Source organism: Triticum urartu, chromosome 5 (assembly GCF_003073215.2).
Source record: "Triticum urartu cultivar G1812 chromosome 5, Tu2.1, whole genome shotgun sequence".
Lineage (NCBI taxonomy): Eukaryota > Viridiplantae > Streptophyta > Magnoliopsida > Poales > Poaceae > Triticum > Triticum urartu.
The window spans coordinates 381,853,184-381,997,362 of NC_053026.1; the positions used below are offsets into that span (position 1 = coordinate 381,853,184).

General features: G+C 46.3%; 1 protein-coding gene across 1 annotated transcript; it reads left to right on the forward strand.

Annotated features, from left to right (window-relative positions):
- The first annotated feature begins 25,618 nt into the window (after positions 1-25,618).
- On the forward strand, positions 25,619-29,742 carry LOC125556044 (putative pumilio homolog 8, chloroplastic). Its single transcript, XM_048718844.1, has 6 exons — positions 25,619-26,560; positions 26,665-26,845; positions 28,076-28,239; positions 28,788-29,046; positions 29,132-29,275; positions 29,347-29,742. Exons 1-5 carry the CDS (start codon positions 25,818-25,820, stop codon positions 29,246-29,248), a joined length of 1,464 nt encoding a protein of 487 aa, XP_048574801.1. The 5' UTR covers positions 25,619-25,817; the 3' UTR covers positions 29,249-29,275; positions 29,347-29,742.
- Positions 29,743-144,179: the final 114,437 nt, after the last annotated feature.

The following is a 144,179-nucleotide window of genomic DNA, read 5'->3' on the forward strand; positions in this document are numbered from 1 at the left end:
TGCTAAAGGTGGTGGAGGTAGAAATCAAAAAGGAGCATCAAGTGTTGAAGGTTAACAAGACCACCAGTTTCAAGAAAAAGGGTAAAGGGAAGAAGGGGAACTTCAAGAAGAACGGCAAGCAAGTTGCTGCTCAAGTGAAGAAGCCCAAGTTTGGACCTAAGCCTGAGACTGAGTGCTTCTACTACAAAGGGATTGGTCACTGGAAGCAAAACTGCCCCAAGTATTTGGCGGATAAGAAGGATGGCAATGTGAACAAAGGTATATGTAATATACATGTTATTGATGTGTACCTTACTAATGCTCGCAATAGTACCTGGGTATTTGATACTGGTTCTGTTGCTAATATTTGTAACTCGAAACAGGGACTACGGATTAAGCGAAGATTGGATAAGGATGAGGTGACGATGTGCGTGGGAAATGGTTCCAAAGTCGATGTGATCGCGGTCGGCACGCTACATTTACATCTACCTTCGGGATTAGTTTTAGACCTAAATAATTGTTATTTGGTGCCAGCGTTAAGCATGAACATTATATCTGGATCTTTTTTCATGCCAGACGGTTATTCATTTAAATCTGAGAATAATGGTTGTTCTATTTATATGAGTAATATCTTTTATGGTCATGCACCCTTGAAGAGTGGTCTATTCTTGATGAATCTCGATAGTAGTGATACACATATTCATAATATTGAAGCCAAAAGATGCAGAGTTGATAATGATAGTGCAACTTATTTGCGGCACTGCTGTTTAGGTCATATTGGTGTAAAGGGCATGAAGAAACTCCATTCTGATGGACTTTTGGAATCACTAGATTATGAATCACTTGGTACTTGCGAACCATGTCTCATGGGCAAGATGACTAAAACGCCGTTCTCCGGAACAATGGAGCAAGCAACAGATTTGTTGGAAATCATACATACTGATGTATGTGGTCCGATGAATATAGAGGCTCGCGGTGGGTATCGTTATTTTCTCACCTTCACAGATGATTTGAGCAGATATGGGTATATCTACTTTATGAAACATAAGTCTGAAACATTTGAAAAGTTCAAAGAATTTCAGAGTGAAGTGGAAAATCATCGTAATAAGAAAATAAAGTTTCTACGATCTGTCCATGGAGGAGAATATTTGAGTTACGAATTTGGTCTTCATTTGAAACAATGCGGAATAGTTTCGCAACTCACACCACCCGGAACACCACAGCGTAATGGTGTGTCTGAACGTCGTAATCGTACTTTACTAGATATGGGGCGATCTGTGATGTCTCTTACTGATTTACCACTATTATTTTGGGGATATGCTTTAGAGACGACTGCATTCACGTTAAATAGGGCACCATCTAAATCCGTTGAGACGACGCCTTATGAGTTGTGGTTTGGCAAGAAACCAAAGTTGTCATTTCTTAAAGTTTGGGGTTGCGATGCTTATGTGAAAAAACTTCAACCTGATAAGCTCGAACCCAAATCGGAGAAACGTGTCTTCATAGGATACCCAAAGGAGACTGTTGGGTACACCTTCTATCGCAGATCCGAAGGCAAGATATTCGTTGCTAAGAATGGATCCTTTCTAGAGAAGGAGTTTCTCTCGAAAGAAGTGAGTGGGAGGAAAGTAGAACTTGAGATGAGGTAACTGTACCTGCTCCCTTATTAGAAAGTAGTTCATCACAGAAATATGTTCCTCTGACTCCTACACCAATTAGTGACGAAGCTAATGATGATGATCATATAACTTCAGATCAAGTTACTACCGAACCTTATAGGTCAACTAGAGTAAGATCCGCACCAGAGTGGTATGGTAATCCTGTTCTGGAGGTCATGTTACTTGACCATGACGAACCTACGAACTATGAGGAAGCGATGATGAGCCCAGATTCTGCGAAATGGCTTGAAGCCATGAAATCTTAGATGAGATCCATGTATTAGAACAAAGTATGGACTTTGATTGACTTGCCCGTTGATCGGTGAGCCATTAAGAATAAATGGATTTTCAAGAGGAAGACGGACACTGATAGTAGTGTTACTATCTACAAAGCTCGAATTGTCGCAAAAGGTTTTCGACAAGTTCAATATGTTGACTACGATGAGATTTTCTCACTCGTAGCGATGCTTAAGTCTGTCCGAATCATGTTAGAAATTGCCACATTTTATGAAATATGGCAAATGGATGTCAAAACTGCATTCCTTAATGGATTTCTTAAAGAAGAGTTGTATATGATGCAATAAGAAGGTTTTGTCAATCCTAAAGGTGCTAACAAAGTGTGCAAACTCCAGCGATCCATCTATGGACTAGTGCAAGCATCTCGGAGTTGGAATATATACTTTGATAAAGTGATCAAAGCATATGGTTTTATACAGACTTGCGGTGAAGCCTGTATTTACAAGAAAGTGAGTGGGAGCACTACAACATTTCTGATAAGTATATGTGAATGACATATTGTTGATCAGAAATAATGTAGAATTTTCTGGAAAGCATAAAGGAGTGTTTGAAAAGAGTTTTTCAAAGAAAGACCTCGATGAAGCTACTTACATATTGAGCATCAAGATCTATAGATATAGATCAAGACTCTTGATATATTTTCAATGAGTACATACCTTGACAAGATTTTGAAGTAGTTCAAAATGGAAAAGTCAAAGAAGGAGTTCTTGCCTGTGTTGCAAGGTGTGAAGTTGAGTAAAGACTCAAAACCCGACCACGGCAGAAAATAGAAAGAGAATGAGAAGTCATTCCCTATGCCTCAGTCATAGGTTCTATAAAGTATGCTATGATGTGTACCAGACCTATTGTGTACCTCACCATAAGTTTGGCAAGAGGGTACAATAGTGATCCAAGAGTGGATCATTGGACAACGGTCAAAAATATCCTTAGTGGAATAAGGAAATGTTTCTCGGTAATGGAGGTGACAAAGAGTTCGTCGTAAAGAGTTACATCGATGCAAGCTTTGACACCGATCTAGATGACTCCAAGTCTTGATCAGGATACATATTGAAAGTGGGAGCAATTAGCTAGAGTACCTCTGTGTAGAGTATTGTAGACATAGAAATTTGTGAAATGCATACGGATCTGAATGCTGTAGACCCGTAGACTAAACTTCTCTCACAAGCAAAACATGATCACTCTTTGGGCATTGATCACATAGCGATGTGAACTAGATTATTGACTTTAGTAAACCCTTTGGGTATTAGTCACATGAAGATGTGAACTAATCACATAAAGATGTGAACTATTGGTGTGAAATCACATGACGATGTGAGCTAGATTATTGACTCTAGTGCAAGTGGGAGACTGAAGGAAATATGCCCTAGAGGCAATAATAAAGTTGTTATTTATATTTCCTTATATCATGATAAATGTTTATTATTCATGCTAGAATTGTATTAACCGGAAACTTAGTACATGTGTGAATACATAGACACACAGAGTGTCACTAGTTTGCCTCTACTTGACTAGCTCGTTGAATTAATGATGGTTATGTTTCCTCACCATAGACATGAGTTGTCATTTGATTAACGGGATCACATCATTAGAGAATGCTGTGATTGACTAGAGCCATCCGTTAGCTTAGCACTATGATCGTTTAGTTTATTGCTATTGCTTTCTTCATGACTTATACATGTTACTATGACTATGAGATTATGCAACTCCTGAGTACCGGAGGAACACTTTGTGTGCAACCAAATGTCACAACGTAACTGGGTGATTATAAAGGTGCTCTACAGGTGTCTCCGATGGTACTTGTTGAGTTGCCATAGATCAAGATTAGGATTTGTCACTCCGATTGTCAGAGAGGTATCTCTGGGCCCTCACGGTAATGCACATCACTATAAGCCTTGCAAGCAATGTAATTAATGAGTTAGTTGCGGGATGATGCATTACGAAACGAGTAAAGAGACTTGTCGGTAACGACATTGAACTAGGTATTGAGATACCGACGATCGAATCTCGGGCAGGTAACATACCGATGACAAAGGGGACAACGTATGTTGTTATGCGATTTGACCGATAAAGATCTTCATAGAATATGTAGGAGCCAATATGAGCATCCAGGTTCCGCTATTGGTTATTGACCGGAGACCTTTCTCAGTCATGTCTACATAGTTCTCGAACTCGCAGGGTCCACACGCTTAACGTTCGGTGAAGATCGGTATTATGAGTTTTTGTGTTTTCATGTACCGAAGGTAGTTCGGGGTCCCGGATATGATCACGGACATGACGAGAAAATGGTCAAGACATAAAGATTGATATATTGGAAGCCAGAATAGTTCCGGGTGAAATCGGGATTTTACCAGAGTACCGGGAGGTTACCGGAACCCCCCGGTAAGTGTATGGGCCATAGTGGAGAGAGAGAGGAGACCAGGGCAGGCCACGTGCCCCTCTCCCTCTGGTCCGAATTGGGATAGAAGGGGGGGCGGCGCCCCCCTTTCCTTCCTCCCTCTCTCCCCCTTCCTTCTCTCCTAGTCCAACTAGGGAAGGGGGGAATCCTACTCCCGGTGGGAGTAGGACTCCTCCAGGGCGCGCCATAGAGGGTCAGCCCTCCCCCCTCCTCCACTCCTTTATATACGTGGCCAGGGGGCACCCCAAAGACACACAAGTTGATCATTGATCTTTTAGCTATGTGCGGTGCCCCCCTCCACCATAGTCCACCTCGATCATATCGTAGCGGTGCTTAGGCGAAGCCCTGCGTCGGTAACTTCATCAACACCGTCATCACGCCATCATGCTGACGGAACTCTCCCTCGAAGCTCTACTGGATCGTGAGTTCATGGGACGTCACCGAGCTGAACGTGTGCAGATTGCGGAGGTGCCATACGTTCGGTACTAGGATCGGTCGATCGTGAAGATGTGCGACTACATAAACCGTGTTGTCATAACGCTTCCGCTTACGGCCTACAAGGGTACGTGGACGACACTCTCCCCTCTCGTTGTTATGCATCACCATGATCTTTTGTGTGCGTAGGAAATTTTTTGAAATTACTGCGTTCCCCAACATGAACCTACTACTATGTACCACTTCCACTGAAGATCAACTTGGACAAAGAAAACCCATAGATCAGAAATCATTACATAGCTATAACAATCACATAAAAAAGTTCAGGAAAGATTCAATTACTTTCAATGAATATTCAAATCACAAACCCACAATTCACCGGATGCCAACAAACACACCGCAAAATAAGGTTACATCAGATAGAACTCTAAGGAGAATATTATATTGAAGATCAAGAGAGAGAAGAAGACATCTAGCTAATCGCCATGGACCCGTAGATAGGTCTGTGGTAAACTACTCCCACATCATTGGAGGTGCAACAAGGTTGAAGTAGAAGCCTCCGTGATCGATTCCCCCTCCGGCAGAGTACCAGAAAATGCCTCCAGATAGGATCATGGGAAAACAGAAGCTTGTGTTGGCGAAAAAATTGTTTCGGGTGGCTCTCTGTTGGTTTTGCATTTTATGGGAATTTATAGGCCTAGAATTAGGTTAAATGGAGCTACGTGGGACCCGCAAGCTTAGGTGGTGCGCCCCCCTCCCCCATGAGGGCGTGCATTATGACCTTGTGGATCTCCCATACTTTGTTTGGTACTATTTTTCTATGAAACAATAATATAGGCAAAACAGGAACTGGCACTATGCACTGAGTTAATAGGTTAGTTCACAAAAATGATACAAAATTGCATATAAAGTATCTAAAATTGATAATATAATAACATGAAATAATCAAAAATAGTAGATACGTTGGAAACGTATCATAGTGTGTGCACTTGCATGCATGGGCCCCATCCCTCGGGTACATATAGCACGGCTCCATCTTGCGTGTTGCAACGCACGTGCCTTCTATGGACCCACATCATGTGCCGACGATGTAGCTCTAGCATGAAAGCTATTGCGATGCATGCACCTACTTGGCCCACCCTGACCCGGCAACGTGGCTCCATCATGCCAGCTTTGGCAGCATACATGCGTGGATGGTCTCCACCCCATCCCTAACATCACGGCCTCAACATAGCTCACGTGTGTTCCCCCCTATGAGCTCTTCGACATACTCAACAAGGAAAATCATGCCCCTAGAACCCCACCCAATGTGCTCAAGCATGTGTTGGTTCAAAACAAGTGTGGGACCATGGAAGAGAAACCTAGTTTTCTACTTTGGAAGCTTTTTCATGGTCGTCATTTTTTCCTCCTTAGTGTGCTCAAGTGATCTCTCTTTACCTTTAGGTCCAGTTTAATTTTTTGACAAAGGAGAAAGTGTTTGTGACATGAATGAACTATTTTGTCCAATGTTTCCTTATGTGCATTCCCTACTAGTCCGAGCAACAACTAAATAGGCAATATTTTTTCATCCCAAAGTTGTATACTCTGCCTTTTAGTAAGAAAATAGCATTCATATATCACCTCTATGTCTTATTTTACTTTAGGGCGTTATAAATATGGATAATCACTTGTGGAGCTCGGTCTTGTCATGGGAGGTGCACCTCTTTGTGCGAATTATTAATCCTATTGCATGTTACCATTATTGAAGACGTGTTGGGTAACATGCAAGTGACCACATGCAGTATGCTATGTCTGTCACCCCATGGAATCCCTTAGAAAAATGTGAATGAGTCGCCATCAGCTACATTTAATTGAATTGCTTGTAGTATGCCACAGTTTCCGATCTCGGGTGTAATTCAAGGATTTGTTGTAGAGATATAGTTATATTGGAAATGTTCGAAACCAGATCTAAAACTTTCAAGTTTGCGTTAAGATCTAGTAGAAAATCTAAGTGTGGACCAACTATTTAGCATATTTTCATGTTCGGGTTGTACATTTATGTACTTCACGTTTTCTAAAGAAAAAATGGGTTAGCATTGCAAGTGTGTAATACACTTTCTTGTAGTTAGAATAGAAACACCCTAACGAGACTACAATTAAACGGCACGGCTGTAGAGGGTTTACCATATTCCTCTCTTTGGAACTTCATTAAGGTAAAACACAACTCACCCAACAAAATCGTCCAGAACAAAGTCCTTGTCTGTAACAATGACCTCAATATAGCACGATTGGATGCATTAATTTGAGAAGGCAAATACCTGGTTTCACTCAGGGTTAGTGTTCTTCTCAAAATGACATGTGGTGCACCTGTAATTTCCAAGCTCAATATCCACATGGGTCACTAATCCTAATCACATCGTTTGCATGGATTACTTTGGCCTTGACAACACACACATAGAGATATGTCATCTGCTCCAGAAGGTCATATGTGCTTGTGCTCTTGTAACATGCTTCCATAAAACAACCAAGATGGAATGATGTCTCTTTAAAGGAGTAGTCTCCAAGTCGCGGCTACGGTGGCAAAATCTTGCTAGTTCGCAGAAGGACCTACTTGTGCCTGCAACAAAATCCATGAGAAGGTATTACCAAGAAGAGATTCAAGTATGGTAGAATTGACACATCATTACAAATAGTAGTGTAGGATTGATGATAAAATATTGCAAGCCATGGGTTAGTACTTAGTAATGCTTTACCAACACATCACAGACACGATATCTTTTACTACCTCATTCCAGGCATGATCCTAAATTGTATTTTGTTATAGCTAAAAAAACATAAACTTGCAAATTCTACCAACAATAGAACAATAGGTATTTGCAACAACACATGTAAACTCAAATGAGAATATTTGTAAACAAAATAAAATGTATAATGCATTCTTAAGGATAGTTAAAAGTTTGACATGCATGCACAAATACTTTTTTGTTTGATTTCCCGGTTACACTAAAGAACTTAACTTTGGCTGACATAACAAAGACTACTCCTAGTTTTAGAGAAGATAAAAAGTCTACGCCTTAAAAAAACTAGACATGGGTACTCTAATAGGGATCATTGTTCACAAAGTACTACGTAACAAAAGGCAATTCCTATACAAACTAAAAGTCAAGTTTCCAAACAGGAACAAGTCATACTCAAAGTTCATGAAGCACAGGGATAAACTTACCTGATCTACCCATTAGCTTTTCAGTAAACAAAATTTGTAATCACAACTTGTCTACTAATAAATTTTTTAACAATAAAAGGTGGTTGTGATAGGTTGTTTTAGGCACTTACAATTCCGAACAACTTCTAATTTTTGGCACTATTTAAAATTACATTACTGAAATTTGGAAAATCTTACCATTGGTTTAAAATTTTGAAACTTATGAAATTTTAACTTTCAAAAAATAAGACCTCTTCAAAATTTCAAATTTCTAAATATGCACTTATGAAATATAGATTTTCTATAAAAAGAGATGAAAATATTGGAATTTGGAAACTTGCACGGGGCAACAACTGAAAAAATGCCATGTCTGTCGGGCTCAACCCTATCCAGGCAACGTGGCTCCAGAACATTAGTGGTTTCAGTGCACGCGCCTACATGGGCACCACCCTTGGCCCGATAGCACGCCACCTATTCAAGAGCATGTGCCTGTGTGGACCGAACGCATAGCGTGACAGCGCGAATCCAGCCTGCCAACTATTGTATCGCATGTGTCTACATCGGCCCCATCCCCTAGACCGATAAGGTGGCTCCAGCTTTCCAGTTGCAACACACATGCCTTATTTGGCCCTACTCTTTCTCCCAATGGCATAGCTCCAACATGCCAACTGTTGCAATGCACGCACCTACTTGGCCCCACCCCGACTCAACAACTTGGGTCCATCATGTCAACTCTAGCACATACGCACATGGGTGATATCCACCCCTTCACTAACATAGTGGCCCCGGCAGGCCTCCCATGTGTGCCCCCTGCCCCCCCCCCTCGATGAGCTCTCTAGCACACATGAAGAGGGAAATCGTGCTTCCTCACTACAGGCGTGTTAGACCATGGAAGAGCAACTTTTTTATAATCAAGAAGCGTTTTTGTGGCCGTCATTTTCCCTCCTCTGTGTGCTCAAGTGATCTATCTTTACCTTTAGGCCCAATTAAAATATTGACAAACAATAAAGTATTTGTGATGTGAATGAATTATTTTGTCCATTTTTCCCTTGTGTGTAGTCCCTAGTAGTCTGAGCAATAACTAAATAAGCAATATTGTTCCATCCAAAGTTGTATAGTCGTCCTTTTAATAAGAAAATAACACTCATATGTCCCCTATATGTTTCATTTTATTTTAGGGCACTATAAAAATGGAAAAAGAACAAGTGTGGAGCTTGGTCTTTGCCAGTGAGGTGCTTTGTGTTGTGTGAATGACTGATTCTATCGAACCTTACCATTTTTGAAGTTGTGTAGGGTTCATATGCTAGTGACCACATGATAATCCCAAAGTGCAAGGAATTGTTGTAGCACTTTCCAATAATGGAGGTGGAAAGTATGAAGTGTTAAACCCACAAGGAGCTAAAGGTAATATCAATATTCTCGCAGGTCTTATCTGCCACTGATACAAGCCTACATACATCAAGCGTTTGCTTTATCTAGGAAAAAAACTAGAACTACTTTGGGTATGAAATGATAGGTTTGCAAGACAATAAAGAAGGTAAACATAAATAATAGGTGATGCCTAAGTAAATATACAATATAATACAAATAGAGAGTGTGGAATAGTGGTGGTATGGTGTGCAGAATTGTCCCTAAGAAGTCACCTAAGTTACTAAACCGGTCATCATTGCAATGGAGAGGCCTCTGCAAGCATGATATCTCTTACATGTAATTTTATGCGCTCATGATTGGAACTATTAGTAAGCATCCGCAACTACTAACAAGTTCATTTAAGTAAAACCCAACAATAACATTAAGATATATTGGTCCCCCTTCAATCCTGTATGTATCAATTTCCATGGTCCGACGAGGATTCAGCCACTCAGGTTCCCATATGCATAGTCTTGTCAACATACAACTAACCCCTATGGTGCGATCCACGTGCGCGGTCATATAATGGGCAGCAAAGGACAATAACATAACCACAAGCAACTCAAACCAATCATGGAATTCACCAATTGACCCATATGTCGAAAGTAATCTACTTAGACACAATAGTGACAACACATATCTTTGGATAATAATTCATAGCATCAAAACACCATGTTCAAGTAGGGGATTACAGTGGGTTGCGGGAGAGTGGACTGCTAAAAAGAGGTGAGGAAGGTGATGAATATGTTGGTGAATACAACGACATTGATGAAGATGATCGTCGCGGTGATGGTTTCCCTGGCGGCACTCCGGTGCCACCGGGAGAGAAGGGGAGAGAGGCTCTCCCTCCTGCTTATTCCTCCATGCCCCCTCGAGATGGGGAGAGCTTCTCCCCTCTGTCCTTGTCCACCATGGCTCTCGAAGGGGTGAGACCCCCTCCGAGATTGGATCTCTTCTCACTGTCTCTCTGTTTTTTGATACCGTTTCCTAGCCAACACCGTTTCTTACATATCTGGAGATCCGTAACTCCGATAGGACTGAAATTTTGAGGGGATTTATTCCATAAAATAGATGTCTTGTTGCGAAAGAACAACTGCAACAAACTTAAGGAGTAGCCACCCTGGCCAATGGCACGACCCTGGCCGTGTGGGGCCTCGGGCACCTTCCTGTGTTGATTCCTTCTTCCAAAATAATAAATATTCCATAAAAAATCCTAATAAATCGCTGGAGTATTTTGACCTTCCTAGATATTGTTTTTCTACAAAAAAACATGCAGAAAATAGCAACTCTCAATGGGCACTAAATTAGTAAGTTAGTCTAGAAAAATAATATAAAAGTGCACCAAAACAGGAAGGTGCACTTTTATAATTTCAAGGTGCACCAAAATAGGAAGGTGCAACATTTGTAGCCAAGAAAAGAGAAATATTATCCATAGGAAACTATCTTAGTTTCCCCGACTTCCTACGAAGAGACTTTAGTCCTATGTGTTCCTAGCACATTGTTGCTTTTATTTCATCCCTTTGACACTTTTTCGGACTCTAACAACCCAATATATAAGCCTAGAAAAGCCCCAGTCCCCAGTCTCCTTAGCAAAGTCCTTTAAAAAGTGCACCAAAATAATATAATTGATGTTAATATAACATGAATACTTCAAAAATTATAGATACGTTGGAGACGTATCACCACACAGGAAGCATGCTATATGCATCACCCCATGGCACATCCCTTAGAAAATGTGAATGAGCCACCGTTCGCTCCATTTAATTGCAGTGCTTGTAGTAATCCGTCGTTTGCGATCTCGGCTATAATTGAAGGATGTACCACAGAGATGCAATTAAATCAAAAGGTTTGAAAAGAGATCTACAACTTTTAGTTTGTGTTAAGAAATATATCACTCTAAGAAAATCCGAATGTGGCCTACATCTTTAGCACCTTTTCATGTTTTTACAATTATGTACTTCACATTTTCTAAAGGAAAAAAGGTTAGCATTGCATATGTCTAATCACATTCATATGTAGTTTTTATAGAAATGCCCAAAAAAATTTGCTTGGATACTAGAATTAATAAATGGCGAGGTTGTAGCGGGCTTGCGTCGCTCTTCTCTTTGGAAGTTCATCCAGGTCAACCACAACTCTCCCAATGATATTGTCATTAGTAAAGTCCTTGTCTTTAACAATGACCTCGATATCGCAGGACAAGATGCGTTCCTTCAGGAAGGAACAAACATGGTTCCACTCAGGGTTAGTGTTCTTCTCAAAGTGATGGTTGTTGCACCTTTAGTTTCCATGCTTAATCTCCATATATGGGTCATACTCCCAGTCACATCATTTGCATGAAGGTCTTTAGCCTTGACAACACGCACTAGAGATACAACATCTACTCCAGAAGGTCATATGTGCTTGTGATTTTGTCACCTGGTACCATAAGACCCCAAGTTGGGATGATGTCTCTTTTAAGGAGTAGTCCCCAGGTTGCGGCCGCGGTGGCTGAATGTTGCCAGTTCATAGAACGACACACTTGTGCCTGCAACAAAATCCATGACATGGTATTATCATGAAGAACTTCAAGTATGGCAGAGTGACGCATCATTACGAACAACACTATACGATTGACGATCAAATATCATAAGTCATCGTTCAGTACTCAGTATGCTTTGTCGACAGATTACAAACATGATATCCTTTAATCCCTCATTCCAGGCATGATCATAAATTGTATTTCGTCATAGCTAAAAAAACTTAAGAGGACTGGCAAATTCTACCAACAATAGAACAATAGGTACTTGCAATAACGTATCCAAACTCGAATGAGAGTTTTTCAAGGACTTTGCTAAGGAGACTGGGGACTGGGGATTGTGTAGGCTTGTATATTGGGTTGTTAGAGTCTGAAAAAGTGTCAAAGGGATGAAATAAAAGCAACAATGTGCTAGGAACACATAGGGGACTGAAGTCTCTTCGTAGGAAGTCAGGGAAACTGAGATAGTTTCCTATGGATAATATTTCTCTTTTCTTGGCTACAAATGTTGCTATGGTCACCAAATGCATATGAAGTCAATTGTGTTTTCTTACATACATGTTGTTTGTCATAAGGATCCAAGAGATTTGATACATTTGAAACATATGATATGTTATATCGTCATCTTCAAACATGAAAACAATCTTAACTAGGGACACAAAAGTGGGTGCTCTAGCGCTCATAGACTTGAAAGGTGCTCCCCCATGGTCTACGAGCATGTAAGCAACGCTCATTTTATATTTAAAACTTTGAAAAGTTGCCTATGGAACCATATTCCTATGATATTTAGAAAAATGTAACAAGTTTGATCACCTTTTCTCTAGTCTATGTTTCTCTCTCAAACCCGTTTATGCTTGGCCAGCCTAACTAGTGTGCAGCCATCCTGGTCGACATGATCACTTTCACGCCAACCTTTTTCAAAAGGGGACCGCTTGGAAATTTCAACTTTCTAAGTTTGAACCTATGAAAAATTGATTATTTTCCAATAAAAGGTGAAATTATGGGAATTTGGAAATTTGCACAGGGAACAACTAAAAAACCGCCATGTATGTCCGGCCCAGCGTTGCTTGACAATATGGCTCCAGAATACTAGTTGTTTCAGCGCACACGCCTGCGTGGGCCCCACCCCAGGTTCAACAGCACGCCAAGTGTTGCAGCGCATGCGCCTGTGTGGGCCTGAACTCGTGGCCTAGCAACGCGACTCCAACACGCCAACCGTTGCAGTGCATGCCCCTGCAAGGGCCCCGACCCCTACATGCTGCTTCACCATGCCAGCTGCAGAGCATGCGCCTGCTTGGGCTCCATTCCCTGGCCCAACGGCACAACTCTAACATGCCAATTGTTGCTGTGCACACACCGGCTTGGCCCCACCCCTAACTCGGCAATGCAGCTTTTACAAGCGAGTTGTTGTCGTGCACGGTCCCACGCCCAACCCGACAACGTGGCTCTAGCAATGCGAGCTTTGGCAGCGCACACATGTGTGTATGCTCCATCCCTTTCCCGACAGCACGGCCTCAACACACCTCCCACCTGCGTGCCCCCGTGCACTCCGAGACACGCGACGAAGAAAATTGTGTCACAACAACCCCACCTACCGTGCTCAAGCGTGTCTTGGCTCACCACAGGCGCGGTACCCTGTTGAAGAGCAACATGGTTTTCTACTTAGGAAGCTTTTTCATAGCCGCCATTTTCCCTCCTTGGTGTCATCTCTCTTCACCTGTATGTTCAATTAATTTTTTTGACAAAGGAGAAAGTATTTGTGACATGAATGAAAATATTTGTCCATTTTTTTTCATGCACGCATTCCCTAATAGTTCGAGCAATAGCTAAATATGCAATATTTGTGACATGTTACCGTCGTGGAAGATGTGCAAGGTTGACGTGCAATTGACCACACATGTGTCATGCCAAGTCTGTCGTGCCATGGCGCATCCCTTAGAAAATGTGAACGAGCCACTGTCACCACATTTAATGGCAATGTTTGTAGTTAAATGTAGTTTCCGATCTGAGGTATAATTGAATGATTTAGCGCGGAGATACAGTCAAATCAACATGTTTCAAACGAGATCTTAAACTTTCAACTTTGCGTGAAGAAATATACCAATCTCCAAAAATCCAAGCACGGACTAAATAATCAGCATATCTCTGCTCCAGGGTAGTACATTTATGTATTTTGCATTTTCCAAGGAAAAATAGGGGTTAGCATTGCATATGTGTAGTACACTTGCACACGTGTAATCGGTTCAGAAACGCCCTAAAAATCTGCATGGCGACGAGATTAAACAGCACTGGTCTAAACCTTAAACCTGATTGTAACAGAAAAGAAAAGAGAAAAAATATCCAACAAATCTTACCAGCAAAACAACCCATGGCCACCCTCCCCCGCACACCCGAAATCTTACCTCGCACGCCGCCGCCCTCAAGAACAGGCATCGTCCCACTCGCACGTCCACGGGGCCCCACATGCATGGGCCCCATCCCTCGGGTACATATAGCACGGCTCCATATTGCGTGTTGCAACGCACGTGCCTTCTATGGACCCACATCCTGTGCCGACGATGTAGCTCTAGCATGCCAGCTATTGCGATGCATGCACCTACTTGGACCACCCTGACCCGGCAATGTGGCTCCATCATGCCAGCTTTGGCAGCGTACATGCGTGGATGGTCTCCACCCCATCCCTAACATCACGGCCCCAACATAGCTCGCACGTGTGCCCCCTATGAGCTCTTCGACATACTCAACAAGGAAAATCGTGCCCCTAGAACCCCACCTAATGTGCTCAAGCATGTCTTGGTTCAAAACAAGTGTGGGACCATGGAAGAGAAACTTAGTTTTCTACTTTGGAAGCTTTTTCATGGTCGTCATTTTTCCCTCCTCAGTGTGCTCAAGTGATCTCTCTTTACTTTTAGGTCCAGTTTAATTTTTTGACAAAGGAGAAGGTGTTTGTGAGATGAATGAACTATTTTGTCCAATGTTTCCTTATGTGCATTCCCTACTAGTCCGAGCAACAACTAAATAGGCAATATTTTTTCATCCCAAAGTTGTATACTCTGCCTTTTAGTAAGAAAATAGCATTCATATATCACCTCTATGTCTTATTTTACTTTAGGGCATTATAAATATGGATAATCACTTGTGAAGCTCGGTCTTGTCATGGGAGGCGCACCTCTTTGTGTGAATTATTAATCCTACTACATGTTACCATTATTGAAGGCGTGTAGGGTAACATGCAAGTGACCACATGCAGTATGCTATGTCTGTCACCCCATGGAATCCCTTAGAAAAATGTGAATGAGTCGCCATCAGCTACATTTAATTGAATTTCTTGTAGTAAGCCACAGTTTCCGATCTCGGGTGTAATTCAAGGATTTGTTGTAGAGATATAGTTATATTGGAAATGTTCGAAACCAGATCTAAAACTTTCAAGTTTGCGTTAAGATCTAGTAGAAAATCTAAGTGTGGACCAACTATTTAGCATATTTTTCATGTTAGGGTTGTACATTTATGTACTTCACGTTTCTAAAGAAAAAATGGGTTAGCATTGCAAGTGTGTCGTACACTTTCTTGTAGTTAGAATAGAAACACCCTAACAAGACTACATTTAAACGGCACGGCTGTAGAGGGTTTACCATATTCCTCTCTTTGGAACTTCATTCAGGTAAAACACAACTCACCCAACGAAATCGTCCTGAACAAAGTCCTTGTCTGTAACAATGACCTCAAAATAGCACGATTGTATGCATTCATTTGAGAAGGCAAATACCTGGTTTCACTCAGGGTTAGTGTTCTTCTCAAAATGACGTGTGGTGCACCTGTAATTTCCAAGCTCAATATCCACATGGGTCACAAATCCTAATCACATCCTTTGCATGGAGTTCTTTGGCCTTGACAACACACACATAGAGATATGTCATCTGCTCCAGAAGGTCGTATGTGCTTGTGCTCTTGTAACATGCTTCCATAAAACAACCAAGATGGAATGATGTCTCTTTAAAGGAGTAGTCTCCAAGTCGCAGCTACGGTGGCAAAATCTTGCTAGTTCGCAGAAGGACCTACTTGTGCCTGCAACAAAATCCATGAGAAGGTATTACCAAGAAGAGATTCAAGTATGGTAGAATTGACACATCATTACAAATAGCAGTGTAGGATTGATGATAAAATATTGCAAGCCATGTGTCAGTACTTAGTAATGCTTTGCCAACACATCACAGACACGATATCTTTTACTACCTCATTCCAGGCACGATCCTAATTGTATTTTGTTATAGCTAAAAAAACTTAAACTTGCAAATTCTACCAACAATAGAACGATAGGTATTTGCAACAACACATGTAAACTCAAATGAGAATTTTTGTAAACAAAATAAAATGTATAATGCATTCTTAAGGATAGTTAAAAGTTTGACATGCATGCACAAATACTTTTTTGTTTGATTTCCCGGTTACACTAAAGAACTTAACTTTGGCTGACATAACAAAGACTACTCCTAGTTTTAGAGAAGATAAAAAGTCTACGCCTTAAAAAAACTAGACATGGGTACTCTAATAGAGATCATTGTTCACAAAGTACTACCTAACAAAAGGCAATTCCTATACAAACTAAAAGTCAAGTTTCCAAACAGGAACAAGTCATACTCAAAGTTCATGAAGCACAGGGATAAACTTACCTGATCTACCCATTAGGTTTTCAGTAAACAAAATTCGTAATCACAACTTGTCTACTAATAAAAATTTTAACAATAAAAGGTGGTTGTGATAGGTTGTTTTAGGCACTTACAATTTCGAGCAACTTCTAATTTTTGGCACTATTTAAAATTACATTACTGACATTTGGAAAATCTTACCATAGGTTTAAAATTTTGAAACTTATGAAATTTTAACTTTCAAAAAAATAAGACCTCTTGAAAATTTCAAATTTCTAAATATGCACTTATGAAATATAGATTTTCTATAAAAAGATATGAAAATATTGGAATTTGGAAACTTGCACGGGGCAACAACTGAAAAAATGCCATGTCTGTCGGGCTCAACCCTATCCAGGCAACGTGCCTCCAGAACATTAGTGGTTTCAGTGCACGCACCTGCATGGGCACCACCCTTGGCCCGATAGCACGCCACCTATTCAAGAGCATGTGCCTGTGTGGACCGAACGCATAGCCTGACAGCGCGAATCCAGCACGCCAACTATTGTGTCGCATGTGTCTACATCGGCCCCATTCCCTAGACCGATAAGGTGGCTCCAGCTTTCCAGTTGCAACACACGTGCCTTCTTTGGCTCTACTCTTTGTCCCAATGGCATAGCTCCAACATGCCAACTGTTGCAGTGCACGCACCTACTTGGCCCCACCCCGACTCAACAACTTGGGTCCATCATGTCAACTCTAGCACATACGCACATGGGTGATATCCACCCCTTCACTGACATAGTGGCCCCGGCAGGCCTCCCATGTGTGCCCCCTGCCCCCCCCCCCTCGATGAGCTCTCCAGCACACATGAAGAGGGAAATCGTGCTTCCTCAGTACATGCGTGTTAGACCATGGAAGAGCAACTTTGTTATACTCAAGAAGCGTTTTTGTGGCCGTCATTTTCCCTCCTCCGTGTGCTCAAGTGATCTATCTTTACCTTTAGGTCCAATTAAAATATTGACAAACGATAAAGTATTTGTGACATGAATGAATTATTTTGTCCAATTTTTCCGATGTGTCCAGTCCCTAGTAGCCCGAGCAATAACTAAATAGGCAATATTGTTCCATCCAAAGTTGCATAGTCGGCCTTTTAATAAGAAAGTAACACTCACATGTCCCCTATATGTTTCATTTTATTTTAGGGCACTATAAAAATGAAAAAAAAACAAGTGTGGAGCTTGGTCTTCTCATGTGAGCTGCTTCATGTTGTGTGAATGACTGATTCTATCACACCTTACCATTTTTGAAGTTGTGTAGAGTTCACATGCAAGTGACCACATGATAATCCCAAAGTGCAAGGAATTGTTGTAGCACTTTCCAATAATGGAGGTGGAAAGTATGAAGTGTCAGACCCACAAGGAGCTAAAGGTAATATCAATATTCTCTCAGGTCTTATCTGCCACTGATACAAGCCTACATACATCAAGTGTTTGCTTTATCTAGGAAAAAAACTAGAACTACTTTGGGTATGAAATGATAGGTTTGCAAGACAATAAAGAAGGTAAACATAAATAATAGGTGATGCCTAAGTAAAGATACAATATAATACAAATAGCGAGTGTGGAATAGTGGTGGTATGGTGTGCAGAATTGTCCCTAAGCAGTCATCTAAGTTACTAAACCGGTCATCATTGCAATGGAGAGGCCTCTGCAAGCATGATATCTCTTAATGTAATTTTATGCGCTCATGATTGGAAATATTAGCAAGCATCCGCAACTTCTAACAAGTTCATTTAAGTAAAACCCAACAATAACATTAAGATATATTGGTCCCCCTTCAATCATGTATGTATCAATTTCCATGGTCCGACAAGGTGTCAGTCACTCATGTTCCCATATTCATAGTCTTGTCAACATACAACTAACCCCTATGGCGCGATCCACATGCGCGGTCATATAATGGGCAGCAAAGGACAATAACATAACCACAAGCAACTCAAACCAATCATGGAATTCACCAATTGACCCATATGTCGAAAGTAATCTTCTTAGACACAATAGTGACAACACATATCTTTGGATAATAATTCATAGCATCAAAACACCATGTTCAAGTAGGGGATTACAGTGGGTTGCGGGAGAGTGGACTGCTAAAAAGAGGTGAGGAAGGTGATGAATATGTTGGTGAATACAACGACATTGATGAAGATGATCGTCGCGATGATGGTTTCCCTGGCGGCACTCCGGCGCCATCAGGAGAGAAGGGGAGAGAGGCTCTCCCTCCTGCTTATTCCTCCATGCTCCCTCGAGATGGGGAGAGCTTCTCCCCTCTGTCCTTGTCCACCATGGCTCTCGAAGGGGTGAGACCCCCTCCGAGATTGGATCCCTTCTCACTGTCTCTCTATTTTTCGATACCGTTTTATAGCCAAACACCGTTTCTTACATATCTGGAGATCTGTAACTCCAATAGGACTGCAATTTTGAGGGGATTTATTCCATAAACTAGATGTCTTATTGCGAAAGAACAACTGCAACAAACTTAAGGAGTAGCCACCCTGGCCAATGGCACGCCCCTGGCCGTGTGGGGCCTCGGGCACCTTCCTGTGTTGATTCCTTCTCCCAAAATAATAAATATTCCATAAAAAATCCTAATAAATCGTCGGGGTATTTTGACCTTCCTAGATATTGTTTTTCTACAAAAAACATGCAGAAAACAGCAACTCTCAATGGGCACTAAATTAGTAAGTTAGTCTAGAAAAATAATATAAAAGTGCACCAAAACAGGAAGGTGCACTTTTATAATTTCAAGGTGCACCAAAACAGGAAGGTGCAACATTTGTAGCCAAGAAAAGAGAAATATTATCCATAGGAAACTATCTTAGTTTCCCTGACTTCCTACGAAGAGACTTTAGTCCTATGTGTTCCTAGCACATTGTTGCTTTTATTTCATCCCTTTGACACTTTTTCGGACTCTAACAACCCAATATACAAGCCTAGAAAAGCCCTAGTCCCCGGTCTCCTTAGCAAAGTCCTTAAAAAAGTGCACCAAAATAATATAATTAATGTTAATGTAACATGAATACTTCAAAAATTATAGATACGTTGGAGACGTATCACGACACAGGAAGCATGCTATATCCATCACCCCATGGCACATCCCTTAGAAAATGTGAATGAGGCACCGTTCGCCCCATTTAATTGCAGTGCTTGTAGTAATCCGTCGTTTGCGATCTCGGCTATAATTGAAGGATATACCATAGAGACACAATTAAATCAAAAGGTTTGAAAAGAGATCTACAACTTTCAAGTTTGTGTTAAGAAATATATCACTCTAAGAAAATCCGAATGTGGCCTACATCTTTAGCACCTTTTCATGTTTTTACAATTATGTACTTCACATTTTCTAAAGGAAAAAAGGTTAGCATTGCATATGTCTAATCACATTCATATGTAGTTTTTATAGAAATGCCCAAAAAAATTTGCTTGGATACTAGAATTAATAAATGGCGAGGTTGTAGCGGGCTTGCGTCGCTCTTCTCTTTGGAAGTTCATCCAGGTCAACCACAACTCTCCCAATGATATTGTCATTAGTAAAGTCCTTGCCTTTAACAATGACCTCGATATCGCAGGACAAGATGCGTTCCTTCAGGAAGGAAAAAACATGGTTCCACTCAGGGTTAGTGTTCTTCTCAAAGTGATGGTTGTTGCACCTTTAGTTTCCAAGCTTAATCTCCATATATGGGTCATACTCCCAGTCACATCATTTTCATGAAGGTCTTTAGCCTTGACAAAACGCAGTAGAGATACAACATCTACTCCAGAAGGTCATATGTGCTTGTGATCTTGTCACCTGGTACCATAAGACCCCAAGTTGGGATGATGTCTCTTTTAAGGAGTAGTCCCCAGGTTGCGGCCGTGGTGGTTGAATGTTGCCAGTTCATAGAACGACACACTTGTGCCTGCAACAAAATCCATGACATGGTATTATCATGAAGAACTTCAAGTATGGCAGAGTGACACATCATTATGAACAACACTATACGATTGACGATCAAATATCATAAGTCATCATTCAGTACTCAGTATGCTTTGTCGACAGATTACAAATATGATATCCTTTAATCCCTCATTCCAGGCATGATCATAAATTGTATTTCGTCATAGCTAAAAAACACTTTAGAGGACTTGCAAATTCTACCAGCAATAGAACAATAGGTACTTGCAACAACGTATCCAAACTCGAATGAGAGTTTTTCAAGGACTTTGCTAAGGAGACTGGGGACTAGGGCTTTTGTAGGCTTGTATATTGGGTTGTTAGAGTCCGAAAAAGTGTCAATGGGATGAAATAAAAGCAACAATGTGCTAGGAACACATAGGGCTGAAGTCTCTTCGTAGGAAGTCAGGGAAACTGAGATAGTTTCCTATGGATAATATTTCTCTTTTCTTGGCTACAAATGTTGCTATGGTCACCAAATGCATATGAACTCAATTCCGTTTTCTTACATACATGTTGTTTGTCATATGGATCCAAGAGATTTGATACATTTGAAACATATGATAGGTTATATTGTCATCTTCAAACATGAAAACAATCTTAACTAGTGTTATGGCCGGCCGGCTTAGGCCCGCAAGTTATCTTAGTTTTTATTTTCAGATTAAGCAAGTTATCTTAGGTTGATTCTTCTACAAGTTATCTAGGATATAAATATAGGTTGTAAGACTCTTTTTGAAGGCAAGCAATAAGAAGAATATTATCTCCTATTGCCCGGCTCCCCGAGGAGCCGGAACCCTAGCCGCCAACAGCCCTAGCCGCCGCCCTTCTCCTAGCCGAGATGGCGCCCTGCCGCCGGCGCGCCCGATCCTCGCCACGTCTCCCTCCATCCTTCCCTTACCACCTACGCCCTAGACCTGGTAGAGTACTTGATCCTACCAATTTGGTATCAGGTAACCGGGTTTCGACCATGTCTCCGCCAATTCCACCGCCACCACCACCGCTGCCCACCAACTCCTCCACCACCGCCGCCTCTACGCCGGGCGTCACGGCCTCGCTCTCGGCGGGCACCACTGCGTCGCTCTCAGCGTCGGTCCTAACGGCACCCGGCACCACGCCGGGCCAAGGGCAGCCACAGGCCCCCGTCCAACACTCGCCGCCGCCATCACCTCCCCCGCAGCCGCAACAGTTCACGCCGGAGGCCATGGCGGGCGTCCTCAACGACCTCGTCACCGCGGTTCAAGGGATCCGCCTCTACCTGGCAGGTCCGTACGGGCCGCCCCCACCACTCCATCCAGCCATGGCCGCGGGTCAGCAGGCGCTTCCGTGGTACTCGGCACCGGGGGCCATCACCGGACTCCATCCAGCCATGGCCGCGGGTCAGCAGGCGCTTCCGTGGTACTCGGCACCGGGGGCCGTCACCGGAGGCTACCCGGCGCTCCCCGCCCCAGCGGCCGCACCGCCGCCTTAGGCGCAGTGGCCGCCGCAGATCGCGCCGGCAGCCCCGCCACTTCTCGCCACCACGGGGCCGCAGTGGCCCACCTGGACCGCGCCGGCCGCGCCGTCCTCCGTCGCGCCCTACCTTCCAGCGGCCTCGGAGCAGGGTCCTCCACTGGCCCCGCCCAGCCCTAACCTGGGCATCGGCGCCTCGGAGCAGGGCCAGACCCAGCAGCTTCTTCCGGCGTCACCGCCGCCCCCCACGCCGCAGGCGCCGGTGCAGCTCCACCAGGCGCCGCCGCCATCGACAGTACCACCACCCGCGCCTAGGGCTACGGGGCGGCCCCTGCACCAGGTGCAGTTTCCATCGTCACCATCGCCGATCCCCGCTTGGGCGACCGGCTCATCTTCGGGGCCGGTCTACTCCACGGCGCCGGAACACCCGACGCCCTCCCTGCGGTTTGATCACCCCTCCAGCTCGGCGAACTACGCCCCGGCGCTTCCCGACCCAGCATACGCGCCGGTGGCAACTACGGCCGCCCCCGGGCATGGCGGGCCGACACCCCCTCGCTTCGCCAAACTGGACTTCGCCACCTACGAGGGCACGGAGGACCCCCTCAACTGGCTCAACCAGTGCGAGCAGTTCTTTCGAGGGCAGCGGACGCTCGCTTCGGATCGCACCTGGCTCGCGTCCTATCATCTTCGAGGCGCAGCGCAGACCTGGTACTACGCCCTCGAGCAGGACGAGGGCGGCATGCCACCATTGGAGCGCTTCCGGGAGCTCTGTCTCCTCCGGTTCGGGCCTCCTATCCGCGGGAGCCGACTGGCGGCCCTCGGCCGCTTACCTTTCACATCCACGGTGCAGGAATACGCCGACCGCTTCCAGGCCCTGGCGTGCCACGCGCCGGGCGTCTCCGCCACTCAGCGCGCTGAGTTATTTGTGGGCGGTCTACCGGACCATATCCGCATGGACGTGGAGCTTCGGGGACCCCAGGATCTCCAGTCGGCCATGTATTACGCCCGCGCGTTCGAGTGCCGCGCGGTGGCCATCCAGCAGGAATCACCGTCCCATACTACTGGGTCGCTACCCGGACCGGATTCCGCGCAGGGTCGGTCTGTGTAGGCTTCTGCGGCACCCCTCGCCGCGACCGCGGGGCGCCCGTTCCGCCGGCTCACCCCAGCTGAGATACTCGAGCGTCGCCGCCAAGGGTTGTGCTTCAACTGCGACGAACCCTACAAGCCCGGCCACGCCTGCCCGCGACTCTTCTACCTGGAGGTGGCAGACTACATTCCGGAGGACGTCGTCGCCGCTGACCTGGCCGCCCCAGATGTCGAGAAGGTGTTTGACGCTGGTTGATTACCTCGAAGAGTTCAAGCAAGCGCTTCCCCACCTTGCAGCTCGAGGACGAGCTGTTTGTGCAGGCGGGGAGAAGTGTTATGGCCGGCCGGCTTAGGCCCGCAAGTTATCTTAGTTTTTATTTTCAGATTAGGCAAGTTATCTTAGGCAAGTTATCTTAGGTTGATTCTTCTACAAGTTATCTAGGATATAAATATAGGTTGTAAGACTCTTTTTGAAGGCAAGCAATAAGAAGAATATTATCTCTTATTGCCCGGCTCCCTGAGGAGCCGGAACCCTAGCCGCCAACAGCCCTAGCCGCCGCCCTTCTCCTAGCCACGACGGCGCCCTGCCGCCGGCGCGCCCAATCCTCGCCACGTCTCCCTCCATCCTCCCCTTACCACCTACGCCCTAAACCTGGTAGAGTACTTGATCCTACCAACTAGGGACACAAAAGTAGGTGCTCTAGCGCTCATAGACTTGAAAGGTGCTCCCCCATGGTCTACGAGCATGTAAGCAACGCTCATTTTATATTTAAAACTTTGAAAAGTTGCCTATGGAACCATATTCCTATGATATTTAGAAAAATGTAACAAGTTTGATCACCTTTGCTCTAGTCTATGTTTCTCTCTCAAACCCGTTTATGCTTGGCAAACCTAACTAGTGTGTAGCCATCCTGGCCGACATGATCACTTTCACGCCAACCTTTTTTCAAAAGGGGACCTCTTGGAAATTTCAACTTTCTAAGTGTGCACTTATGAAAAATTGATTATTTTTCCAATAAAAGGTGAAATTATGGGAATTTGGAAATTTGCACAGGAACAACTAAAAACCTTCATGTATGTCCGGCCCAACCTTGCTCGACAACATGGCTCCAGAATAGCGCACACGCCTGCGTGGGCCCCACCCCAGGTTCGACAGCACGCCAAGTGTTGCAGCGCATGCGCCTGTGTGGGCCCAAACTCGTGGCCTAGCAACGCGACTCCAACACGCCAACCGTTGCAGTGCATGCCCCTGCATGGGCCCGTCCCCTACATGGTGCTTCACCATGCCAGCTGTAGAGCATGCGCCTGCTTGGGCTCCATTCCCTGGCCCAACGACACAACTCTAACATGCCAATTGCTGTCGTGCACACACCGGCTTGGCCCTACCCCCTAACTCGGCAACGCAGCTTTAACACGCGAGTTGTTGTCGTGCACACACTGGTTGGCCCCACGCCCAACCCGACAACGCGGCTCTAGCAATGCGAGCTTTGGCAGCACACACGTGTGTGTATGCTCCATCCCTTTCCCGACAGCACGGCCCCAACACGCCTCCCACCTGCGTGCCCCTGTGCACTCCCAGACATGCGACGAAGAAAATTGTGTCACAATAACCCACCTACCGTGCTCAAGCGTGTGTTGGCTCACCACAGGCACGATACACCATCGAAGAGCAACATTGTTTTTCTACTTAGGAAGCTTTTTCACAGCCGCCATTTTCCCTCCTCGGTGTCATCTCTCTTCACCTCTACGTTCAATTAATTTTTTGACAAAGGGAAAGTATTTGTGACATGAATGAAATTATTTGTCCATTTTTTCTTGCATGCATTCTCTAGTAGTCAGAGCAACAGCTAAATATGCAATATTTGTGACATGTTACCGTCCTGAAAGATGTGCAGGGTTGACGTGCCATTGACCACACATGTGTCATGCCAAGTCTGTCGTGACATGGCACATCCCTTAGAAAATGTGAACGAGCCACCATCACCACATTTAATGGCAATGGTTGTAGTTAAATGCTGTTTCCGATCCGAGGTATAATTGAATGATTTAGCGCAGAGATACGGTCAAATCAACATGTTTCAAACGAGATCTTAAATTTTTCAACTTTGCGTGAAGAAATATACCAATCTCCGAAAATCCAAGCACGGACTAAATAATCAGCATATCTTCGCTTCAGGGTAGTACATTTATGTACTTTGCATTTTTCAAGGAAAAATAGGGGTTAGCATTGCATATGTGTAGTACACTTAGCACACGTGTAATCGGTTCAGAAACGCCCTAAAAATCTGCATGGCGACGAGATTAAACAGCGCTGGTCTAAACCTTAAACCTGATTGTAACAGAAAAGAAAAGAGAAAATATCCCACCAATCTTATACCAGCAAAACAACCCATGGCACCCTCCCTCGCACGCCCGAAATCTTACCTCGCACGCCGCCGCCCTCAAGAACAGGCATCGTCCCACTCGCACGTCCACGAGGCCCCACATGTAAGCAGCCCGCGCACGCGCACTTGCACGCCGGGCTCTTGCGCTTGCGCTTGCGCGACGCCATTAACGAACTGAACGAACCGACTAAACCCCACGCATCCCGATGTACAAAACCCGCCCGCGGCTTTCTCTCCCTCCTTCCTCCCATCTTCGTCCCCAAGGAAACAATCCGGGGGAATAAAAAAAATTCCTGTGAAATTAAAGGAAGGCGATCCCCAGTCCGATCCCTCCAATCCCCACTTCCATCCACCCTCAAAGCCGCGAGCTTTCCCCTCGCCCGTGCTCCAGGGCGCGTGGTTTCCGGATGGCTTTGGAGCTGCGGCTGGCGCCGGCGGCGGAGGAGGAGGAGAGGCGCCTGTCCGAGGAGGACGAGCTACTGTTCCAGGACATCGCGAGGGAGGTGGGGCGGCTCGGCATCCGCGAGACCGAGGTTGAGGCCCAGGGGCGGCGCCAGGAGGACGCGGCCGCGGCGGACGGCCTCCTCCCACTTCCGGCGGTTCCTGAGCGCCCTGGGCAGCAGGGGGGCCTGTACCGGCCTCCCTTATCCGTGACGAGGGTTCTGTCGCTCGTGGTGCAGGAGGCCGGCCCGGTGCCGCCGCCGCCGCCGACGGGGGTACCCGGCGGCCGTAGGGTGCTCGACGAATGGCACTTCCCGGGCGATCATCTCGGCCGCGGTCGCGCCCCTGTCCACCAGAACTTCCGCGCCGCGGGATCCGTGCCGCCGCGCGCCACCTGGTCTGGCGACGCGTACGCCCGCGCAAGGGCGTTTCCTGGGCGCGCCGCCAGCACACAGCTGGTCGAGGACATCGTCCTGTTTCTCGCCAAGAACGAGCAAACGGTGCTCAACATGCTGTTCTGGGGAGCCCCCGAGGACGCGGACGCCGTGGCAGCGGTGATAGTCCAGCACGCCGTCCCTCTCATCGAGAGCAGCCACGGGACCCGCCTGCTCGTTGTCGTCCTCAGCCGCTGCAACCATATGCTCCAGGAAGCGATCGTCGCTAGAATCACTCGAGACCACAAGAAGTTTTTCAAGATTTGTGCTGCGAGGCATGTGCATATAACACTCGCGTTTCCCCTTTGGCTTGTTGTTTCTGGTCTTGCCGGTTCGCTGCAGAGGATGTTAAATATGAAGTTTGTTTGATATCTTTCAGGTCAGGTGAGGTGGTGAGCATGATCAATTCCTGCATATCCGAGAAATCACTGGAGCTTCTGAGAGATGCAATCGTGCCATGGGTGACTCCGTTTATGATGGCTCGCCTTGTAACGGATTCGAGTAGACTCATGGTGGTGCATGCCTTGGTGCAGTGTGTTCCTCATCCATACTTTGCTGAGGTACTTTGAATTTATTCCCCATCCAGATTCTAACTGGCGCAGATATAGATACTAATGTGTGAATAGATACCAATGTGTGATTATTGTGTTGTGGTAGTAACATTTTTGCATGATTTCGTTGTTGCTTATAAAGCTACTCAATCCAGAGCAATAATACAACTAAGAAATGGATTTGCCATTGCATTGTGTTTATAATTAACCAATGTGTGTATCCACCAGAATATGTGAAGTTTCTTTTCTTGTCTGTGCACAAATGACGAAACATTGCATTATTAACCAGCTGTAGATTTCCCAAGATGATGTATATACCATTTTCAAGAGTAGGTAAGCACAGGAGTGTTACACACACTTGCAGTCATGCTAATTTAGTAGATTTTTATTTGGAAAATTAATTGTGTACTGGCTACCAACTTCAATAAACAGTTCCCTTTTACCCAAATGTTGCAATCCTATTAGTACAAATAGTGCTTGTGTGATTCATGTAGATGGGCATAGTCCAGTAACTCTATTGTAATAGTGGGGGCATGTTTAGATCTCTTGATCACATTGCTTTGTTAAGCAAGGAAAAACTAACCCGCATGAGCAATGCTCAAGGAAATAAGATTAGTAAGGTAATGTATTTTGTTCTTTACCTTGAAAGGTTAAATTGAGTACCGTAAAACAATGACTAAGCACTATATATTCAGGCAGACCACAACATCACAGAAAATCAAACCTTGCCCACATTGGGTAGTCAAATTTGGCTCTTGACCATGGCCATGAGAAGCAGCTTTTAGTACAGCAAGATTCTGACCAATACAAATACATATCTTTGATAGGAAATTTTAGGTGGCCATTTTCGTTTTGCACTGACAAGGGAATCAAGCATGCCCTTGTATTTTGTTCTCACGTACATAGGTCCCATGTTGATTTCAAAGGGATAAAGTGGTTCCAGGCAAGGTGTCTGGACATTAATTTAGATGTATGAAGTTATAGTTAAATAATATTTTGGATAAATATTGTCGATGTGTTTTGCTGAACAGTTGCTTACCATTTTATCTTTGCTTCAAAATGTATTCATTGACGCTACATCTTTTTCACAGTCTGTAAGTCATCTCTCATATGTTATTGCAAGAACCGAGAATGAAGCCATATCAAAATTTTGTCTTGCCTGTCGTGCTTACTTTCAGTTTATGTTACTTCCTCTTATTTCCATGCCCCATGTGTTGACATTTTGCATTATATTGGCAGTTTATTTTTGATGCTGTTGCTACGAACTGCTTAGCACTTGCTATTCATCCGCATGGAGTGTCCCTCCTGCAAAGTTGTCTGGAGCATGTCGGATGGACAGAAAAGGATAATGTTTTATCAAAAGTCTCTTGTTGCAGCACCGATCTTGCTCAAAATCGTTTTGGGTAACTATCTATAATGAATTTTGATGATAATCCTACTGACCATCATTCTATTCGATGCAAACACATCAAACAATTATCTGGCAGCCTTTAATTAATCCCAAACATTTAGCCTTTTCAAGCAGATTCCTGCAAAAAAAATTGAATTCAAGCTTAGCTCAATTTGTGTGTTCTCATTTTATATCGTATGCATAACTGGTACATATGCATTATCCATCTATATTTTTCATGTCTGAATGTAAATGTTTTGCATGTACTGTATTTACTTTAATAATACAATTTAGCAATGTTATCTCAGAATTGGTAATATAACCTGAAGTATTGGGAAGCAAAAGATCGAGTTAGCAGTACTGTTGTTCTTTGATGGCCATTATATGAACACAAAATTGCGGGGGGGGGGGGGGGGGCATTATATAAATTTTGTTGTCTCAATATTATTTATTGTTTCTACTACCAAGTACCACCATAAGTAATTTTTCGATCTGTTGATCTATGAATCACAACTTTGTGCCCTGAAAGGCTTACCGTTTCTCTTTCATTTTTTCTTCCAGAAACTACATTGTTCAGTACGTCCTGAAACAAAGAAACCCATCGTACTTGGCAATTATCGCATCCCGCTTCAGGTCTAATTATGTGACACTCTCAAGACAAAGATATAGCAGCAATGTGGTTGAAACGTGCCTAGAAGTTTTTAATGACAGAGATCGATCTAACATTGTTCATGAATTGATTCGGTATCATCCCTTCAGAGATTTAGTGTCAGATGAGTTTGCTAATTATGTCATCTCTAGAGCCCTTACAACCTGCAAGGTAATCTGCCTCGGCCATGATTTGTTTTCATAGTATATTTTCTAGCTCAGAAACAGATATGCTAAGAGTTCCTTGCTGTGTCCAGGTTCCTCTTCGGGATCGATTGGCCACTGCTATCCTTTCCCTTCAAAATGTCAATCGCCGTCACCCTCATTGTCTGAAGATGTTCAACACACTTTCTGAGCTTGGCTACAGATATTGAAAAGAAAATAAATTTCAGACCTAATAGGTAACAGACACTTTTCTCTATATGTTGCTATATTGATTGGCACTGTACTTATTCAGCAGCCATCTTTGCAGGGTTTCGGGAGAAGTTGTTCCTTTATATTATAAGCAGTTCTGGCTGGGGATGTTGTCAACTCATCTGGTGGGCGTCGTTCCTTTTGTAGTGTGCTGGTCACACTTTGTCTCGAGATTAGGATTGTTTGGGCGAGGGGTACCAAAACTCTCTTGAGACAAATACCCCCATCCAAACACACCTTTTAGTTTGTGTGAACTTGAATTTGCCTTGTGGTTTCTTGTGCCCATTTCTGTATGTGAGATGTCTCCAGGCGTTGTTGTTAGTTGTTACTTCTGTAGTTTGCTGCCTGTTGTTAAAAAGAGTGAACAATGGTTGTGTGAGATGTTAAGGTGGTTGTGCGACTAGTTTTTATCAATGCTGTTGTGGAACTTCAGTATTCTATTTCGCAAAGCATATTCAACCAAAACAAGACTTATCTTTTTTACATCTCTCGTACTCAACATGCAAATACATCTAACTTTTTTTATGCAAACTTATATAAATGTTTTAAACACTGACTACATAGGAGTCAGTGGCATCAAGATCGGGGAAGTCCACCCATGCGCCTCACTAAATTTACACGGTGTTCATATTTCAACTTTTCTAGATTGTTTTCGTAACCTAAGAGTATTTATTCCTACATCGCCTATGTATTTTCTACGTGAGAAGTCTGTCGTTTGACTAAGCACCTCTTTTTGGTGACTGGGTACACCATTGATTGATTTCTAACATCGGACTTATTGGATCAAACTTCTTGTTGGGATGATGCTGAGTCACAGCTCCAATTGCTTGGTTGGACCGCTTTCTAGTGAGTGGAAAATATTACGTACCTGCAGTTTGCGATCTTACATAGGAGTTCCAATCTGATTCAAAATTTGTGATCTTACAACCTTGCAACCCACCTTTGTTTCAACTAAAATCAATTGATCTCCTTGATTGTTGAATTAGTACAGAGTGTGCAACACATATCTGAGAGGGGGGGTATAGTCCAAATGCCCTACACAAAAGGCACGCAGGCCATGCGTCGGGTGGAGATCTAAAGAATACGATAACATGTACATGCAACGTTACAAACTCATGTTAATGTTGGAACGCAGCCGGAGAGGATGTTCAGGCGCGAACTAATTGGAAAACTTGAGATTGGTGAAAACATCTGCAAATTGAGAGCTCAATGGAACATGCAGAACCCGTGCTTCACCAAGGGTAACATAGTCATAAACCAAGTGTAGATTTTTCCACATGTTTGGTACGTTGATGTTGTACCGGACTTGAAGAGACATACCTTACACTAATGCTGTCGAATAAACAAGTGTGGCGCGAGAAGGAGGGTGATGTAGTTCATCAAGGAGCAGACCCAGCATGATTCTGTCGAGCAATTTGCAATGGTATAGTATTCTCCCTTTGCACTCGACCGTGATATTGTGTGTTGTTTGGATGACCAGGACACCAAGTTTTTTTTGAACGGTCACCAGGGGGGGAGAGCTTCCCCACCTGAATATATTACCACTCAAATGATGCAGCAGAGCATTAAAAGAGAACCATGGATGAACAAGTTTCACCTAGTAGGAATTGCATAGGAAAGGAAATGGAGCCACTGTGTAGCACAATGTCTATCATCTGTCTTTTTAAAACGGAAAACCCAGAGAGAGAAGTTAGCAACAATATTCCTTAGTGTTACTCGGGAGGGGTGGTCCTCATTTCTGAACACCAAAGCATTCCTGGAGTCCAAGAGCTTCCAAGCAATGGTCAAGACCACCGATGGCCAGATGTTGAGGTTGAGGCCCGAAATTGCTGGGGGTTGATGTAGAGCAATGAGGGAGGTCGGTGTAGGTAGCCCCAAGAGAGACCACACTTGGGCAGCATAGGAGCAGTTGCAAATGAGGTGAAGGGCATCCTCACAGGTGTCTTGGCATCGTGGGTAGGAGGCAGATTGAGCAATGTATGCCACAAGATCATGTGATGCTGCTGTGTAGAATCAAAGCACACGGTGAGAAGCCCCCTTGAAGTACCACAGTATGTATTTAATTAGTTGTAGATGTGAGTCGCTCGATCATGCATGAATACGAGAACTTGTTGGGCAACATGAGAATTATATGGCATGTTAAGGCGATGTGTTTGTAAGACCTGGCAAGATTCTAGAGGGTGGGGTCGGGAACCAGTTTGGCATCGATCAAGGAGGATTTAGAATGAGCGTCCATAGGTGTATTTTTTTACTTGGCCAATAGGTGTATTGATGGGGTTGCAGTTGAGCATGTCGGTGTGACAGAAGCATAGTTACCTAATTCGTCATTCGTTCAGTTCGCGATTCGAGTTCGCGATTTGAATTTGCTATGATATTATGAATAGGGTTAGGTAGGGGTATACATCTCTGATACGGGAATCGAAGATCTAGTTCGTGAACTTGCTATCTCCGTCTCAGAATAGTTACAATTCGCATGCAAAAATAGCCATTGAAGACCCTAGATCAATAATAAATATAAATATAAATAATATGTTGGTTGGTCCAGCCCAAAAGAGGTCCATGAGGCCACGACCTATTGCTCGTCCGCTACTCTAGAGCCTACTTCTAAACCTACTAGTTCTCAAAAAAACTTCTAAACCTACTCGAGCACCGCCTCCTCATGTGCCTCAGCATATCCTTGCTCGTTCTTTCTCTTGTTGAACCTCCGCGTGTGCATCCGCGGCAAGGAGTAAGGGCCGCTGTTGCACGATAACCTGGTTGAACGTCTCACCATAACCAATCCCATGTTGGGTGAACCCCCGAAAAACCCAACTTGCCTTGTAGCGAGCCAATGTACCATCACTGTTGAATTTTATGGCGAAATATCCACTTGCCCCTAACCACATTGAAATATACAGGTTTAGGAACCAAAGACCAAGTTCCATCTGTTATTAAAGCATTAAACTCATCTATCATTGCTTGATGCCAATTACGAGGAAGGAATATGAGAAATATATCGGGAAGAATCTATAAAAAGAAACAGGCACTCGAGCATGCATTGAGTTGGAGGGAGTCATAGACTACCACAAAATCCTTTTATAGTCACCCTAGTGACATTCATCCGCAAAGCGTCATGACAGTTTCCAAGACCCCTAACTGCACTTACACCTAGGTGTGCATCTAGTGTGTATTGTGTGTGGACTATCGAAAACACATTAAAAGGGAGACATGACGAAGTGGCAGAGTTCGATGCAAAAGGAGAGGCAGATTACATGGGATCTCATACAGGAGAAACTTGGATGGCAGGCACATGATCTAAGGGGGCCTATGTGAGTTTGCTAGCAAAGTTGCAAGGGTGGGAACTGCATACTTGGTTGTGGATGCGGTCCGCAGCGGAGTGACGTGCCCAGGAGTATTGTGCGGGGTGGAGATGGGAATTTGGGTGGGTGGATGACACACACTAGTTGTGATCGACGTGGAGACCAAGGGGAACATGCGAGGCTAACGTCATATGAGGTAGGTGGGCAGGGGGCGTGGTAGATCTGGTGCGGGATCTAGTGTGGGCGAAAAATTAGCAAGGCAACATGTGGTGGCCAACGGAGCTAAATCCGGTAGATCTCGGGTGGGGGGTGATAAGCCTCCAACGTATCTATAATTTATGAAGTATTCATGCTATATTTACATCAATTATATTTGGTTTTGGTGCACTGTTATATTATTTTTATGGACTAACTTATTAATCAAGTGCACAGTGCCAGTTCCTGTTTTGCAGAAAATCCATATCTAGGAAGGTTCAAACACGATGAAAATTTGCGGATATTTTTTTATGGAATATATGTCTTTTTGGGAGAAATAATCAATGCAAGTTGGTGCCCGGGGCCCCCATAAGGCAGGCCGGCGCGCCCTACCCACCAGAAGAAGTTGGGAGAAATTAATTGAAACAACACTTAATGTGGTGAAGAATAAGAGAAATAGAAGGAGAAGCAAGGGTAAAAAGGTATATCCCCCAAATAATGTTGCTCTTAAGAGCATGTCCTATGTGATTAGATCATGAGTTGTGGAAAATGATGCACTTGATGATGATATTGTTTTTATTCTTATGACAGAATGTTCGTAGAAACTATCGAGGATGATTTTGTTATGCCTGCTACTTGCTATGATGGTTATGATTGTGGAGATAATTTTGATACTTATTATAATATTGAAAAAAATTGGAACCAACTTGAAAAATTATGATGATAATTATTGTTATACTATTGGTGCTATTCATGCTATTAGTGATGAGAGTGATTATTTAGAAGGAGATGCTAATGATATGCAAAACCATAAGCTTGGGGATGATGTGTTTGATGAGAGTGACATGTTTGAGAATGTATTTGCTACAAATAATGGTTATCTAAGCTTGGGGGTGCTATGTGTAATAAATATGATCTTTTTAGGCCTCCCTACTTTTGATGAGCAAATTTATTATGATGATTACATGCCTCCTATTTATGATGATTGCAATAAAGATGAAAGTGGGTTTGAAGGAGTGTCAACTCTAGATATTAATTATCCCACTATTTTGCAGGGTGTTGAATCTTATTTTAATGATAAAAGTGGATTTGGAGAGGGCATAACTTTATTTAATGATGATTCCACTATTTCGGAAGAGGTTTTAATTGATTATGATGAGAACAAAGTTGCTATTGATGATGGTTATTATGATGAAACTTATGCTAAAAATAGTAGTGATAATTATTATTGTGAAACTTGTCATAGTTATGGTCATCCTACTGAACATTACTCTTTTAATGTGGAATCCATTTATAGTGTTCAAGTTTTTTATGATACTCCCATTATGAATAAGAAGAAATTTGCTTATGTGGAAATAAATAAAAATTATATGCTTGTTGGGTCATGAAAAGAACGTTTTATGTGACAATTATATTGTTGAATTTATTCATGATGCTACTAAAAATTATTATGAGAGAGGAAGATATGCTTATATATATTTCAACAACATCAAGTTTCCTCTCTTTATGTTGAAAGTTTTAAAGTTACACTTGTTTTGTCTTACTATGCTAGTTAATTCTTTCTCCAATAAATTGTTTACTTATAAAATTCATATGCATAGGAAGTGGGATAGGCTTACATGTGTTTTCTATATGACTCATGATTCTCCCTTTGGGTTTAGATTCTTATTTTTATGTGAGCATCATTAAAAATATCAATGCCTAGCTAAAAGGCTTTAGAGAAAAGCGCTTTTTGGGAGGCAACCCAATATTTATCCTTACTATTTTTGTGGGTTTACATGATTAGTACTAATGTAGTAATCATGTTTTGCATCTTTTATTTCAATAAAGTGCCAAGTTAAACCTTTAGGGTGATATTGATGCTTGTTTATTTGGTTCTGTGAAAAATCAAATACTTTTACATCCAGTATATGAATTATCATTCTATACTGGAACGTGATCAATTTCTAAAAAAAATATACAATACTTTTATGCAAATTTCTACTTTGACTTATTTTTTCCAAAAAAATGGAGTTACGGAAGTATGACAAAAAAAATTAGATCTTTACGTGATGTTCTATTTTTGATAGATTTTGTCTAGTTTTCTTTGTTTGCTTGTTTTGTAGTTTCCATAGCTTATATTAAGTGATATAAATTATGGAAATGATATAATATAGTAGGAATTATATGATAGCAATTATGAATCTTCTCTTGACGGTACCAAAGTGAATGATTTATTTTCTTATATATATTAATTCATCTCATCAATTCCTTCAAGTTTTGTGTGGATGATGTTTTCAAGTTTTGGGTGTGATGACAATAGAAGGAGAATAAGGAGTGGCAAGACCCTAAGCTTGGCGATGCCCAAGGCACCCCAAGGTATTATCCAAGGAATACTCAAGCGTCTAAGCTTGGGGATGCCACAGAAGGCATCCCCTCTTTCGTCTTCGAAACTATCGGTATACCTTACTCGGAACTATACTTTAATTCTTCATATAATATGTGTTTTTCTTGTAATGTATTTTTGTTATGTTTGATGTTTGATATAATCCTTAGATCTAAAATTTTGATTTAGAGAGAGTCTTTTCATAGCTACATATTTACTTAACTACTCTTTGTTCTTCACTTATATCTTTTGGAGTAGTTTATTATTTACTCTTGTGCTTCACTTATATCCTTAGAGTGAAACTTGTGAATGACTTGAATGCAATGTTCTTAGTTTGTTATATGTATGTTGAGAAATAAACATGCATACTCCAGTTAATTCATTAAAATAGAAGTGAGACTATGATAGTTCATATCTTTAATCAAGAGAGTTGTATTATAACGACAATGAGCATTAGTTTATTAAGTTAAACCTATCATGTTGTTGTGTTAAGTATCTCCCAGTGGAGGATGGATGATTGACTTGGCACATGTTCACACATGTTTGATAAATTCTAAATTCAACCTTGATGGTGTTAAAGATTTGTAGGTTATCACCTTGATTATGGTTTTTGTGCTTGGTAAAGTGGTTGCCCTGGGTCCTTTACTAGCTTTATCGTGTACTAAGAGGAAATACTACTTGTGCATCCAAATCCTAAAAACAAGTTATGCCAAAAGAGTCCACCATATCTACCTATATAAGGTATTACCCTGTCATTCCAAGTAAATTTGCATGTGTCATCTCTAAAATCCTCAAATGAACATATTTTTTGTGTGCTCGTACTCCTCATATAGCGATGGGGTAGTCAATATCTTCCATGCTAGGTGTGTTTTACTCATGACCAGAGTTTATTCGCTTGTCAAATTTATGAGAAACACTGGTAATAGGGATGCCCAATCATAAACAAAAAATTATAAAGGACACTCCCTAAAAAATTTGAAAGTTGGCAGGCACCCATGGATTTGGCTAGCGATGGGGTAGTCAATATTTTCTCATTGCCCGTTTATGTTTTTTGCATGTTTTTTGTTTCATAGAAAATCCATATCTAGGAAGGTCCAAACATGATAGAAATTTAAGGAGATTGTTTATGGAATATATGTGATTTTTGGGAGAAATAATCAACGCAAGATGGTGCCCAACGCCCCCACAAGGCAGGTGATGTCGCATGAGACTGCGTCGGTATTTCCCCAAAGAGGAAGAGATGATGCATAACAACTACGATATGTATTTCCCTCAGTTGTGAAACCAAGGTATCAATCCAGTAGGAGAACCAAGCAACACTACGTAAATGGTACCTGCACACAAAGAACAAATACTTGCAACCCGACGCGTAAGAGGGGTTGTCAATCCCTCCACGGTAAAAAGATAGATAACTTTGTGGTAGATTGGATAAATAGATCTAGATAAAACACGAAATAAAAGATGCAAATAAAAAGTGCGGCAAGGTATTTTTGGGTTTTTGGAATAATAGATCTGGAAATAAAAGTGGCAAATTATAGATCGGAAAGCCAATATGATAAAGAATAGATCCGGGGGGCATAGATTTGACTAGTGGCTTCTCTCAAGAAGTAGCACACGGTGGGTAAACAAATTATTGTTGGGAAATTGATATAAGATCAAATAATTATGACGATATCCAAAGAAATGATTTATAGGCATCACGTCCAAGATTAGTAGACCAACTCCTGCCTGCATCTACTACTATTACTCCACACATCGACCGCTATCCAGCATGCATCTAGTGTATTAAGTACAAGGAGAAACGGAGTAATGCAATAAGAACGATGACATGATGTAGACGAGATATATTCATGTAGGAATAGCCCCCATCTTGTTATCCTTAATAGCAACGATACATGCGTGTCTTGCTGCCCCTTCTGTCTGGGTAAGAACATCGTAAGATCGAACCCATCATAAAGCACCTCTTCCCATGGCAAGAAAAATCGATCTAGTTGGCATAACTAAACCAAATATTCAAAAAAGAAATACGAGGCTATAAATAATCATGCATATAAGAGATCAAAGAAGACTCAAAAAATATTCATGGATAAAAAGATCTGATCATAAACTCAAACTTCATCGGATCCCAACAAACACTGCAAAAAGTCATTATATCAAATAGATCACCAAGAGACCATTGTATTGGGAATCAAAAGAGAGATAGGAAGCCATCTAGCTACTGCCTACAGACCCGTAGGTCTATGGTGGACTAATCACGCATCATCGAAGAGGCACCAATGAGGATGATGAACCCCTCCGTGATGGTGTTAGATTGGATCTCGTGGTTCTGGAACTTGCGGCGGCTGGAATTGTGTTTCGTCAACTCTCCTAGGGTTTCTGAAATATTTGGGAATTTATAGGGAGAAGAGGCGTTGCGGGATGGCTCCATGGGGCCCACAACACCCCTGGGCGCGCCTGGGCTCCTGGGCGCGCCATGGTGGGTTGTGCTCCCCAAGGGCCTCCCCAAGTGCTTTCTTGATACCCAAGGTGTCTTCTGGTCCAAAAAAATCTCCAAAAAGTTTTGCCGCGTTTGGTTTGGACTCCGTTTGGTACTGATATTCTGTGAAGTAAAAAACAAGAAAAAAACAGCAACTGGCACTGGGCACCATGTCAATAGGTTAGTCCCAAAAAACAATATGAAGTTGCTTAAAATGATGGTAAAACATCCAAGAATGATAATATAACAGCATGGAACAACAAAACATTATAGATACGTTGGAGACGTATCAGCATCCCCAAGCTTAATTCCTACTCGTCCTCGAGTAGGTAAATGATAAAAACAGAATCTTTGATGTGGAATGCTGCCTAATATGTTCATCACATATTCTTTTCTTTTGTAGCATGGACATTTGGACTTCTATATGGTTCAAAGCAATAGTCTAGTTTTGACATGAAGATTTCAATACTCAAGCATATCAACAAGCAACCATGTCTTTCAAAATATCAACACAAAAGAAAGTTATCCCTAGCCCATTATGCTCAATCATTGATCCATTCACGAAACACACTCACATATTAGCTACATCCAATGCTAAAGTATGATCATAGTGCTCCCTAGTTGGTGCTTTACAAGAGAAGATGGAGACTCAAATAAAAATAAAAATTGCATAAAGTAAATAGATAAGACCTTCACAGAGGGAAGTAGGGATTTTTAGAGGTGCCAGAGCTCAAAGCTTAAATTGAGAGATAAATTTTTTGAGAGGCATACGCCGTCAATGAAAATGACCGAGTAATTCCCAACACGTTCCATGCTAGATATATCATAGGCGGTTACAAACACAAAATAAATTTTATTCCTTTTTCCACCATACTCTCACACTTCACGGCTAGCCGTATCCACGGCTACCATCCATACCAACACTTTCCAAGGAATTTATTATTTGACAACATAAAGTAAATTTCTTTTTCATTTTGGGACTGAGCATCCCTATTACCGCCGTACTCTCGTGCAATGACAAGTGAATAAACAGTCATCTTGAGAATAACACATCTAGCATGGAAAAATATTGGCCACCCCCTGCCACTTCATGAGCAGTATGAGCACACAAAAAGGAAATTCATTTTGAAAATTTAGAGATGGCACATACAAATTTACTTAGAACGGCACGGGAATACCGCATATAGGTAGGTATGGTGGACTCATATGGCAAACCTGGGTTTACGGATTTTGGATGCACAATTAGTATCTCCGGTTAGTACAAATGAAGGCTAGCAAATAGATTGAGAAGCATCCAACCAAGAAATGAAAATTCACATAAGCGAGCATTAAGCATAACTAACACCGAATAATGCACCATAAGTAGGATATAATTTCATTGCATAACTATTAACTTTTGTGCTTGCATAGGGAATCACAAACCTTAACACCAGTATTCTTACTAAAGCATAATTAGTCACCAACATGACTCACATATCACTATCATCATATCTCAAAACTATTACAAAGAACAAGTTTATTTTGTCCAATGATCTTCGTGAAAGTTTTTATTATATCCCTCTTGAATATCTATCACTTTGGGACTAATTTCATATGTTGCAATTGCTTTTGATAAGCTCAAACAAATTTAAGTGAAGAACATGAGCATACAAATTTTCATCTCTCAAAATAATATAAATGAAGAATTTCTTAAAAAATTACTAAATCTCAAATAAATCTAAGTGAAGCATGAGATAATTTCTTCAAAAATATTAAAGCACATCGTGCTCAAAAGATAAAAGCAAAGCACTATGGCAATTCCGTAGCTCAGAAAATTTAAGTGAAGCATATAGAGAAATTCTAACAAATCATAGCATAATTTTGGCTCTCTCAAATAGGTGTGTCCAGCAAGGATAGATGACACAAACTAAAAAGCAAAACAAGCAAAGACTCATATAATACAAGACGCTCCAATCAAAACTCATGATATGTGACGAATAAAAATATAGCTCCAAGTAAAATTACCAATGGTTGTTAGAAGAAAGATGGGATGCCTTCCGGGGCATCCCAAGCTTAGTTGCTTGGTTCTCCTTGAATATTAACTTGGGGTGCCATGGGCATCCCCAAGCTTAGGATCTTTTCACTCCTTATTCCTTCATCCATCGTGATCTCACCCAAAACTTGAAAACTTCAATCACACAAAAATTAACAAAACCTTTATGAGATCCGTTACTATAATAAAGCAAATCACCACTCTAAGTACTGTTGCAAATCCATTCATATTTTATTATTGAATTATACCTATTGTATTCTAACTTTAACATGGCTTATACGCCCCGATACAATCCATAGATTCATCAAAATAAGCACACAACACAACGAAAACATAATCTATCAAAAATAGAATAGTTTGTAGTAATCTGAACTCTAACCATACTTCTGTAACTACAAAAATTCTGAAAAATTAGGACACGTAGGCAATTTGTATATAAATCTTTTGTAAAAAATTTAGAATGTTTAGTCACTTCTGTGAATTTAAACAATTCTGCTACTGGATACAAAAGTTTCTGTTTTTCAACAAGATCAAATCAACTATCAACCAAAGCTATCCCAAAGGCTTTACTTGGCACAAACACTAACTAAGACATAAAAACACAATCATAATAGTAGCATAATTGTGGAAACACTCAAAAACATAAAGAAAAAGGCAAAAATAAATTTTATTCATTGGGTTGCCTCCCAACAAGCGCTATCGTTTTATGCCCCTAGCTAGGTATAATGCATAGATTCAAGTATTATCATCTTTAGTTTTTGATCCATAGGATGCCCTCATGATTGATTCATATGGTGGCTTAATTCTTGTTCAAGGGAAGTGTTCCATACCCTTTCTTAGTGGAAACTAAAATTTAATATTCCCTTCTTTCATATCAATCACGGCACCTATAGTGCGTAAAAATGGTCTACCAAGTATGATAGGACAAGACGGATTGCAATCAATATCAAGAACAATAAAATCTATGGGCACATAATTTCTATTTGCAAGAATAAGAACATCATTAGTTCTTCCCAAAGGCTTTTTAATAGTGAAATCCGCCAAGTGCAAATTAAGATAACATTCTTCAATATCGGTAAGACGAAGCACATCATATAAAGATTTCGGAATAGTGGAAACACTAGCACCCAAAACATATAAAGCAAAACACTCATAATTTTTAATCTTGACTTTGATAGTAGGTTCCCACTCATCATATAATTTTCTAGGAATTGAGATCTCTAATTCCAACTTTTCTTCTAAAGTTTTCATCATGGCATCTATGATACGTTTAGTAAAAGCTTTATTTTGTTCATAGGCATGAGGTGAATTTATCATGGATTGCAACAAAGAAATACATTCAATCAAAGAGAAATTGTCATAATTAAAGGCTTTGTAATACAAAAGAGTGGGCACATCACTAGTTAAATTTTCAACCTCTCCAACCCCACTTTTAACAATTTTTTCATTAATATTTTCACCCTCTGAATTATCGGGACGCCTTCTAGCTAAAGTTGACTCTTATTCAATACCTTTATCATCAATTATAATCTTACTAAACAAGGAATCAATAGAATAAACACCAATCATTTTAAGATCTTCATCATTTTTATGAAAGCAATCAGTAGAAAATGCTCTTTCCAAGAATTCTCTTTTAGCTCTAAGCATAGCGGTTCTTTTCTTACTTTCATCCATATAATCATATAAAGATTTAATTGATTCATTGATATCAACCTTGGGTGGAAAAATTTTAATCTTGAGATTTTTTACATCATGGGAAATTCTATCAATGCTTCTAGACATATCATCAAGTTTACTCATTTTTTCTTCTATTGTAGTATTGGAAACCTTTCGAGAATTGATAAATTCTTTAATATTAATCTAAAGATCAGAGGGGTTCCTATTATTATTGTAAGAATAATTACCATAGGAATTACCATAATTATTAGAGGAATTTCCAGGAAAAGGCCTAGGATTAAAATTACCTCTATAAGCATTGTTATTGAAATTGTTTCGCGAGACAAAATTCACATATACGGGATCACTATTTTGCTCAATCAAAGTAGACAAAGGCACATCATTAAGATCAATAGGAGCACTTTTACTAGCAACCAATTTCATAAGAGCGTCAACTTTTTCACTCAAAGTACTAATTTCTTCAATCAAATTAAATTTTTTTACTAGTAGGAGCTCTTTCGGTATGCCATTGTGAATAATTTGCCATAATATTATCAAGTAATTTAGTACCTTAACCCAAAGTAATTTCCATAAAAGTACCACCCGTGGCAGAATCTAAAAGATTTCTAGAAACAAAATGCAATCCCGCATAAAAAAATTGTATGATCATCCAAAGATTTAAACCATGTGTAGGACAATTTCTTAGCATTAATTTCATTCTTTCCCAAGATTGTGCAACATTTTCATGATCATGTTGCTTAAAATTCACGATCTGAGCTCTAAGGGAAATAATTTTCGTTGGCGGAAATTACTTAGTAATAAAAGCATCCTAGCACTTATCCCAAGAATCGATACTATTGCGAGGCAAAGAAGAAAACCATTTTTTTGCATGATCCCTCAAAGAGAAAGGAAATAATTTCAAATTCACAATATCATTGTCCACATATTTTTTCTTTTGCATATCATACAATTCTACGAATGTGTTTAGATGGGACGCGACATCCTCATTAGGAGTACCGAAAAATTGATCTTCAATCACAAGATTCAATAAAGCGGCATTAAATCACAAGATTCCGCACTAGTGGCAGAAGGAGCAATCGAAGTGCTAATAAAATCATTATTATTGGTATTGGAAAAATCACACAATTTGGTATTTTCTTGAGACATTGTAACTACGCAAACAAGAATACAAACAAAAGATAGATCTGACGAGAAAACGGCGAACGAAAAAGAGGGCGAATAAAAAGGCAATTTTTTGTGAAGTGGGGGAGATGAAAATGAGAGGCAAATGGAAAATGATGTAAATTGCAAGGAGATGAGATTTGTGATTAGGAACCTGATAGATGTTGATGATGTCTCCCCGGCAATAGCGCCAGAAATTCCTTTTGATGTCGCTTGAGACTGCATCGGTATTTCCCCAAAGAGGAAGGGATGATGTAGGACAGCTACGGTAGGTATTTCCCTCAGTTGTGAAACCAAGGTATCAATCCAGTAGGAGAACCAAGCAACACTATGTAAACAGTACCTGCACACAAAGAACAAATACTTGCAACCTGACGCGTAAGAGGGGTTGTCAATCCCTCCACGGTAAAAAGATAGATAGTTTTGTGGTAGATTGGATAAATAGATCTCGAGAAAACATGGAATAAATTATGCAAATAAAAAGTGCAGCAAGGTATTTTTGGGTTTTCGGAATAATAGATATGGAAATAAAAGTGGCAAATTATAGATCGTAAAGAAAATATGATAAAGAGTAGATCCGGGGCCCATAGATTTCACTAGTGGCTTCTCTCAAGAAGTAGCACACGGTGGGTAAACAAATTACTATTGGGAAATTGATATAAGATCAAATAATTATGACGATATCCAAGGCAATGATTTATAGGCATCAAGTCCAAGATTAGTAGACCGACTCCTGCTTGCATCTACTACTATTACTCCACACATCGACCGCTATCCAGCATGCATCTAGTGTATTAAGTTCATAGAGAAATGGAGTAATGCAATAAGAACGATGACATGATGTAGACGAGATCTATTCATGTAGGAATAGCCCCCATCTTGTTATCCTTAATAGCAACGATACATGCGTGTCTTGCTGCCCCTTCTTTCACTGGGAAAGAACACCGCAAGATCGAACCCATCACTAAGCACCTTGATGACCCACAAGTATAGGGGATCAATTGTAGCTCTTTTCGATTAGTAAGATTGTCGAACCCAACGAGGAGCAGAAGGAAATGACAAGTGGTTTTTAGCAAGGTAATGTCTGCAAGTGCTGAAATTGTAAGTAGCGGAGTAGTTTGATAGCAAGATAATTTATAACGAGTAAGTAATGGTAGCAGTAACAAAAGTGCAGCAAGGTAGCCCAATCCTTTTGAGGCAAAGGACATGCCAAAACAGTCTCTTATGATAAGCAAAGCGTTCTTGAGGGTACACGGGAATTTCATCTAGTCACTTTCATCATGTTGGTTTAATTCGTTTTTGGTATTTTGATAATTTGATATGTGGGTGGACCGGTGCTTAGGTGTTGTTCTTACTTGAACAAACCTCCTACTTATGATTAACCCTCCCACAAGCATCCGCAACTACGAGAAAAGTATTAAGAATAAATTCTAACCATAGCATTAAACTTTTGGATCCAATCGGTCCCTTACGGAATAGCGCATAAACTGGGGTTTAAGCTTCTGTCACTCTCGCAGCCCATCATCTAATTGCTACTCCACAATGCATTCCCTTAGGCCCAAATATGGTGAAGTGTCATGTAGTCGACGTTCACATGACACCACTAAGGGAATCACAACATACATACTATCAAAATATCGAACACATTTCAAATTCACATGATTACTTGCAACATGATTTCTCCCATGACCTCAAGAACAAAAGTAACTATTCACAAATGATAAACATGATCATTATTAGAGGAGTATTAAATAACATAATGGATCTGAACATATAATATTCCACCAAATAAACCATATAGTAATCAACTACAAGATGTAAACAACACTACTAGTCACCCACAAGCACCAATCTATAGTTCCAGCAAGAAGATTGAACACAAGAGATGAACTAGGGTTTGAGATGAGATGGTTCTGTTGAAGATGTTGATGGAGATTGCCCTCCCCAAGATGGAAGAGTTGTTGGTGATGATGATGACGATGATGATTTCCCCCTCCGGGAGGGAAGTTCCCCTCGTGGAATCGCTCCGCTAGAGGGCAAAAGTGCTCCTGCCCAAGTTCCGCCTCGAGACGGCGGTGCTCCGTCCCAAAAGTACTCTCCTTATTTTTTTTCTAGGTCAAAATGACCTATATACCAGAAGATGGGCACCGGAGGTGGGCCTGGGTGAGCACAACCCACCAGGGCGTGCCTAGGCTCCCTGGCACGCCCAAGTGGGTTGTGCCCACCTGGTGGGCCCCCTCTGGTAGTTATTTGCTCCAATAATTCTTAAATATTCCATAAAAATCCCCGTGACGTTTCAGCTTGTTTGGAGTTGTGCAGAATAGGTAGCCTGACGTAGCTTTTCCAGGTCTAGATTTCCAGCTGCCGGAATTCTCCCTCTTGGTGTGTACCTTGCAAATTATGAGAGAAAAGGCATTAGAATTACTCCAAAAAGCATTATTATGGATAAAAACATCATAAATAACAGTAAGAAAACATGATGCAAAATGGATGTATCAACTCCCCCAAGCTTAGACCTCGCTTGTCCTCAAGCGAAAACCGAAATCAAAAAACATGTCCACATGCTTTGAGAGAGAGAGAGAGAGGTGTCAATAAAAACAAAATACGGACATAGAAGCATCATGTTGATTATTATAACAGCAGCAAAATTAAACATCGGACTTTTATCATAGAACTTTTATCATATACTTCTCATGAATAAGTAATAGTTCATCACATAATCGAAGTATAAAGCAAAAACTCTATTAGAAACCAACAAACTATGTTCTCAGTCAACTTCGCAACTACAATTCATCATCTTTTCAAGAAGGGTCACATATCGGAGCCTTTAGGCAGGTCCACATACTCAACCATCATATAGTCTTCTATGATTTCTAACACTCACCGCGTACACATGAGAAAAACGTTTCAACCGGACACATAGGAAGATAGGGGCTTATAGTTTCGCCTCCCAACGTACTCACCTCAAGGGTGATGTCAATACAATAATAACTCATGCTATCTATATTCAACTGGACATATGTCCCTAGATCTTTCCTCAACGCATGATGCTTGCCAAAGGAGAAAAATAAAAAGGAATAGAAGAAAAACTTTGACCCTTTGCATAAAAGTAAATACATAAAAGTAAAAGATAGGCCCTTCGCAGAGGGAAGCAGAGGTTACCATGCGCTTATTTGTTTGTATGCTCAACCCCTTAGTGCAAAAGAACGTCATGTTGCATTGCCCCTTGTGATAGCGACCTTTATTATGCAGTCTGTCGCTTTTATTCTTCACCATCACAAGTTCATGCAATGCTCAATTTTCTCTTACACTAAATGATCTTACACATTTAGAAGCAATTTTTATTGCCCTTTTGCACTGATGACAACTTACTTGAGGGATCTTGCTCAATCTCTAGGTAGGTATGGTGGACACTTGAAAATAAGATTTGGATTTAAGGGTTTTTGGATGCACAAGTAGTATCTCTACTTAGTGCGGAATTTTTGGCTAGCAAAGATAGGGGGCAAGCACCACATGTTGAAGGATCTATGACAATATGACTTCTATGTGAATATAAACAAACACAAACCATTAAGTTGTCTTCCTTCTCCAACGCCAACAATTTTGGCATATAATATTTTGATGAGGGCTCACAATCACAAAATATTTCTAGGATAGTATATTTATATGTGAATCTTCTCTTCCCTTATTAATTCTTTCATGAGTTGCATCATTGACTAATGTTATGTTTGTCAATCTCTAATAAAAATTTCTAGTTATACTTTTCCTTATGTGGTGCCATCACCTACAATAGGATTAGTATATGATCTTATTGATTTATTTCCTTTCTTTTATTTATTTCGTTTATATTTTTTTCTTTATTTGCAACATGAGAGTAAAGAAAGCAAAAACTCACACTAAACTTTATTATATAACTTGCACACGATTACAAGGATAAATCACTAAGTAAACTCTCAAAGAAGGAAGCATCGAACTAACTTTATTTCATCTAAAGCAAAAAAGAACGAACTAAAATAAGTAAAATCAAAAAGATAGTGGGATGATACGATACTGGGGCACCTCCCCCAAGCTTGGCGGAAGCCAAGGGGAGTGCCCATACCCGATACTCAATTCTCCTTTGGTGGTGAAGAAGATGATGGTGGTGATGAAGAAGAGATCTTGTCCTTAGATTTCCATGGCAGTGGTCCACCATCATAAGAGGAGGAGTGAGTCTCACGGGTCCTGCAACTAGCAGCCAAACTCATACCTTTAAACCTTGCCTCATATTCAAAGACTTGGTTTTGAAGATCATAGATCTGGCTTTGCAGAAAGTTGATTTGCTCGTTGAGGGTGAAGATGATGTACTTCATGGGCTTGCCATTCACCTTGAGATCACGGGAAAGGTCCGTGATCATGAGGTGATTGGCATTGAGCTCACACTCCACCATCTCCTTGCACCGGAAGACTTCCTGCTCCATGGCTTCAAGCCTGGCCTCCACGGTTCCCGTGCCCTTGGGACCATGCTCATCGCGGATGTACAACACCCCCTCATGCATCTGGATGGTTTGAGGGTGCTGCACCACCTCCCGCGGATATGGGTTGATGTAGGTCTTGAAGAACTTGTCCTTGGAGGGACTTCAAGAGGCCATGGTAGATGGGATCTGACAGAAAACAGCAAGGAAAGAGAACAGAGGATTTCTCCGCGATACGGTGATCAACAGGTTCGGGAAGTATATATAGATTTTTTTTATCTTGGAGGACAAGCATACAGAAGAAAAACGGAGTCCGGAAGGTGTCCCAGGTGGGCACAACCCTTGCCTGGTGCGCCCTGGTGTCTTGTGCCCACCAGGGGACGCTTCCTGGAAGTTTATTTATTTCCTAAATTCTTAAATATTCCAAAACTGATAAAAAATATTTTTGCGGATTTTTCGGAGTCTCTTTACTTACCGTATCATGTACCCCCTTATTTTCATGATTCTGGAGTGTTCCGGAAGGACTCTTTTATGTGTTCTTCCGGTGTCAAAGTTTGGATAAATATTAATTTCAACATTAATGGGCGTATCTGAGATATAATGCTTTATTCTTTGCCCATTGACAGCCTTCGGGTTAGTACCTTCGGGATTATTTATTTTGATGGCTCCAGACCGATAAACCTCCCCGGTGACATATGGGCCTTCCCATTTTGAGAGGAGTTTTCCTACAAAGAATCTAAAATGAGAGTTGTACAAAAGAACATATTCTCCGACTTTAAACTCACGCTTTTGGATTCTTTTGTCATGCCATATTTTAATTTTTTTTCTTTGAATAATTTTGCATTTTCATAAGCTTGGGTTCTCCATTTATCTAGAGAGCTAATATCAAATAATCTCTTTTCACCAGCAAGTTTGAAATCATAGTTGAGTTCTTTGACTGCCCAAAATGCTTTATGTTCTAACTCAAGAGGCAAATGACAAGCTTTTCCATAAACCATTTTATAAGGAGACATACCGATAGGATTTTTATATGTTGTTCTATAAGCCCAAAGTGCATCATCTAATTTCTTAGACCAATTCTTTCTAGACCTATTGACAGTCTTTTGCAAAATTAACTTTATTTCTCTATTGCTAAGTTCAACTTGACCACTAGACTGAGGGTGATAGGGTGATGCAATTCTATGGTAACATCATACTTGGCAAGAAGTTTACGGAAAGCACCATGAATAAAATGTGAACCACCATCAGTCACTAAATATCTAGGGACTCCAAACCTTGGGAAAATAACTTCCTTAAGCATTTTAATAGAGGTGTTGTAATCAACACTACTAGTTGGAATAGCTTCTACCCATTTTGTAACATAATCAACAGCAACCAAAATATGTGTATACCCATTAGAGGAAGGAAAATATCCCATGTAATCAATTCCCCGAACATAAAATGGTTCAATGGAAAGTGAATAATTCATAGGCATTTCTTGACGCTTACCAATATTACCTATTCTTTCACATTCATCACAGGATAAGACGAACTTACGGGCATCCTTGAAGAGAGTAGGCCAATAAATCTAGACTGCAATACCTTATGATCAGTTCTATCTCCAGCATGATGCCCTCCATAAGCTTCGGAGTGACATTTCCGTAGGATTTGTCCCTGTTCATGCTCAGGTACACAACGTCTAATAATACCATCTACTCCTTCTTTATAAATATGTGGGCCATCCCAAAAGTAATGTCTTAAATCATAGAAGAATTTTTCTCTTTTGTTGGTATGTAAAGCTAGGTGGTAAATATTTAGCAACAATGTAATTAGCTTAGTCAGCATTCCAAGGAGTACTATGAGAAACATTTATTGCAGCTAACTGCTCATCAGGAAAACTATCATCAATAGGTAGTAGGTCATCAAGCACATTTTCAAGCCTAGATAAATTATCAGCTACTGGGTTCTCAGCTCCTTTTCTATCAATGATATGTAAATCAAATTCTTGTAACAAGAGAACCCATCGAATAAGTCTAGGTTTAGCATCTTTGTTTTCCATACACTACTAGGGAAAACCCTAGTAGTAGCGCGGGTTTAATGCCTACTAGTAGCGCGGGACACCGTGCTACTAGTAAGGCGCTACAGCTATTCCTTAGCAGTAGCGCGTGCGACACACGCTACTACTAAGACATATAGCCGGAGCGTTTGTTCACTCTCGCGCTACTGCTAATATAGCTAGTAGTAGAGTGTTTACTCTCCATCGCTACTAGTATTCTTTTTTTAATTTTTTTAATTTTTAGTGTATGTATACGCCGTTATACAAATTTTGGTACAATACCGATTATGAGGTTGTTATATCATTATGTCCATAACAGTGTGTCAAATGAAGGTGGATTAGGTTCAAATGGAGGCAACATGTGGTGCATGTCAAAAGTATACTACTAATCCAAACTTGATCTAGTTTGGACTAGTAGTACTTTCGATGTGCACCACATGTTGCATCCACTTGAATCAAATCCGCCAACACAAGCTATTTAATCATCATCATAGTCATTACCACCAACAGTAGCTATTTAATCATCATAGTCATAGTGTAGCACATCATCATCTTCAAACTCATTCTAGCTAGCTAATCACCACCAACACTAGCTGCGGTAGCTATCTAATCACCACCAACACTAGCTAATAATAATCATCATAGTCATTACCACCAACACTAGCTATTTAATCATCATAGTCATAGTGTAGCACATCATCTTCAAACTCATTTCTAGCTAGCTAATCACTCATGCTGCTCTCTCTCAGGTAAAATAGCATAAAACATGTGTACCACTCCTGCTTCATCATGTTGGAGCATGCAGATGAACCTGTCTCCTAATCGTGGGCTATGCTTCTGATTGCTGCCCCCTAGTACTTCTATGCGATCATTCACAATTTTGCTCCAGTCTTTCACTATTAAGCATTCCTCGCTTTTAGAAATCCCGAATGCACTAAAGTGCATTGTAGGATGTCTTGGCCGTAAGCTAACCATTCCCATGCGACCTTTAGTCTCGATCCAATGAGGCACAACATTCACCGGGAGTCCCTGCTGAAGAACATCGTATAGTAACATACTTAGAAATGAAGTTTAGCTTAAAAATAATGTATGCAAAATATGCACTGAGGACAAATAGTAAACATTTTACCATCTTTCTGTCGGCATTCTGGGAACGGGGGTCCCCAGACTTGCCTGCCTGCGGCCCACAGCGTGGCTCCACCAGCGGCCCTGTACGGCCCATCTTCACCAACAAACACTTAAGACCCTCGCGACGGGCCAAGCCTCGCGAGGGGGACGATGCAAGACCTCCTCAGGGGCGGCCTCACCAGGCTGGCTTGTGAGAGGCGGAGAGATCAAGGCAAGGCACACCTCATGAGGTTTCTGTGACGCAAGCCATGACGACTGGAGCCAGGCGGGTGCTAGGCGGGCGCCAACGCGCGTAGTGTCCTTGTTTCCTCTTTGGTGCTAAAGAGGCAAGCGCATGCGAGGAGTCCCGAGGCATCATGCAAAGGTTTCCATATCGGTGCAACGAGACCAAGACTAGCATGACGACAGGATAGAGGTCACCGTGGAGCCCAAGACGGCGTCACCACCAGAGCCTTTGGCAGGCGAAGACTACTTTTGTTAGGATAACTTGTACTAGTTGTCTCCCTTCGAATTTGGCCATTGTGGGATCCCTTCCCGCTCAATATTTGGGAAGAGGACCAAGGCCTCTATAAATAGGACTAGCCACCAAAGTAGGAGGCAGACGGAACCGATCCATAGAGAGAGGATTCAGTTCATCCTCAACCACACAAGTTCACCAAGCACAAGAACACCTCTCCTCAGGAGGTTGTTCTTCCCTTGTAATTGTTCATCCTCAGTCCAAGAGTCAATCCACCTCACCACACTGGAGTAGGGTATTACACCACATCGGTGGCCCGAACCAGTATAAACTCTTGTGTCTCCTGTTCTTTGGGTTCGTCGAGCTAGGCCGTGAGATCATGATGTGTGCGAGCTAGATGGGGGAGAGATCTTCGTGCGCACCCCAGTGTTCGAACCTCAAGGGTTTTGCCGGAACCCAAAATCCGACATTTGACGCGCCAGGTAGGGGTGCGCCGAAGCTTGCCCCCGACGGCCTCGCCGCTCCGATCGGCTCTCATGGACGTCGCCGCTTCACCGACTGGATCTACGGGCGGCCTCCACAGCGTCGTGGGGCTCCGGGCCTTCACCCCCGCCTTGCGGCGGGTGCGGTGGCCGTACAAGTTCAAGCCGGAGATGCTGCCCCACTACAATGGTGCGAAGGATCCGGCGGCCTTCCTACTAGCGTACGAGGAGGCCGTCCTGGAGGCCGGGGGTGACGATAAAGTCATGGCCAACTGGCTCCCAATGACCCTCGCTGGCGTGCCGCGCGCGTGGCTCCTCCATCTGCCGGAATCTTCTGTGGCCTCCTGGGAGCAGCTACGCGACCTCTTCATCACGCGCTTCGGGGGACCAGTACTCCCCGTCGTCGCGGCTCTTCTCGGTGGCTCACATGCACCGCCCTCGGTCCGTCACGCCAAGCCGTTCTTTTGCCAAATCGGCGCTGCCTCCACGCGACAGGGGGCTCCCCGGGTTGGGCGGCGCCCAAGGCCGACCTGACCTTCGACTCGGGGGATCACCCAGTCACCACCGTCGGTTCGGTCGTGCTCCCGATGCTTTGCACACCCACCATGTGCAGCATAGCCGTTACCAAGACCCTCATCGATGGTGGCGCCGGCCTCAACATACTCTCCGTGGAGGCTTTTAGCCTCCTTCTCGTATCGCTTGAGCGGCTCTACCCCATCAAGCCCTTCTCCGGAGTCGGCGGCGGCTCCTCCAACCCCTTGGGGCAGATCCGTCTCCCCGTGACCTTCGGCACACACAATAACTACCGCACCGAGCTAATCGACTTCGACATCGCCCGCATCGACTTACCATACAATGCCACCCTCGGGTACCCGGCGCTGGCCCAATTCATGGCAGCTACTCATCCTTCCTACAACCTCATGAAGATGCCAGGGAGCAAGGGCGTCCTCACCATGGCCGGAGACACCAAGGAAGCCTTGGCAGCCCTCAAACTCGCCTTCAGGGCCACGGCGGCAGCTTGCCCGACCGACAAGGCTGTGCCCAGGACTAAGGGGGCTGCACCGACCAAGAAGAAGCGGCTATTCACTCAAGGTCAAGCCAAGACGAAGCAGATACCGGTTGACGAGGACGGGGCCTCAGGCGTCACCTTCACTATAGGCGCTGACCTCATCCCAGATCAAGAAAGGGAGCTGGTGGACTTCCTGTGGGCGAACAAGGAAGTGTTCGCCTGGGAGCCCAAGCAGCTAGTTGGGGTCCTGAGAGGAGTGATTGAGCATCATTTAAGGGTGTGCCCCAATGTGCACCCTGTGAAGCAGAGGGCGAGGCGACCGTCCACGGAGAAGCAGTCTTTCATTGTTCAGGAAATCCGCAAGCTGGAGGCAGCAGGTGTCATTCGTGAGGTCCGGTACCCAGAGTGGCTGGCAAACCCGGTCGTCGTGCGGAAGAAAGGAGGGAAGGAGCGCATGTGTGTCGACTTCACCAACCTCAACAAAGCTTGCCCTCAAAACCCATTCCCGCTGCCACGCATCGACCATATTGTCGACTCCACCACCGAGTGTGATCCACTATGTTTCCTGGATGCATTCTCGGGCTACCACCAGATCAAGATGGTGGTGGAAGATGTGGAGAAAATGGCTTTCTTGACCCCATGCGGGGTATACTGCTACACTTGCATGCCATTCGGACTGCGCAACGCAGGAGCGACCTTCCAGCGGCTGATGCACATCGGCTTGGAGCGGCAGCTCGGGAGAAACGTTGAGGCCTACGTCGATGACATTGTGGTGAAGTCTCGGGAGGCAAGAACTTTGATTCAGGACCTGGAGGAAACCTTCACGAGCCTGTGCCAGGTGGACTTGCGGCTCAACCCAGAGAAGTGTGTGTTTGGTGTTCCTTCCGACAAGCTGCTGGGCTTCCTCGTGTCCCACAGGGGGATCGAGGCCAATCCGGTGAAGGTCAAGGCAATCGAAGACATGAGCCCACCACTGTTGGGGAACGTAGTAATTTCAAAAAAATTCCTACGCACATGCAGGATCATGGTGATGCATAGCAACAAGAGGGGAGAGTGTTGTCTACGTACCCTCGTAGACCGTTCGCGGAAGCGTTATATCAACGCGGTTGATGTAGTCGTACGTCTTCATGATCTGACCTATCGAAGTACCGAAAGCATGGCACCTCCGAGTTCTGCACACGTTCGGCTCGGTGTTGTCCTCGCCTTCTCAATCCAGCAAGAGGGGCGAAGTAGTAGATGAGTTCCGGCAGCACGACGGCGTGGTGACGGTGTTGATGAAGAACAATCTCTGCAGGGCTTCGCCTAAGCACTACAAAAACTATGACGGAGGATAAACTAGAGGGGACGGGGTTGCTGGCACATGGCTTGGTGTTTCTTGATGTGTCTTTGGTGCTAGCCCTGCCCCTCTATTTATATGTTGAGCCCTGGGGTCGAAACTTGGAGCAAAAGCCTCCTCAAAGTCGGTTTTGCCCGAAAGGCAAGAGTCCCACTCGGACTCCAGGACCAAATGCCACAATCCTTGCCGTCTGGCCCAGGGCCAGACGCCAGGGTCTCCGGCGTTTGGCCCCCTGGCCTCCGCAAAACTACTTTTGCACCGAGTTATAGCCCCGTGGGCCTGACCCCTTGGCCTAACCATATCATCCAATATATGAATCTTTACCTCTGGACCATTCCGGAGCTCCTCGTCATGTCTGTGATCTCATCCGGGACTCCGAACAACATTCGGTCACCAACATACATAACTCATATAATACTATATCGTCAACGAACGTTAAGCGTGCAGTCTTCCCTATAGGTTCGAGAACTATGTAGACATGACCGAGACACCTCTCTGGTCAATAACCAATAGTGGGACCTGGATGCCCATATTGGCTCCTACATATTCTACAAAGATCTTTATCGGTCAGACCGCATAACAACATACGTTGTTCCCTTTGTCATCGGTATGTAACTTTCCCGAGATTCGATCGTCGGTATCTCAATACCTAGTTCAATCTCGTTACCGACAAGTCTCTTTACTCGTTCCGTAATACATCATCCCACAACTAACTCATTAGTTGCAATGCTTGCAAGGCTTATAGTGATGTGCATTACCGAGTGGGCCCAGAGATACCTCTCCGACAATCGGAGTGACAAATCCTAATCTCGAAATACGCCAACCCAACAAGTACCTTCGGAGACACCTGTAGAGCACCTTTATAATCACCCACTTACGTTGTGATGTTTGGTGGCACACAAAGTGTTCCTCCGGTAAACGGGAGTTGCATAATCTCATAGTCATAGGAACATGTATAAGTCATGAAGAAAGCAATAGCAACAAACTAAACGATCAAGTGCTAAGCTAACGAAATGGGTCAAGTCAATCACATCATTCTCCTAATGATGTGATCCCGTTAATAAAATGACAACTCATGTCTATGGTTAGGAAACTTAACCATCTTTGATCAATGAGCTAGTCAAGTAGAGGCATACTAGTGACACTCTGTTTGTCTATGTATTCACACATGTATTATGTTTCCGGTTAATACAATTCTAGCATGAATAATAAACATTTATCATGAAATAAGGAAATAAATAATAACTTTATTATTGCCTCTAGGGCATATTTCCTTCAGTCTCCCACTTGCACTAGAGTCAATAATCTAGACCACATCGCCATGTGATTTAACATCAATAGTTCACATCTTTATGTGGTTAACACCCATAGTTCACATCGATATGTGACCAACACCCAAAGGGTTTACTAGAGTCAGTAATCTAGTTCACATCTCTTTATGATTAACACCCAAAGAGTACTAAGGTGTGATCATGTTTTGCTTGTGAGATAATTTTAGTCAACGGGTCTGTCACATTCAGATCCATAAGTATTTTGCAAATTTGTATGTCTACAATGCTCTACACAGAGCTACTCTAGCTAATAGCTCCCACTTTCAATATGTATCCAGATTGAGACTTAGAGTCATCTGGATCAGTATCAAAACTTGCATCAAAGTAACCCTTTTACGATGAACCTTTTGTCACCTCCATAATCGAGAAACATATCCTTATTCCACTAAGGATAATTTTGACCATTGTCCAGTGATCTACTCCTAGATCACTATTGTACTCCCTTGCCAAACTCAGCGTAGGGTATACAATAGATATGGCACACAGCATGGCATACTTTATAGAAACTATGGCTGAGGCATAGGGAATGACTTTCATTCTCTTTCTATCTTCTGCCGTGGTCGGGCTTTGAGTCTTACTCAATTTCACACCTTGTAACACAGGTAAGAACTCTTTCTTTGACTGTTCCATTTTGAACTACTTCAAAATCTTGTCAAGGTATGTACTCATTGAAAAAACTTATCAAGCGTCTTGATCTATCTCTATAGATCTTGATGCTCAATATGTAAGTAGTTTCACTGAGGTCTTTCTTTGAAAAACTCCTTTCAAACACTCCTTTATGCTTTGCAGAATAATTCTACATTATCTCCGATCAACAATATGTCATTCACATATACTTATCAGAAATGTTGTAGTGCTCCCACTCCCGTTCTTGTAAATACAGGCTTCACCGCAAGTCTGTATAAAACTATATGCTTTGATCAACTTATCAAAGCATATATTCCAACTCCGAGATGCTTGCACCAGTCCATAGATGGATCGCTGGAGCTTGCATATTTTGTCAGCACCTTTAGGATTGACAAAACTTTCTTGTTGCATCATATACAACTCTTCTTTAATAAATCCATTAAGGAATGTAGTTTTGTTTATCCAATTGCCAGATTTCATAAAATGTGGCAATTGCTAACATGATTCGGACAGACTTAAGCATAGATACGAGTGAGAAACTCTCATCGTAGTCAACACCTTGAACTTGTCGAAAACCTTTTGCAACAATTCTAGCTTTGTAGATAGTAACACTACTATCAGCGTCCGTCTTCCTCTTGAAGATCCATTTAATCTCAATGGCTCGCCGATCTTTGGGCAAGTCAATCAAAGTCCATACATTGTTCTTATACATGGATCTCATCTCAGATTTCATGGCTTCAAGCCATTTCGCGGAATCTGGGCTCATCATCGCTTCCTCATAGTTCGTAGGTTCGTCATGGTCAAGTAACATGACTTCCAGAACAGGATTACTGTACCACTCTGGTGCGGATCTCACTCTGGTTTACCTACGAGGTTCGGTAGTAACTTGATCTGAAGTTACATGATCATCGTCATTAGCTTCCTCACTAATTGGTGTAGGAGTCACGGGAACAGATTTCTGTGATGAACTACTTTCCAACAAGGGAGCAGGTACAGTTACCTCATCAAGTTCTACTTTCCTCCCACTCACTTCTTTCAAGAGAAACTCCTTCTCTAGAAAGGATCCATTCTCAGCAATGAATATCTTGCCTTCAGATCTGTGATAGAAGGTGTACCCAACAATCTCCTTTGGGTATCCTATGAAGACACATTTCTCCGATTTGGGTTTGAGCTTATTAGGTTGAAGCTTTTTCACATAAGCATCGCAGCCCCAAACTTTAAGAAACGACAACTTTGGTTTCTTGCCAAACCACAGTTCATAAGGTGTCGTCTCAACGAATTTTGATGGTGCCCTATTTAATGTGAATGTAGCTGTCTGTAATGCATAACCCCAAAACGATAGTGGTAAATCGGTAAGAGACATCATAGATCGCACCATATCTAATAAAGTACGGTTACGACGTTCGGACACACCATTACACTGTGGTGTTCCAGGTGGCGTGAGTAGTGAAACTATTTCACATTGTTTTAACTAAAGGCCAAACTCGTAACTCAAATATTTTACTTATGTGATCATATCGTAGAAACTTTTATTTTTGTTACAATGATTCTCCACTTCACTCTGAAATTCTTTGAACTTTTCAAATGTTTCAGACTTGTGTTTCATCAGGTAGATATACTCATATCTGCTCAAATCATCTGTGAAGATCAGAAAATAATGATACCTGCCGCGAGCCTCAATATTCACCGGACCACATACATCAGTATGTATGATTTCCAACAAATCTGTTGTTCGCTCCATTGTTCCAGAGAACGGAGTCTTGGTCATCTTGCCCATGAGGCATGGTTCGCAAGTATCAACTGATTCATAATCAAGTGATTCCAAAAACCCATCAGCATGGATTTTCTTCATGCGCTTTACACCAATATGACCTAAACGGCAGTGCCACAAATAAGTTGCACTATCATTATTAACTTTGCATCTTTTGGCTTCAATATTATGAAAATGTGTATCACCACGATCGATATCCAACAAACCATTTTTATTGGGTGTATGACCATAGAAGGTTTTATTCATGTAAACAGAACAACAATTATTCTCTAACTTACATGAATAATTGTATTGCAATAAACATGATCCAATCATATTCATGCTCAACGCAAACACTAAATAACATTTATTTTAGGTTTAACACTAGTCCCAAAAGTATAGGGAGTGTGCGATGATGATCATATCAATCTTGGAACCATTCCCAATACACATCATCACTTCACCCTTAACTAGTCTCTGTTCATTCTGCAACTCCCGTTTCAAGTTACTATTCTTAGCAACTGAACTAGTATCAAATACTGAGGGGTTGCTATAAACACTAGTAAAGTACACATCAATAACATGTATATCAAATATACCTATGTTCACTTTGCCATCCTTCTTATCTGCCAATTACTTGGGGTAGTTCCGCTTCTAGTGACCAGTCCCTTTGCAGTAGAAGCACTCAGTTTCAGGCTTAGGCCCAGACTTGGGTTTTTTCACTTGAGCAGCAACTTGCTTGCCGTTCTTCTTGAAGTTTCCCTTTCTTACCTTTGTCCATTTACTTGAAACTAGTGGTTTTGTTTACCATCAACACTTGATGCTTTTCTTGATTTCTACCTTCGTCGGTTTCAACATCACGAAGAGCTTGGGAATCGTTTCCGTTATCCCTTGCATATTATAGTTCATCACAAAGTTTTACTAACTTGGTGATGGTGACTAGAGAATTCTGTCAATCACTATTTTATCTAGAATATTAACTCCCACTTGATTCAAGCGATTGTAGTACCTAGACAATCTAAGCACATGCTCACTGCTTGAGCTATTCTCCTCCATCTTTTAGCTATAGAACTTGTTGGAGACTTCATATCTCTCAACTCGGGTATTTGCTTGAAATATTAACTTCAACTCCTGGAACATCTCATATGGTCCATGACATTCAAAACGTCTTTGAAGTCCCGATTCTAAGCCATTTAAGCATGGTGCACTAAACTATCAAGTAGTTATCATATTGAGCTAGCCAAACGTTCATAACATCTGCATCTGCTCCTGCAATAGGTTTGTCACCTAGCGGTGCATCAAGGACATAATTCTTCTGTGCAGCAATGAGGATAAACCTCAGATCATGGATCCAATCCGCATCATTTCTACTAACATCTTTCAACTTAGTTTTCTCTAGGAACATATCAAAAATAAAACAGGGGAGCTAAACGCGAGCTATTGATCTACAACATAGATATGCTAATACTACCAGGACTAAGTACATGATAAATTTAAGTTCAATTAATCATATTACTTAAGAACTCCCACTTAGATAGACATCCCTCTAATCCTCTAAGTGATCACGTGATCCAAATCAACTAAACTATAACCGATCATCACGTGAAATGGAGTAGCTTTCAATGGTGAACATCACTATGTTGATCATATCTACTATATGATTCACGCTCGACTTTTCGGTCTCAGTGTTCCGAGGCCATATCTGCATATGCTAGGCTCGTCAAGTTTAACCTGAGTATTCTGCGTGTGCAAAACTGGCTTGCACCCGTTGTAGATGGATGTAGAGCTTATCACACCCGATCATCACGTGGTGTCTGGGAACGACGAACTTTGGCAACGGTGCATACTCAGGGAGAACACTTTTATCTTGAAATTTAGTGAGAGATCATCTTATAATGCTACCGTCAACCAAAGCAAGATAAGATGCATAAAAGATAAACATCACATGCAATCAATATAAGTGATATGATATGGCCATCATCATCTTGTGCTTGTGATCTCCATCTCCGAAGCACCATTATGATCACCATCGTCACCGGCGCGACACCTTGATCTCCATCGTAGCATCGTTGTCGTCTCGCCAATCTTATGCTTCTACGACTATCGCTACCGCTTAGTGATAAAGTAAAGCATTACAGGGCGATTGCATTGCATACAATAAAGCGACAACCATATGGCTCCTGCCAGTTGCCGATAACTCGGTTACAAAACATGATCGTCTCATACAATAAAATTTCGCATCATGTCTTGACCATATCACATCACAACATGCCCTGCAAAAACAAGTTAGACGACCTCTACTTTGTTGTTGCAAGTTTTACGTGGCTGCTACTGGGCTTAGCAAGAACCATTCTTACCTACTGATAACCCACAAGTATAGGGGATCACAACATCTTTCGAGTGTAGAGTATTCAACCCAAATTTATTGATTCGACACAGGGGGAGCCAAAGAATATTCTCAAGTATTAGCAGCTAAGTTGTCAATTGAACCACACCTGGAAACTTAGTATCTGCAGCAAAGTGTTTAGTAGCAAAGTAATATGATAGTGGTGGTAGCGGCAACAAAAGTAAAGACAGCAAAAGTAATGTTTTTGGTATTTTGTAGTGATTGTAACAGTAGCAGTGGGAAAGTAAATAAGCGAGAACCAGTATATGGAAAACTCGCAGGCACCGGATCAGTGATGGATAATTATGCCGGATGCGGTTCATCATGTAACAGTCATAACATAGGGTGACACAGAACTAGCTCCAATTCATCAATATAATGTAGGCATGTATTCCGTATATAGTCATACGTGCTTATGGAAAAGAACTTGCATGACATCTTTTGTCCTACCCTCCCGTGGCAGCGGGGTCCTATTGGAAACTAAGGGATATTAAGGCCTCCTTTTAATAGAGAACCAGAACAAAGCATTAGCACATAGTGAATACATGAACTCCTCAAACTATGGTCATCACCGGGAGTGGTCCCGATTATTGTCACTTCGGGGTTGCCGGATCATAACACATAGTAGGTGACCTATAGACTTGCAAGATGGGATCAAGAACTCACATATATTCATGAAAACATAATAGGTTCAGATCTGAAATCATGGCACTCGGGCCCTAGTGACAAGCATTAAGCATAGCAAAGTCATAGCAACATCAATCTCAGAACATAATGGATACTAGGGATCAAACCTAACAAAACTAACTCGATTACATGATAAATCTCATCCAACCCATCACCGTCCAGCAAGCCTACGATGGAATTACTCACGCACGGTGGTGAGCATCATGAAATTGGTGATGGAGGATGGTTGATGATGACGACGGCGACTAATCCCCCTCTCCGGAGCCCCGAACGGACTCCAGATCAGCCTCCCGGGAGGTTTTAGGGCTTGACGGCGGCTCCGTATCGTAAAACGCGACGATTTCTTCTCTCTGATTTTTCTCTCCGAAAGCAAATATATAGAGTTGGAGTTGGCGTCGGAGGGCATCCAGGGGGCCCACGAGGTAGGGGGCGCGCCCTAGGGGGGTGCCCCCCACCCTCGTGAGAAGGGTGTGGGCCCCCTGGTCTTCATCTTTGGCGAGGATTTTTTATTATTTTTTCTAAGATGTTCCGTGGAGTTTCAGGTCATTCCAAGAATATTTGTTTTCTGCACATAAAACAACATCATGGCAATTCTACTCAAAATAGTGTCGGTCCGGGTTAGTTCCATTCAAATCATACAAGTTAGAGTCCAAAACAAGGGCAAAAGTGTTTGGAAAAGTAGATACGACGGAGACGTATCAACTCCCCCAAGCTTAAACCCTTGCTTGTCCTCAAGCAATTCAGTTGACAAACTGAAAGAAAGGAAGAAAAACTTTTACAAACTCTGTTTGCTCATGTTGTTGTAACTATGTCAAGCCAGCATTCAAGTTTTCAGCATAGATCATAACTAACCATACTTGCAATAATTCTCAGGTCTCATAATTACTCATATCAATAGCATAATCAACTAGCAAGTCATAATAATAAATCTCGGATGACAACACTTTCTCAAAACAATCATAATATGATATAACAAGATGGTATCTCGCTAGCCCTTTCTGAGACCGCAAAACATAAATGCAGAGCACCTTTAAAGATCAAGGACTGACTAGACATTGTAATTCATGGTAAAAGAGATCCAATCATAGTCATACCCAATATAAATTAACAGTGATGAATGCAAATAACAGCTGTGCTCTCCAGCTAGTGCTTTTTAATAAGAGGGTGATGACTCAACATAAAAGTAAATGGATAGGCCCTTCACAGAGGGAAGCAGGGATTTGTAGAGGTGCCAGAGCTCGGTTTTGAAATAGAGATAAATTGTATTTTGAGTGGTATACTTTCATTGTCAACGTAACAACTAAGAGATGGCGATATCTTCCATGCTAAACACATTATAGGCGGTTCCCAAACAGAATGGTAAAGTTTATACTCCCCCTCCACCAACAAGCATCAATCCATGGCTTGCTCGAAACAACAAGTGCCTCCAACATACATCAGGTCCTAGGGGGAGTTTTGTTTGCAATTAATTTTGATTTAGTTTGCATAAAGCATGGGACTGGGCATCCCGGTGACCAGCCATTTTCTCGTGAGTGAGGAGCGGAGTCCACTTCTCTTGAGAATAACCCGCCTAACACGGAAGATAAGGATAGCCTTGGTTGATACATGAGCTATTCGAGCATACAAAACAGAATGTTTATTTGAAGGTTTAGAGTTTGGCACATACAAATTTACTTGGAATGGTAGGTAGATATCGCATATAGGAAGGTATGGTGGACTCATCTGGAATAACTTTGGGGTTTAAGGGATTGGATGCACAAGCAGTATTCCTGCTTAGTACAAGTGAAGGCTAGCAAAAGACTGGGAAGCGACCAACTAGAGAGAGACAACAGCCATGTACATGCATTAAAATTAATAAACATTGGATGCAAGCATGAGTAGGATATAATCCACCATGAACATAAATATCGTGAAGGCTATGTTGATTTTGTTTCAACTACATGCGTGAACATGTGCCAAGTCAAGTCACTTAAATCATTCAAAGGAGGATACCACCCCATCATACCACATCATAACCATCTCAATAGCATGTTGGCACACAAGGTAAATCATTATAACTCATAGCTAATCAAGCATGGCACAAGAAACTATGATCTCTAATTGTCATTGCAAACATGTTTATTCATAATAAGCTGAATCAAGAACGAGGGGCTCATCATATTTACAAAAAACAAAAGAGGCCGAGTTCATACCAGCTTTTTGCATCTCTGTCAGCCCATCATATATCATCATAATTGCCTTCACTTGCACGACCGAACGGTGTGAATAATAATAAGAATGTACGTGCATTAGACTAAGTTGGAATCTGCGAGCATTCAATAAACAGGAGAAGACAAAGCAATATGGTCTGTTGGTTAAATCAACAATAATGCATATAAGAGCCACTTCAAAAATATAATTATGGTCTTCTCCTACTGACCCCCAAAGAAAAGAAAAGAAATAAAACTATTTACACGGGAAAGCTCCCAACAAGCAAAAAGAAGAACGGGAAATGTTTTTGGGTTTTCTTTTTAATTATTTCTACTACAGCAGAAAAATAAACTACTACTAATTTTTTTTGTTTTTCTTAAGGTTTAACAAACACACAAGAAGAAAGCAGGAAAAAGAAAATAAACTAGCATGTATATTACAGTGAAAAAGTATGAGCACCGACATCTAGCAATGAGTGTGTGTGAACATAAATGTAATGTCGGTGAGAAATACATACTCCCCCAAGCTTAGGCTTTTGGCCTAAGTTGGTCTATGGCCACGGCTGGCCTGGCGGATATCCATAATAATAGTTGTTGGGGTCGTACTGTGATGAGGAGGAATAGTTGGGATCATACTGATGTGCAGCGGTTATCGCCTACTGAGCTGCAGCGTGGAGTCGAGCTGCCTCCGCTCTCCTCTTGTACTCTTCTGCCTCCTCTCTGGTAATAACATATCTTCTTTTTGTCTATGAATCAAAGAAGGCAGGAGCAGGGAGAGTAATATGGAAAACACGTCGTTTATCAAAAATTAAACGATATAAGAGAGGTGATTCAGGCCTCTCGACAAACTGGTGCGAAGCCATAGAGTCATAATCTAAATATGCAGGAGGCAACTCCGTATCACCCTCAGGAATGTCTATCTCAAGAAAATGAGCTAAGCGGGTTGCATAAATTCCTCCAAAGAAATCTCCATTATGTCTATTATGATGCAACCTACGAGCTACAATGGCTCCCATATGATAAGATTGGTCTCATAACACAACACTCCTAAGAATGCTAAGATCAGGGACACACATGTGACATGCTTCATCCTTAGCATTTATGCATCTACCGATGAAGAGAGCAAAATAATGTATAGCAGGAAAGTGAATGCTCCCTATGGTAGCCCGCGTTATATCTCTAGATTCCCCCACAGTTATACTAGCAAGAAAGTTTCTAAATTCAGATTTAGGGGGATCCCTAACACTACCCCATGATGGAAGTTTGCAAGCAGAAGTGAAATCCTCTAAGTCCATGGTATAAGATTTGTCATAGAGATCAAACATGACTGAAGGAGAATTACGCGAAGATGAATACTCAAACCTCCTCACAAATGAACTTGTGAGATCATGATACTGGGGGCATTTGTTAGCCTCAAAATCCTCAAGACCGGCATTGCGCAAATATGCTTTGAATTCTTCTTTAATTCCCGCACGGTCCATAAAATTTTCCGACGGCCATTCGCAAGGCCGTACTGGAGCGTCTCTTGGTGGATCCTCGTCAGCATCGCGCATAGCAATCCTGGGTCCTTGCTTCTTAGAGGAACCACCTTGGAACATCTTCCTAAGCATATTGTTTTTCTCTGAAAAATTCTGAAATTTTTAGTAACTTCAAACAAAAGTGAACCAACTTCAATAAAACTGATAGCAACTACTCCTACAAGTGCCTAGAGCCTATATCAAGCATTAGAACTACTTGGAACCATATAAATTTGACATGCAAGCTCAAGAACATGGTCACCTATGCAGAACAAATTTGCAAAGAATAAAGCACTAGAACAAAAACTAATTAGACCAATGGAGGAGTCACATACCAAGGAACAATCTCCCCAAGCAGTTTTGCGAGAGGTGCTTTGAGCAAGGAGATCGAAAATCACAGCAAAAGTGGCTGGAACTCGTGCTTGAGTCGGTTTTTCGGGTTTGTGTGAGACAGAGGAAGAAGATGGGTGCTGGGATAAGTGGAGGAGGGCCACCGTGGGCCCACGAGGCAGGGGGGCGCGCCCACCACCCTCGTGGCCATGTGGCAGCTCCTCCCGCGGTAATTTTTGCACAGTAAATCCTCAAATATTCCCGAAAAAACATATTAAATTGGCATGTCATTCTGAGGACTTTTATTTTCGGGATATTTTTATATTGCATGGATAAGTCAGGAAACAGACAGAAAAATACTATTTTTAATTTGTTTATACTAATTAACAGAAAGTATAGAGAGGGTACAGAAGTTTGTGCTTCTAGTTTCATCCATCTCATGCTCATCAAAAAGAATCCACTAACAAGGTTGATCAAGTCTTGTTAACAAACTCATTCCGATAATCATGAAACCGGAGAAATTTCGAATAACACTAAGTTACCTCAACGGGGATATTGACATCCCCAATAATAAGAATATCATATTTCTTCTTGACAGTAGGAAGAGGAAATTCAAAACCTCCAAATATAATCGATGGAATTTTCCAATAGAGTTGATACTATGAACTTGAGGTTGTTTCCTCGGAAAGTGTACCGTATGCTCATTACCATTAACATGAAAAGTGACATTGCCTTTGTTGCAATCAATAACAGCCCCTGCAATATTAAGAAAAGGTCTTCCAAGAATAATAGACATACTATCATCCTCGGGAATATCAAGAATAACAAAGTCCGTTAAAATAGTAATGTTTGCAACCAAAACAGGCACATCCTCACAAATACCGACAGGTATAGCAGTTGATTTATCAGCCATTTGCAAAGATATTTCGGTAGGTGTCAGCTTATTCAAGTCAAGTCTATGATATAAAGAGAGAGGCATAACACTAACACCGGCTCCAAGATCACATAAAGCAGTTTTAATATAATTTCTTTTAATGGAGCAAGGTATAGAAGGTACTCCGGGGTCTCCAAGTTTCTTTGGTATTCCACCCTTAAAAGTATAATTAGCAAGCATTGTGGAAATTTCAGCGTTCGGTATCTTTCTTTTATTAGTAATGATATCCTTCATATATTTAGCATAAGGATTTGTTTTGAGCACATCAGTTAATCTCATACGCAAAAAGATAGGCCTAATCATTTCAGCAAAGCGCTCAAAATCCTCATCATCCTTTTTCTTGGATGGTTTCGAAGGAAAAGGCATGGGTTTCTGAACCCAAGGTTCCCTTTCTTTACCATGTTTCCTAGCAACAAAGTCTCTTTTATCATAATGTTGATTCTTTGATTGTGGGTTATCAGGATCAACAGCAGGTTCAACTTCTACATCATTATCATTACTAGGTTGAGCATCATCATGAACATCATCATTAATATTTTTATTAGGTTCATGTTCATTACCAGATTGTGTTTCAGCATCAGACATAGATATATCATTTGGATTATCAGGTGGTTCAGCAATCGGTTCACTAGAAATTTGCACAGTTCTATCATTTTTCTTCTTCTTCTTTCTAGAAGAACTAGGAACATCAATATTATTTCTTTGAGAATCTTTCTCGATTCTCTTAGGGTGGCCTTCAGGATACAAAGGTTCCTGAGTCATTCTACCAGTTCTAGTAGCCACTCTAACAGCATAATCATTTTTCTTACTATTCATTTCTTGAATCACTTCTTTTTGAGCCTTAAGTACTTGTTCTACTTGAGTGGTAACCATAGAAGCATGTTTGCTAACAAGTTTAAGTTCACCTTTAATATTAGCCATATAATCACCCAAGCGTCTAATCATATAAGCATTTTCTTTTAATTGTCTACCAAAATAAGCATTGAAGTCGTCTTTCTTAAACATAAAGTTATCAAACTCATCCAAGCACTGACTAGCAATTTTAGTAGGAGGGACTTCGGCTTTATCATATCTATAGAGAGAATTTACCTTTACTACCTGTGTCGGGATATCGGGATCAGGAGGTTCTTCAATAAATAAAGAATTGGGATCATATGTTTCTTCAACAGGTGGTATATTAAGACCATGCATTTCTTCAATAGGAGGTAAATTTTTAACATCTTCAGCTTTAATACCTTTTTCTTTCATAGATTTCTTTGCCTCTTGCATATCTTCGGGACTGAGGAATAGAACATCTCTCTTCTTCGGAGTTGGTTTAGGAATAGACTCAATAATTGGAGCAGGAGCTGGCTCAGGAGCGGGCTCAGGAGGTGCCCAATTATTTTCATTTGTCAACATATTATTCAATATAATTTCAGCTTCATCCGGTGTTCTTTCCTTGAAAAGAGAACCAGCACAACTATCCAGGTAATCTCTGGAAGCATCGGTTAGTCCATTATAAAAGATATCAAGTATTTCAGGTTTCTTAAGAGGATGATCAGGCAAAGCATTAAGTAACTTGAGAAGCCTCCCCCAAGCTTGTGGGAGACTCTCTTCTTTAATTTGCACGAAGTTGTATATTTCCCTCAAAGCAGCTTGTTTCTTATGAGCAGGGAAATATTTAGCAGAGAAGTAATAAATCATATCCTGGGGACTATGCACACAACCAGGATCAAGATAATTAAACCATATCTTAGCATCACCCTTTAATCATAACGGAAATATTTCAAGTATATAGAAGTAACACGATCTCTCATCATTAGTGAACAAGGCAGCTATATTATTTAACTTAGTAAGATGTGCCACAACAGTTTCAGATTCATAGCCATAGAACGGATCAGATTTGACCAAAGTAATTATACCAGGATCAATAGAGAATTCATAATCCTTATCAGGAACACAAATAGGTGAAGTAGCAAAAGCAGGGTAGGGTTTCATTTTATCTCTAAGTGATTCTTTGTTCCATTTAACTAATAACCTCTTAAGCTCATACCTATCTTTGCAAGCTAAAATAGCGGCAGAAGATTCCATATCAAAAAGATAACCCTCAGGAATAACAGGCATATATTCATCATCACTATCATCATCGTATTCAGACTCAATAATTTCTTTTTCTCTAGCCCTAGAAATTTGTTCATCAAGAAATTCACCAAGGGGCACAGTAGTATCAGGCATAGAAGCAGTTTCATCATAAGTATCATGCATAGCAGAAGTGGCATCATCAATAACATGCGACATATCAGAACGAATAGCAGAAGCAGGTGTAGGTGTCGCAAACTTACTCATAACAGAAGGTGAATCAAGTGCAGAGCTAGATGGTAGTTCCTTACCTCCCCTCGTAGTTGAGGGATAGATCTTGGTTTTTGGATCTCTCAAGTTCTTCATAGTGTCCAGCAGATATAAATCCCAAGTGACTCAAAGAATAGAGTTATGCTCCCCGGCAACGGCGCCAGAAATTAGTCTTGATAACCCACAAGTATAGGGGATCGCAACAACTTTTGAGCGTAGAGTATTCAACCCAAATTTATTGATTCGACACAAGGGGAGCCAAAGAATATTCTCAAGTTTTAGCAGTTGAGTTGTCAATTCAACCACACTTGGAAACTTAGTATCTGCAGCAAAGTGTTTAGTAGCAAAGTAATATGATAGTGGTGGTAGCGGCAACAAAAGTAAAGACAGCAAAAGTAATGTTTTTGGTATTTTGTAGTGATTGTGACAGTAGCAGCGGGAAAGTAAATAAGCGAGAACCAGTATATGGAAAACTCGTAGGTACCGGATCAGTGATGGATAATTATGCCGGATGCGGTTCATCATGTAACAGTCATAACATAGGGTGACACGGAACTATCTCCAATTCATCAATATAATGTAGGCATGTATTCCGTATATAGTCATATGTGCTTATGGAAAAGAACTTGCATGACATCTTTTGTCCTACCCTCCCGTGGCAGCGGGGTCCTTACAGAAACTAAGGGATATTAAGGCCTCCTTTTAATAGAGAACCGGAACAAAGCATTAGCACATAGTGAATACATGAACTCCTCAAACTATGGTCATCACCGAGAGTGGTCCTGATTATTGTCACTTCGGGGTTGCCGGATCATAACACATAGTAGGTGACTATAGACTTGCAATATAGGATCAAGAACTCACATATATTCATGAAAACATAATAGGTTCAGATCTGAAATCATGGCACTCGGGCCCTAGTGACAAGCATTAAGCATAGCAAAGTCACAGCAGCATCAATCTCAGAACATAATGGATACTAGGGATCAAACCCTAACAAAACTAACTCGATTACATGATAAATCTCATCCAACCCATCACCGTCCAGCAAGCCTACGATGGAATTACTCACGCACGGCAGTGAGCATCATGAAATTGGTGATGGAGGATGGTTGATGATGACGACGGCGACGAATCCCCCTCTCCGGAGCCCCGAACGGACTCCAGATCAGCCCTCCCGAGAGGTTTTAGGGCATGGCAGCGGCTCTGTTTCGTAAAACGTGATGATTTCTTCTCTCTGATTTTTTCTCTCCGAAAGCAAATATATAGAGTTGGAGTTGGCGTCGGAGGGCATCCAGGGGGCCCACGAGGTAGGGGGCGCGCCCTAGGGGGGCGTGGGCCCCCTGGTCTTCATCTTTGGCGAGGATTTTTTATTATTTTTTCTAAGATGTTCCGTGGAGTTTCAGGTCATTCCAAGAATATTTGTTTTCTGCACATAAAACAACATCATGGCAATTCTGCTGAAAACAGCGTTAGTCCGGGTTAGTTCAATTCAAATCATACAAGTTAGAGTCCAAAACAAGGGCAAAAGTGTTTGGAAAAGTAGATACGACGGAGACGTATCACCTATGCATCAAAACCACAATGATAGTTCGTCAAGTTGGTGTTGTTTTAACCTTCGCAAGGACCGGGCGTAGCCACACTCGGTTCAACTAAAGTTGGAGAAACTGACACCCGCCAGCCACCTGTGTGCAAAGCACGTTGGTAGAACCAGTCTCGCGTAAGCGTACGCGTAATGTCGGTCCGGGCCGCTTCATCCAACAATACCGCCGAACCAAAGTATGACATGCTGGTAAGCAGGATGACTTATATCGTCCACAACTCACTTGTGTTCTAATCATGCGTATGACATCTACGCATAAAACCTGGCTCGGATGCCACTGTTGGGGAACTTAGTAATTTCAAAAAAATTCCTACGCACACGCAGGATCATGGTGATGCATAGCAACGAGAGGGGAGAGTGTTGTCTACGTACCCACGTAGACCATTCGCGGAAGCGTTATATCAACGCGGTTGATGTAGTCGTACGTCTTCACGATCTGACCGATCCAAGTACCGAAAGCACGGCACCTCTGAGTTCTGCACACGTTCGGCTCGGTGACGTCCTCGCCTTCTCGATCCAGCAAGAGGGGCGAAGTAGTAGATGAGTTCCGACAGCACAACGGCGTGGTGACGGTTTTGGTGAAGAACAATCTCCGTAGGGCTTCGCCTAAGCACTACGAAAACTATGACGGAGGATAAACTAGAGGGGACAGGGTTGCCGGCACATGGCTTGGTGTTTCTTGATGTGTCTTTGGTGCTAGCCCTGCCACTCTATTTATATGTTGAGCCCTGGGGTCGAGACATGGAGCAAAAGCCTCCTCAAAGTCGGTTTTGCCCGAAAGGCAAGAGTCCCACTCGGATTGCAGGACCAAACGCCAAAATCCTTGGCGTCTGGCCCAGACGCCATGGGCCTTGGCGTCTGGCCCCCTGGCCTCCGCAAAACTCCTTTTGCGCCAACTTATAGCCCCGTGGGCCTGACACCTTGGCCTAACCATATTAACCAATATATGAATCTTTACCTCTGGACCATTCCGGAGCTCCTCGTCATGTCCGTGATCTCATCCGGGACTCCGAACAACATTCGGTCACCAACATACATAATTCATATAATACTATATCGTCAACGAACGTTAAGCGTGCGGTCCCTACGGGTTCAAGAACTATGTAGACATGACCGAGACACCTCTCTGGTCAATAACCAATAGCGGGACCTGGATGCCCATATTGGCTCCTACATATTCTATGAAGATCTTTATCGGTCAGACCGCATAACAACATACGTTGTTCCCTTTGTCATCGGTATGTTACTTGCCCGAGATTCGATCGTCGGTATCTCAATACCTAGTTCAATCTCGTTACCGGCAAGTCTCTTTACTCGTTCTGTAATACATCATCCCGCAACTAACTCATTAGTTGCAATGCTTGCAAGGCTTATAGTGATGTGCATTACCGAGTGGGCCTAGAGATACCTCTCCGACAGTCGGAGTGACAAATCCTAATCTTGAAATACGCCAACCCAACAAGTACCTTCGGAGACACCTGTAGAGCACCTTTATAATCACCCAGTTACGTTGTGATGCTTGGTGGCACACAAAGTGTTCCTCCGGTAAACGGGAGTTGCATAATCTCATAGTCATAGGAACATGTATAAGTCATGAAGAAAGCAATAGCAACAAACTAAACGATCAAGTGCTAAGCTAACGGAATGGGTCAATTCAATCACATCATTCTCCTAATGATGTGATCTCATTAATCAAATGACAACTCATGTCTATGGTTAGGAGACTTAACCATCTTTGATCAACTAGCTACTCAAGCAGAGGCATACTAGTGACACTCTGTTTGTCTATGTATTCACACATGTATTATGTTTCCGGTTAATACAATTCTAGCATGAATAATAAACATTTATCATGAAATAAGGAAATAAATAAGAAGAAAGGAGGGAAGGAGCGCATGTGTGTCGACTTCACCAACCTCAACAAAGCTTGCCCTCAAGACCCATTCTCGCTGCCACGCATCGACCAGATTGTCGACTCCACTGCCGAGTGTGATCCGCTATGTTTCCTGGATGCGTTCTCGGGCTACCACCAGATCAAGATGGCGGTGTAATATGTGGAGAAAACGGCTTTCCTGACCCCATGCGGGGTATACTGCTACACTTGCATGTCATTCGGACTGCGCAATGTAGGAGCGACCTTCCAGCGGCTGATGCACATCGGCTTGGGGCGACAGCTCAGGAGAAACGCTGAGGCCTACGTCGATGACATTGTGGTGAAGTCTCAGGAGGCAAGAACTTTGATTCAGGACCTGGAGGAAGCCTTTGCGAGCCTACGCCAGGTGGACTTGCGGCTCAACCCAGAGAAGTGTGTGTTTGGTGTTCCTTCCGGCAAGCTGCTGGGCTTCCTCGTGTCCCACAGGGGGATTGAGGCCAATCCGGAGAAGTTCAAGGCAATCGAAGACATGCGCCCACCACAAAACCTCAAGGAGATGCAGAAGCTCGCAGGCTGTGTGACTTCGCTGGGGTGCTTCATCTCCAAGTTGGGGGAGTGCACCTTGCCGTTCTTCAAGCTTATGAAGAAGGGTTCGTTCAAGTGGACCCCCGAGGCCGACCTGGCATTTCAAGACCTCAAGAGATACTTGACCAGCCCGCCGGTGATGGTGGCTGTCGGTGTCAAAACCGGCGGATCTCGGGTAGGGGGTCCCGTACTGTGCGTCTAAGGCGGATGGTAACAGGAGGCAGGGAACACGATGTTTTACCCAGGTCCGGGCCCTCTTGATGGAGGTAAAACCCTACGTCCTGCTTGATTAATATTGATGATATGGGTAGTACAAGAGTAGATCTACCACGAGATCAGAGAGGCTAAACCCTAGAAGCTAGCCTATGGTATGATTGTATGTTGTCCTACGGACTAAAACCCTCCGGTTTATATAGACACCGGAGAGGGCTAGGGTTACACAAGGTCGGTTACAAAGGAGGAGATATACATATCCGTATTGCCTAGCTTGCCTTCCATGCCAAGTAGAGTCCCATTCGGACACGAGACGAAGTCTTCAATCTTGTATCTTCATAGTCCAACAGTCCGGCCAAAGGATATAGTCCGGCTGTCCGGAGACCCCCTAATCCAGGACTGCCTCAGTAGCCCCCGAACTAGGCTTCAATGACGATGAGTCCGGCGCGCAGTGTTGTCTTTGGCATTGCAAGGCGGGTTCTTCTCCAACTTTCAAGTGTTCGTAAGCAGTGTCCGGATCCATAAATGTTGAACCTCTTGGCTTCTGTGCCCAATAAGGGCTATCTCCCACGCGTCGAATGAATACGAGGCGCCAGAGCGTTTTTACATTCGCCCCCCTAGCCAGATAAATAAATTGTCTATTAAAGGGATGGGGATTCTTAGATCCAATCCATATCATCCTCCCCCAGCGAGAATTCATCAGAGCGTGCTTCGGAAAGATCCATTCCAGCATGGCCGACCTCCGCAGCTCCTCCTCCCTCCCTCGTAGCCCTAAGCCCGGTGATTGGGAGAGGTGTTTAGTCCCGCACAGTCGATTAGTCGAGCTGCAACTAAGGTATTTCTCCCTCCGGCGTACATGGTGCCCGTTCGAGCTGGGCTCGCCACCTACAATGGCGGGGAGCAAGCGGAGAACTTTCCCAGTCCCTCCATGGGGGAACGGGTTTTCCTTGTTCCTTAGTTACTAAGGGGACTCGGATTTCCAATTCATCCGTTCCTCCACGGGCTCCTGGAGTTCTACGGCCTCCAACTACAGAATCTCACCCCTGCCTCCATCCTACACATCACCGGCTATGTTGCTCTCTGCGAGTTGTTCCTTGGCTGCGAGGCTCATTTCGAGCTGTGGAAAAGGCTACTTTGCCTTGTCCCTCGCACGCAGAGGGAATCACTTTATCAAGTGGGCGGAGCCGAAGTATGGCGCATCGCCGATACCGGATATATGTCCGGTACCCCGAAGAAGTCGTCCGAAGACTGGCCTTCAGAATGGTTTTATATGGAGGACGTCCCCCTTCCAGACCCTATTCGGCGGGGTCTACCCGAGTTCAACAATGCTCCTCTGAAGAAGCGCCGAAGTTGGCGCCCACGGAGCCCCCAGGCGGAAGACAATGGAGAAGTCCTCTATCTGATGAACCGGATCAAAGCACTAGCTTGATCCGGATTGAAAATAATCAAAGTTATGTCGATTTTCATAATGCGGGGAGTGCAGCCACTCCAATATCGTGGGCACCCCTTGTGGTGTTATAACAGGGCGGATCACGCCACCCGCTGCGGGCGTAAGGGTCCGGACAATGCTACCGCTCTAGCAAAGATTCTGTCTGAACTGTTCAAGGGCGAGGAAGAGGAGTTCACCCGCATCAAGCCACGGGATGGATTCTCTATGTACAATCCTCCAAGCTGGGTAAGTTATATTTCCCTACTCCCATTTTTCCCGCATTCTTAGTCGTAAGTATTCACCTTGCCACCTTGCGGCAGGAACTGCGAAAAGCCATAAAGGAGGTCAGCAGCCCTTCTCCACAACAAGAGGACCCTGACCGGGCCATTGATTCCAGACTCGAAGAAGATCTAGTTATGTCCGTGGAACTAATAGACCTGCAGTTCTATCAGTTAAGCTGTGACGATGCCCCGGTGGCCATTACGGCCGACTATCCCGGATTGCTCCCTGCATCGCAGGTAAGAAAAATCAAAAAGTCCCAACTCCAAAACTAGGATCCCCTTTTAGGCACTTCACCCACCATATACACATGGCATCTTTTACAGGGAATGCATTCGGGACGCCCTGACGAACCCGCGGCAACTTGCCAACAAGAGGTGCCGAGGCCGGGTAGGCCAAAAAGGAAGGCCGTCACGACGGAGACGCTGGCGCAAAGGTATAGGAAAAACCCCGCTCCGTGATTGTCGTCTTTCTCAAAAGGTAATGACGCCCGCGGTTCGTTAACAGAAAGAACGCTCGCCAGAATATGTCCGGCGATGCTGCCAATCAAGCTTCCACCAGTCGGGCGCCAGGACCGGACATAGAGGCGGAAGGCGATATGGGGCAGGCGCCGGATAATCCCCCGACAGAGGATGCGGATAGATTGTCCGCTGCAAACTCAGAAGTGGAAAGCACCATGAATCATAGGCACCGCCGGGCCGTACTCCACGACGCTTGTTTCTCACCAGAGGCGTTCGACGCCTTCAATTCTGGAGAGGCGTACCTCCGTGCTGCTCAAGATGGTCTAGCCAAAGCCACGGATCAGTATGTAAAGGATGTACGGGTGAGTAAATCTGACGATTTATATGTATCAGTAGCCCCTGAGACTTGAAACAGTTAGCAGAACTGATTTAAGGATCATCTATAATGTGCAGGTTCTTATAGAGAAGAATACTAGGTTGTCCCAGGAGCTGGAGGAATGCAAGACCCAACTGGGGGCTGCTCTTGCCGCATTGCAGGAACAGAAAAAGCCTCCCGCTGGTAATATTTACTTTAAAGAATGGTGGTTACCATATAGTGTGCGGCGTGCCTGTAGATCTAACAATTGATTTTGCAGATGAGTCCGGAGAAAGTCTGGGGGACCAGCATGTTATGCGACAGCTAGAGGCTGGCAAACACGTGCTAAGTAAGGTTATGCTGGAGAAAAACAGTCTCTAAGATGCCAATGTTAAGCTGAGCATTGAACTAAAAGATGTTTGGGGCCAGCTTGCGGACTCCGAGAAGGATAATAAGCGGCTTCGGTGCGGCATTTTTAGTAAGTGCTTGAACGAATCTTGCTAAAGGAGTTCGGCGAAGAAGTCGACTAACAGCGTTATGTCTGTAGGTATGCTGACGGGTCGTCCCACCGAGGAAATGCCCAGGTCTGCGGGTGATCTTCTGTCCGAGCTGTCACATCTACACGAACAAGTTCGGCAGGTGATGCAGGGCGTTGCCCAGGCCTTGTGGCCGTCCATCTCCCTGCCTGAAGGCATTGAGCTTGCGGAGAAGCTGAAGGGAGCACGGCGGCGCTTCCGTTTATGGAAGATATCAGCCTACCGACAGGGTGCCAGAGAAGCCTGGGCCATGGTGAAGACACTGTATACCAAGGCAGACCCGAATCACATGGCCGAGGTCGGACCTGTGGGGCCTGACGGAAAAGAGATCCCCGTTAGCTTAATTTATGGGCAAGTAGAATTAGCCGCAAAGTATTCTCAACAGGATTGTAAGCTGGACCGCCTGTTGGATGGTATAGAGGAGGAATTTAGTCAGTCCGCATGACTATGTAATTAAAGTGACATGTATAATGCCTTCTAGCCGGATTGTAGATCATTTGTCGTTGCGGACCTTTTCGCTTCAACCTCCGGGCCCGATAGTCCGGAGTGAATCCGAATATCCGCTCAGTTATATAAAACCGGGGTATGCGTGGAGACCTGGCGTAGGGGTCATTAGTGCTTTATCAGACAAGTGCCCAACTAGTTATGTTATATTACATGGGTAGTAAGAAACATCTTCCAGGGAGAATAGTTCGGTGAAGGGTTCCTTTCCCTGGGTAAGCATGCCCTAAAGTGCATGTCCGGACTGCGATAAGAAACACAGAAAAAGCGTCTGGGGGCAGATATGGATAATAAATAAAAATCATCTTTTGTTCACCGACCGAATATTCCCTTAAGAACGCTAGCTTTCGGCTTCACCCAGTCTGAGGTACACATCCAGCTGACCCGGCAGTAACAATCGCAAAGGTGCTCCCCTTATGCCCTAGCCAAATTAACGGGAACGTAGGGCATAAATACAAGAGCCAGGCAACGCAGCTTGGCCAAAACTTAAGTCATATCGATGCATATAATGGTGAAAAAAGGTACATGCGGAAGTATAACACATGTGTTGGGCGTGAGGCCCAGGTAAATAATTTAAGCTTCTGTGAAAGAAGCCCCCAGGTATGGAGAGTGCAGCTAGCGCATCTGTAATGTACAAGTGAGGCACAAGGTGACCCTTGAAGGCCTAGAGAAATAATAAGAAAAAGAAAGAAAGGGAAACAAGACAGATGATGTATATGCAGAAAATGGACAAAGGGAGGGGACTAACATAGAGTCCGGTGCTAGGCGTAGAATCTTCGGAGCCTGGCCGCGTTCCATGGATTCGGCTCGAGTCGACTAGTCGATGCATCCCGCAGTCGGTACGCCCCACTGGTCAGAACTTGGTCAATAATGAAGGGACCTTCCCATTTGGGCTCGAGCTTGTTCTTTTTCTTATCCAGCAGGCGTAGAACTAGTTCACCAACGTTATAAGTTTTGGCCCGTACTTCTCTGCTTTGGTATCTGTGAGCCTGTTGCTGATAAAATGCGGAACAGGCCTTGGCTACATTGTGCTCCTCCTCCAAGGTGTCGAGACTGTCCTGCCGATCGATCTCGGCTTCTCTTTCTTCGTACATGCGCACTCGAGGTGAGTCATGAATTATGTCACAGGGCAAGACTGCCTCTGCGTCGTAAACCATAAAAAACGGTGTATATTCGGTACTACGATTCGGCATGGTCCGCAGCCCCCAGAGTACGGAGTCGAGCTCCTCTACCCAGTGCATGTCAAACTCCGTTAAGGAACACACTAATCTAGGTTTAATGCCGCTCATTATAAGATCGTTTGCTCGCTCGACTTGACCGTTGGTTTGTGGGTGATAGACTGAAGCATAATCGAGCTTGATGCCCATTTTGCTGCACCAAAGTTTTACCTTGTCGGCCGTGAAGTTCGTGCCGTTATCAGTGATGATGCTATGGTGGACGCCCTAACGGTGTACAACCCCGGATATGAAATCTGTCACCGGTCCGGATTCGGCTGTTTTAACCGGTTTGGCCTCTATCCATTTGGTGAATTTATCCACCATGACCAATAAGTATTTTTTCTTGTGGGTTCCCCCTTTAAGGGGTCCAACCATGTCAAGCCCCCAGACCACAAAGGGCCATGTAATGGGGATTGCTTGGAGGGCGGTGGGTGGCATGTGGCTTTCATTTGCAAAGAGCTAGCAACCGGCGCAACGTTGGACCAAGTCATGTGTGTCTACCCGGGCCGTTGGCCAATAGAATCCTGTACGGAAGGCTTTGCTTACAAGATCCCGGGCTGCAGCGTGATGACCGCCGAGTCCGGCGTGAATTTCTGCCAGAAGATTCCGCCCTTCCTCTTCGGAGATGCACCTTTGAAGGACTCCGGTAGTGCTTTTCTTGTACAATTCTCCCTCATGGACCCTGTAGGCCTTGGATCACCGCACTATGCTGCGTGCCTCATTTTGGTCCTCCGGAAGTTCCTGTCTAGTTAGGTAGGCCAGGAATGGTTCTGTCCACGGGGCAATAATGGCCATTATTTCGTGGGCTGAAGGTGTTATTTCGGTGGCGGAGCCTCCGATTGTGTCAGAGAGTTCGGTATCGGGTATTTTGGCCGAGTCTGGACTGTTGTTACCGGTGTCCCCTTCCCATGCTACGGATGGCTTGAAGAGCCTTTCCAGAAATATGTTGGGGGGGGACCGCGTCGCGTTTTGCGCCGATGCGGGCAAGGATATCCGCCACCTGATTGTTTTCCCGAGCCACATGGTGAAATTCGAGTCCCTCGAACCGAGCTGACATTTTTAGGACGGCATTTCGATAGGCTGCCATTTTCGGGTCCTTGGCATCGAAATCTCCGTTTGTTTGGGATATTGCGAGGTTTGAATCCCCACGCACCTCCAGGCGTTGAATGCCCATGGAGACTGCCATCCGAAGACCATGCAACAGAGCTTCGTATTCGGCTGCATTGTTGGAATCTGTATACAATGTTTGCAGTATGTACCGAACGGTATCTCCGGTTGGGGACGTCAGGACGACGCCAGCCCCTAGACCGGCCAACATTTTAGAACCGTCGAAGTGCATGATCCAATTGGAGTATGCGCCATACTCTTTAGGGAGTTCGGCCTCCGTCCATTCGGTGACGAAGCCGGCCAGTACTTGCAATTTAATGGCTCAACGAGGTTTGTATGTTATGTCAAATGGGAGGAGCTCAATGGCCCATTTGGCAATCCGGCCCATAGCGTCGCGGTTGTTGATAATATCATTAAGTGGCACTTCCGAGGCTACTGTAATCGAACACTCTTGAAAGTAGTGTCGCAGTTTCCGCGATGCCATGAATACCGCATATGCTATTTTTTGGTAATGCGGGTACCGTCATTTGCATGGAGTGAGGACAGTGGATACATAGTATACCGGCCTTTGAAGAGGGAATTTGTGTCCGTCTGCTTCTCGTTCGACAACGAGCACCGTGCTTACAACTTGATGAGTTGCCGCAATGTACAACATCATTGGTTCGCCGATGTTTGGTGCGGCCAGGATCGGGTTGGTTGCCAGAATGGCCTTTATTTCTTCCAATCCGGCTGTGGCCGCGTCCGTCCACTCGAAGTGTTCGGTGCACCGAAGGAGGCGATAAAGGGGTAAAGCCTTTTCTCCCAAGCGGGAGATAAAGTGGCTTAGAGCCGCCACGCATCCAGTTAGCTTCTGGATTTGTTTGAGGTCTGTTGGGGTAGCTAACTGTGACAACGCTCGGATTTTGGCCGGATTAGCTTCAATACCTCTACTGAGAGACAATGAATCCCAGGAGCTTTCCGGCTGGTACACGAAAACGCATTTTTTCGGATTGAGCTTGATGTCATATGTTTGGAGGTTGTCGAATGTGAGCCTCAAGTCGTCTATCAAAGAGTCGACGTGTTTGGTTTTGACGACCACATCGTCTACGTATGCCTCTACTGTTTTGCCGATTTGTTTCTCCAGACATGTCTGAATCATGCACTGATATGTTGCGCCAGCGTTTTTGAGCCCAAAGGCATTGTGTTAAAACAGAAGGGACCGTATGGTGTGATGAATGCCGTTGCGGCTTGGTCGGACTCCGCCATCTTGATTTGGTGGTAACCGGAGTATGCGTCGAGGAAACACAATGACTCGTGTCCTGTAGTAGCATCAATGATTTGATCGATGCGTGGGAGGGGGAAGGGATCCTTTGGGCAAGCTTTATTGAGGTCTTTGAAGTCGACACAAAGGCGCCAGGATTTGTCCTTCTTTGGTACCATCACCAGGTTTGCTAGCCAGTCCGGGTGTTTTATTTCTTTGATGAATCCGGCCTCCAATAACTTGGCTAGTTCCTCTCCCATGGCATGCCTCTTAGGTTCGGAGAAACGCCGAAGAGCTTGCTTGACCGGCTTGAATCCCTTTAGGATATTGAGGCTATGCTCGGCCAGCCTGCGTGGGATTCCTGGCATATCTGAGGGATGCCAGGCGAATATGTCCCAGTTCTCGCGCAGGAACTCTCGTAGTGCGGCGTCCATAGCAGGGCTTAGCTGTGCCCCGATGGAGGTTGTTTTTGTAGGGTCCGTTGGGTGGACTTGGAATTTGACTATTTCATCTGCTGGTTTAAAAGAGGTGGACTTGGATCTCTTGTCGAGTATCACGTCGTCCCTGTCCACTATGGAGCGTAGCGTAGTTAATTCCTCGGCAGAGAGGGCTTCGGATAATGCCTCGAGGGCCAATGCGGCTGTTTTGTTTTCGGCACGGAGTGCTGTTTCCAGATTGCTGGCGAGAGTGATGATTCCGTTGGGCCCGGGCATTTTGGGCTTCATGTATCCGTAATGGGGTACGGCTTGGAAGATTGTGAATGCCTCCCGTCCTAAAAGAGCGTGATAACCACTGCTGAACGGGGCCACTTGGAATGTAATTTCTTCGGACCTGTAATTATCCGGCGTGCCGAATACCACATCTAGTGTGATTTTCCCAGCACAGCGTGCTTCCCGACTGGGGATGATTCCTCTAAAGGTTATGCTACTTTGCTCAATGCGGCTCTAGTCTATTTCCATCTTTTGAAGAGTTTCCTCATAGATGAGGTTTAATCCGCTGCCGCCGTCCATGAGTACCTTGGTGAGTCGAAAGCCGTCCACTATTGGACTGAGGACCAGTGCGGCTGGTGCTCGGGCTGTTCGGAATTTAGGTTCATCACTGGCATTGAAGGTAATAGCCGTGTCACTCCATGGATTTATTGCTGCTACGTGGAAGATTTCGGCCATGCTGCGGAGTGTTCGCTTGCGTCTATTATTCGACGCGAAGGTCTCAAAGACCGTTAACACCGTATTGTTGTCCACGGGATGGTGCTCTGTGGTATTTGGAGAAGTAGATCCTCACCACTTTTGGCCACCTGCCGGAGTATCCAACATGCTCTAAGGTTGTGCGTTGGTATTGTATCCGTTGTACTATGAATTTTGCAGGGTCCGTTGAGCCATCTCTCCAGTACGGTTCCTTGCCCCGTAGAGGGTTTTTGCTTTTTGGTAGTTAACCCGGGTGTATTGTGATAATGCACCCTTTTATTTCGGACTGGGTTTGTGTTCAGGGCCGGATTATCCCAAAAGTTTGTTTCGGTTTTCCAGGCACTTTCCATCGCACAGTACTTTCGTACTATGGATGCCAAGTCAGCGAAGCGTGTTATCTCACAGCGATTTATGGCGTTAAGGACTCCCTTGTTTGTGCAATTATTGCGGAAAAATAAGATTGCGTCTTCCTCGCGACAGTCCTTAACCTTGTTCATCGCAAGGAGGAATCTGGCCCAATAGTGATGTATTGTTTCCTGGGGCTCTTGCCTGATATGGGAAAGGTCACTTGTGTTTGGGTGGGTGGGTGGAATTGAATCCAAACCCCTACCTGATCTGGGATCCAGGGGCCGAGGAGTTTCCAATTTTGGAAGTTCCGGTTCCGGGATGTTACCCGCTAATCCTGGTCCGCTGCCTGACTCTAAGTTCAGGGATTGGATGTTGTCCTCCCGCGAACGGGTATCCGGCTCAGAGAGCTCGGGAATCCGGACATATTCGGTCCTCAGGATAGAGGAAAGGTCGCCGCATTGTTCCTCCACCATTGCAGTACGATGGGTGACCGGTGGAGAGTTAATCTCCCTTTGATCGGGTTTAAGCCCAATCCGATCATAGTCCGTAGCGACTCCCAAGGCGGCGATGCGATCCAAGAGATCGTTTAAGGAGGAGAGCTCCATTGGATCCATCTGTTCGGCGAGTGCCGATTTGACGTGGAGGCTGTTTTCGATGACCCGAGAATTCATCGTCGGCGCGGCGGCCGAACAGGCGGTCATGATGAACCCGCCTAGCCGGAGAGTTCGGCCGACAGCCAAAGCTCCCCCAATAGTAGTACTGTCTTTAAAGACGATACGAGACATCCTTCCTTCTGGTGACGGCATAGAGGAACTCTCAATGAAAGCACCAATGTCGGTGTCAAAACCTGCGGATCTCGGGTAGGGGGTCCCGAACTGTGCGTCTAAGGCGGGTGGTAACAGGAGGCAGGGAACACGATGTTTTACCCAGGTTCGGGCCCTCTTGATGGAGGTAAAACCCTACATCCTGCTTGATTAATATTGATGATATGGGTAGTACAAGAGTAGATCTACCACGAGATCAGAGAGGCTAAACCCTAGAAGCTAGCCTATGGTACGATTGTATGTTGTCCTACGGACTAAAACCCTCCGGTTTATATAGACACCGGAGAGGGCTAGGGTTACACAAGGTCGGTTACAAAGGAGGAGATATACATATCCATATTGCCTAGCTTGCCTTCCACGCCAAGTAGAGTCCCATCCGGACACGAGACGAAGTCTTCAATCTTGTATCTTCATAGTCCAACAGTCCGGCCAAAGGATATAGTCCAGTTGTCCGGAGACCCCCTAATCCAGGACTCCCTCAGCGGCGCCTCATCCGTTCGAGCCCTTCGTACTCTATCTATCTGCCACACCCCACTCCGCCAGCGCGGCGCTGGTGGCCCTCAGAGAGGAGCGCCAAGTCAAGGGCCCGCCAAATGGAGCTGATACGTCTCCAACGTATCTATAATTTTTTTATTGTTCCATGCTATTATATTATCAACCTTGGATGTTTTATATGCATTTATATGCTATTTTATATGATTTTTGGGACTAACCTATTAACCTAGAGCCGAGCGCCAGTTTCTGTTTTTTCCTTGTTTTTGAGTATCGTAGAAAAGGAAAACCAAACGGAGTCCAATTGACCTGAAATTTCACGCAGATCATTTTTGGACCATAAGAAGCCCACGGAGTATCGGAGATGGGCCAGAAGAGTCCCGAGGCACCCACGAATAATCCGACTTAAGAGCCCCAGCAGCCGACACGGGAACTTCGGCAGGCAGCCCGGGGACTTCGGCAGGCAGCCCGGGGACTGCAGCAGTCGCACCTGGCCTTGGGACCTCAGAGCCCGGCCAGGGGACTGCGGTAGTCGGACCGGGGACTTCATCAATTCACCAAGCGGCGGCCGACTCCAACCCACCGCCTCCCAGCCCGACCACCCTCATGCAAGTGGAAGTCGTGGAAACCGAAGAAATTGCAGCACCATCGTGGGCCCACCCCATCCTCAACTTCTTGGTAAACAAAAAACTGTCGACTGATGAGATCTCGGCCCGGCAGGTTGATACGTCTCCAACGTATCTATAATTTTTGATTGTTCCATGCTATTATATTATCAACCTTTGATGTTTTATATGCATTTATATGCTATTTTATATGATTTTTGGGACTAACCTATTAACCTAGAGCCCAGTGCCAGTTTCTGTTTTTTCCTTGTTTTAGAGTATCGCAGAAAAGGAAAATCAAACGGAGTACAATTGACCTGAAACTTCACGGAACTTATTTTTGGACCAGAAGAAGCCCATGGAGTATCGGAGATGGACCAGGAGAGTCTCGGGCTGCCCACGAGGGTGGGGGGCACGCCCACCCCCCTGGGCGTGCCCCCCTACCTCGTGGACAACACGGAGGTCCACCGACGTACTTCTTCCTCCCATATATACCCATATACCCTAAAAACTTCGGGGAACACAATAGATCGGGAGTTCCGCCGCCAGAAGCCTCCGTAGCCACCGAAAACCAATCTAGACCTGTTTCGGCACCCTGCCGGAGGGGGGAACCCTCACCGGTGGCCATCTTCATCATCCCGGTGCTCTCCATGACGAGGAGGGAGTAGTTCTCCCTCGGGGCTGAGGGTATGTACCAGTAGCTATGTGTTTCTCTCTCTCTCTCGTGTTCTTGAGGTGATACGATCTTGATGTATCGCGAGCTTTGCTATTATAGTTGGATCTTATGATGTTTCTCCCCCTCTACTCTCTTGTAATGGATTGAGTTTTCCCTTTGAAGTTATCTTATCGGATTGAGTCTTTAAGGATTTGAGAACACTTGATGTATGTCTTGCGTGGGATACCCGTGTGGACAATGGGGTATTCTATTGATCCACTTGATGTATGTTTTGGTGATCAACTTGCGGGTTCCGTGACCTTGGGAATCTATGCATAGGGGTTGGCACACGTTTTCGTCTTGACTCTCCGGTAGAAACTTTGGGGCACTCTTTGAAGTTCTTTGTGTTGGTTGAATAGATGAATCTGAGATTGTGTGATGCATATCGTATAATCATACCCACGGATACTTGAGGTGACATTGGAGTATCTAGGTGACATTAGGGTTTTGGTTGATTTGTGTCTTAAGGTGTTATTCTAGTACGAACTCTAGGGCGTTGTTTGTGACACTTATAGGAATAGCCCAATGGATTGATTGGAAAGAATAACTTTGAGGTGGTTTCATACCCTACCATATTCTCTTCGTTTGTTCTCCGCTATTAGTGACTTTGGAGTGACTCTTTGTTGCATGTTGACACTACAAAAAAAAGACACATCCGTGACATTTTGGGCCAAACGAAAAAAAAATTGTCATACATATGACACTTCTGTGACGATAATTGTGACAAAACCCAGTATCATCATAGATGTGGTGGGCTCTACTTCTATGAAAAAAATCATGACAGAAAATGGGCTTTTCGTCCTGGGCGGGCAGGAGAAGCAGCTGCATGACATTCTTTGGGCCGCCCATGACGGAAAAAACCGTGGTAGAAGCGAGGGGGAGGAAAATTTCGGGGAGTTCCCGGTTACGGTGGGAGGTCGGGGGCCGAGCAATGCGTGTTTCTATCATACACGTACGCACGTGTGTGCGAGGCATTGGGTCTAAATGAACCTGAGTGAGGCGTTGGGCTCTAACTGAACCCGAGCGATTGCACTGCAGGCTACGCGTTACTGAACCCGAGCGATCGATCGATGGCTGTTAACTGAACCCGATCGAGTGATTCCTTCGCTACTGCTGCTAACTGAAGCCGATCGATTCTGCCTCTGGGATGAACAGTGAGCGTTGCGGGGGGTTTGGATGAACAGTGAGCGGTGGCATTGCCTCTGGATGAACAGGACCCAGTGGTGTGGTGGAGGGCTGGATGAACAGTAGACGGTGGAGGGGTGGTTGAACAGGACCCCGTGGTGTGGAGGGCTGGATGAATAGTAGACGGTGGAGGGGTGCCCGTGGAGGGGTGGTTGAACAGTAGCCGGTGGAGTAGCGCGTGGTGGAGGCTGGATGAATAGGAGCCCGTGGAGGCTGGAGGAGGTCGACGGTAGCCCGTGGAGGCTGGAGGAGGTCGACGGTGGAGATGAACAGTATCCCATGGAGTCCCGTTTTGTGGTACGCCACACCCCTCCCGATGAACAGGACCCCCGTTTCGATCGTAGCGCTCCAACACAAGTCCGTTTTATCCGTTTTGCGGTACGCCACACCCCTCCCGATCAACAGGACCCCCGTTTCAACCGTAGGAGGTCCGTTTCCTCCGTTTTGCGGTACGCCAGACCCCTCCCGATCAACAGGACCCCGTTCCAAACCTAGGAGGTCTGTTTCCTCCGTTGTGCGGTACGCCAGGCCTCATTTCCATCGCCTGTTCCATCCAAGCCCTCCCAATGAACACGACCACGCATTCCGTTCCGACCTAGTTCTGTTGCCTCCCGATGAACACGGCGCATTCCGTTGCCACCCCATGAACACAACACATTCCGTTGCATCCCCATGAACACGATGACGACACTGTTTCTCTGTTCTGACCCAGCCATGTACACGAGCCCTGGCCGTACGTATGCGCGAGTAGGCGTTCGAGACCCCCCCCCCCCCCGTATGTACACATACGTGGCCGTATTTTCTTTCTTGCACCGTGGCCGCTATACGTATGTGTACATGCTACGTGCGCGCCTCTACTACGACACGTATGCGCCTCTACTACGACACGTGCGCCTCTCTGCATCCACCAGTATATATGTACGTACACGTTCGCGACCAGAATGACAACGCTACGTACGCTTCGACCAGGTGGGTCCCGACTGTCAGGCACTTCCTTGCCTGCGAAGATGTAGCTGGTGGGTCCCAGCAGTCAGGGGGGCGAATTGTTTTTTTTGCCCGGACGCACTTCCTTGCGTGCAAAGATGTAGATGGTGGGTCCCAGCAGTCAGGGGGAAACGTTTTTTTCACGAAATACAGTGGCCCTTCTGGTGGGTCCCAACTGTCAGGTGGAGGAATCATTATTTTCCGCGTAATAAGGAGGCACTTCCTTGCTACGGCCATGGACCCAGCTGTCAGCCTCTCCACGTCCAGTCCACGTCCGATGGAAGTCGTTCCTTGATCATGTTGACCACGCCACGTCGAGAGCACCAGGGTGGTGGACGATGGCGAGGCCTAGGAAGGGGACGACGGGGAGCCGGGGAAGACGCGGCAGTGGAAGCCCGCGCGGAGAGGAGTACGAGGGTTCACTGATTCGGCTGCGGTGTGAGGCTGCCATCGCTGCAGGGCCTGGCCAGCGGTGGGAATAGTAGGGGGCGGTGAGGCCTCCGCGGCAGCACAGCCGGCCATGGGAGGCAGGAGCATGCGGCATGACCGGCGCTGCTTTGGGCAGCTGGAGCAAGAAGACCAGAGGTTGAAGAAGCACTATGGCCGTTGGATGGACATCGTACGGTCATTGGAGCTAGAATCATTTATATTGACTAAGTTGACAAAGCCCTCCGTCCCCGTCAACTTAGTAGGCTCACAAGTCAGCCTCCCACCAAGGCGGGTCCCAGCTAGCAGGGGGTATTCATTTTTTGTGCGTAATAAGGAGGCACTTCCGGTGGGTCCGAGCTGACAGCAGGGGGGACATTTTTTTCATGAAATACGGTGGCCCTCGGTTGGGTCCCAGCAGTCAGGGGCAAACGTTTTTTTTCACGAAATACTGGTGGGCGTCTAGTGGGTCCCTGCTGTCAGGTGGAGGAATAATTATTTTCCGCGTAATAAGGAGGCACTCCCTTGCGGCTGCCATGGACCCAGCTGTCAGCCTCTCCACGTACAGTATTCTTCTGATGGAATTCGGTCGTTGACCACATTGACCACGCCACGCCGAGAGCACCACGGCGGTGGACGACGGCGAGGCCTATGAAGGGGACAACGCGGAGCCGAGGAAGACGCGGCAGTGGATGCCCACACGGAGAGGAGTACGAGGGTTCACTGGTTCGGCTGTGCTGCTGTCGCCGTAGAATGACAGGGAGTGTGGGTGAATGGAGTGGAGGGATGTCCTGGCCAGCGGTGGGAGTAGTATGGGGGAGGTGAGGCCTCCACGGCTGCACAGCCAGCCACGGGAGGCAGGAGCAGGCGGCACGACCGGCGCTGCTTTGGGCGGCTGGAGCAAGAAGACCAGAGGTTGAAGAAGCACTACGACCGTTGGATGGACATCGTACGGTTAGTCGAGCTAGAATCGTGCATATTGACTAAGTTGACAAAGCCCTTCGTCCCTGTCAACTTAGTAGGCCCACTATACTGGGTCCCAGCTAGCAGGGGGAGTATTCATTTTTTTGTGCGTAATAAGGAGGCACTTCCTTGCATGCGAAGATATAGCTGGTGGGTCTGAGCTGTCAGCGGCGGTAACGTTTTTTAGCAAAATACAGAGGCCCTTTCGGTGGGTCCCAGATGTCGGGTGGAGGAATCATTATTTTGCGCGTAATAAGGAGGCATTTCCTTGCGTGCGGCCATGGACCGAGCTGTCAGCCTCTCCACGTATAGTCCACTTCAGATGCATGTCGGTCGTTGACCACGTTGACCACGCCACGCCGAGAGCACCATGGCAGTGGATGACGGCGAGGCCTAGGAAGGGAACGACACAGAGGCAAGGAAGACTCGGCAGTAGTTTTTGTTTCCCACGCGAAGGGGAGTACGACTGTATGAGGGTTTACTGGTTCGTCTGCCGTCGCCGGAGAATAACAGCAGGTGTGGGTGAGTAGAGAGATGGCTAGGTCAGTGATGGGAGTACGGTAGGGCGGTGAGGACTGCGCGGCAGCATAGCCGGCCGTGGGGAGGAGGGAGCAGGCAGTCCCGCCGGCACTTGTTTGAGCGGCTGGAGCAGGAAGAGCAGAGATTGAAGAAGCACGACGGCCGTTGGATGGACATCCAACAGTATACAGGCCATCTGTGGAAAGCCTCAAATCTGTGGAAAACATCATACAGCCCATCTGCCATTATTTCAAATAATTTACAGCCCATTTGCTAATTCTTACGGGTTTTTTTTGGAGCCCATATTCTTTTTGTTAGCATTACAGCCCATATTGTGGCCACGGTTAAAAAGTTATATGAAATTTTGCATATGTCGGTGCGGTCTGAACTGTTTTTAATCCTGAAATTTCAAGTCACATTCAGACTGATTTTAAAAATAAATGTATATCAATATAAAATCCAATAAATTGTCCATGCATAAAAATCAATGCAATTTAAAATCCTGAAATGAAAAAAAGATATTTGAAACTAATTGCCGGTTTGATGTGTTTTAAAAATGTACAACCCATTTCTCATTACTGATAGGCCATTTTCTCGGCCAGCCGAATGAAGCTCTCCTCATCTTGAAAGATTTGGAGCCCAACAGGCCTGATAAAGCGACTTACTTGACAAATCAAAAAAAACTGGTTTAGCCATTTTCAGAAAGAAAAAAAACTACTGGGCTGGTTTGTGGTAAACATAAAAGAAAAAGGCTGTCTAGACAGGCCAGAGTGTCCTGCACAGCCCAGTTGACACCCTGCTTCCGTCTCAAAAGAATTAGATAAATGTCACTCCAATTATGGCAATTCATAAAAATGCCACTGCAATTTCCAAACTTTGAAAAATGCCACTGCAATTTTTGCAAACTTTGAAAAACTCCACTGCAGTTTGCAAACTTTGAAAAACGCCACTCCAGACTTCGAAAAATGCCACTAGAAATGGCATGAAATGGCATTTTTCAAAGTTTGGAAATTGCAGTGGCATTTCTCGGATACACCAGATTTGGAGTGGCATTTATCAAATTAACCCAAAACAAAAATAACTGGGCGAGCTGTTGGGTCCCTGGTGTCAGCCGCTCGTTGTGCAATTCTCTCGTTTATTGACCACGTTGCCAATGGCATGGGACCCAGATGTCAGAAATCCAGTAGGAGGAGCCATTTTTTATTGGCTTGAAATAAGGAGGCACTTGCTTGCGTACTGCCATGACATTGGCGGGTCCCTGCTATCATCATCTCCATGTACAATCATCTCCTGATTGTGTACCCATCAACTTGCTAGGCCCACAAGTCAGCCTCTAAACCCGTGGAGGACAAATACAACCCATTTAAAAAAATAACAGCCCATTCCATACGTTCAAACAGAAAGTTCAACATTCAGAGCAAAGTAACAGGTCTGATCCACATATAGAGTACTGAACTTCCACGTTGACAACCATCATAGCCAAGTTAACTATCTACTCCCACTAATACTCTAGTAGCGTACAAGTACTAACTTACTCTTAGCTAACTAGACGATGCCGGCCGCCATCTGTGGTACACGCTAAACGCCGGCACCGGCGTCGTGCGCCTCGCCTCGGACTTGCAAGAGGTGCGATAGGGTGCGTTGCTCGCGCGCGTTGGCCCTTTCCATGCCGGCGTGGTCCACCGAAGCTTCAGCTTCCAAGCGGGAAACCCACTTGACGAGCTGGTAGTAAAAATCAGCGTCGCGAACGTGTGCGTGCCCGACAGCCTCCAGGGCTATTTGCCGGGCGCCGGCCTCCACGTAGTCGGCCCAGTTGCGGGCGCTCTGCTCGCGACTCAGAGCGTCGGTGCGCTGCTGCTCCATGTCCCGCTAGCGGCGCAAATCGGCGATACGCTGCTCCTCCGCCAGGTGGTCACGCTCCAACAACTCCTGCTCCTCCGCAATGCGGTCACGCTCCAACAACTCCTCGATCTCCGCATTGCCATCTAAAGACAGATAGAATGCCTCCTCCCTCCGTCTGCCTTCCGGTGAAAACCCGAACACTAGTTCCGGCGGTGACCGCCTCCGGCGTCGCCTACCGCGGACGGGCGGGGGCATGGCGGACGTGGCGAGCGACGTCGGGCCGGTGGGGGCTTATGAGGATATGGCGAGTTGGGTCACGGTGGCACCGGAGAAGGCCAGGAAGCAGTACTTATAGGTGGAAGGTAGCGCGACAGTCATCAGAATTCAATGCATAATGGCTTAGCACGCCAGCTTACCATGGAAAACTAGAGAAACTGAAATTATGATTGTGCCGTCCCATCCCGTCTGGGTCGCACGCCGGCATGGCGGTCAAATGAGTGCACTCGAATCATCTCCCTCCTTGTCGATAATGATTCCACAGATTTAAAAAGCCCGCAACAATTAAAGTGTATCTTTTTTCGCATCAGTTAGCTGCCTTAATTATGGCTGGCTGCATGCAGGCACTCAGAATCGCTCGCAGGCAGTACGCGAAGCAGCATGCAACGAGTCGCAGCCGAGGGCACGCATGCAGCCACTTAAATCGCTGGAATTAATTAGGCTTAAACTTCTGCATGCCGTTAATTATTGCCATGCCTTGGTCTTGCTGCTTTGCTCACGGAATTAATTAGGCTTAAACTTCTTCAGAGGTAGGCATTTTTATCCGTGTAGGATCGATAGTGTAGCTTGTCAGTTTCTTCAGAGGTAGGCATTTTTATTCAAAAAACTGCCACTTCGCATCTTGCGTCGCAAATAAAACTGCCAGGAGCACATTTGTAGGCTAGCTAGTGATCGATCAGTAACTTGTAAACACTGCGAACAGAAATAAGTAATTGTTAATGCATCTCAATGATTCACAGATCATATACAAATATGTAGCTCCAAAAGCAAAGATCAGCCACTTCGGATCTTGCGTCGCAACTAAAACTAACTAGTACAATTCCCATACATAAGATCAACATGTTAATGCATCTAAATGATGCACAGATCATATACAAATATGTAGCTCCAAAAGCAAAGATCTAGAAAAAGCATATGTTCTTCCTACTAACATGGATGCTTCTCTTGGCCAACATTCAGTACAGACTGAAAGACAAATTTGTTTGTGAAGTCTACAATTCCTCTTGCAAACGTAAGTGGTTTCACCAATAGCTGGAACCATGAGAATGAACCTCACATGATGGAGGAACATCCACTGCAATATGATTTGGTCTTCTCTCGATCACACCGCGAGACTATTTTCGGAATACAAACTTTAACTTAGGCAAAATGATGCCCATTGTATAATCAGACCAAAGCAATGAAGCACCTAGTGTTGGCCAATAAATAGTACAATACTACTTTTCTATAGTCCATGAAGTGACTATCCAATCTTTCTGTGTCTATTTTCAAATGGCACTGCATGTAGTGACTATACTATTCTCTTGTGCAGTTCAACCAAAATTGCGGACATTTTGTTTGTTTGCCAAATAGCAACGGGCAGACATCTCTGTCTGCACAAATATCAAGCAGCTAGTAAACATATACCACACCTTGTATTTTCGGTTTAAACATGTCTCTTCCGCTTAGCATCTGTCATGTTCTGCACTGGACAATCTGATACAGTTATGTTTTGCCCTGGACAATTTCATACTGAATTGATTTGCTGGTTCAGAGCAGAAATATAGCGCCTATTCTTCATCAGACCAAGGATATCCATGTTCACAATGATGGAAGAGATGAAATCGATACAACCAAAATTGAGCATCCAATCATTGAATCATGTCCTGCACCTCCAATGTAGGTCCACCCTGCCAATAAATTCACATGCAAACCACTAGTATTACTATCCAATGATAGTACAAAAAGAGTAGCAAGATAGTAGCAAACCATGTACCTTCGTAATGAACATCTCATAGTTCCACCAATTGGATATAAAGGTTTGGAAAAAAACATGCTCCTAATGTTGAACCAGTTGGACTTTTTGTGCAGTTCCACTAAAATCGAGCATCCCTGTTTGCATAGATATTGAAAGTGTGATTACTCTAAAAGTGGCACTAGTTGAAGCATACTCACAAATATAAGCATTCCAATTTCTTAATGGGAAAAGGTAGCAAGACTGTTTCTAACCACCTGTTTGAAGGAATAAATAAAGCAACAACGGCTGATGTCAGAAAGGCATACATAGTTTTTTCTGAAAAACTGAGCCATTCCTGACCTTTCCTCTTCATTTAAGCAAATTTTGTGCGGTTCTACTAAAATAAAATGCCATCGCCGCCTTGACAATTCAGTGACTCTGTACAAAAGGAAATGACTTAACATTACATCATGATGTCAGGTATGTAGTCGACAGGCATTAGAGACAAACATACAGACCTCCTCTGATTTACATAATGAACATTAATTTTAACAATGGTGTGAGTAGCTTTATTGGGATAATTTGAGTGAACTCTACACCCTTTGTTCCTTAATATAAGACATTTTCGCGGTTCAATTTAAAGTACCCAAACATCTAGTATTTAGAAAACAGGTAGTAGTTTTCTTGAGCACATATCTAGGAAAGCTTGCTACACTTTATTTATGTCCATACGCTAATGCTACACCATTCGAATACTATAAATATACACTAATCCAGTGGCTAGTGCAATAGTAGAGTAGTTAGTTTATTATAGGGTACAGTACAATGGTTTTACTGAACAGATTTCAATAAACTCTAGCACTAGAAGGTTTCTATTAGAATTAACAATACAAAATGTAAAGGCAACAAGTTTCAGCATTGGTATACTAGCTGTGCATGAGCATTAAACCAAATACAAAAGTCTGAAAGTAACTAGCATTATTAACTAATGACAGTATAAAAAATTTGCAAACCATGTACCTCCAAGGTAAATATCATTTCGAACTCGGGGGGACTTTAAAAATTGCTATCCCAATCTTGATAATCGATCAAACATAAAAACTTGATCGAACGAATCAAGAGAACAGCCGGAGGAGGAGGTGCCCACTCTTGACCTTTCCTCTTGTCTTCATAATTGTCTGTGCAGTTTAACCAAAATAAAATGACATCAGCGCCTTGGCATTTTGGTGATACTATACAAAAAAATTAACTTATCTCATGAAAGTGAGGTATGTAATCTATAAGCATTAACAGTGCAAAAATCTGAAGGTAGTAACAAGTTTCATCGTTGGTATACTGGCTGTGCAATAGCATTAGAATGCCTTAGCTGAAAAATCTTTAATACATCCACAATCAATAGCTAACCCTGAAATAATCCAGTGACATTAAATGGCATTGCTTAAATTTATCGGTGGCATTAGACTGAGAGCGGCATTAGTTAAATGTGGCATCACTTTAGCAGTAGCATTGCTTGACTTGACTGCTGGTGTTATACTAACAGCAAAAAAAGTGGCAATAAGAGCATGGGAGGCCCATTCGGATAGTGGGCGCACCAGTACGATGTACCTCCACGGACGCAGAGTGGTGAGGGAGGTATGGTCGCCCAGAGCAACAAATATCCAGGCAGCATATGTGGATTACGTCCCATTTTTGTTCTCTTTAGCCACCTTTTTCCTATGCGAGAACAACAAACCGATCGACCTGGTCATTCCCTATTGCGTTGTCATGCCTTTCTACCCTTCTTCAACCAAGAGACACGAGACTCGTTCCTTAGCTATTGATTTTCCCCTTTTCAACCTAGATGCGGGTTCGATGCCTACTCTCTTGGACAGTACAGTCTCCCTTCCTTTCCTTATTCAACCCAGACATGGATTAGTCTGCATGAAGTAGGGTTTCCTTTAATAGTGCAAATTATGGTTTTCGTCTGCGTGGCCAGCAGAGCAGAGGACAAATTGGGAAGATGGTGGAGTGGAAAAAGATCCACATGCAACGACGTGGCAGATGGGGCAATAGAAAAAGGTTATGGTTCGAAAAAAGGTAGCATACCTGAGGGTCGGTGGGAAGTGGCTTTGCTCGTGGTCGTCGTCCTCCGGACACACTACGGCAGCGAGCTTGGGGACGGAGGCCATCCCGCGCGGGCGCTAGGTCTGAGAGGACGGTCTTGTCGTCAGTGTGTGACCTCGCTCGCCGATGATGAGTGCATCAACGCTGCACGTCCTTTTCTTCCCCGGCAGATCTGTGACCACCGGTGAGGAGGGAGAGAGGGGCCGTCTTTTTTAGATCTGGAGAGAGGGTGGTAGTGTGAGAAGCAAGTGGGCAGCCCTTAGCAAGAAAGCGCTCAAGCTCCAGCCTATATATCTTTTTTATACTACTAGTACTGGAGGTGGAGTAGTGGTAGAGTAGTTTATATTTTCTCTACGTACAGTACCAGTTAGTCGTGCTTCAAAACTGATCGGCACGCCATTAAAACAATAAAGGTCGATAACTAATGCGGCACCTCAGGCCAATGCGGCCAGATCGAATTTTGCACGAGAAATTACACACCATGTTTTGTTGACATGTGGTCCCGTTCCAACATATCAGTGAGACGACGGCGAGCAGTAGGAGTATTTCCGAACGGATGTGTAGGCCGGGGCGCTTCTTCGTGAACCATGGCAAACTCGCAACCATCCACCGACTCTTCGCCTTTCCCTCTCGATTTGGAACTGCTCTCGCACGCTCTTCGTCTCCCTCCTCCATTTTCCTTCAGCCCTTCGCCCTTTCTTCTGCCATTGTTTGATCGTCTTCTCCATGCAGGGAATAGGCCGGAAATGACCCCGTTATTCTTGCCCCGATCTGAAAGATGACGTGGTGGAGGAACTCATTGATCGGTGCGATGTCATCACCTCGGCTAGCATGGCAGGTTCGTTCAAGCCCATTCTCGACTCAACTAATAACATCATTACAAAGAACCCAAGAGTCAAGGAGCGGTTTGATCTCCCCTATCTTCTTCGTCGTGACACTGATGACTGGCGCCGGCACGACGGCGGCCTCGCCCTGTGCCAGTTGATGCCACTTGATAATGATACGTATGATGTTAAGATGCCATCGCTTGAGGGCAAGGCTTGGGCGGGCGCAAATGGAGATTGGGTTGTTTACATTGGGTCCAACTGCGAGCGGGAACTTGTGAATGTGTACACTCGTGACCGGGTTCCACTTCCAAAAATCTCAGCAGACTACCCAGAGGTTGAGCACACCGGTATTGTACGCACGTTCAAATACGATCATGGTGACTGTCTTCTACGGAAGATAGCAATTTGTCGAGTTCCCAACCGCTCTTGGAATTACAACAACTATCAAGTTGTTGCTATCTTCGACAAGCTTGTTGCCGTCCTTCATGGTTCGACTCGATGGATATTGCTCAAAAATCAGTTTCTGTACACGGATGAGTACTGTGATGCAATTCAATATGAGGGCCTTGTGTTTGCTGCCACCACTCGTGGCACTGTTTTTTCATGGGATCCTCATAGTTTCAGTACGTTTGTCTTCCACCGTAATTATAATTGTTTCATCCACATGCAAGCGGGTTAGCAAGTTTCCCTTTACTAATTAACCTTCTTCTTGTGTTTCCAAGGTCCTGTGAACATCCCACCACCTATACTTGAAAAAATTTATAACCAAGGGGGAGATGACGATGGTGATGATCACGATCATGAGGATGAGCAGCGCCCATATACTCTGTGGCGCCTGGCAACTAATTCCGATGGATCACTTCTTCTTGTGTGTATGCAGCCCACTAATGATGTTACTGCTAAGGAAGCAGGCATAGTCTCCCATGGTCGCACTCTCCGGACCTATTCCAACACCCGTTGCATGGTATTCGGGATGGATACTAGTGTGCTAGCGCCAACTCCTTCTCCCTGGTACAGAATTGATAGTCTTGGAGAAAACTCGCTCTTCCTTGGACAAAACTATCCGATGATGGTGAAAGGCGATCCAACTGCTGTTGACACAACATTAACAGTACCATTTATGAGAAGCAATTGTGTCTATACCTCGGACATTTGGGTGGTTCCCTACCCTGGTACTGATATAGTAGGCCGCTTCAGCCTAGATGATCAGTCTTGCGTTGGTTTCCAGATCGACAATCGATGGCCCGTTCATATTTTCTACTTGTTTCTTGCCCATCTCTCTTTTAGAAAATAAGCTTAACAGATAGAAGAATTTCTGCAATGGTATCGTTTATGAGGAAAGATTCTTGCAGGAATTCTCTGTGCTCCAATGTAGATGTAAGTACGTGTTGTATATCACTATATTTTTACATCAGCATGTATTGTGTTAATCAGCGTGAATCCAACCTTTATCTGATCTAAATTTAGTTGTAGCAAAATGTATGATTAAAGGCCACAATGTTGATTTTTGCAAGGAAAACTGCCTGGTAGTTTTGCATCCTGAGCTACATGAGTGTACTATCTCATATCAGTGGGTTTGAATACTTTGGTTCTGCAGTGGATTTTTCTGTGTTTTTTACTATGTTGTCCTATCGTATCCCTAGCTCTTACATCATACTCCCTCCATCCGGATTAAATGTCGTGGAAATGGATAAAACTGGATGTATCTAGAACTGAAATATGCCTAGACCCATCCATTTATTTCCGGATGGAGGGAATACATGTCAATATGGCATGCCTTTCTATTCTTCGGTACCTATTCCATCTCTGTTGTAGCATGTTTTATAACTGAATCACCATTCTTCTATATAAGGCATGCAAGGGGAAGACGGCTATGTTAGAATCTGAAGGGTTACAAACCAGGTCTTTGCAAAAGATCCAAACGCCAGGAGATAATAAACCAACTCCATTTTTCATAGATACTGCTCCAGCACAGAGAAACCCAACTCCCACTGATAATAAGCAGATTCCAGTGGCCAAAGAACTAGTCCGCTCCAGTCCAGCAAAAGAATGTCAACTCCATTCTAAGAAGCATGTGCATATCCTCGCATCATGAAATTTTATAGAATTCTGATCGTATTTTCTACATGTTTCTTACCCATCTCTCTTTTAGAAAATAAGGTTAAATGATACAAGACTTCCTCCATTGGGATCGTATTCGAGGAAAATATCTTGCGGGAATTCTCTTTGCTCCAATGCTGATGTAAGTACCTGTTGTATATCACTATATTTTTACATCAGCATGTATTTTTTTAATCGGCATGAATCTAACCTTTATCTGATCTAAAATTATTTGTAGCAAAATGTTAAAGGCACCAATGTTGATTTTTGTAAGGAAAACTGCCTGGTAGTTTTGCATACTGATCTGCATGAATGTACTATCTCATATCACGCACATTACTGAATTGTAGTGCTTCTCTGGTTGCCCATTCATTCATTGTGTCAATGTTGCTTTCGTATTACATTACCTGGCTGATGATAGTTGTGCCATATTGTGTTAATTTGATGTAGGCTAGTTGCCCAAACATCCATTGTCAATGTTGCTTTCCTATTATCTGACTTGGCCAATGATAGCAATGCTAGTGTGTTAATTTTGTGCAGGCTGCTGAAGATAAGAAGACAAACTCTGAAAGCAGCAAGGCAACCCCATTGTTTCTTTCCAATAAATCTAGGGCAGGTAATATGGCAATAACTCATGATTAATCTGTTTGGTTCCCGTCCTAATTTATGTTATGATGCAGTGGTCGAGACACTCTCCACTATCAATAATACAAGCCTGCCAAAATCGCCATCTGAATCTGTTCAGTATCCTCTGTCTCGAATGCAACGGAATAAATGTATGTTTGTGAACCAATTAATGGCTGAAGCAATGATGGAAATGGTGGATGAATCAGAGGTGCAGAGTCGTGCGACACAACAACTGATCAATGTTTTCAGAGACAGTGTAGCGAAGCAACAAGAACTTGCCCACATGCTTATGGGCATCATTTGTGCTGAGGTTGCAGATTGTGACGTTGTAGATGGTTAGGTTCTGTCATTTATTTGCACTGGCATCAATCTTTGATTGCCCAGTGGATGTAATTTCCTGTAATATATGCTGGATGTGCAACGTTATTCCCTGTATGTCGTACCTTTGCTTGATCGGTTTTGGTCCTGTGCATAATTTCTCGTCGTAATGGGCTCAAATTATCTAATTTGGCCTAAAGACATGAACGAACTTTAGTGGGCCCATTAATTTAATGGGTCATTACTAGGCCGAAAGTTAATGGTCGGCCCTCTTACATCCCGGGTCGTTAACAGGTCGTTACTAAGTTTGGGCTACATATGGCCCAACTATATTGTAGGCCTTTAGCAGGCCGAAAGAGACAGCGGGCTTGTACTGGACCATGAAGAGCATGGGCCGCTAAGAGGCCGAAAGTCAGGTCATATTGTAAATGGCCCAACTGTGTTGTGGGCCTTTAGCAGGCCGAAAGAGAAACCGGGCTGGTATTGGACCATGAAGGGCATGGGCCGTAAAAGGCCAAAACTAAGGTCCGACTACAAATGGCCCAACTCATTTATGGTCTGTTAACAGGCCGAAAGGCACACAGGGCCGGGAATTGGCCCAACACTTAAATGGGTCGCTAAAAGGCCAAAATTCAGGTCCGACTACAAATGGCCCAACTGATTTATGGGCCGTCAATAGGCTGAAAGTGACACCAGGCCAGAAATTGGCCCAACACTTAAATGGGCCGCTAAAAGGCCGAAACTCAGGTCCGACTACAAATGGCCCATCAGATTTATGGGCCGTCAACAGGCTGAAAGACACACCGGGCTGGAAATTAGCCCAACATTTAAATGGGTCGCTAAAAGGCCGAAAGATGTACATCCTGAAAATTGGCCCATCCATTAAATGGGTCGTTAATAGGCCGAAATCTCATCGGGCCGATATTGAGCCCAAATATATAGCAGGCTGTTAACGGGCTCGAACTGATGATGGGTTGCAATGGTGTCAAATCTTTAACGAACCGTTGATGGGCCGAATTGGCACATCTCGTATGGGCCGTGGGCTTAAATAGACCTGACACAAGTAGGCCTTATATGGGCCGGCCTGCTAATTTTTACTGGACCGGCCTTTTTCACCGGAATGGGCCACTGTTGGGCCGTGCCACGTGTCGACCTATCATAGGCGCCTCCTGTCCAATGAGTGGATGACATCTGTCCCAATGGTGAGGCAACACGTGTTTCCTTCGGCCAATCAGAATTTTATACGTGGAAATTTCCCATTGGTCAGGGTTGTTAACGGGTTATCGGATCCAAAATCCGACCTGATAGCTTAACGGCGTTCCGTTACGGTGGATGCCACGTGTCGGTCACCCTTGACGAAAGCACATCTGTGACGCGCGATTTATCGTCATGCAAGTAGACACTTCCATGATGATAATTTTGGTAATGTCATGGAACACTTCTACGACAGCACAGGTATGACTATCTTGATTCTGTCATAAAATCGTCATGGATGTACATGCATGAAAAAAACGCGACCTACTGTGACAAACACGTATCATCACGGAAGTGTATTTTTTTGTAGTGTGAGGGATAGTTATGTGATCCAATTATGTTATTATTGTTGAGAGAACTTGCACTAGTGAAAGTATGAACCCTAGGCCTTGTTTCAACGCATTGCAATACTGTTTACGCTCACTTTTATCATTAGTTACCTTGCTGTTTTTATATTTTCAGATTACAAAAACCTTTATCTACCATCCATATACCACGTGTATCACCATCTCTTCGCCGAACTAGTGCACCTCTACAATTTACCATTGTATTGGGTGTGTTGGGGACACAAGAGACTCTTTGTTATTTGGTTGCAGGGTTGCTTGAGAGAGACCATCTTCATCCTACGCCTCCTACGGATTGATAAACCATAGGTCATCCACGTGAGGGAAATTTGCTACTGTCCTACAAACCTCTGCACTTGGAGGCCCAACAATGTCTACAAGAAGAAGGTTGTGTAGTAGACATCAAGATCTTTTTTGGCGCCGTTGCCGGGGAGGTTAGCGCTTGAAGGTATATCTTTAGATCTTGCAATTGAATCTTTTTGTTTCTTGTTTTAGCACTAGTTTAGTTTATAAAAGAAAACTACAAAAAAATATGGAGTTGAGTTTGCCTCATACGCTTCATCTTTTTCGTGAAAATAAGGATTCCGATAATTGTGCCAAAGTGTTAGAAGAAGAATGCATTAGAATGTTTGGCACTAAATCTTTGTATAATGAGCATGATTGCAATGTTGTTAGCATGAATTCCTTGAATATCCATGATGCTAATGATATGCAAAGCCACAAGCTTGGGGAAGCTATGTTTGATGAAGATGATATTTTTTGTCCCCCAAGTTTTGATGAGCAAATTTATTATGATGAAAGCATGCCTCCTATTTATGATTATTATATTGATGAAAGTGGATTTGGAGAGGTCATGACTTTATTTTGTGATGAATCCACTATTCCGGAAGAGGTTCCAATTGATTATGAGAACAAAGTTGCTATATATGATGATTATTGTGATGAATTGTATGTTATAAAGAATAATGATATCCATGAAACTTGTCATCATGATTTTAGTTTTCAATTGGATTATGCCTCACATGATAGTTATTTTGTTGAGTTTGCTCCCACTACTATTCCGAATGAGAAGAATTTTGCTTATGTGGAGAGTAATAAAATTTATATGCTTGTAGATCATGAAAAGAATACTTTAGGTGCTGGTTATATTGTTGAATTCATTCATGATGATAATGAAAATTATTATGAGGGAGGAACATATGCTTGTAGGAATTGCAATAATATCAAGTTTCCCATCTATGTGTTGAAAATCTTGAAGTTATCCTTGTTTTACCTTCCTATGCAAGTTGATTCTTGTTCCCATAAATTGTTTGCTCACAAAATCCCTATGCATAGGAAGTGGGTTAGACTTAAATGTGCTAGTCATATTCTTAAAGATGCTCTCTTTATGTTACATTCTTATCTTTTATGTGAGCATCGTTGAAATCATCATGCCTAGCTAGGGGCGTTAAACGATAGCGCTTGTTGGGAGGCAACCCAACTTTATTTTTGTGCCTTGCTTTTTGCTCCTGTTTAGCAATAAATAATTTATCTAGCCTATGTTATGATTGAGCTTTTATGTTTTAATTAGTGTTTGTGCCAAGTAGAACCGTTGGGAAGACTTGGGGAAAGTCTTGTTGATCTTGCTGTAAAAAACAGAAACTTTAGCACTCACGAGATTTGCTGTCATTTTTTAATGGAGAGTGATATTTAGTTAATTCTTTTTGCAGATGATTAATAGATAAATTCCTCACGTCCAGAAATTTCTTTAAGAATTTTTGGGGTTCCAGAAGTTTGTGTTAGTAACAGATTACTACAGACTGTTCTGTTTTTGACAGATTCTGTTTTTCATGTGTTGTTTACTTATTTTGATGAATCTATGGCTAGTAAAAGAGTTTATAAACCATAGAGAAGTTGGAATACAGTAGGTTTAACACAAATATAAATAAAGAATGGTTTCATTACAGTACCTTGAAGTAATGTTTTGTTTTCTTTCGCTAACGGAGCTTACGAGTTTTGTGTTAAGTTTTGTGTTGTGAAGTTTTCAAGTTTTGGGTAAAGATTCGATGGACTATGGAATAAGGAGTGGCAAGAGCCTAAGCTTGGGGATGCCCAAGGAACCCCAAGGTAATATTCAAGGACAACAAAAAGCCTAATCTTGGGGATGCCCAGAAGGCATCCCCTCTTTCGTCTTCGTTCATCCGTAACTTTACTTGGAGCTATATTTTTATTCGCCACATGATATGTGTTTTGCTTGGAGAGTCATTTTATTTACTTTTGTTTTGCTTGCTGTTTGAATAAAATACCAAGATCTTAAATTCTTAAATTTTAGAGAGTCTTCATATAGTTGCATGATTATTCGACTACTCATTGATCTTCACTTATATCTTTCGGAGTAGTTTGTCATTTGCTCTAGTGCTTCACTTATATATATTTAGAGCACGGTGGTGGTTTTATTTTGAAGAATTAGATGAACTCTCTGTTGACACCAGATTTTGGCATGGTCACGAATCCGGGTTCGTATGCAAAAGTTAGAGGCAACACTTCGCGGGCCGGCCCTGAGTGAGAAAGTATTTGGCCTTTGCCGGCTGAATGAAGCCTTGCCGGGGTAAAACCTTGCCGATGTGAGGGCTTGCTGGCGTGGAAAGCTTGCCGGCGGAGAAGCTTGCCGGCGTGGAAAGCTTGCCGACGAAGAAGCTTGCCGGTGTGAAATCTTGCCGAGGGAGAAACCTTGCCGAGGAGGAACTCTTGCCGGGGTAGAAACCTTGCCGAGCTAGGGAGGAACCCTTGCCAGTGTAAAAACCTTGCCGGGGTGAAACCATGTCGGTGCGGAAAGCTTACCCGGGTGGAAGGCCTGCCGAGGTGGAGGTTGTGATAGTCAAGCCGACGAGAAGTTGAAGATGGTCTCAGAAGCTAATTCAGATGATCTTGGATGGAGAAATGTCCTACACAGAAGTTGTGCGTCTCGTTGAGATGATCGATTTTGATATAAAGATCGTCTCAATCCGAGGTCGTATGCAAAAGTTAGAGCCCGCTTTTGAGCTCATTTCCATCCGAGGTTGTTTGTCACCATGAAAAGGACCCTCAAAGTACAGCCAGTTTAAATCGAGCAGTTTTGGAAAGTTCGGATAAAATCAGTCCGAATTTGACTAGGGTTTTGAACGTGAATTGATGTAATTTTCTTGTAAGGAAAGCCTAGATAAATCCTTTGCTTGTACGGGAAGTCCAGCCGCCTCTTATATATGTTGGGGGTGATGGCCGATTGAAACAACACACAATCAAACAAATCAATATACTACTTTTTCATCTACGTTTTATCACTCCACCATTTTTCTCTCTCGTTCTTCGCTGTCCTTCGTGTCTGAGAGCTGCGAATTCCGAGGCTCTAGGGGCGAGCGAATCGACCTAGGGCAGCCCATAGCCGCCGCACTCCCTGACGGGGTCCCTCCCGGGGGTGTGGGGTTTTCAGGTCTGCAAAAGCGCGCGTCGACTGTCTTGCGTATCGCGTTGTCGGTCGGGTCTCCTTCGACGTGAGCTGTGGTGCATCACCCCCGGTGTCGAGGGTACATGTGACGTGTTCATGTGTCAACACACTTTTTGGCGACTCCGCTGGGGACGAAGATCAATCATCATCATCCACCATGTCCGATCTTCCCAAGCCATCTGAGGTAGACGCCGATAACATCATTAAGCCCAGTCTTGATGAGATATCGGCCGATCATCGCCAAGTCTATGAGGAGTACAAGAAGGCGCGCGAGGAGAAGGACCTGCAGGAGTTCCTTGCAAAATTCAAGAAAGATCGCCAAGGCAACATCACTCCGATTGAAGAAATCAAGTTCCCTCCTCTTCAAACTGAACAGGTTAAACCCTCTGTAAGTACCGCCTTTTCTCCTGAGCAGTGGGCTGAGATTGAAAGTCGTATTGCTGATGGTAAAAATCTAGTCTATCAAACTTTCATAGAAAATACTAATGCTCAGAAGAATATATCTCAATCGTCTAGTGGTAATGATGGTGTAGCTGCTAGTGTGCAAAACCCTAATCTGGCTTTACCTATTGCATCGGCGCCTGCCATGCCGATGGCTTATTACCCTACCCATAAAAATCAAATTGTGGCTGCACTCATTAGTCCTATCATGAGCATGCCAGGTTCGGTGGCAACGCCAAACCAAACCCTACCTACAGCTGCAACCACTCGACCACTACCAAATTATGGGTCGACATACATGCCACAATTCTTACCTACAGCTAGTAACCCTACTCCTCCTATGCCACTGCCACAAGCTTCATCGTCCACTATGGATGATGGTCTAGCTAATCTTAGAGAGGAGATGGCTAAGATGCTTCGAGAGAATTTTGGAGTTGAGTTACCTCGGAATCGGATTTACCAAAAGCCGTACCCCGAGTACTTTGATGCCATCCAGTGCCCTCCAGGATATAAAATTCCAGATTTTGTTAAGTTTAATGGAGAAGGCACAAAAACCACATGGGAGCATGTTAGTCAGTATTTAGCACAATTGGATGAGGCAGGCTCATTGAGTGAATTGAAAGTGCGTTTATTTCCTTTATCATTAACCGGTACCGCATTTTCATGGTTTTCTTCTTTACCCCATGGTTCCGTTCGGGTTTGGTCGCAGCTAGAGCAGAAGTTTCATGATCACTTTTATAGCGGCGACAATGAACTCAAGTTGTCACATCAAACATCGGTTAAACAGAAGCATGATGAATCGGTCTCCGATTACATCAAGAGATTCAGAGAAACAAAAAACCGGTGTTTTAGTTTGGTGATAACCGAGAGGGACTTGGCAGACCTAGTGCTGAGTGGTTTGAGAACTCCCATTAGAGAAAATCTAGAAGGCTACGAGTTCTTAAATATCAACCAAGTCTTACAAAGGGCTTTGGCTCAGGAAAGTCGAAGCAAAGACCTCAGAGAAGTGCATAGATACAAAGCCGATCGTCCAAAGATGAATATGGTGGAATATGATAGTGATCACTCGGACGATGAGGGTGATGTTTTTTCTACTGAATTTGTTTGGCCATCTAAGGCCAAACCCTTTACTTGCAATGATCTGAAATTGATTCATAAGAATCATGATGAAGAGATGAAGTTTACTTTTAACATTGCTAAGTGTGATAAAAGATTTGATGCTTTGCTACAGGCTAAGATTGTTAGAATATCTCATACTTTACCGCCGTTTGAGGAGCTGAAACAGCGCGCTTATTGTAAATATCATAATTCTTTTTCTCATGCTACTAACTATTGCAATGTTTTTCGACGGCAGATACAATCGGCCATTAATGACGGACGATTGAACTTTTCTGAGATGCAAGTTGATAAACAGCCTTTTCCAATGAATACCATGGATTTGGAGGGAAAGAAGCTACTCATTCGGCCGGAGGTTGCCGGATCTGCTAATAAAGCTAATGTCATTGTTGGTGAGCCCGGGAAAGACAAGGAGGGCGACAAGGTCTTGGGGAGACAGGTTGTGCTTGACAAGCAACCCTGTGGCAAGGAGACAATCAAAATCACCATCAAGAATCCTACACTCGGGGGGCAACCGCAAGCGCAAGAAAATATTCGTGTTAAATTTGTCAAGCCCAAAAGTCCAGAACTTGGCAAGTGGAATACGAATGAAGCTAAAGTGCAGCGCAAGAAAATCAAGCCAACTTTTGATATGTTGCTGTCCAAGTATGCCAATCATGCAGCCGGTTCTAGCTCTAACCGGTCACCAAATTTGAAGTGCTCAAGGTCACCTCCTCAGGAAGAATTTCAGCATCATGCAAGGCCATATGGGTTGTGGGTGACGGGACCATGGGTACCGCCTCTCCCCTATGTACCATATTACATGGGAGACTTCAATGGAGGATGGTGGCAGTCCCCAATGGCCCCTTATGCTTTTCATCCGGGTTGGGCAGAACAAAGGAGGCCCGTTCATGAGAGACTTTCTTATCCCACACGAGGTCGTTTGAACAATAGTGTCAATCAGCCAGTGCAAGATAATCAAAAAAGGGTCCGCAAGCAAGAATGGCGTGTTAAGTCACCAAGTGCTGTAACGATCGAGTCAAGCAAAGGCAAGGAAAAAACTGATGCCGACTCACCCATCTTGGGCACCGAAAATTCACCATACAACAGCCGATTATGCATAGTAATCCAACTGAGCTGATACTTGCTATCGCGCCAAAGCACTCGGCTAATGACCTTGAAGGAAACACCAGCCAAGTAAAGATGAGAGATCCTAAATACACTCAGCCAAAGTGGTGTCCTCCAGGGCTGACAAAAACACAAAAGAGGAAATTACAGAGGTTAAGGAGTAACGAGATGATAGAACAAGAAGCCGAGAAGCAAAGGGATAAGTTGTTCAATGACACTCGGCCCATGGTGCCTACAAAACAAGTGTGGAGGCCTAAGCAAATACAAGATGCAGTTGCTTCTACACCTATCACAGCAGCACCTGCGCCACCAAAGGAGGATGATGCGACAGCTATTACATCGTCTGCGACACTTCTTACTTCTCCTTCACTTGGACAAATTTCAGAATCGGTGGATGCACTTGAAGAAGAGGATGATATGTTGGACTATGAGTCTACGCCGGTTCATGAAGGTATGGATATCAATATGGTATATTACTTACCTGCTGAGTTTCGTGCTGTCAATGAGGAAGGGGAGGTGGCTCAGCTGGATTTTGGCCCTAAAAATGCAATATTCGAGAAGCCAAAAGACCCAGTAACGCATCTGAAACCGTTGTATCTCAGAGGTCATATCAATGGATCACCGCTCACTCGGATGCTTGTTGATGGTGTTGCTGTGGTGAATCTTATGCCGTATTCGGTCTTCAAAAAATTGGGGCTACATGATGAAGAGTTGATAAAGACCAACATGGTGCTCAATGGATTTGAAGGCAAAGAGAAAACTGAAGCCAAAGGTGTGATGTATGTGGAGCTCACAGTGGGAAGTAAAACTTTGGCTACCGCATTCTTTGTCGTTGAGGTGCAAGGTAACTACAATGTCATACTAGGCCGTGATTGGGTTCATGCAAACCAGTGTGTGCCATCCACTATGCACCAGTTTTTGATCCAGTGGGTTGATGATGAAGTGGAAGTCATTCATGCAGATAACTCGGCCTGTGTTGCTTTGGCCGAGGCATCGGTGGATTGGCAACACCCAAATGCTACTTGCTTGACGGGACGTGACTTGTCAGAATTCGATTTTCTCAGCGCAACCAAGAATGGTTCGTGCCCGTCTCTTTAAAGCCGACTGAATGCAATCGACTCCAAGGTATGATATGTTTAAATGGATCCTAACTCAGAGTGGTTACAAAAGCGACTTGTAGAATATCGGTCCAATGAGAACGATATGTATGAGTCCATAGAAGAGTTAGATGATATGGATAAATTAGGACAAGGTTTTACATCAGCCGATCCATTAGAAGAGATAGATATAGGAGATGGTTCAACTCCTAGGCCGACATTTGTAAATGCAAATTTAAGAGCCGATCATAAAGCTAAGTTGATCGAGCTGTTGAAAGAATATGTCTGTTGCTTTGCGTGGGAATATCATGAGATGCCAGGTTTAAGCCGAGAGCTAGTGGAGCATCGGTTACCTATAAAGGCTGGTTTTAGACCATATAAACAATCGGCCAGAAAGTTTAATCCAAAAACATATGACCGGATCAAGGAAGAGATCAGTCGTTTGCTTACAGCTAATTTTATTAGACCTTGCAGGTATGCCGAGTGGATTTCTAACATTGTCCCAGTGGAAAAGAAAGGATCCGGCAAGTTGAGGGTGTGCATTGACTTCAGAAATCTGAATAGGGCTACACCCAAAGATGAGTATCCCATGCCAATAGCCGATATGCTTATTAATGATGCTTCTGGACATAAAGTTATTAGCTTTCTAGATGGTAATGCCGGATACAATCAAATTTTTATGGCTGAAGAGGACATGTCCAAGACAGCTTTTCGTTGCCCTGGTTTTCTTGGTTTATTCGAGTGGATAGTGATGACATTCTAATTAAAAAATGCTAGCGCCACATATCAAAGGGGTATGAATTTGATTTTTCATGATTTACTCAGTGTCATACTTGAAGTCTATATTGATGATATTGTTGTCAAATCGAACGCTTTTGAACCTCACTTGGCCGATTTGCGTTTAGCTTTTGAAAGAATGAAAAACTATGGACTAAAGATGAATCCTTTGAAGTGTGCATTCGGTGTGTCAGCTGGTAAGTTTTTGGGCTTTATTATCCATAAAAATGGCATAGAGATTGATCCCAAAAAGATAGAGGCCATACAGAAAGTGGAAGCTCCAACGTGCAAGAGAGATATGCAAAAATTCCTTGGCAAGGTCAATTACTTGAGGAGGTTCATAGCTAATTTGTCAGGGAAGGTTGATGCGTTTACTCCTATCCTTCGGTTAAAGAATGATGTTGATTTCACTTGGGGGGCAAAACAGCAAGAAGCATGTGATATGATCAAGAATTATTTGTGCACTCCTCCGGTGATGAAAGCACCCAAGCATAGGGAACCCTTCAGGCTTTACATTGCAGCAGAGGAAGGAGTTATTGGTGCTGTTTTGACTCAAGAAACCGAAAGAAAAGAGCATGCTATTACATATTTGAGCAGGCGCTTATTGGACGCCGAGACAAGGTATACATTTATTGAAAAATTATGTCTATGCTTATATTATGCTTGCACAAAATTGAGACATTATTTAGTTTCGAGTGCTTGCGTAGTAGCTTGTCAGACCGATGTCATTAAATACATGTTGCATAGGCCAATTCTTAGTGGTAGAATTGGCAAGTGGGCTTATGCTTTGATTGAATATGATTTGGCGTATGAATCTCTAAAATCCATGAAAGGCCAAATTGTTGCTAATTTCATTGTTGAACATCAGATTAATGACAAGCATGATATTGATATTAACCTTGCTTCAGTAGTACCATGGAGATTATACTTTGATGGTTCAGTTTGTAGCAATGGCCAAGGTGTTGGTATTGTTTATATATATCCTCATGGTGCTGTTTTTGAAGCCTCGTGTCGCCTAGAATATTTTTGCACAAACAATCAAGCCGAATATGAAGCATTGTTATTCGGCCTAGAGATGTTACTTGCTATAGGTGTTACACATATTGAGGCTTACGGTGATTCGTTACTAGTAGTGCAGCAAGTATCCAAAATCTTTTAGTGTTTGGACGAATCACTTAATGTTTATCTTGATAAATGTCTAGATATAATTTTTACGTTGGATTATTTTAGCATTACTCATATATCTAGGCATGACAATTGGAGAGCAAATGAGTTGGCACAGCAAGCATCCGGTTGTCATGTTGATCATGGCATGTTTCATATTTCTCAAAGACCGATGTCTTGTCTTGCCAATTTAGGAGAGGCCGAACCAGAACCCACTGATTCGGCCCTTAACAAAAAAATCTAGTGCAGGTGACAATACCGACTGGAGGAAGCCCATTGTTGATTACTTGTGCAATCCGAGTGAAAGGGTGGACAGGTCTGTTCGGCGTATGGCTTTCAAGTATACAGTGAGAGATGACGGTCTTTATCGCCGAACAGTCGATGATGTTCTTCTAAAGTGCTTGGACGAGGACCAGGCAAGAGTTGCTATGGGAGAGGTACATGAGGGCATTTGTGGCACTCATCAGTCGGCTCCCAAGATGAAATGGTTATTGCGACGTGCTGGGTTTTATTGGCCGACTATGATTAATGATTGCTTCAGATATTATAAGGGGTGTAAAGCTTGTCAAAAATTTGGTGATATTCAATTGGCTCCTGCTGCTATGTTACATCCTATTATCAAGCGTGACCTTTCAGAGGTTGGGGTTTAGACTTCATTGGACAAATCCATCCATCTTCCTCAAAAGGGCATCGGTTCGTATTAGTGGCAACTGATTATTTCACTAAATGGTCTGAAGCAGTACCTCTCAAGAACATGACACATACGGAGGTAATTCATTCATAACTGAGCACATTATTCATAGATTCGGTATTCCTCAAACGTTAACTACAGATCAAGGTTCATCTTTTATGTCACACCAAGTCAGAGAGTTTGCCGAATCTTATAATATAAAGTTGCTCAATTCCTCTCCGTATTATGCCCAAGCCAATGGACAAGCTGAGTCTAGCAATAAAATTTTAATCAAGCTCATCAAGAAGAAGATTGAGGATAATCCAAGGAGATGGCATGAGTTGTTGTCTGAAGCTTTGTGGGCACATAGAATTTCAAGGCATGGTGCTACAAAGGTGACTCCATATGAGCTAGTATATGGTCAAGAGGCTGTTTTACCGGTGGAAGTAAATTTGAATGCTTTGAGAATAGCCAAACAAAATGATTTATCGGCAGTAGACTTTTATAACTTGATGATGGACAATATTGATGAGGTTGCCGATAAACGAAACGTTTGGCTGCTTTGAAGGCCATAGAGAAGGACAAGTTGAGGGTAGCAAGGGCTTACAATAAGAAAGTTAAGTTGAAGAATTTTCAAGTTGGCGATCTCGTCTGGAAGGTAATTCTCCCGATTGGTTCGAGAGACAGAAAATTCGGGAAGTGGTCTCCAAGTTGGGAAGGTCCTTTTAGAATTGCAAGAATAGTTCCCGGAAACTCTTATCTGGTGGAATCCGTACAAGGGGCACTGTTACCTCGAGCTCTCAATGGCAAGTACTTGAAGAAATACCACCCAAGAGTGTGGAAAGAAGCCTAAGTGGGCAATGGCTGATATATGATTATCGCCCTTAGCACAAACATGGCCGATACCTAATTATCGTCCTGAGGAAAATAAATGGTCGATGGAGTGTTGACATCGTCCTTAGAACAAACACAATACAAGTTATTTTTCGGCACACAAGCTTTGCCGAAAAACAGGGGGGCATGTGTTGACACCAGATTTTGGCATGGTCACGAATCCGGGTTCGTATGCAAAAGTTAGAGGCAACACTTCGCGGGCCGGCCCTGAGTGAGAAAGGCAACACTTCGCGGGCCGGCCCTGAGTGAGAAAGTATTTGGCCTTTGCTAGCTGAATGAAGCCTTGCCGGGGTAAAACCTTGCCGATGTGAGGGCTTGCCGGCGTGGAAAGCTTGCCAGCGGAGAAGCTTGCCGGCGTGGAAAGCTTGCCGGCGGAGAAGCTTGTCGGTGTGAAATCTTGCCGAGGAGGAACTCTTGCCGGGGTAGAAACCTTGCCGAGCTAGGGAGGAACCCTTGCCGGTGTAAAAACCTTGCCGGGGTGAAACCTTGTCGGTGCGGAAAGCTTACCCGGGTGGAAGGCCTGCCGAGGTGGAGGTTGTGATAGTCAAGCCGACAAGAAGTTGAACATGGGCTCAGAAGCTAATTTAGATCATCTTGGATGGAGAAATGTCCTACACGGAAGTTGTGTGTCTCGTCGAGACGATCGATTTTGATATAAAGATCGTCTCAATCCGAGGTAGTATGCAAAAGTTAGAGCCCTCTTTTGAGCTTGTTTCCATCCGAGGTTGTTTGTCACCATGAAAAGGACCCTCAAAGTACAGCCAGTTTAAACCGAGCAGTTTTGGAAAGTTTGGATAAAATCAGTCCGAATTTGACTAGGGTTTTGAACGTGAATTGATGTAATTTTCTTGTAAGGAAAGCCTAGATAAATCCTTTGCTTGTACGGGAAGTCCAGCCGCCTCTTATATATGTTGGGGGTGACGGACGATTGAAACAACACACAATCGAACAAATCAATATACTACTTTTTCATCTATGTTTTATCTCTCCACCATTTTTCTCTCTCGTTCTTCGCTATTCTTCGTGTTTGAGAGCTGCGAATTCCGAGGCTCTAGGGGCGAGCGAATCGACCTAGGGCAGCCCATAGCCGCCGCACTCCCTGACGGGGTCCCTCCCGGGGGTGTGGGGTTTTCGGGTCTGCAAAAATGCCCATCGACTGTCTTGCGTATCGCGCTGTCGGTCGGGTCTCCTTTGACGTGAGCTGCGGTGCATCACCCCCGGCGTCGCGGGTACACGTGACGTGTTCGTGTGTCAACACTCTCGTGCTTCACTTATATTATTTTTAGAGTCTATAAACAGCATGGTAGTTTGCTTTGGTTATGAATTTAGTCCTAATATGATAGGCATCCAAGTGGGATATAATAAAAACTTTCATATAAAGTGCATTGAATACTAAGAGAAGTTTGATACTTGATGATTGTTTTGAGATATGAAGATGGTGATATTAGAGTCATGCTAGCTGAGTAGTTGTGAATTTCAGAAATACGTGTGTTGAAGTTTGTGATTCCCGTAGCATGCACGTATGGTGAACCGTTATGTGATGAAGTCAGAGCATGATTTATTTATTGATTGTCTTCCTTATAAGTGGCGGCAGGGACGAGCGATGGTCTTTTCCTACCAATCTATCCCCCTAGGAGCATGCGCGTAGTACTTTGCTTCAATAACTAATAGATTTTTGCAATAAGTATGTGAGTTCTTTATGACTAATGTTGAGTCCATGGATTATACGCACTCTCATCCTTCCACCATTTCTAGCCTCTCTAGTACCGTGCAACTTTCGCCGGTACCATAAACCCACCATATACCTTCCTCAAAACAGCCACCATACCTACCTATTATGGCATTTCCATAGCCATTCCGAGATATATTGCCATGCAACTTTCCACCATTCCGTTTATTATGACACGCTTCATCATTGTCATATTGCTTTGCATGATCATGTAGTTGACATCGTATTTGTGGCAAAGCCACCACTCATAGTTCTTCCATACATATCACTCATGAGTCATTGCACATCCCGGTATACCGCCGGAGGCATTCATATAGAGTCATATCTTGCCTAAGTATCGAGTTGTAATTCTTGAGTTGTAAGAAAATAAAAGTGTGATGATCATCATTATTAGAGCATTGTCCCGGTGAGGAAAGGATGATGGAGACTATGATTCCCCCACAAGTCGGGATGAGACTCCGGACGAAAAAAAGAGGCCAAAGAACCCAAAAAAAGGAGGCCATAAAAAAAGGCCCAAATAAAAAAATGAAAGAAAAAGAGAGAAGGGGCAATGCTACTATCCTTTTACCACACTTGTGCTTCAAAGTAGCACCATGATCTTCATGATAGAGAGTCTCCTATGTTGTCACTTTCATATACTAGTGGGAATCTTTCATTATAGAACTTGGCTTGTATATTCTAATGATGGGCTTCCTCAAAATGCCCCAGGTCTTCGTGAGCAAGCAAGTTGGATGCACACCCACTTAGTTTCTTTTTGAGCTTTCATACACTTATAGCTCTAGTGCATCCGTTGCATGGTAATCCCTACTCACTCACATTGATATCTATTGATGGGCATCTCCATAGCCCGTTGATACGCCTAGTTGATGTGAGACTGTCTTCTCCTTTTTGTCTTCTCCACAACCACCATTCTATTCCACCTATAGTGCTATGTCCATGGCTCACGCTCATGTATTGCGTGAAGATTGAAAAAGTTTGAGAACATCAAAAGTATGAAACAATTGCTTGGCTTGTCATCAGGGATGTGCATGATTTAAATATTTTGTGTGGTGAAGATAGAGCATAGCCAGACTATATGATTTTGTAGGGATAGCTTTCTTTGGCCATGTTATTTTGAGAAGACATGATTACTTGGTTAGAATGCTTGAAGTATTACTATTTTTATGCCAATATTAAACTTTTGTCTTGAATCTTATGGATCTGAATATTCTTGCCACAATAAAGAGAATTACATGGATAAATATGTTAGGTAGCATTCCACATCAAAAATTCTGTTTTTATCATTTACCTACTCGAGGACGAGCAGGAATTAAGCTTGGGGATGCTGATACGTCTCCAACGTATCTATAATTTCTGATTGTTCCATGCTATTATATTATCAACCTTGGATGTTTTATATGCATTTATATGCTATTTTATATGATTTTTGGGACTAACCTATTAACCTAGAGCCCAGTGCCAGTTTCTGTTTTTCCTTGTTTTAGAGTATCGCAGAAAAGGAAAATCAAACGGAGTCCAATTGACCTGAAACTTCACGGAACTTATTTTCGGACCAGAAGAAGCCCACGTGTCGGGTGGTAGGTGCGACATATGCCAACGGGTGGCTTATCATTATGGGAGCCAGTAAGACATCGCCGGTGCCTGGAAACGGGATAAGGCGAAGACATGCACGCCGGCGGATCTTACCCAGCTTCGGGGCTCTCCGTGGAGATAACACCCCTACTGCTGCTCTGCAGGGTCTCCGCATGTTCACTAGATGAATCAAGTAGCTACACAACGCTCCTTGAGCTGTTTGGTGGGAGGAGGAAGAAGGGCACGGCTAGCCTGCTTCTTCTCCTTGTGTGATGTCTAGAACTAGCAAGGGGTCGAACCCTTTGCATGGGTGCCCCGGGGGGTTTATATAGGCCTACCCCCCGGGGGTACAATGGTAATCCGACTGAGCGCGGGGCCCAGCCGTCTGTGACTGCGCTCGCCGGCTTCCGCGCCGGCTGCTGGGGCCCCCCGACTAGTGGGTCCCGCCGGCTGCCGGCCCCCTGGTCAGTGGCTGGTTACTGTGGCTCCATCTTGTTGACGTGGGCTTCGTCGTGGTAAGCGCGGATACAGTACCGCCGCCTGTCAGGCGATCGCTGTAGCCCCACCGCGTCTTGTCTCCTTAATGGGGCGTCTTCTTCGAGGGAGGCGGCAAGCCGGCTGCGGGGAGCCGGCTCTGTCTTGGGCCGACTGGTTGGAGGTGTGGCCGCCTTCGGGAGTCTCTCTGCTCAAAGGGGGCCCACCATCTGTGGGCCACACTGGCGGCCCGTCGTGGGTGATGCCAGGGTCAACATGGCAACAGTGCCGCGCCGGACGGGCCATGCCTACCCCGTACGGCGCACTGTGCCAGGCGTGCTCCGGGATTCGGGGGTGGCAGGCTTCACTGTAGCCATGCCCCGTCGCTCCGCCGTTAGGTGGGTGCAAACTTTGAGGGTACGGTCTCGACCGCTTTATGGGAGCCGGCTTCTTGGAGTCGGCCTTCTCATGGCCGGCTTCTTGGAGTCGGCCTTCTCATGAGGGCTAAAGTCGGACCGCCTTCCGAAAGCCGACCTGGGTGGCAGCCAGCAAGGGGAAGGCGGCCCCATGTCTTGGATTCTTGAGAGTCGGGCGGGCTCGTAGTTTTTTCAGAAGGGCCAGGGGAAGCCGGCTAGGCTACCCATGGCTATTTACTCCGACAGTAGTCCCCGAAGCTGATCGAGCTCCGAGGCGAGCAGGGGGACGAGAAGCTTGGTCAGCTTCCCATCCTGAAGAGCCGGCTTTGCGGGCGTATGCCGACTTCAGAGAGACTCGCGTCTTGTAGGCGGGAGGAGGGGGGACCTGCGTGCTGACCACGGGCCCTCCCGCGGCCACGTGGCAGCGAGATCCTGCGAGCGCACGCGCGCGACGGGATGCCGCCATAGGCCCGGGCCCGCCACTCGCAAGCCTTGGTCCGGGCGTGGATCTTCCGTGGCCCACAGGGGCCGCTCGCCTTCCCGACGCAGTTTTGTTTCGCCGTTAAGGCTCAATAATCGCGGGACGTGCGGAGTGGGCACGATCGATCCCCACGCTTCCCCATGCCGCGCCTCATCGGCTCCGCACGTGAGCCTATAAGTAGGGGGAGGAGGGAGAGCGACAAAGGTTCGCACGCTCTCTCTCGCTCTGCCCCTCCTAATCCTCGTTTCTTCCTCTCGCTGCCGTTGCAGCTTCCCATCACAGCACCCCCACATCGTCCTGCTCCCATGGCGTTGTCAAGCTCGTGGGACGGCTCCAACGTCCATGAAGACCATGTGGAGTTCCTCCGCCAGACTCGGCGCCTGCCCGGCGCCGACCTCGTACAGGTCCGCCTAGCGCCGGAGAAGGAGATCTCGCTGGCGCCGGAGGAGGGCGAGCGGGTCGTTTTCCACTCGCACTGCCTGCGCGGCTTCGGCCTTCCGGCGAGTGGATTTCTGCGCTCCTTCCTAGAGTTCTACAACCTCCAGCCGCATCACCTCACGCCCAATGCGGTGATGCTGCTGTCGGCCTTCGTCTCCCTCTGCGAAGGCTTCTTGGGGCTGCTCCCCACGCTGGAGCTCTGGGGAGAGTTCTTCCAGAGCAAACTCGGCACCGTCGTCGCCGGCGTGCCCGCCCCCTGCGGGGCCTTCATCGCCATGAGGAGGGCGATCGAGAACAACCCATTCCCGCCCATCCCCCTGATCCAGTCAGTGAAGGTCTGGCAGAGATCATACTTCTACGTGAAGAACGTCGCCGATCAAGGAGACTACATCAACCTGCCGGCTTACGTAGCCGGCCCGCCGGCTGGGAGGCAGCCCTCGTGGAGTTTCCGGTCCCGGTCACTGTCTCCGGCCGGGAACGCCGCCATCTCCCGGTTTAGGTGATGATTCAGTCGGAAGGCCTGCGCAGGGCTGACTTGGTGGCCGCCTTCGTGGAGCGCCGGATTCTTCCTCTCCAAAGCCGGCCCCATATGATGTGTCAGATGAGCGGCCGCTTCGACCCAAGCCAGCTAAGCACATGGGAAATGCCCCACGCGGAGGTGGCGCTCATGGTTAATTACATCGCCAACTGCAAGCTCGCTGAGGACTGGCAATACGGCAAGGCGCCGTATTCTCGCGCCAATCCTCTGCCCGTGGTAAGCTTCTCTCTCTATCTTCTTTTTGTCGTCAGCCGGCTTCATGACGGCCGGCCTCTGACCAGTCGGTTCTTTTGAGCAGAACCCTCTTCTTGCGCCGCCGGCCGGGGCGGCAGGGATTGAACGCCAGTATGCCCCCGACCGCACGGTGGACGACGTTGACGACCCGGACTTGGGGGCGGCCGCCATGGAAGACGCCGTCGTGGGGGACAGCGCCGAGCCTGGAGGCTCAAGGTTCACCGCGAGCTTCGAGGACTGGCCGGACGATTTCAAAGCCGAAGTCGCCCCGCGTCGCCAGCCGGCGGCCGACCATCAGGGCGCGGGCTCGTCTATCGCGCCGGCTGCAGGCGGCGGCACACAGAAGCGCCGGGCCGCTTCAGACCTCTTCGGCAGTCGGCCGAAGAAGTCCAAAGCCTCCACCGCGGCGACCAAGCAAGACGAGGCGGCTGCGAAAGCGACCCGCTTCCGCAAGGCGGTGAAGCAGCCTCAGGCGGTCTCAGCGTAAGTCTTCAATTGCCTTGCCGCATGCTCGTCATCATTCTCTTTCTCTTTGAATATTCTTCTTAACTTTTTCTCGCTTGCTGGACAGGGCACCGCTTTCCCTTGAGCGGGGTCCCGGCGGCTCCGTCGTGGGGCCAGCTGGAGGGTCTTCGAGCTCCCGCCGCGTGGACCCCCACGCCGATCTCAGGGAGGCCACAGAGCGGAACGCCCGTGAAGCGCGGGAGGAGCGCAAGGCGGCGGAGAAGGCGGCCGCCCAGGCGGCGAGGGAGCAGGCCGACGCGGCAGCCAAGGCCCAGACGGAGGCGGCTACCGCGGAGACGGAGGCGGAAAGCTTGCGCAACCAGCCTCCGCTGCTTGCCATTCCTCTCCGAGCCGTAGCCCCCGACACCCCATTGCCCTTGGCGGAGGAGATCGTCTAAGAGCCACTGCTGATGGAGAGGGGGGAGGACCCCGTGGCCTTTGCGAGGAGAGCGCCGCTAGCAGCGCCAACCGGAGGGGGCCAAGGCGGCCAATCGTCAGCGGCGCCAGAGGGGCCGACCGGAGGTGAGCCGGAGAACAGAGCCGGCCTCGAGGTGCAGCCAGCGATGAGCCGGCGCGCAGGGGGAGGCACCGCTCCGCCGGAGTTGTGCCGAGTCGCGGGCGCAGGCCAGCCGGCGGAAGATCTGGAGGCGGCCAGCACTGCCACGTCCGAGTGGACTCCCAGCGGGGGGACTGGCGAGCTGAATGTGGCGGCTCAAGGGGTCCGGAGCTGGCTGCAAGCTCAGGCCGCCCTGCTGCAACAGTTCACCCAGGAGTTCTTGTCGACGCGAGCCACCATCCGGGTGAGTCCTTCGCTCTTGGCTACTTTGCTTTCTTAATTTCTTCCGTGGGGGCGCGTCAGCGCACCCACTGGGTGTAGTCCCCAAGATTCAGGCCGACTGCTGCGCAGTCGGGTCGGATCTTTCTCGATGGCTACCTTACTTTGCTTTTTCTGAACTTTCAGGAATATCACAACCTTCGTGCTGCTGCCTTCAACTCCCAGGCTCGGGAGCTGAGCCGGAGGACCGACGACCTGGCCGACAGCCGAAGTAAGTACTCGATCTTGTCTGTCTCCTGTGGGGGCGCGTCAGCGCACCCACTGGGTGTAGTCAGCTCGGTGAAGCGAAGGCCGCCCTTCATACCAAGGAGGCCGAGTACGCCGCCTTGGTCCAGGAACGGGATCGCCTAGCCAAGAAGCTGGCCGACCAAGAGGAGAGCCACAAGGTGGCCCTGCAGACGGCGCAGGATAACGAAGCCGCCTTGAGGGCGGAGTATGAGACCGAGGCGGCGAGCTGGGCCGAGACCCGGCGAGCCCTGGACGAAGGCTTCGGCCGGATCGAGGATTTGATCGACGGTAAGCCGCCTTCCTCGCCCCTCTCCTGCCTCTTGCCGCCTGGGTCTTTGACTTAACTTGAGCTGCTGCTTGTTTTTGGTGCAGACTACTTCCCCGGCTATTCTGCCTTCACCGCCCAAAGCATTGAGGCCCATCGCGAGGCGCGCCGTCAGGCGGGGGCCAACATCGCGCCGGATGCGAACCTGACGCTTGAGGAGCAGCTCTTGGCTGTCCAGGCGCGGTTGCAGCCGGCTCATCGGATGCTTCGCCGGATCCAACGCGCTGGGGCGCAAGTGTTGGCCGCCCTCTGGCCCGGCGAGACGATCCCCCGCACCCCAAGCCGAACTGCCGACTGGCTAGAGGTTGCAGTCGGTCGCTTTGAGGCTTGGAAGGCGTCGGCGGCCCGCCTCGGAGCCGGGCGGGCGTTGGAGTTCGTTCGGGCTTGGTACCCAGGGTTGAGCCTGGACCAACTGCGCACTTGGCGGATGGAGGCCGACGCGGAGCTGGAGGAGGTGAGGCCGGCTATCACCCAGCGAGCTTCGACGATCACCGAGTGCACCGACATCAGCGTTTTCGCGCCCGAAATCGATGATGACGGCGTTGCTCAGCCGGAGGAGTGGTTCGGGCTGAACCCGGCGGTGGGCGAGGACTCGGCGGAGGAGATTGCCTCCAGTGACAAGGGCGAGGATGACGAAGAGGAGGATGGCGAAGACGTCGAGCCGGCTGGTGGAACAACCGGCCGACCTCAGGCCGCCCGTGCCTCCAGTAACGAGGCGCGTGGAAGCGCGCCCTCTGCGGGAGGCGGCGACCAAGCCGAAGTTCGCTAGCCGGCCGCTCCTTCAGCCGGCACGACCGTCTCCGCCAACCAATCCGGCTCGTCGGCCGCTCCGCCAGCTTGACTTGCCGTCTTTATCTTTCCTGCTTGTTGTCTTTGGAACAATCTTTGTTAAGTTTTCGAAGTTCCACCCACTGGGGGTGTATCCAAACTATGTTGAATGCTGGCCTCTCGGAGGTCTTTTTATGTAAATATTATTATGTGCATGTTTGGTTTCCATTCACGTATGCTTTTTATCCTTAGGCTTTTTCCTTTGCCGCCTTCCCTCTTTGGGTAGGCAAGTACTTGAGCTTTCTTGGATTGAAGTGAAGTGAATGGAAACCGGCCGGCCGGCTACTCTGGTAGCCATTCGGCGGTGGGAAAAACCGGCTTTTGTTATATTAGTCCGTTAGTCCCTAGCCGTTTTTCGTGTGGGCACCCGTTCCTACCTTTAACTCTTGCCAGTCGGATAGCTGGTTCTTCGAACTGCGACTTTTGGCAAGAGAAGGCTTGGGAGCCGGCACACTACTTGTCTGACTGCAGGTAGGACTTCTAACATAACTCCAGTCGGCCAGTCCCCGAGCCGACTAGTCGAACTCGGTGCCGGACGGAACAAGTAAATGAAATGACAAGGTCATAAGCATGATATTTTTCATTCATAAATAAGGGATGGCAGTCCCCGAGCCCTCCTCGGGGGGCCTATTGTCTCGTACTTAATACAAAAGTTAGCGTGATACATACTGCATTTCATCAACTGTAAAATCTTCAAAGGAGGTTGGCGTTCCATGGTCGTTCCGACTCCTTGCCGGAGTCATCTCTCTTGCGTGCCTTCGGCTTCTGTGCATCGATCAGGTAGTAGGAGTCGTTGCCTAGAGCTCGGCTGATGACGAAGGGGCCTTCCCAAGGGGCTGAGAGCTTGTGCTGGCCGGCTGTTCGCTGGATCAGCCGGAGCACAAGATCGCCCTCTTGGAAAGATCTTGGCCTGACCTTCCGGCTGTGGTAGCGGCGCAAACCCTGCTGGTAGATGGCAGACCGGTTGAGGGCTAACAGCCGGCTTTCTTCCAGTAGGTCGACGCCGTCTTCTCGTGCTTCGTTGGCCTCCGCTTCCGTGTACATGGTTACTCGAGGCGAGTCGAACTCGATGTCAGTTGGGATGACCGCCTCGGCACCATATACAAGGAAGAAAGGGGTGAAGCCGGTTGACTTGTTTGGTGTAGTGCGCAGACTCCAGAGGACAGCCGGCAGCTCATCGAGCCAACAGCCGGCTGAGCGCTCCAGAGGTACGACCAGTCGAGGCTTGATACCGGAGAGGATGAGGCCGTTGGATCGCTCGACCTGGCCGTTTGACTGCGGGTAGGCGATGGATGCTAAGTCCAGCCGGATACCTTGGGCTGCGCAGAAACGTGCCAAGGCTCCTTTGGCAAAATTCGTGCCATTGTCGGTGATGATGCTGTGCGGCACGCCGTACCGAGTTGTTATGTCTGCGATGAACGTCACGGCAGTCGGCCCATTTAGCTTCTTGATCGGCTTTGCCTCAATCCACTTGGTGAATTTGTCCACGGCGACGAGCAAATGCGTCATGCCGCCGCGCGCCGTCTTGAATGGGCCCACCATGTCCAGTCCCCAAACGGCGAAGGGCCAAGTGAGGGGAATGGTTTTGAGTGCCGAAGCAGGCATGTGTTGCTTGGAGCTGAAGAGTTGGCATCCCTTGCAATGTTTGACTAATTCTTTGGCGTCATCCAAAGCAGTCGGCCAGAAGAAACCATGGCGGAAGGCTTTGGCGACAAGTGATCTTGAGGCCGCATGGTGGCCGCATTCTCCTTGGTGAATGTCTCTGAGGATTGCAATGCCCTTCTCTTGCTCGACGCACCGTTGGAGGATTCCAGTGACACTGCGTTTGACTAGTTCTCTGTTGACGATTGTGTATGCTCCGGCTCGACGTTGGACTTGTCTTGCTTCTGTTTCGTCAGCCGGCAGCTCTTGGTTTACTAGGAAGTTGAGGATGGACTGAGCCCATGATGGGGCCGCGACTTCTTCTACCGCCAATGTGGCTACTGCCACCAGGGTGGGCGGGCCGGGTGGTGAAATGCTGGAGTCGGCCACCGGCTGTTGTGCTGGTGCAGTCCCCGGACCGGCTACCGCGTCCCCGAGCTGGGTGTGGCAGTCCCCGAGCCGGGTGCCGAAGTCCCCGGGCCGGCTGCGGGAGTCTTGGGGTCGCCTGCTTGGTTCTTTGAGCCGGACCCGGCCGCATCGGGGTCAGGCGGCACAAAGATGGAGTCGGACTCTGGAGACGGCTTGATAGATGGCTTGAGGAGGCGTTGTAGAGCGACGCCGGTTGGAATTGCTTGCCGAGTAGAGCCTATTCGAGCCAGGGCATCGGCTGGCTCGTTGTCGGCTCGCGGTACGTGGAGGAACTTGCATCCTTCAAAGTATCCGCTGAGTTGTTGGACCAGGAAGCGGTAGCTCGCCATATTTGCGTCCTTGGCGTCCCAGTCGCCGGATGATTGCTGGACCACCAGGTCCGAGTCGCCATAACATAGGATCCGGCGAATGCCAAGTTCTTTGGCAAGCCGGAGCCCGTGTATGAGCGCCTCGTACTCGGCCACATTGTTGGAGGCGGCAAAGTGGATCTATAGCGTGTATCTGAGCTTGTCGCCTTTGGGAGAGGTAAGGACGACGCCGGCTCCCAAGCCGGTGCGCATCTTGGACCCGTCGAAGTGCATGCGCCAATGGGTGGAGTCGGGAGCCGGCGGCAGGTACTGGGTCTCGGCCCAGTCGACGAGGAAGTTGGCCAGTGCTTGGGACTTGATGGTGGTGCGGGGCTGGTAGAAGATCGTGTAAGGGGCCAGCTCGATGGCCCATTTCGCCACCCGGCCGGATGCGTCCCGGCTGCCTATGATCTCGGCCAGCGGGGCAGTGCATACGACCATGACGGGATGCTCTTGAAAGTAGGGCTTCAGCTTCTTGGCGGTGAAGTACACGCCATAACACATCTTCTGGTAGTGCGGGTAGTTCTGCTTTGAGGCGGACAGCACCTCGCTCAAATAATACACCGGCCTCTGGACCGGCTGGGCTCGGCCTTCTTCTGGGTGTTGGACTACGATGACGGTGCTGACCACCCGGCTGGTTGCGTCGATGTAGAGGAGCATGGGCTCTTTCTCAGTCGGCACCGCAAGAACGGGCGGCGTGGCCAGCATCTTCTTCAACTCGTGAAAAGCTTGGTCGGCCTGGTCGTTCCACTCGAAGTGAGTGCTCTTCTTCATGAGGCGGTAGAGGGGGAGAGCTTTCTCTCCGAGCCGGCTGATGAAGCGGTTCAAGGAGGCCAAGCACCCGGTGAACTTCTGAATGTCTCGAAGCTTGGTGGGGATCGCCATTCTCTCGATGGCCTTGATCTTCACCGGGTTGCATTCGATGCCGCGTTCGGAGACCAGGAAGCCTAGGAGCTGGCCGGCTGGCACTCCGAACACGCATTTCTCGGGGTTGAGCTTGATTTGGAATCGGCGTAAGTTCTCAAACGTTTCCTTGAGGTCTCCCAGCAAGGTGCCGCGCTTCTCCGTCTTCACCACGATGTCGTCCACGTAAACGTGAGCGTTCCTGCCGAGCTGCTTGAGGAGGCACTTCTGCATGCAACGCTGAAAGGTGGCACCGGCATTTCTCAAGCCGAATGTCATAGTCGGGTAGTAGAAGGCTCCAAATGGCGTGATGAAGGCGGTCTTCAGGCGGTCGTCCGGATCCAGCTTTATTTGGTGATATCCGGAGTAAGCATCCAAGAAACTCAACAGCTCGCATCCGGCTGTGGAGTCTATCACTTGGTCAATCCTTGGCAGGGCAAAAGGATCTTTGGGGCAGGCCTTGTTGAGGCTCGTGTAGTCTATACACATGCGCCACTTGTTGTTCTTCTTTAGCACAAGGACCGGGTTGGCGAGCCACTCTGGAAAGAAAACTTCCATAATGAAGCCGGCTGCCAAAAGCCGGGCTATCTCCTCCCCTACAATCCTGCGTTTCTCCTCCGACAGTCGGCGAAGGGGTTGTCTGACTGGCTTTGCGTCTTCTCGAACGTGTAGTTTGTGCTCGGCGAATTTCCTCGGAACACCCGGCATGTCTTTGGGGGACCATGCAAAGATGTCCCGATTCTCACAGAGGAAATCGGCGAGCTCGCCTTCCTATTTGCTGTTCAGGTTTGCCCCGATGACGGCAAACCTCTCTGGATGCTTGGGGTCAAGAGGTATCTTCTTCGTCTCCTTGGCCGGCTGGAAAGATCCTTGAGCGTCATGCTCCTTGGGGTCAGGGGACACGGCCGACGGCTTGCCGGCTATGGCCACGACTCGGTCCAACATCTTCTTCTCTTCAGCAATCACAAGGGACTCGGCCAGCTGGCTGCTGGCCGCCGCGCACTCAGAGGACTTCTTATAATCACCGGCTACGGTGATGACGCCTTTGGTGCTTGGTATCTTCATCTTGAGGTATGCATAGTGGGGAACTGCCATGAATTTGGCCAAGGCAGGTCGGCCAAGCAATGCATGGTAAGGGCTCTCTAGGTCCACCACTTCAAACCAGATCGCTTCCCGGCGGAAATGCTCCTTGTCCCCAAAAAGTACATCGATCTTGATCTTGCCAATGGGGGCGCAGGATAAGCCCGGTACGATGCCATGAAACACTGTCCGAGTAGGCGTGAGCTGCTTCGTCTTGACGTTTAGCTTTTCCAGGGTGTCACGGTACAGGATGTTGATGCTGCTCCCGCCGTCTATCAACACACGGGAGAAGCGTGCGGCGCGTCTGTCCGTTGCAAGGGTGGCTTCCAGGACCAAAGCGTAAGAGCCGGGAGACGGCATCACCTCTAGATGGTCGGCCCGGCTCCAGCTGATGGGCTTTTCTGACCAATGCATGTGTCCGGCGGGGTTGGCAGCGACCACGCTGACTTCCTGGTGCTCTCGGCGTTTGCTGCGCCGGTCTTCGGGCTGGCTTGTAAAGACGATGTAGGTTGCTTGCTCGTCGGGGAACTCGTCATGCACGGCTCCAACTGCGGGCCAAGCGGCCGGAGGCGGCGGAGGCGGAGGCGGCGGGCCGGCAGGCAGAGGCGGCGCGAGCCCTTCGCCTTTAGAGATTCGGGTGAGCCAATGGCACTTCCGGGTCGTGTGGTTGGACGGCTTCGAGCTGCTATGGAACTTGCAAGGGGCGTCGAGAGTTTGCTCGTAGGAGAAAGCGGGCTGCCAAGCCGGCCTGCCGCCCTTGGGCTTCTTGGGCGCCGGTCGCTCTTCAGGCGGCGCGTCTTCGACTGTGGCCACCTGCCGACTGGCGGGAGGCGGCGCGGGGCCCTTGCTCTTGTGGTCGTTCGAGTGGGGGAGTCGGCCGGAATCCCCAGCCGGCGTCTTGGGCGCCGGGTTGAGTACCTTTCCGGACGCGTCTACCCGAAGCTCGGTCTTCATCGAGGAGACGGCGGTGGCGTACTTGTCCGCTATGTCCAGAAGCTCGTCGAGGGTAGCCGGCTCGTCGCAGAGGAGCTTGTGCTTGAGGAGGGTGCCTTCTCGGCATCTGGCTATGAAGTATTCTATGGCTTGCACCTCGTGCACCCCTTCACAGGAGTTGCGGAGCTCGGCCCAACGCATGAGGTAATCGCGAGTGGACTCGGCGGGGCCTTGTACGCACAAGGAGAGCTGTCTGGGCTTGGGAGCCCGCTTGTAGGTGCTGGTGAAGTTGCGGATGAAGGCTTCTGTGAAATCTAGCCAGCTGTTGATGCTATGCGGCTTGAGGCTGTTGAGCCAGGTCCGCGCCGTGCCTTGCAGCATGAGGGGCACGTACTTCAAGGCAACGCGCCGGTTGCCGTTGGCTATGCTAACCGCCATGGAGTAGTCGATCAACCAATCTTCTGGCTTCACGGATCCGTTGTACTTGGGCGTGTCTCTTGGGAGTGAGAACCCTTTGGGGAAGGGCTCGTCGCGGATGCGGGGGCCGAAACAAGGCGGGCCGACATCGTCTTCTTCTTCTAGCGCCAGGGATCGCGCCAGGCGGTCGATCCGATGGCGGGCATCATTCTCGCCGACTCCTTCGCGGCGACCTAGTCGGCCGCTGAGAGTCGGGTGCGCCACTGGCGGCGGGGTGGGGTATCTCTCTCCACGGGGTCGAGGCGGAGGCGGGTTGCCCCGCCATTCCATGGCTCGGGGACGGCCGTCCGCGTCTCGCTCGATGGAGATTCGGGTCCGGCTACGGCTGGCAGCCGGCTCTTTCTTGCGCCGCATGCGGGTGTCGCTCGTAGCCGGCGTCCGGGACGTCGCGCCGTGATCTCGGCGCGGGGAAGGGCTTCCCGCGCGGGCGTCTGCTTCATGTCGCTGCGCGGCTGCGTCAATCAGTTGCTGGATGCGCCGGGTCATGTGGGGGAGGTCTTCGGCCTCCAAGCCGTCCAACTCGTCTACGGCCGCCTGGGCGGCACGCAAGTTCTCGAGCGGAGTGGCATAGACCGGGCGGTCAACTCCCAGCGTGTCGGTGATGACGGCGCTGCGTTGCTTGACAAGGCCGGCCCGGCTTGGCCCGCCTGGGCCCAGCGTGCCGAAGGCGGCGCGGTCAGCTTCGCGCTGGTAGGCCTCAGTGAGGCGTCTTACGGAAGCCAGCCTCTGGCCCTCCGCGAGGAGGGCGAGGCGGCGTGCCTCCAGTGCTTCGTTGCCGGCATCAGCCGGGAGGGGGGTGGACAAGTCATGGGCCGCCGCGTGCGGGGCGTCGTAGGCGCTCTCATCGGCCGGGCCTCTGTGGCCGACAACCATCACTTCGGTGGTGACAGCATCGCAGCCGTCGGCTCGAGGAAGCGGGTCGTTGTAGATCGTGATGTTGGTGGGGAAGGTGTCGTAGGAGGCCGTGTCGGAGTCGACAGGCATCGGGTCGGTGGAGCCAACCGACTCTAGGTCCACAGCGGGCTCGCTGGAGACATGGAGCTGGCCGAGAAGGTTGGCGAGCTGGTCGGTGCCCGCATCGGAGGCGAGCTCGTCGGAGATGAAGGTCTCGTCGGGGAGATCGGCGAGGCTGCTCGCCGCGCAGACGCTGGTGACGCCTTGCAGCGCGTCGTGGCAAGCGCCATCGGGCGTGCCGGGCTGGCTACGCTCGCTGGGAAGGAAGAGGGTTCCCGTCCAGAACAGGTCTCCGGACGACAGTGCACCTGGCCCCACGGTGGGCGCCAAATGTCGGGTGGTAGGTGCGACATATGCCAACGGGTGGCTTATCATTGTGGGAGCCAGTAAGACATCGTCGGTGCCTGGAAACGGGATAAGGCGAAGACATGCACGTCGGCGGATCTTACCCAGCTTTGGGGCTCTCCGTGGAGATAACACCCCTACTGCTGCTCTGCGGGGTCTCCGCATGTTCACTAGATGAATCAAGTAGCTACACAACGCTCCTTGAGCTGTTTGGTGGGAGGAGGAAGAAGGGCACGGCTAGCCTGCTTCTTCTCCTTGTGTGATGTCTAGAACTAGCAAGGGGTCGAACCCTTTGCATGGGTGCCCCGGGGGGTTTATATAGGCCTACCCCCCGGGGGTACAATGGTAATCCGACTGAGCGCGGGGCCCAGCCGTCTGTGACTGCGCTCGCCCGCTTCCGCGCCGGCTGCTGGGGCCCCCCGACTGGTGGGTCCCGCTGGCTGCCGGCCCCTTGGGCGACAGGCAGGCCCCACTGGCCAGGGCCTGGTCGGCGGCTGGTTACTGTGGCTCCATCTTGTTGACGTGGGCTTCGTCGTGGTAAGCGCGGCTACAGTACCGCCGCTTGTCAGGCGATCGCTATAGCCCCACCACGTTTTGTCTCCTTAATGGGGCGTCTTCTTCGAGGGAGGCGGCAAGCCGGCTGCAGGGAGCCGGCTCTGTCTTGGGCCGACTGGTTGGAGGCGTGGCCGCCTTCGGGCGTCTCTCTGCTCAAAGGGGGCCCACCGTCTATGGGCCACGTTGGCGGCCCGTCGTGGGTGATGCCAGGGTCAACATGGCAACAGTGCCGCGCCGGACGGGTCATGCCTACCCCGTACGGCGCACTGTGCCAGGCGTGCTCCGGGATTCGGGGGTGGCAGGCTTCACTGTAGCCACGCCCCGTCGCTCCGCCATTAGGTGGGTGCAAACTTTGAGGGTACGGTCTCGACCGCTTTATGGGAGCCGGCTTCTTGGAGTCGGCCTTCTCATGGCCGGCTTCTTGGAGTCGGCCTTCTCATGAGGGCTAAAGTCGGACCGCCTTCCAAAAGCCGGCCTGGGTGGCAGCCAGCAAGGGGAAGGCGGCCCCATGTCTTGGATTCTTGAGAGCCGGGCGGGCTCGTAGTTTTTTCAGAAGGGCCAGGGGAAGCCGGCTAGGCTACCCATGGCTATTTACTCCGACACCACGGAGTATCGGAGATCGACCAGGAGAGTCCCGGGCTGCCCACGAGGGTGGGGGCGCCCACGCCCCCTGGGCACCCCCCCCTACCTCGTGGACATCCCAGAGTTCCACCGACATACTTCTTCCTCCCATATATACCCATATACCCTAAAAACTCTGGGGAACACAATAGATTGGGAGTTCCACCGCCAGAAGCCTCCGTAGCCACCAAAAACCAATCTAGACCCGTTCCGGCACCCTGCTGGAGGGGGGAACCCTCACCGGTGGCCATCTTCATCATCCCGATGCTCTCCATGACGAGGAGGGAGTAGTTCTCCCTCAGGGCTAGGGTATGTACCAGTAGCTATGTGTTTGATCTCTCTCTCTCTCGTGTTCTTGAGGTGATATGATCTTGATGTATCGCGAGCTTTGCTATTATAGTTGGATCTTATGATGTTTCTCCCCCTCTACTCTCTTGTAATGGATTGAGTTTTCCCTTTGAAGTTATCTTATCGGATTGAGTCTTTAAGGATTTGAGAACACTTGATGTATGTCTTGCGTGGGATACCCGTGGTGACAATGGGGTATTCTATTGATCCACTTGATGTATGTTTTGGTGATCAACTTGCGGGTTTCGTGACCTTGGAATCTATGCATAGGGGTTGGCACATGTTTTCGTCTTGACTCTCCGGTAGAATCTTTGGGGCACTCTTTGAAGTTCTTTGTGTTGGCTGAATAGATGAATCTGAGATTGTGTGATGCATATCGTATAATCATACCCACGGATACTTGAGGTGACATTGGAGTATCTAGGTGACATTAGGGTTTTGGTTGATTTGTGTCTTAAGGTGTTATTCTAGTACGAACTCTAGGGCTGTTTGTGACACTTATAGGAATAGCCCAACAGATTGATTGGAAATAATAACTTTGAGGTGGTTTCGTACCCTACCATAATCTCTTCGTTTGTTCTCCACTATTAGTGACTTTGGAGTGACACTTTGTTGCATGTTGAGGGATAGTTATGTGATCCAATTATGTTATTATTGTTGAGAGAACTTGCACTAGTGAAAGTATGAACCCTAGGCCTTGTTTCAACGCATTGCAATACCGTTTACGCTCACTTTTATCATTAGTTACCTTTCTGTTTTTATATTTTCAGATTACAAAAACCTTTATCTACCATCCATATACCACTTGTATCACCATCTCTTCACCGAACTAGTGCACCTATACAATTTACCATTGTATTGGGTGTGTTGGGGACACAAGAGACTCTTTGTTATTTGGTTGCAGGGTTGCTTGAGAGAGACCATCTTCATCCTACGCCTCCTACGGATTGATAAACCTTAGGTCATCCACTTGAGGGAAATTTGCTACTGTCCTACAAACCTCTACACTTGGAGGCCCAACAACGTCTACAAGAAGAAGGTTGTGTAGTAGACATCACAGGTGCAACGCCGGGCAGCAGCATACACAATCGTCAACAGAGAACTTGTGAGGCGCAGTGTCACTGGTGTTTACCAGCGCTGCATGGAGCCGGAGCAAGGCCAAGCAATCCTCAAAGATATCCATCAAGGCAAGTGTGGTCACCACGCGGCTTCAAGGGCACTTGTTGCCAAAGCTTTTCGCCATGTTTTTTTCTGGCCGACTGCTCTAGAAGACGCCAAAGACTTGGTCCAGAAATGCAAAGGGTGCCAGAAGTTCCGCTCCAAGCCTCATCAGCCGGCTTCTGCACTCAAGACTATCCCCATTGCCTGGCCATTTGCTGTCTGGGGCCTGGACATGGTGGGACCATTCAAAATAGCACGAGGTGGCATGACTCATCTGCTTGTCACGGTGGACAAGTTCACCAAGTGGATAGAAGCAAAACCAATCAAGAAATTGAATGGTCCGACTGTTGTGACTTTCATCTCCGACATCACCATCCGGTATGGCATACCACACAGCATCCTCACCGACAATGGCACAAACTTTGCCAAAGGCGCCTTGGCCTATTTCTATGCGACGCAGGGCATCCGACTGGACCTAGCGTCCGTTGCTCATCCGTAGTCAAACGGCCAGGTGGAGCGAGCAAACGGCCTTATTTTATTCGGCATCAAGCCCCGACTGGTTGAGCCTCTGGAGCGTTCGGTCGGTTGCTGGCTCGACGAGCTGCCAGCCGTCCTCTGGAGTCTGCGCACAACCCCGAACAAATCAACCGGCTTCAACCCTTTCTTCCTCATCTACGGTGCCGAAGCCGTCCTCCCGATGGACATAGAATTCGACTCCCCTCGAGTCACCATGTACACTGAAGAGGAGGCAGAAGAAGCACGACAAGACGGCGTCGATCTGCTGGAAGAGGGCCGGCTATTGGCACTCAGCCGGTCCACCATCTACCAGCAGAGTTTGTGCCGATACTACAACCGAAAGGTCAAGCCAAGATCTTTCAAGAAGGAGACCTTGTGCTCCGGCTGATCCAGCGGACAGTCGGCCAGCACAAGCTCTCGGCACCTTGGGAAGGCCCCTTCATCATCGGCAAGGTGTTAGGCAACAACTCCTACTACCTCATCGACGCTCAGAAGCCTCGAGCACGCAAAAGAGACGACTCCAGCAGGGAGACGGAGCGTCCATGGAATGCGAATCTCCTTCGAAGGTTTTACAGTTAAAAAGCAGTATGTATCACGCTGACTTTTGTATTAAATACAAAGACTTCGGGTCCCCCGAGAAGAGCTCAGGGACTACCCTCCTTTATTTATAAGACAAGTATTACGCCTGTTGTTTGTGTTATTTCATTAATCCGTCTGGCGCCGGGCTCGACCAGTCGACCCGGGGACTTGCCGCCTTGTACTATGAAATGCATCTTGCGGCCGGACAAGTAATGTGTTGGAACCCAAGCCTTCTCTTGCCAGAACCCGCAGCTCGCAGAGCAACTGTTCGGTTGGCAGGAGTTAAGGCAGAAAGGGTGACCACATGAAAAATGGCTAAGGACCCAAAGCATAAACACAGTCCAAGCCGGCTTCCTGCCTCGCCGACCGGCTGTCAAAGCAGCCGGCCGATTTCTACTTAACTTGCCAAGAAAACTCCAGTCGGCTAAGTACTTGCCTTCCCGAAAGTGGCTAAGTACTTGACCCAGCCACAGTCTGTAGAGCAATTGTTCGGCTGGCAAGACGGCAACCAAGGGAAGGCGGCAAAGGAAAAAGCCAAAAGAGCAGAAAGCAAGGAAAGATAGGACTCGGATAAGATATTTACACATCAAAAGGCCCTTGGCCGACATCCAACATAAGTTTGAAATACACCCCACGGGTGGAACTGTGCGAAGTTAACAGAGTTTGTTGAGAATAATAAGCAGGAAGAAATAAAGGTAAAGTGGCAGCCTAGGAAGTAGCAGGCGGGTTCGGTGGCGCCAGCTGGTCGAGCGGCCGGCTGGTCGGTCTCCGCTTGGTCTCCTTCAACAACAGCCAGCCCGCTCGGACGTGGCTCATTGCTGGAGGCGCGGTCGAGTTGAGGCTGGCCGTTCGCTCCGACCTCTGGCACCTCCTCTTCGCCCTCCTCCTCCTCATCGTCCTCTCCCTCGTCGCTGGAGTCGACCACCTCGGTCGAGTCCTCGTCCTCCTCCGGGTTCAGCCCAAACCACTCTGGCGGCGCCTCGGCGCCGTTCTCGGCCAGCTCCGGGATGAAGATGCTGGTGTCGGTGTACTCGGCAATGGCTGCTGCCCGCTTGACGAGTTCGCCCTCCACTGCCACCAGCTCCTCCTGGGCTTCCTGTCAGAATGTGGTCAACTAGGCTAGATTTAGCCTAGGGTACCACGCCTTGACGAACTCCAAGGCCCAACGTGCTCCGGCCCGGGCCGAGGAGCCCTTCCACGCCTCAAGGCGGCCAGCCGCCACCTCCAGCCAATCGGCAGTCTGGCTGGGGGTGCGCGGGGCCGGCATGTCGGGCCACAGGGCGGCGATCGCCTGGGCGCCAACACGCTGAAGGCGGCACAGCATCTGATGAGTCGGCCGAAGATGAGCCTGGATGCTGAGAAGTTGCTCGCGAAGAGTGCAAGGGGCATTGGCGGCGATCTCCTCGCCTTCTGCCCTTCGTCCTTCGCGATCGGCCTCGATAGCCTAGTTGGCGGCACCAGAGTGACCTGGTAAGAAGTCTGCCAGGACCAAAAGCAAAGAGTCAGAACAAAAGAGAAGCCAGCTTGATCAGAGGCCGGCAGTTTCAAAGAAGAGTAAAGAAGGCTGCTTACCGTCGACCATGTCCTCGATCTCGCCAAAGCCGGCCGACAGCACCGCCTCCTTGTCGGTCCAGGAGGAGCGTTCGATCTCGAACTTAGCAAGAAGACCCACCTCCTTGTCCTCCGCCTCCTTCTGGGCCTTTTGGAGAAGCTCCGCCTGCTCCGCCAGTCGCGCGACCAGCCGGTCGCGCTCTTCGGCCAGCTTGTTGCAATCCACCTCCTTGGCATGAAGCGCGGCGTTTGCTTCGCCCAGTTGCCGTTGAAGGGTGGCATTGGCCTCTGCAAGAAGTAGAAAAAGAAAGAGACAACAACAATCAGCAAAGAAAGATGAAGTTGCCAGGAAGATCCGGCCCGACTGCTCAGCAGTCGGCCCGAATCTCGGGGACTACAGCTCGCGGGTGCGCCAGCGCGCCCCCGCAGAGAAAGAAGAAGACTTACTCCGGCTCTCCGACAAGTCGGCGGCACGTTGATCCAACTCCTGGACTCTGTAGTTGAAGACGGCCACACGGAGGTTATGATAATCCTGTAGCAAATATATTAGTGCTTGGAGCTCGCTAATTAGAGTTCCGGGCTGCCTGCTCAGCAGCCGGCCCGCAACTCGGGGACTACACCCAGTGGGTGCGCTGGCACGCCCCCATGAAGCAATACAAGAATTAAAAACAAAGAAGCAACAAGTATACCTGGACGGCCTCTTGCGACTCCAGGAACGCCTTGTTGCAGAGCTTGAGAGCGTTGGCCTCGGCGCGGAGTTTGGCTTGAAGTCCAGAATCGCCTTGTTCAGAGGGCCCGTCCCGCCTCCCCGCACCCACCTAGTGGGCGTGGCGCTGGTCGCCTCGGTGTCCGGGGTCGAGGAGCTTGCGGTGCCAGCCTCCAGTGGGTGCCGCACCGAGACCGCCTTCGCGAGCCGGTGGCGTAAGGGTGTGCGGACCCCGGGAGTCGGGCCCATCACCATCTCGTTTCTGGCTGGTGGCACCGGCGGGTCGGCCGGCTGCTTGTCTCGTGCCTCCTCAGAAGGAAGTGGCGGGGGCACGATCACATCCGGCATGGAGACGTCGCCGCTGTCCCTTTCCATGATAGGGTGCTCGCCGCTGGCTTCCCCGGTCTGCGCCATGAACTTCGGTGGTGGCGGCACAGAGTTCAGGGGGACAACAAACACCGCCGACTAACGGTGCGCGGCTTCCTCAGCCTGCTTCTTTAGCAAAGTGGCGGCTTCGGCCTCCGCCAGCTTCTTCAGGGCGGCAGCTTCCGCCCTGTCTGCTTCCGCCTTCTCCAGGCGGGCGGCTTCCTGCTCTTCGAGCGCCTCCCGCGCGTTCTGCTCCGTCGCCTCCCGGAGGTCGGCGGCCGGATCGATCCGTCGGGTGGTGGTGGAAGTCTCCGCCGACCCTACGATGGAGGCGGCGGCCGACTTCTCAAGAGAGAGCGGGGCTCTAGATCAAGGGAAACAAGGCGAAGAAACTCAGACAAGATCATCAAGAAAGGAGAAAGTACGAGAGGAAGACAATACTTACGCGGAAACCAGCTGCGGCTCCTTCACCGACTTGCGGAAGCAATTGGCTTTTGCAGCCGCTTCATCCCGCTTGGTCGCTGCGGCCAAGCCCCTGGGCTTCTTCGGCCCGCTGCCGAACAGGCTCGATGCGGCCCTGCGCTTATGCGCACCACCTCGAGCTGCCGGCGCGGCAGACGAGCTCGCGCCCTGCTGGTCGGACCCCGGTTGGCAGCGCGAGACGACTTCCCCCGCGTCATCGTCCGGCCAGTCCTCGAAGCTGGCTCCGAGCCCCGAGCCGCCCACTGCGCCGCCCCCTCCCTCGACGTCGTCCTCCAAGGCCGCCGCCCCCAAGTCGGGGTCATCCACGTCGCCCTCCGCTCGGTCGGGGAGAAATTGACGCTCCGGCCCCGCGGCGCCGGCTGCCGGCTGGAGGAGGGCGCTCTGTTCGGAGAGCCGATTGGTCAGGTTAGACAAACGGAACTCGGCAAAAAAGGAAGAGAGAGAGAGAGAGAGAGAGAGAGAGGGAAAGGAAAATTACCATAGGCAGGGGGTTGGCGCGAGAATACGGCTCCTTGCCGAACCGCCACTCTTCCGTGAGCTTGCACTTCGCGAGGTAGTTCACCATATGAGCTACCTCTGCGTGAGGCATCTCTTTGGTGCACAGCCGGCTTGGGTCCCAATGCCCGCTCATCTGACAAATCATGTGAGGGCGGCCCTGGAGCGGGAGCACCCGGCGCGTCACGAAGGCGGATAGCAAGTCGGGCCCGGTCAGGCCCTCCGACTATACCAGCACCCGGAGCCGCGTGATGGCGACGGCTCCAGAAGGCGATAGTGTCTTGGCCCGGTACGACCAGTTAGGCCGTCTCCCGGCCGGCGGGCCGGCAGCATAAGCCGGCAAGTTGACCCAGTGACCCTCCGCGAAGATGCTCTTCACGTAGAAGTATGACTGCTGCCACATCTTCACCGACTGGATCAGCGTGATGGGAGGAAATGGATTGTCGCCCCCCGGCCTCCGCACCGCGATGAAGGCGCTGCACTGAGTCGGCACCCCCGCGACGACGGTGCCGAGCTTGGTGTAGAAGAACTCCCCCCAGAGCTCGATAGTGGGGAGGACGCCGAGGAAGCCTTCGCACAGGGTGACAAAGGCGGACAGCGCACCACCGTGTTCGGGGTCAGATGGTGCGGCTGGAGGTTGTAGAATTCGAGGAAGGCCCGGAAGAAGCCGCTCGCCGGCAGGCCGAGGCCACGCAGGCAGTGCGAGCGGAAGACGACCCGCTTGCCCTCCTCCGGCGCCGGCGAGATCTCCCCCTCTGGCGCGAGGCGAACCTTCACGTGGTCCTGGCTGGGCAGTCGCCGCGTCTGGTGGAGGAAGTCGATGTGGTCTTCATGAACTGTGGAGCCGTCCCAGGCTCCGGCGCGCGCCATGGGGACGAGAGGTTGACAGACGGGCTCGACGGAGACGAGCAACGGCAACGCTCTAGCGGGTTCGGGGCGCTGCGGCGAGAAGAAGAAGAAGAAAAGAGGGAGAGTGGGGTAGAGGGGCGCGTGTGCTTCGCTGCTCCCTCTCCTCCCCCTACTTATAGCCTGCGGGCTACGAAGCCGAGGGGGTGGGCGTGGGATCGTGGGATTTATTGTGCCCACGACCCCATGCTCCCGCCTTTACCGCATGGGTACTGCGTGCAGTAACTCCGCGGGGAAACCCAACCGCCCCGCCTCGGTCGCAGCGGATCCGCTCGCAGCCCGAGGCCCGGTAGTGGCGGGCCCGGCCTGCGGTCGCATCCCGTCACGCGCGTGGGTGGGCAGGCCGGCCCGGCTGGCCGGCGCCATGTGGCACGCCCACGACGGGTGGCGGGCAGAGAAGCTTGGCAAGCACGCCACCTCGTTCCCACCGATGCATTCGAGATCCCAGAAGGACCCGACTGGACCTATCCGACTCCTGCCCGCCGGCTCCCCGGTAGTCGGATGGAGCTTCCTTCATAGCACCCGGGGAGGAAACTATTGAGGCTCCCCGATTCGGCGAACCGTGGTCCCTCACCAGCTTCGGGGACTACTGTCGGAGTAATGGACCACGGGTAGCCTAACCCGAGCCCCTGAACCTTTCAAGACAACGGGGCCGGTTGTGCCCCTCAAGACGTCAAGATAGATCTCCGCCTCCTGGCAGCCGGTTGGCTGAGCGGCCGACTGGCCGAAGGCGACCGAGTTACAGAAGACGGCATCACAACAGGCTGACTCCTAGTGAGCGGCCTCCAGAGAGGCCGGCCCCTAGCAGTCGGCTCATGGCGCCCTCAAAGTCGGCGCCCTCATCAAGGAGACAAGACAGAGTATGGCCGCGGGGTAGCCCATCCCCCCCCCCCCAATCCAGGGCCGGGCGTGGCCACAGTGCCTCGTACGAGCGGAGATCTCCGCCCGGCGCGGCACTGTTGCCACTCTGCCCATGACGTCACTCCTGTCAGGAGAAGTACTGTCCCCACTACCGCCTATCGGTATGGCCCGAAGATGGTGGGCCCTACCGGTTAGCAAGCGCCCAAAAGACGACTAGGGACACACCAGTCAGATCCGAGGGAGGTCGGCTCCCAGCAGCCGGCCTGACCCTTCCTCAGGGGCCTACGTGTCATTAACTAGACTAGATGCAGAGTGGCTACAGTGATCTCCCACCAGGAGGCAGGACTGTAGCCACGCCTCCCTGACCAAGCACGCGTCATTACAACATGGCTACAGTAATCCGTAGCCGGCAAGACCCGCGAGTGGCGGAGGCGACCTGTCGGCTCCGTACCAGACCAGCCGGTGGGGCCCACCAGGCGGCGGGCCCCAGCAGTCGGCGGAGAAGACGGCGACCAGAGAGACTGACAGTCGGGCCCTACGCCCGGCTAGATTACCATTGTACCCTTGGGGGGTAGGCCTATATAAACCCCCCAGGGCACCCATGCAAAGGGTTCGGATCTGTTAGGACTAGACTCGTACCTAGAGGAGGAGAGAGCGTGCCTGCCTTCTTCCACCTCTAGCAAACAGCTCAAGGAGCATCATTGTATCACTTGCGCCTTAGTGATCATGCAGAGACCCCGCAGAGCAGGACTAGGGGTGTTATCTCCTAGGAGAGCCCCGAACCTGGGTAAAGTACGTCGGCGTTCGTGTCTACGCCTTATCCCGCTTCCAGGCACCGGTGACGTTCTACTCACTCCCACCATGATAAGCCATCCATTGGCATATGTCGCACCCAACCCCCGACAGCCACGACCAATATTTGGTCTTAAACAGTGATCCTTCCGGTGATCACAACCACGACCAACACTTGGTCTCAACCGACAGGATGACCTTCCCCCCATCCTCAACAGTGCAAAGTTCATGATTTAGTGTGCAGGATTAATTAAATGTTGACCTATGGTGTGACCTACTTTCGAGATGTCCATATCCGTGGACTCGGCTATCGATAGATTATTACACTCTACAGAGGTAGCGCACTGTACCCACACCACGGAACACATGGCCCCGTACTCCCATTCGGGTGGACCAACGGCATTCCGACGAAACCCCTCCATTGCCATGACACTCTCTCGGCCACTCCGACCCACTCCCCAACTGGGCTAGTCCTGGGTGGCCCCGTGTCTACCAAAGACACAACGACCACCATCGTGGCCAACGTCCCTCACGGGGACCGGTACCAAAAATCTCAACAATGGGCTCACAAGGTTATGTCTGCTTACTGGGCCAGGGTACCGCACGCCCATAACCTTCCCTAGTTGGAGGCACTGACCAGAGGAATGACAGTGGACCGAATAAAGGCCTTCCCATACAGGCAAATGTGGTTGCACTGGGAAAAACTCGATTCAGTGGCACCATGACTCGGTCAACGATAAATTCAAGTTGTATTATTATCAGGTTCAACTTAAATTGAAAATAGTAGGTGTCATAGTATGCCATGAAATGCAATCACTAACATATGCACCACATATTAACGGAAATGACTGAGTCAACTAAATCCACACTAAGCATAAACATCAACAACACCTCATACTTCTCTGGTTAGGATTAAACTCACATTAAACAGAATCTTTTCTAACAAATTTTACCATTTTTCCCATGCAAGAAAATAGTTCTAATAAATTACTTATATCCATAACCAAATTATTTCTATCATAGCAAAGATTAATTCTAGTTTCTATAACCACTTAGTAGCTACAAACTTTCTGATAACATAAGCATGTAAACTTAAACAAACACTAACAGAATATAAATAACCTAATGATAATGATTTAAATGCATGGATTAAATCATTCATTCAAGTAGAAAAATATCACAAATATTGAAGTGGCATCATGAAAATGTTGTTGTGGCTTGCCTTAGTGCAGATGAGGCTCACAAGCCCTCTGGTGTTCCTCAAGACAAGCTTCACTCTCTGAAAATAAAATTAAACACAAAAAGAAAATATCAAGAACCCTTCTAAAAATCACTAGAAAATCTAGATAGCAGGGAAAAATCCCATTTTGGGTGAGCTGCTAGATTTCTTTACAAAGAACACAATGAAAAAAGAATCAATTCATTTGGACTTATGGTTGAAGAGTTATAGCTGTTTGAATCTCTCTGGATATAAATGAAATTTGAATTTAAATAAAACAGACAGGGGGGGTGACGTCGAAGGCGTAAAGCCTCAGGGCGCCACCACTCGTACCGCTTCACGCGCGTACTGAGTGGCTGACTAGCGGGCCCCGCTAGTCAGGTGGGGGAGAGGGAGAAGGAAACAGAGGAGGTTGCGGCTTCGCCGGAGCTCACGCCGGCGATGAGGGCTCCTTGGCCAAAACGAAAGGGAGGGATCGAGAGAGGGGATGGAGGCGCACCTGCCCGTACCCGTAGCGTAGCTAGGGGTGGTCGGACGGCATCGGAATCGACCTCGCAAGCGGAGGCAGAGAGCGGAGGTCACCGGAGACGAAGACGACGGCGAACAGCGGCGACTCCATGGGCTTCAACCAGGCGGAACAACACCACCAGAGAGTGGCGGAGGCCCTGGAAGGATTGCCCAGGCCTGGGAGGGACTGGAGCTACCGTGGCGACCCGAGAGGATCGCCGGCGAGCTCGAGCTCGGGGACGGTGGCCCGTGGCCTGCCCAGCCGGGCTACGGTTTCCTACGGTGTTGTGGGGTGTGTGGGAGTGGAGGATGGTGCTCGAGGAGGCTGGGGGTGGCTCCATTTATAGGTGAGCGGCGAGGGGGGATCGGGCTCCACCGTCGACACCTGGACACGGCGCCCGGCGACGAGCGGCGTCAGTGAGAGGGGGAGAAGGCGACGCAGCTCACGCGGGGACTGTGGGCAAACGGGGACGAGCATAGGATCGAGGAGAAGGCGATGCGCACATTGCACACCGCATTGTTACGTTGGCCGGACCGTGCCCGTGCTTGCTGCGGCGAGCTCCGGCATCGGCGAGTGCCAGGGGAGAGTTAAGGGGGTTTGGACGAAGATGGTGGCGAGGTTTGGCACGCTTTGGCAGTCGGGGAAGCGAGCACGCACGAAATAGAGCGCTCGGTGGCACCCAGAGCGCGTCGACACACAGGCTGGCATCGTGTACACGTGTGGTCACCGCGTGAACTTTGCCCTCTGGCTAGCCTATGTCCAAAGTTCATGCCTGGCTTGTTGTTCGTGGTAGTTTTGAAGTTTACCACACTTTGGTTTGGATCAAGACGCAGTAGAAAGGATTTTACAAGCCAATTAAGTTTTTGATTAGTAACTTTGAGAGTTTATTGAGGTCAAACGGCTGGGAGTTTGGGGCTGGGTTTTGGAGGCTAGCGATCATCTACTAAGGTGATGGTGCACAAGAAAAATCAGCCTCATTGGACCAAGTAAAATAGTAGTTGCTGTAGAAACCACCATTTCTGTCTAGAACAGAAAATATTTTCTATAGCAAAAATATTCCGAAAAGTGGTGCAATATTTTTGCTCAGGAAGGTGCCCTAGGGTTCAAAGAATACTTGTGAATTTTCTCAGATTTTTGTGGGCAAGAAAAATTGGGGTTGCTTTGGAGCACATTGATCTAGCTAGGGTTTAAGGGAAGGAAATGAACATTTTTCATTAAAAAATATTCCAAATATTATTATGAGGTGAACCAGAGAAGAAATGATGCTTAGAGAGGGAGATGAGGCACTTGGGTGAAAGCCAAGGGTACCCAAGTGTTTAAGTCCACATGAAAAGATTCAAAAACTCCAAATTTCAAAATCATTTCAAATGAAAATCAGGCAAATGAAAGAGGGCAAAAACCAGGCTATCACAATTTCCCCCTTCGGGAGGGAAGGTCCCCTGGCAGAATCGCTGCGCCAGAGGGCAAAAGTGCTCCTGCCCAAGTTCCGCCTCGAGACTGCGGCGCTCCGTCCTGAAAGTTCTTTCCTTTTTTTCTAGGTCAAAATGACCTATATACCAGAAGATGGGCACCAGAGGTGGGCCTGGGTGAGCACAACCCACCAGGGCGCGCCTGGGCTCCCTAGCGTGCCCAGGTGGGTTATGCCCACTTGGTGGGCCCCCTTTGGTAGTTATTTGCTCCAATAATTCTTAAATATTTCATAAAAAATCTCTGTGAAGTTTCAGCTTGTTTGGAGTTGTGCAGAATAGGTATCCTGACGTAGCTTTTTCAGGTCAAGATTTCCAGCTGCCGGAATTCTCCCTCTTGGTGTGTACCTTGCAAATTATGAGAGAAAGGGCATTAGGATTACTCCAAAAAGCATTATTATGGATAAAAATATCATAAATAATAGTAAGAAAACATGATGCAAAATGGACGTATCACACCTCTTCCCATGGCAAGAAAAATCGATCTAGTTGGCCTAACTAAACCAAAGATTCGAAGAAGAAATAGGAGGCTATAAATAATCATGCATATAATAGATCAAAGAAGACTCAAATAATATTCATGGGTAAAAAGATCTGATCATAAACTCAAGCTTCATCAGATCCCAACAAACACACCGCAAAAAGTCATTACATCAAATAGATCCCCAGGAGACCATTGTATTGAGAATCAAAAGAGAGAGAGAGAGAGGAAGCCATCTAGCTACTGCCTACGGACCCGTAGGTCTATGGTGGACCACTCATGCATCATCGGAGAGGCACCAATGAGGATGATGAACTCCCCTATGATGGTGTTAGATTGGATCTCGTGGTTCTGGAACTTGCGACGGCTGGAATTGTGTTTCGTCGACTCTCCTAGGGTTTCTAGAATATTTGGGAATTTATTGGGCAAAGAGGCGGTGCGGGAGGGCTCCGTGAGGCCCACAACCCCCCTAGGCACGCCCTGGTGGGTTGTGCTCCCCACGGGCCTCCCCCCAGGTGCTTTCTTGATCCCCAAGGTGTCTTCTGGTCCAAAACAATCTCCAAAAAGTTTTGTTGTGTTTGGACTCCTTTGCTACTGATATTCTGCAAAGTAAAAAACAAGCAAAAAACAGCAAGTGGCACTGGGCACTATGTCAATAGGTTAGTCCTAGAAAATGATATAAAGTTGCTATGAAATGATGGTAAAACATCAAAGAATGATAATATAACAGCATGGAACAATCAAAAATTATAGATACGTATGAGACATATCAGCAGACCAGTGGGACCTACCCCAGGGCGCAGTATGGGGCTTGTGGGCAGCCCATAGGTCGGTTGGAGCCCTTCTTTCACCCAAGAAAGCTAAATTACGGAGAGAAATGTGTAAAAATTCCAACCCAATCGGAGATACGGTTCTCAGGCTATAAAGAAAGGGTGAAGGGTCAGAAAACCAACGCGAAAAATTGAAGACTGAAGAGAGATCCAATCCAGGGAGAGGTCCCTCTCTCCCCGGAGGGGCCAAGGAAGAAGAAGAAGGACGGGGGCCCTTCCGCCTCTCCTACGATGGCGCCGAGACACCGTCGGGGACATCTCATCCATCACCATAACCACCAACTTCTCCTCCATTCTCATGGTGATGTGTGAGTAGTTCATCTTCAAGGCTGAGGGTTTGTACCAGTAGCTATGTGTTTGATCTCTCTCACTCGTGCTCTTGATTTGGCACGATCTTGATGTATCATGATCTTTGTTAATAAAGTTGGATCACATGATGTTCACCTCCCTCTCTTATTTTCGTGGTGAATTGAGTCTTGCTCTTTGAGGTTTCTTTATGTTGGATTGAATTTTTTGGATTTGAGATCATTTGATGCATGTCTCACTTGTGGATACTCGTGGTGACATTGGGGTATCTAGGTGACATTAGAGTTGATTGATGTGTATCATATGGTGTTGTTGTGGTACGATCTCCAGAACTATTTGTGAGACTTTGGGGTGGTTCATAAGATTGATCTAAAACACAATTTTGAGGTGGTTTACTACCTACACAATTTCATTCTACTTTCTCCGATTGGAATAGAGACTTTGGAGTGATTCTTCATCACGCTTTAAGAGATTGTTATGTTAATGATGTTGAGAGATTGCACTAGCGAAAGTATGAACCCTAGGCCTTGTTTCTAAGCATTGAGAAACCCATTTACTCACTTTTTGTTACTTGTTACCTTGCTGTTTTTATTTGTTCATATTATAAAAAGCTATTTCTACCATCCATATTACACATCTATCATCATCTCTTCGCCAAACTAGTGCACCTATACAATCGACAATTGTATTGTGAGTGTTGGGGACACAAGAGACTACTTGTATTTGGTTGCAAGATTGTTTGAGAAAGAACTACTACTTGTGATAGGCGTTGGAATTTCCCTGAAGAGGAAGGCTGAAGTAATATAGTAGCAGAAAATATGTTCCTTAGTAAAGAACCAAGGTTTATCGAACCAATAGGAGATGCATGAAAATAGGGTACCTAGGGTTACCCTAGCTACGTCAGTTATATCAGGGGATATACATGCCGAGGATCGCATATTGTCTTGGAGTAGGTGAAAAATCTTCGGAAGATTCCATCTTGAGTATGTCGTGGGGCCTGACAAGCATGGCCCATTGGTTGATAGTTTGGGGATCCTTGGTTGAGCCCATGCTTGGGGGCCGACATGGTTGAAACCCTCCTATGCAGGACACCATCAATGTCCATATATGGAAACCATTTTTTATTGAATATAACATGCGTGGAAATGATGACTTTGCCTGATGAGAGATCAAAGCACCTATAGCTCTTTGCTCCAAGAGATAACCAATAAAGACACAATGGGTAGAATGTGGGGCCCGTTTATGAGGTGGGGTGTCATGCGAATTTGAAAAACCAAAGGCAACCAAACACATGGAAGTGGTTGTGGTTTGGATGGATGCGAATGGGAAGATAGTAAGATGTAATGTAATTGGTAGATATCATAGGCTAAGGAGATGAGGGGTCAGTGGAGGGACTCAACCAAAAATTGAGGAGGCTAGTTGCCTGAAAAAGCAAGGTGCAAAGAATGTCATTTTTTGTGAATTAGAAGCTCAACTTTATCGTTTTGGGGCAAGAAAACACTAAGAGATCTTATGCGGCTTGAACTACGTCGGTATTTCCCCAAAGAGGAAGGGATGATGTAGCACAGCTACGGTAGGTATTTCGCTCAATGATGAGACCAAGGTTATCGACCAAGGTTATCAAACCAGTAGGAGAACCACGCAACACTACGTGAACGACACCTGCACACAAATAACAAATACTCGCAACCCCGCGTATTAAAGGGGTTTTCAATCCCTTTCGGGTAACGGCGCCAGAAATTTGCAAGTAGACGGGATAAAAATATGGTATATTGGATAAATAGATCTCGAATAAAATAAATTGCAGCAAGATATTTTTGTATTTTTGGATAATATAGATCTGAAAATAAAAGCAAATAAAAATAGATTGCGAAGACAAATATAATAAAGAAAAGACCTGGGGGCGTAGGTTTCACTAGTTGCTTCTGTCGAGAAAAATACCATATGGTGGGTGAACAAATTACTGTTGGGCAATTGATAGAACTTCAAATAATCGTGACGATATCCAGGCAATGATCATTATATAGGCATCACGCCCAAGATTAGTAGACCGACTCCTGCCTGCATCTACTACTATTACTCCAAACATCGATCGTTATCCAGCATGCATCTAGTGTATTAAGTTCATGGAGAAATGGAGTAATGCAATAAGAACGATGACATGATGTACATAAGATCTATTTATGTAGAAATAGACCCCATCTTGTTATTCTTAATAGCAATGATACATACGTGTCGGTTCCCTTTCTATCACTGGGATCAAGCACCATAAGATCGAACCCATCACAAAGCACCTCTTCTCATGGCAAGAAAAATCGATCTAGTTGGCCTAACTAAACCAAAGATTCAAAGAAGAAATACGAGGCTATAAGTAATCATGCATATAAGAGATCAAAGAAGACTCAAATAACTTTCATGGATAAAAAGATAGATTTGATCATAAAGTCAAAGTTCATTGGATCCCAACAAACACAACGCAAAAAGAGTTACATCAAATAGATCTCCAAGAGATCATTGTATTGAGAATCAAAAGAGAGAGAGAGAGAGAGAGAGGAAGCCATTTAGCTACTAACTGCAGACTCGTAGGTCTACAATGAACTACTCACGCATCATCGAAGAGGCGCCAATGAGGATGATGAACCCCTCCATGATGGTGTGTAGATTGGATCTAGTGGTCTGGAACTTGCGGCGGCTGGAATTGATTTTCGTTGACTCCCCTAGGGTTTCTGGAATATTGGGGTATTTATAGAGCAAAGAGGCGGTGCGGGAGGCCACCGAGGTGGGCACAAACCACCTAGGCGTGTCTGGAGGCCAGGCGCGCCCAGGTGGGTTGTGCCCCCCTCGGGGCACGCCCAGGTGCTTCTCCGGTCCATTGGGTATCTTCTGGTCCATAAAAATTCCACAAAAAGTTTCGCTGTATTTGGACTCCGTTTGGTATTGATTTCTTGCGATGTAAAAAACAAGCAGAAAATAGCAACTGGCACTTGGCACTATGTCAATAGGTTAGTACCAAAAATGATATAACATGACTATAAAATAATTGTAGAACATCCAAGAATGATAATATAACAGATGGAACAATAAAAAATTATAGATACGTTGGAGACGTATCAAGATCCCACTGGTAGAAAGGACTAGAGAGCAATTCTTAATAAGTGACTTGGTGTATATAATCCAAGTTCCTAACAATAGAAGGAGAAGTGAGAACATTGTGAAGTTGAAAGTTATATAGATGTAGTGTCGTAGAACTGGTAGCAACAAAAAAATCAAGGGAACTGGTAGCAACAATTGGTAAGCACTTTTCATTTCCAACAATAATGCTAGAAGAATTATATTTTAAAGAAGTACAATGATGTCAGGTTACTATATGTGTTGGTGATGTGAGAGGACTCCCCAATGTCTATTTCTAAATCATGGAAAGTGACAAACGTATGGCACAAAGCACCCCGGCCCTAAATTTTTTACAACTAAAGTTGCCATCTGAAAAGGAAAAAATAAACCCCAAAAAACTAAAACTTGCCATCTGAAAGAAAGTTATCATGCTTGAGAACTAAAGTTGCCATCCTTGTGTCACTAAATTTGCAATAAAAGACGTTCGAAGTTGCCATGTGTTTGTGCTACACTTGTGGCACTTATCAGGGTCCTTTCTAAAAATGCAACGATATTTTTTAATACGCAATAAACATTTTAATACACATGGTGATTTTTTTTAATACACAAAGAACACTTTTACACTATGCGCACATTTTTCAAATATTGTGGCAAACATTTTTCAAGTATGTGGAAAATATTTTTCAAATATGCGACATACATTTTTCAAATACAAGATGAATAATTTTTAAACACATGGTGATTTTTTTCAATACACAAAGAACACTTTTACAGTACACACACATTTTCATGTACGCAATAAACATTTTTAAACACATGGTGATTTTTTTTCAACACACAAAGAACACTTTTACAATACACACACATTTTTAAATATGTGGCAAACATTTTTCAAGTATGTGGCAAACATTTTTTAAATAGGCAAACATACATTTTTTAAATACGAGATGAATAATTTCAAATATGGGATGAACATGTGTACACACCAAGGTAGCCATTTTAACAGTATTTTTCCATATTTAAGATTGTTTTACCATGTCTCATTATTTGAAATATATGGATAAAAAATCCAAACAAACTATAGTGGATTGGCCCGCAGCCGCGCAGTATGCTCGCGCTCAGTCACTATTCCTTGCATGAACGCGCCATCCTGGTGAAATCGTTCACCAGTTAAGGAAAGAAGTATAGAAATCACCCACAAATCCACTCTAATGGATTCATTTCACCCTCAACTCAAATTTGGAATAATTTAGACGTCAAACTTAAGAAGACTGGGTTAATGTGGTGATACATCTTCATCGGATCTATAATTTTTTATTGTTCCATGTGTTATATTATCATTTTTGAATGTTTTAC

Coding starts and splice junctions, on each gene's coding strand:
- LOC125556044 (XM_048718844.1), top strand. CDS start 25,818: ATGGCTTTGGAGCTGCGGCTGGCGCCGGCGGCGGAGGAGGAGGAGAGG. Junction 28,240..28,787: donor CTTGCTCAAAATCGTTTTGG/GTAACTATCTAT, acceptor TTTTTCTTCCAG/AAACTACATTGTTCAGTACG. Junction 29,047..29,131: donor GAGCCCTTACAACCTGCAAG/GTAATCTGCCTC, acceptor TGCTGTGTCCAG/GTTCCTCTTCGGGATCGATT.